At 39.5% G+C, this 121896-nt stretch overlaps 2 protein-coding genes across 9 annotated transcripts; both read left to right on the top strand.

Moving 5' to 3' along the window:
* The first annotated feature begins 210 nt into the window (after nt 1-210).
* Nucleotides 211-16244, top strand: HINT3 (histidine triad nucleotide binding protein 3). 2 transcript variants are annotated; one of them, XM_024996417.2, is made up of 5 exons: nt 211-545; nt 5782-5899; nt 8114-8183; nt 9288-9414; nt 13631-16244. In XM_024996417.2, the coding sequence occupies exons 1-5, from the start codon at nt 276-278 to the stop codon at nt 13661-13663; spliced, it is 618 nt and encodes a 205-aa protein (XP_024852185.1). In that variant the 5' UTR covers nt 211-275; the 3' UTR covers nt 13664-16244.
* Nucleotides 16245-23073: 6829 nt separating this feature from the next.
* TRMT11 (tRNA methyltransferase 11 homolog) lies at nt 23074-85367 on the top strand. 7 transcript variants are annotated; one of them, XR_808669.4, is made up of 14 exons: nt 23375-23468; nt 31835-31900; nt 33698-33771; nt 38532-38613; nt 38717-38809; nt 39105-39239; nt 39976-40132; nt 50265-50345; nt 52980-53144; nt 55291-55363; nt 55501-55632; nt 62709-62829; nt 78651-78762; nt 84814-84902. XR_808669.4 is itself a non-coding variant. In XM_024996553.2 (14 exons), the coding sequence occupies exons 4-14, from the start codon at nt 33749-33751 to the stop codon at nt 84943-84945; spliced, it is 1194 nt and encodes a 397-aa protein (XP_024852321.1). In that variant the 5' UTR covers nt 23375-23468; nt 23633-23738; nt 31835-31900; nt 33698-33748; the 3' UTR covers nt 84946-85367. The 7 variants fall into 7 exon arrangements, 6 of the variants coding, with proteins under 6 accessions (XP_024852322.1, XP_024852321.1, XP_010806693.1 ...); XM_024996553.2 differs by lacking the exon at nt 78651-78762 and adding an exon at nt 23633-23738 and having other exon boundaries at nt 84814-85367; XM_010808391.4 differs by lacking the exon at nt 84814-84902 and having other exon boundaries at nt 78577-78661.
* The last annotated feature ends 36529 nt before the right edge of the window (nt 85368-121896 follow it).

Raw genomic sequence — 121896 nt, 5'->3', positions numbered from 1 at the left:
TCAATAATAACAACAAAAGGTAAAAACAGGTGTGAAGTTCTGTTTGATATTTTGAGCCTTATCACCTAAGATTATCATTGTAGAAAATGGATACCCAAAGCATCAAAGCTCTAGAAATGTTCATTCTCGTAAAACCTACGAATTTTTTAAAACTTTTTTTTTTTTTTTTAAGACATCATTATACACTCGAGGCACTTTATGTTGCTGGCTTCCGGGAGATGACGTTCAGAACGGTCAATAAGTGCCATTCGGCTCCCGGGTAGAGCGCGAACGTGATGTCATCGCGGCGTGGGGCGCGAGCCGGCGTTGTGGCGGAAGTCCTGAGTCGTTACCACCGAGACGCACGGGGATGGGCGACTGCCGCCGGTGGCGGCGGCTCTTCCGTGTCGCGTCCTTGCGCGCCCCCGCGTGGCAGTCAGCGTGAAGGCCAGCCTCTGGATTTTGCGGCTCCGCGGCGAGTCACCTTGCGGCTCCGGTCGCCCTGGATCCGCGCTGTGCCCAGCTCCCGGCCCGGCCCAGCGCCAGACGAGGGGCGACGCCTCGAGGTAAAATCTAGGAGGTGCAGGAGGCTAACTGCAAGAGGCCCTGTTGTCCCGGAGAGGTCTCTCAGCGGCGCAGAAGAGCGGGTGCGATGATGGAGGAGGAGGAATGCGGTTTAGGGAAGTCGTGTGCCCGCTCTGAGCCAGTGGCGGCTGCCCAACCCGCGGGGTCCCCAGGGGAGACCCCCGCGGTCGCCGCAGAGTCCCCGGAGCTCGCGAACTACAGTAGCAAGTGCGTGTTCTGCCGGATCGCGGCGCACCAGGATCCCGGCACTGAACTCCTGCACTGTGAGGTGGGCTGCGACGCGCGACCCGGCGCGGGTGGGATCCGGAACGCCCTTGGGGAGCTCCGCTTAGGGCGCCTCAGCTCAGGGGGGCCTCGCCGGCGTGGATCGGGTGGGGACGGTCCTGGGTAAATGGAACTGGGGGAGGCTGGGTGTCCTAGTGATACAGACAGGCTTGTTTCTCTAGGCGCCGGGAGTGTCGCCAGCCTCGTTTACTGTTCTAATGGGAGACAATGTAGATATAAAACCTCTCTCCGCAGCTGCCGAGGTGGTCGGTGGACAATAGTGACCTCTGATTTTATTAAAGGAACCTCCTCCTACCCCACCTCCCCCCCCTTTTCTAGACACTGCCTTTACGTTCTGCAAATACTGATACTGAAAACAAACTAGTAGAAAATAGATAATGGTGACTGAAAAGCCCATTTGTTAGATTGACTGAAAATAGGCTGGCAGAAGTGGTCCGTGGTCACACAATTAGTTAATGCATTCTGATTTCCACTAAAGAGTCCAGTTCCTTAGAAGTGTTATTATCAGTTAGGATATGTGGAAATTTTCAGAGCATTTAGACTTTGCTCAGATATTTTAAAACAGATATCGGGTAGGCACTTTCGTCTACCAGCTTGACTGGCCTTTAAAGAAACAGTCTTTTGAAAGAATCAGCTCCAAAGATTCTGGGCTTTGTTTTTGTTTTGTAGTAATCGTTCATTGGTTAAAAGTAAATTGAATTCCTTCTAAGCACTGTTGGAAATTCAGTGGTGAGCAAGGTAAATAAAGGCTAGTAGTCCCTGTCTACATTTTATAATCTAAAGGGTGGAGTTAGTACCGACAGAAGAGGCAGCTGATAGTGCACCGTGCTACGGTGAGACGGTTTTACTACCTGCAGTATTTTGCAAGGCCCGTGGGAGGGGCACCTGACCAGACTTGAAGGGTTAGGGAAGAGCTTCCAGAGGAAGTGAGACATGAAAAAATAAGTATGGTCAGGTGAGGAGGAGGAGAGAAGAATGTCTTCGGTAAAGAGAACCTTCCGCGGTTTGATCTCTGCCACTGGCGAATAGAAATTCAATCTAACTGGAGCACAGATAGAGTTTGAAGGGGTGAGTGGTAAAAGATGAGGGTGGAGAGGTAGGCGAGGGCCAAGTTATTAAGGCTGTTGTACTTCATATTAAGCAGTTTGGGCTTTATTTAAAGAGTGAAAGGAAGGAAGCTCCACAGTTTATTGCTACTGTTGATGCTGGGTTGGAAGAAAATGGTTGAGGTCCATGAAAACGTTTGATCTTTGAAAGATCATCTGGTACCCTGGGGGAGAATGTTTGGGAGAGGACCAGGCTGGAGGCATAGAGATTGGTTATGAAGCTGTTGAGGTAATCCAGCCTAATATAAAATGTAATAATGGGGATGAAGAAAAGCAGATCAATTTAGGAATAATTAGGGGTCTGACAATGCAGAGGTCTGCATTTCTAGCCCAGATGATAGGAACTGCCAGCTTATAGGTGGAAATTGAAAAGAGGGAAATTATCACCGCACGGATGAAGGAGCCTGGTAGGCTGCAGTCCATGGGGTCGCTGGGAGTCCTACAGGACTGAGCGACTTCACTTTCACTTTTCACTTTAATGCATTGGAGGGGGAAATGGCAGCCCATTCCAGTGTTCTTGCCTGGAGAATCCCAGGGACTGGGGAGCCTGGTGGGCTGCCGTCTATGGGGTCGCACAGAGTCGGACACGACTGAAGCGACTTAGCAGCAGCAGCAGCAGCAGCAGGACATATTTGTAGGGTAGTGAAGGGATCCCTGCACAGAACTCTGAAGAACCCTAACATCGTAAGAGACAGGTAGAGGATGAAGACCTGTAAAGGGGACAGAGAAACAAAGGGAAAACTAGGAAAGCGAAGAGAAAGGAATATGTTGAGGAGATAGGAATTGGCAGCAGTATCTACCTTCCCTCATCCTCATATCTGGGTTGGATGACTCTCCAGTATGCATGCAGAGAGGCCAACTTAGATTAGAACTGGTTTTGTCCCCAGGGTGATGACCGCTGACCTTCAGGAGAACAACTGCAGTGCAGTGATGGGGCAGAGGGCAGATCGCTGATGAAAACCTCAAGATTCAACCTAAAACATTGAAGACAGCAAAGACAGACAAGTTCTGAAGGAAGTTTGGCAGTCTTGGGGAGAAGGGAGAGATAGTGGTAACTACAGGAGGAGGTGGAGTTAAGAGAAAGTTTTATAAAACAGGGAAGTCTTTGGTGTGCTTAAATCCCGATGGGCAGGTGCCAATGGAGAAAGGTTTAAACTGGCCCCAAGAGGTAGAGCTTTATCCCTGGGAAAGAGGAAATTCAGTCACCCGTCCATTACTCAGCATTTACATGAGTGCCTTCTGTGTGCCAGACACTGCTGGAGGCATTGGGATACAGCAACAAATAAAATGAGCAAAAATCCCCGTCCTCGTGGCGCTTACATTCTACTCACAGGAAATAGACAATAAGCAACATAATAAATAAAATGCATAGTTTCTTAGATGGGGAACAACAAAAGAGAAAAGGGATGCAGTTTTAAAATTTTAGTAAGGAAATGCTTCACTAAGAAGGTGGCATTTGAGGACTTCCCTGGTAGTCCAGTGGTTAAGAATCTGCCTGCTAATGCAGGGGATACGGGTTTGATCCCTGGTCAGGGAACTAAGATCTCATGTGCCCTGGAACAACTGGGCCCGTGCACCACAACTACTGAGCTGGAGCCCATGCCTGCATGCCTCAATGAAAGAGTCCATATAACACAACAGAGATCCTGTGTGCTACAGCTAAGATCTGATGTAGCCAAATTTTAAAAAATTAAGAAAAGAGGGTGGCATTTGAATAAAGCTCTGAAGAAGGAGAAGGAGAAATGTATATCATTTATAAAGTACAGCTATGTCATATAGAATATGACAGATATACAGTGTATTTGTGATATTAAAGTATCATGTGGTGTCATTGGAGATCAGCTTGTCAGTCACCTAAAGTTTAGATGAGCAGTATGGATACTGATCATTTCATGGCAAATAGATGGGGAAACAGTGGCAACAGTGTCAGACTTTATTTTTGGGGCTCCAAAATCACTGCAGACGGTGACTGCAGCCATGAAATTAAAAGATGCTTGCTCCTTGGAAGAAAAGCTATGACCCACCTAGACAGCATATTAAAAAGCAGAGACATTACTTTGCCAACAAAGGTCCGTCTAGTCAAGGCTATGGTTTTTCCAGTAGTCATGTATGGATGTGAGAGTTTGTGTAGAAAGCTGAGCGCCAAAGAATTTATGCTTTTAAACGGTGGTATTGGAGAAAACTCTTGAGAGTCCCTTGGACTGCAAGGAGATCCAACCAGTCCATCCTAAAGGAGATCAGTCCTGAATATTCATTGGAAGGTCTGAGGCTGAAGCTGAAACTCCAATACTTTGGCCACCTGATGTGAGGAACTGACTCATTTGAAAAGACCCTGATGCTGGAAAAGATTGAAGGCGGGAGGAGAAGGGGACTACAGAGGATGAGATGGTTGGATGGCATCACCGACTCAATGGACATGAGTTTGGGTAAACTTCAGGAGTTGGTAATGGACAGGGAGGCCTGGTGTGCGGCAGTCCATGGGGTCGCAAAGAGTCTGACACGACTGAGCAACTGAACTGAACTGATGGATACTGATAAGGAAGTTCATGATACATGTACAATTGCCTTTCGTCATTATTCTTGTTGAAATCAAGATTATTGGTATGCATATGAGGTCCTTGTCCCAGTTGAATTTTAGTTCTTGGAATGGAGAACTAATGAGCAACAGTGCATTCTGTCAGTGTTTTTGAGGGAAACTATGCTTAAGGCACCCCACTCCAGTACTCTTGCCTGGAAAATCCCATGGACGGAGGAGCCTGGTGAGCTCAGGCCATGGGGTCGCTAAGAGTCGGACACAACTCAGGGACTTCCCTTTCACTTTTCACTTTCATGCGTTGGAGAAGGAAATGGCAACCCACTCCAGTGTTCTTGCCTGGAGAATCCCAGGGACCCGGGAGCCTGGTGGGCTGCCGTCTATGGGGTCGCACAGAGTCGGACACGACTGAAGCGACTTAGCAGCAGCAGCAGCATGCTTATTGATACTGATTTTAGTTTTTACTTAATTTTTAAGTAGGAGAAATTGAATAAGCTTATTTAGGGAATATAGATTTTTCTCTTGGAAAAGCTTGAAACTCAAATGTTAATAGATTGAAAGATTCACTGTTTTGTTTCCTTTTCTTTTTTCCTTACATTACTGTGTAGAGTTTAAAAAACAGAAAACTGATGCCATACATATCTTAGCACAATATACTGGAGTTTGTTTTCAATATTTTGAGTCTTTTTTAATGCTGTAAAGTGGCAAATAAAAAAACAAATTTTGGAAAAAGTTTTAAAATGTAATCCCATGTAGATGCTAGATGATGCTATAATTGAAGAAAATGTGACTTTGGAAAAAAACTAAATTTAAAAAAGAATTTATCAAACTTGCTATGATTCTGTAGTCACACCTTTAAAAGTAGGCTCCCCCGTCCATGGGATTTTCCAGGCAAGAGTACTGGAGTGGGGTGCCATTGCCTTCTCCGAAAAGTACATATTAGGAGGAGAAAAACCTTAGGGTAGAGATGGAGAAATATATAATGAAAATTTTTAAAAATTTGGGATTATAGTAATGAATTTAATAGCTTCATTCATAATTTTTTCCTTGAAATTGACTTTAAAAAAGTCTTTTTCTTCTCTGGGATAAATGAGTGTCTCATGAAGGAAGCTAAAGCTTATGTTTATGGACATAATGCATAATCACAAAATTGCCCAATGGAGATTAGTTGTAACGTAAGTACCATTTCCATATCAGACTGAGATTTATGATGTCTGACACATGCCTCAACCGCATTAGGAAATTCTTTTTAAAAATTTACTAACAAATGACACATTTTTTTTTTTCCTTTAGAATGAAGACCTAGTTTGCTTCAAAGATATCAAGCCAGCAGCACCTCATCATTATCTTGTGGTACCAAAGAAGCATTTTGAAAACTGCAAATATCTAAAGAAAGATCAAATAGAACTCAGTAAGTGGATGGTGGTATTCTTCACGGTCATATCATCTTGAACTGGCATCAGTGATGGCAGTGACAATTGAAATAGTTGAGACAGGTATTGTGATAAAGGAGCATGTGGCTTTTTAAACTGTCATTATGGAAAATTTCCAGTATATACAAAAGTAAAGAAAATATTTAGTATAGCCTTTATGTCCTTATCATCGAACCTCAACATTTATTAACTCGTGGCCAGGCTGGCAAGAATACTGGAGTGGGTTGCCATTTTCTTTTCCACTGGAGCTTTCCGACCCAGGGATGGAAGCTGTGTCCCCTGCACTGGTAGGAGGATTCTTTACCACTGAGCTGCCAGGGAAGCCCCTTCTATCCTTTACTTATAATAAATTGAATATGTATATTTAAAGACGTGAAGATAGCAATGTAATTGCATCTGGCATTTTAAAAAAACAATATAATGTGGAAATCTCCATCTTTTAACCTGAGCATGTAGTTCAGAAACATTTAGTATAACTATTGACATAGTTGGGTTTAGGTCGGCCGTCTTGCCATTTGTTTTCTATTTGTCCCACTTGCTTTTTGTTGTCCTGTTTCTTCTTTCCTGCCTTTCTGTGGTTGATCAAACATACTTTTTTTTTTCAAACATACTTTTAATATTCCACTTTAATTTATCTCCTGTCATTTTAGCCAATTTTCTTTGTATTTTTTTAAACTAGTTGCTATAGCGAAATTAAAATACACATCCTACAATTATAACAGCCTACTCTTAGAATTAGCATTGTATCAATTCAAAATATGAGAAACTTTGCAACACTTTGTTATTGTTGTCATTTATATTTCATCTATATACTTTATAATGCCATGTTACTGTTAAAATGATTAAATAGTCATATATCCTTTAAAGAAATTAAAAGAAAAAACAGTCTTTTTTATTTATTCAACTGTTTGGCATCTTGGGGGTATTTTTTTTTCTCATTTTATACTTTCAAGAATGGTTTTATGTTGAAAGCAAAAGCAAGTTGAATAATCACACAGGTCTCCATATTGAACCAGAAACCAGGCAACATTCATCTGAATATTTTCAGTTTAATTTGTCATCCAGTTAAGATCTCTGGACTAGATTTATGGTGCTGAAAGTCCTTCTCCATCTTGTTACATGGACAGTAGCATGCTTCTACCATCTCTCTCTTATTTTAAAATTTTTTCATTGAAGTATAGTTGATTTTCAATATCATGTTAGTTTCAGGTATACAGCATAGTGATTCAGTTATACATGTATGTATATATATTCTTTTTCAAATTCTTTTTCCTTACAGGTTATAACAAAATACTGAGTATAGTTCCCTGTGTTATACAGTAGGTACCTGTTGGTTATCTGTTTTACATATAGCGGTGTATGTATGATAATCCCAGCCTCCTAATTTAACCTTACCCCACGCCCTCGAATCTTGGGAGACTTTTGAAAGAAAGCAAGATACAGTCTGGCTTGAGCTTTTTTTTTTTTTGACTGAGTGGTACTGACCTTGTCATGGAAGCCTTCCCACTCAAGCCTGACTTAAGAGAAGCAAACTGATAGCAATGATTTTAAACCTCTTATAAAACTATCCTCTGCAGATTCTCTCACTTCTTCCCTTTTTAAATGCTTGATTACACCATTCAGAAACGGAAGGGATCTGAAGTTTGGCACTGTGCTTGAAGATACCAGGTTGCCAAAAATGTTTTAATGGGGAAGCATATCCCATCTGAAGACCGTGAAACACTGAGACTAAGATGCTAAGGCAGATGAGAGTTTGGAAGCCAAAACAAACATTTAGTCACAGCAGGGCTAGTGTATAGGGGGTGTCATATTCCTAATTTAAGTTCAAAGGCAAGTTCAAAGTTTTCTTGTCTTCTTAACTCAGACAAGTTTTGTGTAGATACTTGGTTTCCTTATGATTAGAATTAGACCACAGCAAGATCAGATGTCCTAAGTAGTATCACTTGATAACTTGATAATATCCCTCAAGAGCTGTTTAGAGTCAGCTCATGTGTGATAGTTTGTGATAGGTTGAACCTTCGTTTCAGGTGTTGATCAGCAAACGTCTCAGTAACTTAGAGCTGTTGAAGACGTCTTTAAATGTGTATCTATTTGATATGACTTTTTACTAGGATCTAAAAGTTTGGGTTAATAACTTGGTAATGAACTTAATGTCTCCTAGAGCATAATGTAGTTTCTTTCCTGTTTTACAGTTGAGAACATGGTAACTGTTGGAAAAGCCATTCTAGAAAGGAATAATTTCACTGACTTTGAAAATACAAGGTATGTCTACTTCCAGATAGAAACCAATACATACAGTTGGTTTTTCTCAAATGTTATTTCCTCGGGAAAATGAAAGTAGAGATGCAGAGTTCATGGTTTAAATGCAGTTTTCCTGAAAGTGAATATATTGTTCATTAGTAAATTTAATAAACAAAACTTTTCACATCTCAACATCTTCTAATAAGCACCACTTAGAGGTTAGACAGACAGGAATATTCAAGCAGTGGGCAGGTAAAACTAGTTACTTAGTCTTCTTTGTTCAGTATGTGCATTCCTATAAAATTGTGTATAAACTGAATTTCCTTAGGGAAAAAAATCTAACTTACTTTTAGTATTCAAGAAACTTAAAGTGATGAAAGTTTTTTTAGTGATGGTAAGGAAATGACCACTTTATTTAGGAGAAAGCATGCCATCTACTGGTCATGTCTTAGAAGTAAGGACTCTCTACTTCTACTCCCTGTCCAGTGACTCAGCATTTTTTAGGAAAATTAAAGATAATATGATAAGAACTGAAAGTGAAAGTGAAGTCGCTCAGTCGTGGCTGACTCTTTGCGATCCCATGGACTATAGCCTACCAGGCTCCTCTGTCCGTGGGATTTTCCAGGCAATAGCCCTGGAGTCGATTTTTGCAACCCCATGGACTATATAGCCTACCAGGCTCCTCTGTCCATGGGATTTTCCAGGCAATAGTCCTGGAGTTGATTGCCATTTCCTTCTCCAGGGGATCTTCCCAACCCAGGGATCGATCCCGGGTCTCCCACATTGTAGACAGATGCTTTACCGTCTGAGCCACCAGGGATAAGAACTGAAGTAAGATATAATGCCAGCTCAGAATTAATAAGAGTTATACAGTGCCATAATATTCTGTGAAAGCTTTTCTTGATGAAGACTTTATCTTACTGTGAACTTCAACATGAGAAAGAATGGTGTGAATACTCTAAAGTTCATGTAGAAAAACAGTGGAAGAGTTGTTTGAGTGGTAATCTGTCTACCTTAGGTAACCTGTTTTGGGTATCTTTAATATTTATGTGTTTTAACCTGAAAATATAGTTGTAAACTATTGTAGAACTAATCTGTCAGTTATCTCGTACTTTTCTGTTTCAGAATGGGTTTCCATGTGTCACCATTCTGTTCCATTGCCCACTTGCACCTTCATGTTCTGGCACCAGCTGATCAGCTGAGCTTCATGTCAAGATTGGTTTATAGAGTGAATTCCTATTGGTTTATCACAGTGAGTATTATTGTTACACTAGCAGCATACAAAAATATTTGCCCTTTTGGTTGTAGTTTTTCTTTTCTTGGCAACAGTAGATACTTACTAGACTTGGTCATCTGTTTTAACATACTATTTGCACATATCCAAAATAATCTTTGTAATTTGGGGGACTTTCCAGGTCATCAGATCTGTAGGAAGAGACACCGTGGTGAAGTCTCTGAATTGTAAGCAGAGGATATGATATAGAAGTTCGTGGCATTAATAGTTCTGAATTCTGGCTCCATTAGTTATTCAAGTGACCATGTGCAAGTTACTTAAACTTTTTAAGGCCCAAGTTTTTTGTCTACTACTGACTTATAGGTAATAGTGCCTGCCTCTAGGGTTCAGAAGAGGATTGATGATTTAATTAACATGGTGCAGTGGTAAGGAGTCCGCCTGCCAATGCAGGAGGTGCAAGAGCCAAAGGTTTGATCCCTGGGTCAGGAAGATCCCATGGAGGAGGAAGTGGCAACCCGCTCCAGTATTCTTGCCTGGAAAATTCGGTTGAAAGAGGAGCTAGGTGGGCTATAGTCCATGGGGTTGCAAAGAGTTGGACACAATTGAGCGACTAAGCACAGACACACACAAACACACACATGTGCACAAAGTGCTTAAAACTGTACCTTGCAGATAGTAAGGGCTCAGTAAATGCAGCCTGTATCATCATTAGCCTCTTTGTAAAAACAGAGAGCCAAGTAGCATCAGCCACTAAACCTGAAGTTGAAGTTGTGAGTCTAAAAAATTGAAGAATTCTGCTTTGCTAGAGCAACAGTAGAATAGAATTCTACTGATTATAAGCTTGTAACCCGACAGTCAAGCTTTTAAATTATTAAATTTATTCAATTTAAATTTAGTCAAGTTATTAAATGACTCTGTCTTTCCAGGGCCACTTGACTAGTAATTTACCAGTTTCTTATATGTCCATGATGATAAGGTGACCTGTAGCAGCTATATCTGAAAAACCATCAAATTATAAATTAAGTAATTACCATTAGTTAATATATATTATTATTATAGTCATATTACAGAAGAAATGAAAAAACATTTCATTTTTAGAAACTTCGTATTTCAGACTTTTTATCTCTTTCTTCAACTTGTCCAGATTATTTTATTTAATTAAAAATATATTTAAGATGTATGTGCGTGCATGCTAAGTTGCTTCAGTCATGTATGACTCTGTGTGACCCCATAGACTGTAACCTGCCAGGCTCCTCTGTCCATGGAATTTTCCAGGCAGGAATACTGGAGTGGATAGCCATGCCCTTCTCCAGTGGATCTTCCTAACCTAGGAACGAACCCCTGTCTGTTACATTCCTGCATTGGCAGATGAATTCCTTACCACTAGTGCCACCTGGGAAGCCAAGATGTATGTGTACCTCAGATTAAAAAATGGGACATTTTGTAGGAAGCTGGTGTGGTCTCTTTAAAAGATTGGTATGATAAAAAAGAGGTATTTTTTTTATCTGTATTTCTCATTTTCTATACTATGTTTTATAATAAAAAATAATTTAAATACATTTTTATAACTTCTAAACTGTACTCCTTAAAAGATTTTTTAGTTGGGAAAAAAATGAATGAACAAAGTTATGATATCTGTTAATGGTTCATCCTGGGAATCTGAACTCTTCTTAAATATAGATATTAAGTATGTATTATGAGACTTTGAAAAAATCAAAATAAAGATATTAACATTTATTCTGAAATCTTATATAGTATTCCAGATATATAAGATGATTGAGTAAAGTACCTGAAATAATACAACTAGAAGACCTTAGTTTTTATTCTTTTTTAAATAGATTTTTTTTTTTAAAGAATTTCAGGTTCACAGCAAAATTGAATGGAAAGTTCAGAGAGTTCCCATATATCCTGTGTCCCCACGTACTCACAATCTCTCCCACTATCAACATCCTACACCACAGTGATACGTTTGTTATAATCCGTGAAACTACATTGATATATCCTTATCATTCAAAGTCCATAGTTTTTATTAGGGTTCATTCTTTGTGTAGTATATATACTGTGGCTTTGGACAAATGTATCATGACATATATCCAACACTGTAGTACCATGCAGAGTAGTCAAAGTGCCCTAAAAATCCTCTGTGCTCTGATATTTGTTTCTACCTGCCCCTTAACCTCTGGTAACCACTGATTTTATTTTATTTTTTTTCCAAGTCTCCAGTTTTGCCTTTTCCAGAACATCATATAGTTAGAATCATATTGTATGTAGCCTTTTCACTTCTTTCACTTAGTAAAATGCATTTCAAGTTCCTCCATATAGTTTACTTCTTGATTTTTAAAAAATAATTCTTACTGAGCTTTGGCTGTGCTGGGTCTTGGTTGCTGCACGGGCTTTTCTCTAGTCTTGGCGAGTGGGAGCCACTCTCTGCTCATTGCAGTGGCCTCTCTTTGTGGAGCACAGCCTCTAGGGCACATGGGCTTCAGCAGTTGTGGCACATGGGCTCAGGAATTGCAGCTCCTGGGCTCTGGAGAGCAGGCTCAGTGGTTGTGGTACACAGGCTCAGTTGCTCCACAGCCTGTGGGATCCTCCCTGGCCAGGGATTGAACCCTTGTCTCCTGCATGTGCAGGCGGGTTCTTTTACTGCTGAGCCACTAGGGAAGCCCCCCTAGTTTACTTTATAAAACTTTAGTGTTATATATTTCTTTTTCTTTTTGAAACTTTCTGACAAATAGGCAATGTGGATAAAAATCTGCCTATTTATATACAAAATATTAAATAAACACCTTTCAGTTCAGTTCAGTTCAGTTCAGTTCCTCGGTCATGTCCGACTCTTTGCGACCCCGTGAATTGCAGCACTCCAGGCCTCCCTGTCCATCACCAACTCCTGGAGTTCACTCAAACTCACGTCCATCGAGTTGGTGATGCCATCCAGCCATCTCATCCTCTGTCATCCCCTTCTCCTCCTGCCCCCAATCCCTCCCAGCATCAGAATCTTTTCCAATGAGTCAACTCTTCACATGAGGTGGACAAAGTACTGGAGTCTCAGCTTCAGCATCATTCCTTCCAGAGAATACCCAAGACTGATCACCTTTAGAATGGACTGGTTGGATCTCCTTGCAGTCCAAGGGACTCTCAAGAGTCTTCTCCAACACCACAGTTCAAAAGCATCAATTCTTCAGCGCTCAGCCTTCTTCACAGTCCAACTCTCACATCCATACATGACCACTGGAAAAACCATAGCCTTGACTAGACGGACCTTTGTTGGCAAAGTAATGTCTCTGCTTTTGAATATGCTATCTAGGTTGGTCATAACTTTCCTTCCAAGGAGTAAGCATCTTTTAATTTCATGGCTGCAGTCACCATCTGTAGTGATTTTAGACCCTCAAAAAATAAAGTCTGACACTGTTTCCACTGTTTCCCCATCTATTTCCCATGAAGTGATGGGACCAGATGCCATGATCTTAGTTTTCTGAATGTTGAACTTTAAGCCAACTTTTTCACTCTCCTCTTTCACTTTCATCAAGAGGCTTTTGAGTTCCTCTTCACTTTCTGCCATAAGGGTGGTGTCATCTGCATATCTGAGGTTATTGATATTTCTCCCGGCAGTCTTGATTCCAGCTTGTGCTTCTTCCAGCCCAGAGTTTCTCATGATGTACTCTGCATAGAAGTTAAATAAGCAGGGTGACAATATACAGCCTTGACGTACTCCTTTTCCTATCTGGAACCAGTCTGTTGTTCCATGTCCAGTTCTAACTGTTGCTTCCTGACCTGCAGACAAATTTCTCAAGAGGCAGATCAGGTGATCTGGTATTCCCATCTCTTTCAGAATTTTCCACAGTTGATTGTGATCCACACAGTCAAAGGCTTTGGCATAGTCAATAAAGCAGAAATAGATGTTTTTCTGGAACTCTCTTGCTTTTTCCATGATCCAGCGGATGTTGGCAATTTGATCTCTGGTTCCTCTGCCTTTCCTAAAACCAGCTTGAACATCTGGAAGTTCACAGTTCACATATTGCTGAAGCCTGGCTTGGAGAATTTTGAGCATTACTTTACTAGCGTGTGAGATGAGTATAGTTTAAAAACAATTGAGAGTTTTTCGTAAGATTTTTAGGAAAAGAATATGTAGTATCCAGCTCTTCTGTTGTGGCTTATTATAATAGGAGTGCCAGTAAAATTATTTCGTATAGGCTATGGTAATTAGAATAAAGATATGTTATTTTTTTAATTACAGGCTGATTATTTGATTGAAAAACTAAGAACATGAAAATGTCAACAGTGGAAGATTTTCTAATCTTGGCTCAACATAGACTAATATTTTCATCTCTTTGAAGTCTAATTACAATTGTAAGGTTCACTGGGTTTTATGAGAAGCTATTACTGGGTAGCCTTAAATTGTTTCTTCATGTTTGTTTCGTGAAACGTGTGATATAATCATATAAATTCTTTGTCATTGACTTTGTTTTAATGGCTCCTGTCTAAGGTATAAGATACTCTAGATAAAATCCCATTAAAACAAATTCTGTTAATCAAGAAGGGCTCTGTATTTTTTTAAGAAATTAAAATATTTTTATTTCTCTGTAAGTAGTCAGTTATAATAGTGATTTATTTATGAAGAATAAACTGGTATAAAAGTACTTTGTTGGAACGTTTGTTATAGGAAGGAGAGAAAGAAATTACTTATTGATTGTTCTGTAATTTTACATGTAAAATTTCAAAATAAAGAGTACCATACTACACAGTGATCTCTGATCTTGATGGAAAGAATTGTATATGTGTCACTTTTTACTCAGACTTCAGATGCTGGTTTTCACTTCCTGAAACCTAGCATCTTTGTAATAAATTGATACTGAAAGCTATATAGTATATATATAAAATTAACTTTTCTCTAACAGTGAATTTGCTACAACAAATGAATTTGGTTATCCAAGAGAATTCATTGTAATGGAATTTTACCTGTAAGAATATAAATGGGGAAGACACATGAAGTGGTTTTATTAATATATTAAAAACTGGAGGAAGCTGCTGCTTGATAATTTGTTTACTATACCAAATGAAAATTAGAATTAAAAAGTGATTAGACCTGTGTTTTATCATGAACAAGCCCTGACTTGAAAGTAGAGATGGATAGGCGTGGATGAGAAAATGTACTTTAATAATACATTAATATTATTGATAAATCATTTCATGAGACATAGTTGTTTAGGAATTTGGTGCTAATCTACACTAATAGTAGTGAATGTGAATGAAAAATAAGCACTGAAAGCTGATCTTACGTTGTGCCAGTGTATAACTGTACCATGCACATGAATATAAATGAACATAAGGATTAAAGTATTGATCGTGGAAATAATCTGAGAAGACTAGTTTTTTTTTTCTTCCTTTTTGGGGGGCATTATATTAAACATAGTTTTAAGTAATGAAATACTTATTACAATTACAATGTTTAGTTACAACCTCTAGTCAATATTGTCTAGTTCATTTATTCACTCAACAAACATTTGCTGAGCATTTAAGTTGTACCAGGCACTGCCAGGATCAGGAAATATAGAAGTGAGAAAGGACCATCTGCCTTTAATTGCCAATACAATGATCAGACAAAACCAGTGAGTACAAGTTGGTGTGTTAAGTATCAAAGTGTCCACAGCCGTGTCTATGGAGAGGGAAACACTGGAGACAGGTGGCAGAACTAAGTGCTCATGACTCAGTGTTAGGCAGGTGGATCGTGGACGTTAAGGCCGAGAGACGAACGTGCACTTTCCTTGGGTTTTGCCTCCATTATTATTTACTTTACAATTGAATATCCGGATTCCATTGTATTCACTGGAGGTGGAGAGAGGGGTTGCTACTGCTGCTGCTAAGTCGCTTCGGTCGTGTCTGACTCTGTGCGACCCCATAGACGGCAGCCCACCAGGCTCCCCCGTCCCTGGGATTCTCCAGGCAAGAACACTGGAGTGGGTTTTCATTTCCTTCTCCAATGCATGAACGTGAAAAGTAAAAGTGAAGTCGCTCAGTCGTGTCCGACTCTTAGCGACCCCATGGACTGCAGCCTACCAGGCTCCTCCATCCATGGGATTTTCCAGGCAAGAGTACTGGAGTGGGGTGCCATTGCCTTCTCCAGAGAGAGGGGTTATGGGCTCTCAAAATCATATTTACGAGTTTGTCAGCACTACTGTATTAAGTAGCTTGCTGAGCACCTACACAGATTCGCAGTCACACGTTCCTATAAATCAGTTCAGCCGTGACCAGCTTCTTCAGGAAAGGAGTTTTCAACATGTGCAACGTGTCGTGCTTTGTGACCTTGTGGTGACATAATGGACAGTATATGATAGTAACATGTAAGCTTTTTAAGGAATTCTCAGAATTCTCAGATGCCCTATGGGCTTCACAAAAAATGTTGATTAGCCATTTGATTTAATCTGTATGGGGTTATACCCTCTCATAGTAAGCTTTTTTCCTTTGCTGGAAAACCCTTGGAGCCTTAAATTTTTAGTGGCACTTCTCCTGTCAAGGTTAATAATCGAATTATGACAACTGAAATTCACTCAGCTTTTGCAGTAATTTAATTATTAGGTTTATTTAAGTATACAGTTTAATTATTAGTTTATTTATTTAATTATTAATATCTGGTAACGCTAGCTGCTACAGTTATAACATTAGCTCAGTAAAAATGCTAATTCATAACCTGTCTTAAAAATGTTTAAAGTAGTATCAAGAGCGTTATTAATGCATGTTGTGATACTATTTTTGGTAACTGCAGAATTTTAAAATTATTAATAATGAACTGTTTCAAACTGTTTACTTAGCTAAATTTCTGCTAAATAAATATGGAAAAATATTGTGTGAAATTTTGTCTCTCTGGACTTTAAAAAATTTTTTTGTTTTTAAAAGATTGTGCTTTTTTAGAGTAGTTTTAGGTTCATGGCGGAATTAGGAGAAAGGTACGTAGATTTCTTATACTTCCTGTCCCTACACATGCAAGGCCTCTCCCATTATCAAGGTTCCCCACCAGAGTGGTGCATTTGTTATTAATACAACTGATTAACTTACATTGACACATCAAAATCACCCCAGAGTTGATAGTTTATCTTCAAGTTTACCCTTGGTGTGGTACATTCTGTGGGTTTGGACAAATAGATAATGAATGACATGTAGGGGTTTCCCAGGTGCCCAGCGGGTAAAGAATCCACCTGCAATACAAGAGATCCGTTTAATCCCTGGGTCAGGAAGATCCCCTGGACGGCACAGCGACCCAGACCAGTATTCTCGCCTGGAGAATCTCATGGACAGAAGAGTCTGGTGGGCTACAGTCCATTAGGGTTGCAGAGTCAGACACAACTGACACGACCGAGCACACGCGGATGCTCCCTAATGACCTGTATCATTATGGTATCATAAGACTGTGTATTGAAGGAAGCTAAAACAAAAATCAGTTCATTCCTGTAAGTGCCCAAAGTCCCTGCCTTTCCAGACACTCATCCTCTCTTGCCTTGAATGTTACTAGAATCTGTCGACTGGGCTTTCTGCTTCCATTATTGGTTCCGTTCTAACACAGCCTCCATCAGAGTCCATTCTAAATTACTGACCCGATTATGCAATTTTCTTTCTTATGAAAACATCCATTTACCATCAAGATTATTCAGCAACCTTTTCAGCTTTATCTCCTGTTCTCATAGTCCACATGCCAGATGTTTTTTACTATTTCAACTAAACTGAGCACACCTCTGAAAATCTGTTCACTTTTAAAGGCCAGGTTAAAACGTTGCCTCCTTAGGGAAGTCATGTCTGATACTTCCCATCCCCAACCACAGCATTATTAAATGTACCATCAGCTGTGGTCCATGACATTTTATTTTCCTAGCATAGACCTTACACAGTCTAGCCAGGAAATATGGTGTATTTCTTGCCATTGGATTTAAAACTCTTAGTTGGATGATTTTTTTATCCTTGTATTCCCACTGCCTTAACCCGGTGACTGATGCATAATACCATTCAGGAAATATTGTATTTTAATTTCTGCGTCTCTTAAAACATTACCATAACAAACCAAAATCTGGTCAAGCATCATGATTTAACGATTTCAGGCAGCTTTCAATCCAAAAATCAAGAGTACAACCTAGATGTTAGGACCTTCCTGGCATTACAGCAGTGTCCATGACCAAGATAACTCAGGTTTGAAACCTCAGAGATTCCAAAGAATCCACCCACATGAAGCATTTCCTGCAGCTAACAACCGTACCTTTGCAGGGCAAGAGGAAAGTGTTATCTAGCTCCTGCCATCTTGTTGACTCACTTTTCCTCTACTTCTTCTCTCCTTGCCTTGGGGACACATTTATCTCACTTTCACTCTGGAATTTAAAAACTTGCTCTGAAGCCTCAGTTCTAATCACCATGCCTGGGCCACAAGAACTCACCTACCTTAGGAGGTTATACTGGAAAATCACCATGGACAGGGGAGCCTGGCGGGCTACAGTCTGTAGGGTCACAAAGAGCTGGACACAACTGAAGTGACCTAGCACAGGAGGCTATATTAGTTATTTTCTCAGCTAAGGAGATTTATCTTTGATTCTCATTCTGGCTAGTAAGAGAGGAATATTTTCTTGTTATATTTTCTGAGAAAATATTTGCAGTGTTTTGCAAATTTATCACATAAATTCTCTTCCCAAAGGTGGGTGCGAAGAAGGCAAAACATGCTATTATCTCTGGTACCTGGGACTCAAAGCCCATCCATCATCCATGCCCCTGTCTCCTCGGCAGTGATTCTCAAACCTCATTGTGCATTCAAATCACCTCGTGGGCTCACTGAAAACAGACTACTGGGCCCTACACTGGAGTGTCTGATGTAGGGTGGGACAGGATTTTGCATTTCTGAGTGGTTCCCAGGTGATATGCTGATGGCTGCACAGTAAATAAAAACAGAGGAGTTTTTAAAAAATAACTGTGTTCAGGCCACATACCAGGCAAATTATAGAGTCTCTGGAGATAGATTCCAGGCTTTGTAGTTTTAAAAAGTCTTCAGGTAATTCCAGTGTGCAGTTAAACTGGAGAACCTGTGTCCTATGGGATTGAATAAACTTCTCTGGGCCCTATTACAGTAGATGTTCAAGAAAATCTTTCTCTGGGACCTGAAGCTAACTATATATGATTATTTTCCTACTCGTGGGAAGCAGCTAGGATCAAGAGATGGTGATTATTGGGAATTGTACCTAAATAAGAATCTGTGTGTGTGTTTTTTCCCCTAGGAAAGCTGCACACCTACTTAATATCTGCAAACAAATGGTGGCCCTAGTGGTAAAGAACCTGCCTTCTACTGCAGGAGATATAAGAGACAAGAGTTTGATCCCTGAGTTGGGAAGATCCTCTGGAGCAGGGCATGGCAACCCACTCCAGTATTCTTGCCTGGAGAATCCCACGGACAAAGGAGCCTGGTGGGCTACATTCCACAGGGTTTCAAAGGGTCAGACACAACTGAAGCAATTCAGCATGTACACTTGTCAAAAGCCTTTATTTAGATATCATATTTTGCTTCTTATATTTTAGGAAGGAAAGAAGGAAGCAAGAGAAGGAAAACGAGGAGGAAAAAAAAGAAAGACGAAAGATCTGGCTCAGATAAAGCACATGCACTGTGAACTTACGCCTAGTACACAAGTTCTGCCCAAGAGAAGTAATAAATGGCATTATATGGCAATAAATGGCATAATAAATGTACATAAATGTACAAAGATGTGCAGAGCCACCTGAGCTACAAAGCTGAAGCCTGGAGCAGTGCAGATGATACCCAGGTCTTGCATGGCCTTGTATTTGAAGTGGAGTAAAAGACTGAAACCATTTTTTCATATCTTGCAATTGATCTCATTGCAAACAAAAGAAATTAAGGACAGGCCCTAAGACGAAAGGCATCCCTAATTTTGGCAGCAGCCCCTAGGTCAGGCTCCTTTTGGAAAAATTGTTTTGATTTCATGCAGTTGCTCAGTTGGGGAGAGTTGGCTTCCAGCCTAACTCAATCACATCTGCCTGGAAGTATATGGCCCTTGATTATTTGAAAGTGGCAGGACGACCAAGAGAGAAGGCTGAATCTCCAGCCTGTTTCCCTTCACACTTTTTTCTATGCACAGATTGTGCTTCACAGGAAGCAAATTAGTTGGTCTAGTTTGCAACTGGGACTTCAGGTTTGTTCTGGGGAGTCTTTCGACCAGAAGATGGAATCTACTTTTATCCTCATCTAGAGATCTTGCTTGTTGGAAATTTAGCCTCCAGGAGCTGAGTTTGAACTCAGAGTCCCACTTTGTTTCGTTTTGTTTCCTGAAAGCAGCCAGTTTTTTTTTTTTTTTTCTCTTTTCTTCCTGAATTATCTTCATTAAGACTGACAATGCCGAGTATCCTTTTGAAATCCTGTGAAACAGAACTCCCTCAGGAATGCTTCATATAGTGAAGTTTTCACTTCTTATATGACTTGTTACAACAAATATGTACTTTTTGAACTGCTCAGAATCCCCTTGCTTTTAATTTGTTGCAAAAATCTAGCCTTAATACATACTTTTCTCCCTCTAATTGATTCACAATCCCTGTGGTTCTTTGCGACACCTAAACACTTTTCAAGTGTTAGATGTTCAGTTAGATGTATGGTCCCACTTCTGCTGCTGGGCCTGTTAACTCTCCTTTCCTAGCTTCACTATGTCCTACTAGTCTCAACACTGTAGTGACCTATTATAACCTGAACTCAAAATTCTCCTCTCCTGACTTCCCGGGAATACCTCTGGGTTTTTAATATGAGCAGCCTATCCCAGAAGCTCCAATCTCACAAGAGGAGCCGGGTCTCTAAGAGATCTGTCTGGATAGATGAAACAAAAATGGAGCTTTGGATCAGCTCCCAGAAGACAGAATTTGAACCTCTTAACTCCTTCCAGTACTTTTTTTTTTTTAGTTGGAGATGCAAACTATGATATATAGAATGAATAAACAGCAAGGTCCTACTGAATAACACAGGGAACTACATTCAATATCTGATAATAAACCATGGAAAAGGATATGAAAAAGAATATATATATATGTATAACTGAATCACTTTGCTGTACACAAGAAACTAACACAATACTGTAAATGAACTATACTTCAACAAAATGATTTTTTTTTTAAATTGTAAGTCTCTAGATGCTAGTTTGAACACCAAATTCCCAAATCCATACCTTCCTGCTGCTCCTTAACTACTCAAAAAGCCCCAAAATGTTGAAGAGTTCTAGCTGTGATTCCTCCAAAGGCAGTTTAATTGATCTCAGAGTAGTTTCACACTAACCTTAATGGTCTATGCAGGGTTAATTTCTATCTCCCCGGACCATGTAGCCAATGCTTTGAGATTCATGATGCAGATGCTCTCCTGCTCATTTCTGGAGTGAAGAATTAGTGGTGATTTAGTTATGAACCTTAGCTTAAAGGATCTCAACGTGAAAAATCTGTGAAACTTGAATTCATCTGGGTTCTCCTAGGGCCAGTATTCTCACTTGGTATTTCATCACAGCACCAAATCAACCAGCCATGAAAATCAGCATTTCTTTAAAACTTAAAAAGCTGTTCCATCAAAATCTCATGTATAGTATTTAATCATTCTGAGAAACTCGGGGGATAGGGGTTTATCAAGCACTGCACATCCTTGCCCTAACATTTCATCGGGTCTGTGCCTACCTTGGCCTCTTTTCTTAAAGGAGTCAACATCTCCCTTTTCACATCTAGTAGTTTTATTCCTCTCTGAAGCCTTGGCCAAGAGATGTTCAGAAGCTCACTTACTTCAAGTGGGCTTATCAAGACATTTTACCAAAAAAAAAAGTAGATGGCTTGTTAAGAGGAATTCTCATACAGTTTTTTTTACGAGAAGAAAAATATCCTTTTTTTTTTTTTGCCCTACACGTACTAAGTTGCTTCAGTCATGTCCAACTCTTTGCAACCCTATGGACAGTAGCCCGTCAGGCTTCTCTGTCCGTGGGATTCTTCAGGCAAGAATACTGGAGTGGGTTGCTATGCCCTTTCCCCAAGCCAGAGATCGAACCCACTTCTCTTACGTCTCCTGTATTGGCAGGTGGGTTCTTTACCACTAGCACCACCTGGGAAGCCCCTTTGCCCCATACAATTTATTAAACTCTTTATGTAAATTATCTCAATCAGAACAATCCCTTAAGCGAGGCAGTATTATTCCATTTCTGATAAAACAGCGTAAAAGAGGCAAAGAAATTTGCTTAAGAGCATATAGATGGTAAACAGTGGAACTGAAGTTTGAACCTAAGACTGACAACAGCCTATGCTCTTAATCAATTCCACTAAGCATCAGCTATGATCTTGGCACTTGATGGTGGGGATATGCAGAATACCAACCCTTCTGTACTTTGCACAATATTATGTACAATGTAAAACAGGTCTCAAATGCACAAAAGACTCAGTACCCTCAAAAGCAACAACATATACATAGAATATGTAAATTATTAGAACTTATGAACTATGTGCTATCAAATCTGTGCCAGTGTGAATAGTTAGAAGCAACTTACATCATTGTTTTAATATACAGTTGGCTGTGGACTTGTCACGTGAGCCTAACACCACAACTCAGGTACAGTTGATCCTTGAACAAAACCGTGTGGGTGGGGTCTTGGGGAAGGATTAGGGGTATTCAGCCCCTGCAAAATTGAAAATCTGTGTAAAAATTTATAGTTGGCCCTTCAACCTCTAATCTTGTAGTACTTTAGTACTCAGTGGAAAAACAACCACCACCACATATAACTGGACCCCAAGCAGTACAAATCCATCTTGTTCAAGGATCAGCCTTACTTACTTTGAGGAGGGCTTTCCTGGTGGCTCAGACAGTAAAGCGTCTGCCTACAATGCGAGAGACCCAGGTTCTAATCCCTGGGTCGGGAAGATCTCCTGGAGAAGGAAATGGTAACCTACTCCAGTATTCTTACCTGGAAAATCCCATGGACGAAGAAGCCTGGTAGGCTACAGTCCATGGGGTCCCAAAGACTCAGACAGGAGTGAGCTACTTCACTTTCACTTTGTTTTCTGTGAGGTACAGAATGGATTGTTGAGATGACCTCCGTCCTCAAGAGCTGACTCTAATTGGCTTACAAAGCAAGTATCTTTGAAAGTTACCGAAAATATAAAAAGCATACTAAATCTTGAGTGGGCCAGCTAAGTCAGTCCCCGAGCCTAAAGTGGTTGGAGAAGTCCGCACTGAAGTAAGTGAAATTTCAGTTCAGTTAGAACTCGGATTTGAAGAGTTGTAGGAGAAGGCAATGGCACCCCACTCCAGTACTTTTGCCTAGAAAATCCCGTGGATGGAGGAGCCTGAGTGGGCTGCAGTCCACGGGGTCGCTAAGAGTCGGACATGACTGAGCGACTTCACTTTCACTTTCCACTTTCATGCACTGGAGAAGGAAATGAAAACCCACTCCAGTGTTCTTGCCTGGAGAATCCCATGGACGGAGAAGCCTGGTAGGCTGCAGTCTATGGGGTCGCACAGAGTCGGACACGACTGAGCGACTTCACTTTCACTTTTTACTTTCATGCATTGGAGAAGGAAATGGCAACACACTCCATTGTTCTTGCCTGGAGAATCCCAGGGACGGGGGAGCCTGGTGGGCTGCCGTCTATGGGGTCACACAGAGTCGGACACGACTGAAGTGACTTAGCAGTAGCAGCAGGGAAAGTTAAAAGTACATTTCAGGTGGAGGATCACTGGGAACTACACTGTCTCATCGCAACCTGCTCTGGAACACAACGCAGCAATCACACAAGCACCTAGTACAAGGTGGCCTCAACCAGCGCGCACCTAGTACCAGAGGAAGCCTCCCCTGGAGCCGCAGGGTTCAAATTCCAACAGCTGGGAAACACGGGACAGTGCCCCGCTCGCCTTACTCCCGCTTCCGGCTCAGACTCCGCCCCCAGCGGAAGTGGTGTGTGGGGGAAGAAAGCGATGAGACACTCTGGACCGCGCAGGCGTGTTGTGGGTTGCTGCGATGGCGCCGCCGGGTATCTTGAACAGGTATCTTCTGCTCATGGCACAGGAGCACCTGGAGTTCCGCCTTCCGGTGAGCCCGCAGTGCCGTCCACTGCTTCTGGCTGGAGACGACGGCGCGGTGGGGATTGATGTGCGGGTGGAGGCGACCCGCGCAGTCTGAGCCCGCGGGGATTGGGGGTCTGTGCTTGTCGGGGAGATGACTCGTCCCCTCCAATCCTTCGGCCCCTGGGACAGGTCTGAGCTCCGCGGAGGATGTGAGAGAGAAGTCCGAAACAGCTTCACATCCTCGCTAAGCATATTTATTCATTCTTCTGTCCTTGTGCCAGTTAACCGGAGTTAGGTAGGTGAAATGGCAACCTACCCCAGTATTCTTGCCTAGAGAATCCCGTGGACAGAGGAGCCTGGTGGGCTGCTGTCCATAGGGTCGCACAGTCGGACACGACTGAAGCGACTTAGCATGTATGCATGCATTGGAGAAGGAAATGGCACCCCACTCCAGTACTCTTGCCTGGAAAATCCCATGGACGGAGGAACCTGGTAGGCTGCAGTCCATGAGGTCGCGAAGAGTCGGATACGACTGAGTGACTTTACTTTGACTTTTCACTTTCATGCATTGGAGAAGGAAATGGCAACCCACTCCAGTGTTTTTGCCTGGAGAATCCCGGGGACGGGGGAGCCTGGTGGGCTGCCGTCCAAGGGGTCGCACAGAGTCGGACACGACTGAAGCGACTTAGCAGCAGCAGCAGCAGGTAGGTGAATACGAGTGGTCCTCTTCCTGCTGGAGCTTTTCGTCTATGGGAAAATAGAGACAGCGGACAGAAATGCTTAGGGTAGTATTCTAAGTATCGAATATGCGGCTCAAATTTCATGGGGGTTGGAGTAGTGGTGGTGAATTTGGGTGCTAGGGTTGAATGATGAAAAGTTGGGGAAATTTTTTATTCATTCAAGAAAGATTTTCAGAATACGTGTAATAGAATGTGCTGGACGCTGGGGATATAATGACGACAAGAGTTTCTGTCTTCACGGAGTTTACCGTTTAGGATAAAGGGTGACCAGATGCGTAAACAGAGCATTATGAAATAACTTTGGTAAGTGCAGTGATAGACACGCAGTGAAATACCAGCATATGGAAGGGAAATCTGAGGGGTGGGGGATGTTGGCCATTGAGATGGCTTTCAGGAGGGTATAACACTTGAGCTGTAACTTAAAAGATGAGTAGAAGTTAGCCAGGCCAGGGAGAGACACAAGTAAATTAGAATTACAAGCTATTCATTATTACTGAATTACCAAATATGTAGCAAAGAATGACAAGAGAGTGGAAGAGAAGGATTGTTGTTGTAGTGTCTTAAGTTGTGTCCAAGTCTTTAGCGACCCCATGGACTCTAGCCCACCAGGCTCCTCTGTCCTGGGATTTCCCAGGCTAGAATACTGGAGTGCATAGCCATTTCCTTCTCCATGGGATCTTCCCAACCCAGGGGTTGAACCCGTGTCTCCTGCATTGGCAGGCGAATTCTTTACCTCTGCCTGGGAGAGAAGGGTCAGTTCAGTTCCCTCAGTAGTGTCCCAACTCTTTGCGATCCCATGGATTACAGCATACCAGGCTTCCCTCTCCATCACAAACTCCTGGAGCTTGCTCAAACTCACGTCCATCGCATCAGTGATGCCATCCAACCATCTCATCCTCTGTCATCCCCTTCTCCTGCCTTCAGTCTTTACCAGCATCAGGGTCTTTTCCAATGAGTCAGTTCTTCACGGCCAATATATTGGAGAGAAGGGTAGGGTTCATAAAATGCAAAGCCTTAAATACTCTGGAACTTGGAGATTTTATTGAAGAATTTTAAGTAAGGAAGTGACAAAATCAGATTTTTTAAAAATCACTTTGGAAGCAGTACGGAGGATGGATTTGAGGGTAATCAGGAGCTAGGAGTTGAGTCTGTTGGAATAGTCTTGTTAATAAATTAAGAAAGCCTTAATTAGGGCAAGGAATAAGATGACTGTATACATTGGGACAACATTTAGGTGATAAAATCATCAGGGTTTGATGATGAGGGTTGACGGTTAGATGATTGGTTGAAGGTGGGGGGAAGAGGGATCAATCAAGGATGAGTCCTGGGATGGATATCAAGGTGTTTCTGTTTAAAATAGCACGGGCAGAAGTAAGATTTCAATTTTGGTTATGCTGAATTTGATATGCTTGTGTAACACCAAACAGACATGACGAGGCAGTGAATATGAGTATGCATGGATCTTAATATAGCTGCATGGACTGGTAACTAACATTTAGAAGTCTTTTGCATATGAACTCTAGGAGAGAGAACGAAATTATTCAGAGAAAGCATAGCATCAAAAAAAGCAGTAGGCCAAATACAGCATTGGAAGCATTGATGTTAAGGGGAAGTGGGAAAAGAAGGTCATGAGGAAAATAGGCAAGCGTCAGAATAGGAAGAGAGTTGTTCTTGTTGTTGTTCAGTCTCCAAGTTGTGTCCGACTCTTTGCGAACCCATTAACTGCAGCACGCTAGGCTTCTCTGTCCTTCACTCTTTCCTGGAATTTGCTCAGACTCATATCCATTAAGCCAGTGATGCCCTCCAACCATCTCATCCTCTGTCACCTCCTCCTCTTCTTGCCTTCAACTTTTGCAGTATCAGGGTCTTTTCCAGTGAGTCGACTCTTCATATCAGGTGGCCAAAGCATTGGAGCTTCAGCATCAGTCCTTCTAGTGAATATTTAGGGTTGATTTCCTTTAGGATTGACTGGATTGCTCTTCTTGCAGTCCAGGGCACTCTCAAGAGTCTTCTCCAGCACCAAAGTTCAAAAGCATCAATTCTTCAGCACTTAGCCTTTGTGGTCCAACTCTTACATCCATAAATGACTACTGGAAAAACCATAGCTTTGACTGTATGGACATTTGTCGGCGAATTGATGTCTCTGTTTTTTAATGTGAGACCAAAGAAATCAAGAGGATAAAGCTTTAGGGTTTTTCTAGAGTGGTTGTATAGTTTTAGGAAGAAATAGATTACTTGGTTTAGTGATCACTAGAAAATGAGAAAGCAGAGATAGACTGCTCTTAACACAAGAATGGAAAGTAAGAGATTGGTTAACAGTTTGAGGGAGACCTAGAGTTGAGGGAGAATCCCTTTCCCTGTTGGAGAAATTGCTGTTTGACGGCTGGAGGGAAGGGGAAAGTGGGTATAAGGACACAGCTGGAGGTGTTGGCCTTTCCACAGGAGGGAGCTTGGGCAGAGGAGACTTAGAGCAGGTGAGGGTAGTTGCCTGAAGGGCTATTTTCTAGGTAATGAATGAGTCAAGGTACTTTCTTGAAAGATAGAGGACCAAGCAGTTGAATGGAGAAATTGAGAAAACTTTGAAACAATCTTGAGAGCAAAGAGGGAACTGATGAGCTAAACTATTAGGTAGAGAGGGACTCGCGTGTTAGAGTGATGTGGAAAACTCAGCTGGGGTGAAGAGCACATATTTGTAATTGTGCCAGGATTCTGTGATTCTCTTCAGTTGTGTTCAGTCCACTGGCCTTACGAGTTTCCAAGGAAGACTGCTGCATTCATTCAGGACTAATGTGTGGCTGAGCAGGTGCACCGGCGAGATGAGGTGCAAGGGCATAGAGTCTCATGGAGGAAGTAATATTTTAGTTAGATCTTAATTGATGAGGAAGATACTCTGGGGATGAAGAGGACTCAAGAGCCCACTTCACTGAGAAAAGAAAGCAAGTGTAGAGGCCTGGAGGGGTGGTTGTTTATGGTGGTTTGGGTGTGGGTTGTATGGGGAAGGAGGATGAAGTAATGGACAGTGAGGCTAGAGAGGTGGCAAGGATCCAGATTCTGAAGTGTTTTGAAACTGTTGGAAGTAATTTGGATTTTATTTTAGATCATGGAGAACCACTGGCTTTTTTTTTTTTTAATTTCCTTTTTAAGCCAAGAAGTAACAAACTTTTTTCCTTTTTAAATCATGAAGTGACTAGCAGTCATTTGTGTTTTAAAAAGTAACTCTGGAGTCCCAGAGAAGGGATACCACTTAGAATCCTCTAGGATTCTAATCCACCAGGGTGGAAACTAGAGAGCAGCCAAGGAGGTGAGTGCCTGTAGTCAGGTAATGCAGGGAGAATGGCGTGGTTAGGCTGCAGTCTTAAAAACAGCATCCCTAGTAGTTGCTGATTGTTTACCTGTTTCTTCTTTCTTAAGTTCTTCTTAGTATCTTTCCTTTGTGCCAGTTCCATCTCCCCAGAACTCAATCTTTTTTCTGTCTCCATTGTCCTAAGGCTGAAACTCTAGTCTGGTGTTTAAAGCCTGCCATTGCATGATTTTCTTCTCTGCGTCCTCCCACGACCTCTGCCACAAACAGCGCAGCCAGATACCCTTCCCTGTCATTCCCACCATCTTGTTTGGGTCTTTCCTGTACCACTCTTCAGTCTATTGATTTTATATAGTCAGTGTTCATTTAGATTTGCCCACATACTTGTTTATTTTAGATTTCATGATTTTTTTTTTACTTGATTCTTTTTCAGATATGCAGTTTCTTTTTTTTTAATCCTCTGCCCAAATTCTTAATTTTGTCTTTTATCTTCTTCAATATAGAAAGCACTGCTGTGTTAAAATATGTAATTGATAAAAGGGGTCCTGTGGGTCAGTTTCTTTCATGTATTGTTTCTCTTGCTGCTTTTTCATATGTGTGCTGGGTGTTTTTAAAATACATGCCAGATATATTTGAAAATTTATGTAAAAAAAGAAATGAATACTGGGATGATGCAAATGCTTTTGAAGATAGGAGCATTAAAACTCCATTAACACTCCAGGATCGCTTCAGGCCTCGAGTTCTGTCTCTGCTCTGATTTGCACGCACTTGATAATATGCATAGGTTTGGGGGATTCCAGTCTGAACTGAGTGGTTTTATCAAACTTTCTTTCCTTCCCATTGTTGGCCCTGTGCTCTTTTTTGTTCTTCTGGCTCCATTAAGCTGTCCACCTTCACCGCTACTCTTGGATTTGATTTATTTCCCAGGGAAAGAGTGACTATACCTTGAGATATCTGTCCTGTCCTGGATCTTGATTTGGTAATTCTTGTAATCTCTCATGCCTTCAAGTAGAGGTCATTTTTTTTTTTTTTAATTCTTCTCAACGGGAGGCTTAATCTGAGTTACCTGAATTAGATTTGAATTGAATTGCCATCACTCAAAGTTCTCTTTCTGTATAGATTCTCCCTGTGTTTCAGGGCTTAAAGTGAGTTTCCATTGAAAGTTTTCTTCTAAAACTGAAGCAATCTTTTCTTCCTTTGTACTCTAGTATATTATTATTGTGTTTTGTCTTTTTTTTTTTTTTGCTTCTTTAAGGGCATTTACTGTTGTACACCTCACATTTCAGTTACTATTAAATGTTAGTTCTACTAGACCCTAGCTCCCTCAGGGTCTTTACACAGCTCAGTGAATCTTTACACAGCTCAACGCCTTGCATATATTAGTCATTTAATAAATATTGAATTGAGTGAAATAGGATCTCTTTGGGGAAGGCAATCAAGCACGCTTTTGGACCCATCTCCTATGTTAGAGGGCTTCCCAGATGGCATCGTGGTAAAGAACCTGCCCGCCAATGCAGGAGGCACAAGAGATGTGAGTTTGATCCCTGGATGGCAAAGATCCCCTGGAGAAGGCAGTGGCTACCCACTCAAGTATTCTTGTCTGAAGAATTCTATGGACAGAGGAGCCTGGCGGGCTACAGTCCATGGGGTGGCAAAGAGTTGGGTTTGACTGAGTGTGCATGCGTGCGTGCACACACACACATTATTAGAACTGCTAGACAGGAAAGCTGTAATGAGTAGCAGCCTATGTGATTTAAAGTGAAAGATTAAGAGTGCAAATATGGTTCTGGTTTTACCTCTGTGCAGTTAATCAGGGCTAGTTTTAGTTGGCAGCTGCCTTATTGTACTAAAAGTAAAGTTTAGGCACCTGGATTTTACTGCTGGTTCTGAAGCAAACTAAATGGATGAAAAAGTGAGTGGCTAAAAGAACTGCAAAGCTCGTGTGAATTAATGCATCAGGTATGCCCCAGATCATGCCATATTTTTGTATCCAGTGTCTAAATTCTTTGTTCCTGATGTAAAAAGATTAACTGAAAAGTAAATTTGCCATGTGATGAATAAAAATTTTGTTTTGCTTTTTCCAAGTAGATTGATGTGGTAGTTTTAATACGTGTTTTGCTTTTCAGTTCGAAACATGGATTATCACGTTTACTCTGACTTTTAAATCATTTCTTAGATTTTGGGTAATGGTGCTAATCCTATGCCGTAAAATTTTGAATGATCCTCACTTTTTTTTTATGCTTAGAACCTTTGTGCTTTAACCTGTTGTTCATTTCTAACTGTATTCCAAGAGCAGCAAACTTTCATGTTTTGAAAGTATGTTATGAATGTGTGAATTCATATTCATAATATGCTTCAATAAGGAGTGAACAATTATCATTCTTGCCAAGAAACAGTCTATAACTTCATTTTTCTTTTAAGTAGTATAATTGTCAGTCTTGCTTGCTTTCTTGACCCACTGAACTTCAAGGACAGTGTTGTGGTGATCACTATCTTGATTCATTCAGTTATAGCCTAGGTTCTTTGCTCTTTTCATTACAGATCTCCTTAACCTTTTGAGGTAGCTGATTCCTGTTTCATTGATGAGGGAACTGGGAGTTGAGGGAGTTAAGATTCTTGTATAAAATCACATAGCTGCCATTTGGAAGAACTGGAAACCAAATTGTGGCCTGCCTCCAAGGTCGAATGATGCCTCCTGTTTAAATTTGTGTCACCTATGTTGCAAAATAACTGTTGGACTACCTTGAGTGATTTCCTGATAGTCTGTGCTAGTTCTTGGTCTGTCCATATGATTCCGGTGAATGCAGCACCTTCTAGTACCTGGGATTAAAAAAAAAGATTCGTTGCACAGACAAAAGGAAAAACAGATAAGGCGCTAGCTGTGCAAACCTCCCATTCTTCTTGGTCTGGAGGTGGAGGGCTTTCACAGTCTGGGTGTACTTTCTCCCAGGGTGACCAGGGCTCGTGGACTCAGTGTTAATTCTTCCTTCCCGTGCCTGAGAGGAAAGGGGATTGTAGGCACCCTCTCATTGGGTTTCATCCTGTGTAAGACCTCCCCAGCAGAGTGGGAGTCTGCCTGCTTTATGTTATTTGAGGAAGGTAAAATTTGTTAGCAGCACGAATTAGAAAGTTTGTATTCTCATCTTGTGTTTACCAGTACAAAGTATTTGCTTCATAGGCCATATGAACTATCTGAACAGATTTCAACTTTGCATACTTGATGTTTTTAAAGTACCTGTTGTATTCTCTTTCTAGTTCTGTAATTTTATCCAGAAAGGATAAAAAGTACCATAACTTGTACTTATTCAATTAATCTATAGTTATGCTCCCTAATAATCACTTTTCTTTTTTTTTTTAATTCAATATATATTTATTCATCTAATTAGCTGGACAAGACAGTGAACTTAGTCTGTAAAGTATTCTCTTCTGACATTTGGTAAAATTCTATTATTGGTCTTCATTAATCATAAATTAATACATAACTAATGATTTTATTTTCTAGAGAAAGAATAGTTCCAAATACAGCTTGTAAACATACATTAAAAATAATTTTCTATCCAAGTAGTCAAAAAATTAAAACTTTAACAGAAGTGCTATTTTTCATATATTTAATGAATTAAAAGCAGTACAGCATCCAGTTGAACAGTAGTGAAGGCAAATTGATACTCTCACTTTATAACTTAGAACAATTCTTTAAGAAAGTATTATGACCATATGTACTTTAAGAAGCCATACAACTTTCCACATCTCTGGGTATAATATCGTTGTTTATTGCATCTCTATCTTAAAGAAACAATCTAAAATTTGGAAAAAGCCAGATATTTATGAAAATGAGTATTTAGCCTTTTAAACTGATAAAATTTAGAAAACACCTAAGTGTTCAACATATAGTATATTGTTTCCTACTGAAAAACTTGTAATCCTAATGCCAAGGAGAAAAATGTTTATGAAATTAATATTTAAAGGGAAGAAGAGTCCTAAACCTCATTACAAACATGTTATTTCCTTTCTGAACATCCTCAAATCATCTAATGGTTTTATTTTTATTGATCCATTGTCAGATACCATTTTTTGCAATCTGCTTTTTCCTTTTCAGAAATCAGGGCATTTTCTCAGAATCTTTTGACAACTTTTTTTTTTCCTGAAATTTCTCAGAAATTGCTTCCCATGGTTGTGACTGTAAAATATTTTCAGAACCCAGAGTTATAATTTGTCTGGTATTGACATTTTAGCCCTTTAGGTAGATAATCAACCCCCTCTCTCTTTTTTCTTAATTGTGTTAATAAATGTGTTTTATTATACTTCTAAGTTCCATGTGTTCAAATGTATTCTCTAATATTTTCAATATAGGAGATAAAGTCTTTGCTTTCACTTTTTGGAGGTCAATTCATCAGTAGTCAGGAAACTTATGGAAAGGTAAGTTGAATTTATATTTTTTATTAGACCTATATATATAGTATCCTTAGAAATCTTAAATTTATATAGTTACTTGTGTCTGTTTTTAAGGGCAGTTGAATAAAAAGGATATTTTGGGGAAATTTTTGTTTTGGAAAGTTAGATTTATCTCCAATTTTCACTTTATTAGTTTTTAAATTTTACTTTGGTAGTCTACCATAATTTTTATCTGTCCCTTTATTGAAAAGAGGTCTGTCCTCTGTTGATGAGGTATAATTAGAATTTAGCTGCTTTCAGACTTATTTTTGGTACTCACTTTATAATTTTAAATTAATTATGCATATGTGAAATTGTGAGTTTATGAGCCATATGTTTGGGTTTGACAGTTTATCAGTGTATTGGGAAGTTTAAAAAACAAAAAAAATCATTTACAGTTCTTCTTTGACGTGACTTATAATTTGGCGAGACTGCCTTCTAGTCTTTTGATATATGTTTTCCCCCTTCGTTGTAATACTAGCAATGAACTTCTGGATCTCTTTTTCATTTGATAGCATTAATATAGTCACATATAATATAATCACATATATAATATAGTCACATATAATATAGTCACTCTGCTTAGCATTGATTACTAACAGGACTGTGTATTTTTCCATCAGTTAACTCAACCATAATTTATCTAATGATTTCACTTAATTCAGCTTGCTTTAAAATTTTTCCTAATAAAAATAATACTAAGGTTACTGTCTTTTCCCTGTTTGGGTTATTTTGAATTTTTTTGTAGGATAGTATAAAAATTGGAATCAAGACTGGGTCTGGCAGGGAGGTCTTCTCATAAAAAGTGAGAGAACTTAAATTGAAAGTTCTCTGGTATTGGACTTTTACACCTGAAGTGAAGTCAAGTCGCTCAGTCGTGTCCGACTCTTTGCGACCCCATGGACTGTAGCCTACCAGGGTCCTCCCATGGGATTTTCCAGGCAAGAGTACTGGAGTGGGTTGCCATTTCCTTCTCCAGAGGATCTTCCCCACCCAGGGATCGAACCCGGGTCTCCTGCATTGTAGGCAGACGCTTTACCGTCCGAGCCACCAGGGAAGTGAACTTCAATTATTGATGGAGGAGGAAAGGAGAGAGCGTGTGGATATAATTGGGTGAGGGGGATGAACTGAGGTTGGGGTCCTGCTACATATTGCTGCATTCTGGCAAGTGGTTATCTGGGGGGAGCACAAAGATGCCTATAATCTTGGGTATTAAAACCCCCTGATGCACTTGGAACTTTTTTCCTTGGATAAAATAATAAATGATAATTGAATAATATACTCTATATAATTTTTCATCATAGTTATTGCAGAGACCCCACCCTCTTAGGTGGCCAAAGCTAGCTAGAAAAAAAAAAAGATGATTCAGACATATATTACTTAGTAATTCAAAACAAAATAGCTGTATTATAAGAAAATTTTAGCAACAATAAAAAATATTCTGAGATTATACTTAAGGGTAAAATGTGCATTAATTCTTGGTCATAATACATATGAGCAAACATGAAATTAACCTTAAGTTTAAATAACCTTAAATTTCCGGTAAAAAATGTTTTCATTTATATGATCATTTTAAAAAGAATTCTGATTTTGTACTGTATTATCCTAACAGGTTACCTATTAATTAATTTTTTTTCCACTATTGGAGCAGTTTTTATTTTGGTTAGTGTCAGATTAGATATTGTCACATAAAAGTAGCAAATAGGAATTTCTTCTTACTGACTTCTTAAATAAGGTCATAAAACCACTTAGAAGTAAGTTGTATATTATTATTTCTTTCAGTCTCCTTTTTGGATTCTTAGCATTCCCTCTGAGGATATTGCCAGAAACTTAATGAAACGGACAGTGTGTGCCAAGTAAGAAAAACTTATTATGTTCTCCTGCATGAGTGTAAGCTGGACTTCTCGTAACTACTCTGTTCTTTCGCTATATTGGCAGAAAGTAGAAGGGGTTGATTGTTGTGAGCCCAGTTTAGCTTGTAGTTATGTGTATTTGCCACTGGATGGTGGTAAGAGAACAGAGGAGAGTTACCTACTGAAACTGTGGATGAGAGAATCTCAGATGATGAAATGCAGAAACACGTGCTTTAGAATAATTTTTTTAAACTTCTATATTAAGCAAGCATATGGTTTAAGATGTAAATGCTATGTTATTACATAGGAAAAATGCCACATTTAATTATAACCAAAGTATTGAAAGCCTAAAAATCTTTTTCTTATATATGGTTTTTAATTAGATGAACAGATCGGTGAAGTGTAAGATGACAAAAAATGAAGCCTACCATAAAATATGTTTTACTGTTTTATTTGTTAGTGTAGTTCTGATTATAATATCTTGATGTGAATTAAAATAATGATGTCATTCTTGTTTATCCTGCCTGAGTGTTTTCTGGCTTTCATCATTAGTATCTATTCTTCCTTCCTTCTTGTTTCGTTGTTGGAAAAATCTGTCTTTGGGTTTGGAAATTAAACTGCATTTTCAATTAGCATTTTAAAATTGAAAAACTTATGCTATCCTTGCTTTTTTTTTTTTAACACTCCTCTTCAACTCCCTGAAGATTTTGACAGATTTCTGAGAAATTCCTTCTTTTTGCTTGGAAATTATACTTAATAATGCAGTGCAAATAAGAATTTACATATATCTAGTTTTGTTAATATGGTTAGCAATGCTTTATTATTGAGTAGATTACAACCCCCATATAATTGAGGGCAGGAGGAGAAGGGGGCAACAGAGGATGAGGTGGTTGGATGGCATCACCAAGTCAATGGACACGAGTTTGAGCAAACTCCAGGAGATGGACAGGAAAGCCTGGCATGCTGCAATCCATGGGGTCCCAAAGAGTAGGACATGACTTGGTGACTTAACAACAATTGAAAACTAGCTGCATTGCTCAGTCTAATCTCATAAATTGAAGCTTGTTAATGAGTTTTACTTAGTCAATAAAAATGACCAGAAAATGGAAACAGAACTAAAAAACATGTCATTTGAGTAATTATCACTGTATGTTAGCATATTAAAATTTATGGCTCTGAGAGATGTTTGAATTCCAAAGATAAATCTTATAGGCTTAAAATAGCTTACTGAGAACCAGATTTATATGCTTCCTTCATAGCTCATATCTTTGATGAATGCATTTGAGTAATGGTACAGTAAATAGTTGTGTAATACTTGTGTAACTTTATGAAATAATATCCCTGGCCGCTTTTTCAGTTCAGTTCAGTTGCTCAGTCGTGTCTGACTGTGACCCCATGGACTATAGCACGCTGGGCTTCCCTGTCCATCACCAACTCTCGGAGGTTGCTCAGACTCATGTGCATTGAGTCAGTGATGCCGTCCAACCATCTCATCCTCTGTCATCTCCTTCTCCTCCTGCCTTCAGTCTTTCCCAGCATCAGGGTCTTTTTTAGAGAGTCGGTTCTTCGCATCAGGTGGCCGAAATATCGGAGCTTCAGCTTCAGCATCAGTCCTTCCAATAAATATTCAGGACTGATATAGGATGGACTGGTTGAATTTCCTTGCAGTCCAAGGGACTCTCAAGTCTTCTCCACCACAGTTCAAAAGCATCAGTTCTTTGGTGCTTAGCTTTCTTTATGGTCCAACTCTCACATCCATACTTGATTACTGGAAAAACCATAGCTTTAACTATATGGACCTTTGTTGGCAAAGTAATGTCTTTGCTTTTCAGTATGCTGTCTAGGCTGGTCATAGCTTTTCTTCCATGGAGTAAGCGTCTTTTAATTTCATGGCTGCAGTCACCATCTACAGTGATAATGAAGCCCAAGAAAAGAAAGTCTCTCACTGTTTCCATTGTTTCACCATCTATTTGCCATGAAGTGATGGGACTGGATACCATGATCTTAGTTTTTTGAGTTTTAAGCCAGCTTTTTCACTTTCCTCTTTCACGTCATTAAGAGGCTTTTTAGTTCCTCTTCACTTTTCTGCCATAAGGGTGGTATCATCAGCATATCTGAGGTTATTGATATTTCTCCCAGCAATCTTGATTCCAGCTTCAGCTTCATCCAACCTGGCATTTCTCATGATGTACTCTGCATATAAGTTAAATAAGCAGGGTGACAGTATATAGCCTTGACATACTCCTTTCCCAATTTTGAACCAGTATTGTTGCATGTCTGGTTCTAACTGTTCCTTCTTCACCTGCAAACAGATTTCTCAGGAGGCAGGTAAGGTGGTCCCGTATTCCTGTCTCTTGAAGAATTTTCCACAGTTGTTATCCACACAGTCAAAGGCTTTAGCATAGTCAGTGAAGCAGAAGTAGATGTTTTTCTGGTATTCTCTTGCTTTTTTGTTGCTCCAACAGATGTTGACAGTTTGATCTTTGGTTCCTCTGACTTTTCTAAATCCAGCTTAAACATCTGGAAGTTCTCAGTTCACATAGTGTTGAAGCCTAGCTTGGAGAATTTTGAGCATTACTTTGCTAGCGTGTGAGATGAGTGCAATTGTGCAGTACTTTGAACATTCTTTGGCATTGCCTTTCTTTGGGATTAGAATGAAAACTGACCTTTTTCAGTCCTTTGGTCAGTGTTGAGTTTTCCAAATTTTCTGGCATATTGGGTGCAGCACTTTCACAGCATCATCTTTTAGGATTTGAAATAGCTCAGCTGGAATTCTATCATCCCCACTAGCTTTGTTCATCATAGTGATACTTCGTAAGGCCCACTTGACTTCCCTTTTTAGTCTTTGTATATTTTTCATGGTTGAGGGTATACCTTAAGTGATAACTAAGTAAAAGTAGTATCACTGTGGAGGCCTTCTCCCTATAATTAATAGGTAAAGGGGAAGTCATTTTCAGAGGATAAAATTGACAATCCTAATTGTAGCATTAATTATTCTTGAATAACAGACATTAGAAGTGTGTATTCAAAACTCACTTAGATTCAGATTTTTTTGTGGTAGAATAGGGATTGAAAGTTGATTTTATTTGACTTATTTTTAACATGCACTGGTTTTTTTTTTTTTTAGCATATTACAGAGTGAAAAATATAACAAATGCCTAGGTACCTATCTTGTTAAATCTCAACATTTTGGGGTAATTTGCCACAATTTTTTAAAAAAATAAACCATTACAGAAATGATTGGTGCTCCCTGTGTACACTTCCCAGTTCTAACCCTCCTTCCTTCAAAGGATAGTTTCTTAAAGCATTATTTGTGAGAAAGGTTTCATTATTATTGCTATAATCAGTGAAATATTTTTGATCATACGGATATTAATAAGTTGACGCCATGCTTATTTATATAGCAGCCATGGGAAATGTAGCAATCCATTTAAGTTTTCTAATGTCTAAAATAGGAATCATAATAGTGCAGTCATATATATGGAAACAGTTTACTATGAAAATCTAAATCATAAAAGGTGTTAGTCCAGTGTGCCAGTTATAATGGAAGCTTATGATGTTATATATTGAATATTTTTATTTTTCCATTTACATATAAATTTATTATATGTATATAAATTATATGTTATATAAATTCTTTCTGAAAGAGGATATGGAGTATTATTTTTACTGAATCTGGGTTGTCACTCCAAGCATTAGTTCCTTTATTATTACTGTATAATAGTTCATTAGGGATAATTATGAATTGTGGCATTGTCTGTGCCTTTCCTGAATGGCCTGGAGTTCTTGTCTTTTTGCATAGAGAAGTGATGTATGGATTCTGGAGTCAGATGGATTGGGGTTTGAATCCTACCTTACAAATTGCTATATGACTTGAGAGAGTCATTTAATCTTTTTGTACCTCAGTTTCCTCACTGGTTAAATGGATGATGATACTGATAGCTACCTCAGGATTCCTATTAGGAATACCTGAATTAATATTAAATGGCCTTAAAACAGTCCCTGGTACTTTGCGTTATATTAAGTGTTAGCTCTTACTTAGCTGAGTAAGAGTAGTATAATTGTAGAGGCCCTGTTTCTATAAATTCAGTACAAGGGAAAGGAGGAATTCATTTTCAAAGGATAATATTTGCAGTCCTGAGAGCAGCATTTTTTCTAATCATAAAGTAGTTGATTTTAGATGCACAAAACTGTAATATATAGATCAAGTTTCATTACAACTGATTCTAAAAGTGGTTTCGTTGATTGCAATAAAATTTTGCTTAATTTTTTTTATTCCCTAAAATAGATATAAACGAGATTTTTTTCATAATAAGAATTTTTTATTTAAAAGTAACAATTACTAAGTGTTATCAAATATGGCTAGATATTAATGGTAACATTTTTATCCATTTTTCCTTTTATGTAGAAGACATTGGGAAAGATTGAATTTTCTGCACTTTATAACTGTTTCATTAAAAGAAGTGATTTTTATGGCATCATTTGTGTTCTAGTTTTAAAAAAAATGAAATGATAATGGTGAAGACTTCGAAAAAGATCTTGACTTACAAATTCTTCTTCTGTGTAAAGTTCAACTTGTGTTTGTAATTTAGACTTAAGCTATATTTGTTTTCAGGATACGTATTTCTCATTTAATAGCTTAGAAACATAGGCAGTAATTGTTTTGGTGGAGCGAGCATAAAGAACCAATGAAATAACTGTTACATATTACTGTATGAACTAACTTTTTTTACTGAGGTTAGTGCCAATCATTTATTTCCTAGGTCTATATTTGAACTGTGGGGTCATGGGAAGTGTCCAGAGGAGCTGTACAGTTCTCTTAAAAACTACCCTGTAGAGAAGATGGTACGTAGCAAATGTGGCTTTATATAAGTAGATCTGTAGATACTGTACTATCTACATGTGTACTATGTACAAAACTTAAAGGATTTATCTGCTCTTATTTTAGGTTCCATTTCTGCATTCAGATTCTACATATAAAATAAAGATTCACACATTTAATAAAACACTGACACAAGAAGAAAAAGTCAAACGGATAGATGTAAGTGAATTTAGCAAAAACCAAAACCTATGGTCGCAAAGAGTTGGACACAACTGAGCATGCAGGCAAAAGCAAAGCTAAAAGGACCTATGAGATTAACGTAAAATAGCCACCGTTGATGGATAAGAATCCCCAGTGTCTACTGAGTGCTTTTGTACCACATTGCTAAGCACTTTTCATGTTTTGTCTTATTTAATAGCTGATAACCAGACTTACAATATAGGAATTATTATTATATAAGCACTATTTTTCCTTTTAGATATTTATATTATTTAGAGTTACTTTTATTTTTTAGGCACTTGAATTTCTGCCATTTGAAGGGAAAGTAAATTTAAAGAAGCCACAACATGTATTCTCTATTCTGGAGGATTATGGTTTGGACCCAAACCACATCCCTGAAAATCCACATAATATTTATTTTGGTAGATGGGTAAGCAAGTGTTCTTTTTACCTATTTTAGTTTTCTTTAAAACCTAAATGTTAGTCCTTTGAATTGGACTCTATATGTAAAACTTGAAAGGAGCTGAAGAGTCAGAACTACTGTGTGAAGTAAAATCAGTGGAAAATATGTGGTTGTGTGTTTTTTTTTTCCCCCCCGAGATTCTGATGAAATGCAAGAGGATTATTATAAGGTGTTATAAGGTGTGGGGCCTAGGTAGGAGGTTGCGTACCTGGAAACCTTAACCCAAAACTTGCTGGAAAGCGTGAACTGCTTTTTAAATGAAAGTAGAGAAAAGGCAGAGTGCTGTGACAGCAGGAACCTCATTTGTGAAGCTCTGTGATTGAGGTTTCCATTCTTAAAGGAAATTACTGCAAAGCAGTTCTGCCCACTTCCCTGAGGCACTGAGAGGGCAAGTGGAATCTGTGGCTTATGCTACAAGATATTGCTATTTAGGAGAATAAAAGAGGTGGTTAGAGCTCCCTACCAGCTCCTGGAATAGTTGCATTCAAATTCAATTCATATTTGCTTTGAAAAGCAGAAGTAAATGGGAACACACTAAGAAATAACAAGTGTATGTCCGTAACTGCCTCAGTCACATTTTTATATGAAGCAGTGATTAAGTGGAAAGAAGTTATTGTCATCAAGATACTGTGGATTTAATGTGAATAATTATTTTAAATCCGTTTTGTAGATTTATACTTATTGAAAAATATCTCTGATCTAGATTGCAGATGGGCAGAGAGAGCTTATTGAGTCATACAGTGTCAAAAAGAGACACTTTATTGGAAATACAAGCATGGATGCTGGTTTATCATTCATCATGGCCAACCATGGAAAAGTGAAAAAAAATGATATTGTATTTGATCCATTTGTTGGAACAGGTATTTTTATTTAATTGTTTTAAACTAATGTAGAAATGTTACTTGTTTATATTAATCAAGGTCATAGTATTATTTTTGCTAAAAGATTAAGTAGAATAATTTTTTATTTATCACTAAATAAGAGACAACCACATATTTGTATAATAGTTAGTATTTGACATTTTTGCTACTTCCAGAGATAATGCTGAAAGAAATTTTGTGGGCTCTGTTTTTATTTTTATTATGTTTTTAAGAATTTTGTGGGTTTTTTCCCCATAAGTAACGACTCAGGGGATCATACCATTCATTATAGAAATGTTGTAAAGCTTTACAGTTTCTTTATATAGGAAATTTCTTACTGTACTTGAATTAAAAAAACGGGAAAACACTTGAGGAAGAAAGACTTGAGTGACACAATTTTAAAAAGTATTCACCTTTTAAAATTGGCAGATATATACTTACATAAAAAATGATTAATGTGCCTTATCTTTGGGTTGTGGAGGTTCATGTGTGAAGTTTGAAAATAAGAAAAGTGACTAAGGATCAGTGGCCTAGAGCATGACTGCTGAGGCCGTTACCTGGGTTTTGTACACCCTTGATTGGATGTCCTCGTAGTTAACTTTGTGTGAAAGCCCAAGGTTATTTCATCTGAGTGAAGACATTTTCCTGCTTCAACCCATTTTTCTTCCGTCTTGCCTATGCATATGGAGTATTCACAATTAGGTTCGCCTAAATTCACTATGTTCAGACTGTAAGAATAAATTATGTGCAGTTGGAATTTCTCACTGTAGTGGTCTTTCCCTGTCAGAAACTCCTCTGAAACTCCGTAAGCAGTGATGATGCGGGAGCTCCCATTTGTTGAATAGAAAACATGTCACGTACTAGCTGTGCATTCCAAGGCTACTGTCTGATTTAACTCTCTACAGCTACTGAGATTGAGATACTCTACAAAATCTTCCTGAGATTATGGCACAGAGATTAAGGGACTTGCCCAAACTTATGCATGGTAGACGTCTCATGGGTTTCACACTCAAGCAGACTAACTCCAGGGCTCAGTGCCTGTTACTGTCATAGCACTGCCTCTCTCAGCATTAGGATTTGCCAGCCAGCTGCTGTTGCTAAGTCGCTTCAGTCGTGTCCAACTCTGTGGGATCCCATAGACGGCAGCCCACCAGGCTCCCCCGTCCCTGGGATTCTCCAGGCAAGAACACTGGAGTGGGCTGCCATTTCCTTCTCCAATGTATGAGAGTGAAAAGTGAAAGGGAAGTCGCTCAGTCGTGTCCGACTCTTAGAGACCCCATGGACTGCAGCCCACCAGGCTCCTCCATCCATGGGATTTTCCAGGCAAGAGTGCTGCAGTGGAGTGCCACAGCCAGCTACTGTACCATAAACTAACGTGAGGAATACAGCACATTAGGAGCAAATAGAATCAAGGTCAAGAGATTTCTAAATGGTGGAATAATTTCCTGAGTTGTTAAATCAATCTTGGTGCGTCTCTCTGCTCCATTCCTCCATTGTCTCTGTATATCCTACCCCTGACATATTACCCATTCCTTTTTTTCCTATCCTAATCATCCTAAGTGCCTCCCCAACTTTTTGAACTTGACAGGAAATAAAACTTATGGAAATGTTACAATTATAAAAATAAGAGAAAGAAATCCTACATATCCCTGACCCAGAGTGGACTGTTGTTAAAATTTGGCATTATTTGCTTTATCACTTTCTCATTATGTTTTATATACACAGTATTTTTCTTTCTGTACCATTTGAAAGTAAGTTGCATCCATTATATCCCTTTACCTCTCAAACACTTTAATATGTATTTCTTGATGATAAGTATATTCTCTTACATCACCACAGTATAGTTTTCACTGTTAGTAAACATACTATTCAGATAGTACTTTAGAGTTGGTATTCCATTGTTGTTGGTTGACTCACGAATGTTTTTTATACCATCTTTTTTCTTTTTCATTCTAGCATCAGGTGTTGTATTTTGTTGTCAGCATTTCTTTGATCCCTTGATATGGAATATATCCAAAGTCTGTCTTTTTCTTTTAGGAAACTTGGAATATTATCCCTCCTCTCTTTATTTTTTATCCAGAATATTCCTTATTTTGGCTAATTTGATGTTTCCTTATGGTTAGATTAAGGGGTCTTACTTTCCTGGCTGGACCACTGCATCAATGATTTTGTGTCCTTCTTAGGGCATCCACATAGTACCCATCTCTCCCCATTGGTAATGTTAATTTTGATCAACTGATTAAGATGGTGTTTGATTTTTTTTTCCCCCCACTGTGTGATTACTATTTTTTTTCCATGCATTTAATAGGCAGTCTGTATGGTGACACACCAAGATCCTACATCTGAATCACCCCCACCCTGTGGTTGTCAGGTTTAGCACTGATTGTCGGTTCTTGCCTACACCTGTCTTGACTTTGGCTACAAAGGGATGATTTTCTGTCTTCAGCACTCCCTCCAGTGGACACCTTTCTTATTATAAGCAAAAGCTGTTTCTTTTCCTTTGTATTCATTTATCTATTGTTTATAAGAATTAGTGGATTTCCCCTCCTTTCCCCAAGTGGTCTTAATTCATTTTTTTCTTAATTATTTTATTGCTCAAATTGTCCCAGATTTGTCTTGTGCAGGCCCTTTCATACTGGATCTGTCTTGTGATATGTTCCTGTAGTCTTTTTTTTTTTTAACACCTCCCTCTTCTTTCTGGCTCATTCAGACCCTGGAATCAGTCATGTCTCTTAGAAATTCTTATTTCTTTTAGTGGGGAATGGTATTAATATTAGAAACCAAGATCTAGGTGCTAGGTATTTTTGCTTCTACACCCTTTCAGCAGACAACTTGGAAATGCATGTGTGTGTGTGTGTGTGTGTGTGTGTGTATGTATATATAATCTGTATATAAATGTATATGCAAATATACATATTCATGCATACGTACTGTATGTACACATAACTAAACGTATATGCATAGTTTAGAACTTGTGAGTTCTCACATATACTACAGATTCCACTCTAACCTTTTTTCACTTAACAATATTTCCTAGAAATCACTTTCTTTAGTTCATAGAGATTGTTTTCATCTATTTTACAGCATACTCCATGGGTTTGAAATGAAATGAAAGAGTCAGTTGTACCTGACTCTTTGTGACCCCATGGACTATATAGTCCATAGAATTCTCCAGGCCAGAATACTGGGTAGCTGTTCCCTTCTCCAGGGGATCTTCCCAACCTAGGGGTCAAACCCAGTCTCCTGCATTGCAAGCAGATTCTTATGTACTGTAATGTATTCAGATAGTCTCCTAAGCTTGGGTATAGGTAGTTTCCCATATTCACAGTTATAAATAGTGCTTGCAATGAATAATCTTTATATATATACTTTTATAGTGTTGGAAATACAGCTCTAGGGTAAATTCCTAGAATTAGGAAATTAGGTTGAAGAGTTTACGTAATTTTGTTAAATGTGGCGAAGTTACTCTCCATTATGCCATTTTGCTTTCTTGCCAGCAATATATAGGAGTCCCTGTTCCCCCACAGCCTCACCAGCAGAGTGTATTATCAGGCTGTTGAAATTTGCCAGTCCATTGGGTGAAAATGTTATCTCAGTGTAATCTTAATTTGTATTTTTCTTATGAGTGAAGTCTAATAACTTTCTATTTTAAGGACTAGCAGTGTAACTTTTTTGGAATTTTCTTAAAGTCATTTCCCTATTTTTCTGTAGATATTTTGGTTTCCCCCCTTATTTTTAAAAATACTTTGTATTTTAGTCCCCCTCTTTTTTTCCTGTTTTAATGTATATAAATATATAAAATATTTTCTCTCAGTTTGCCATTTTTCTTTTGATTTTGTGTGTAACTTTTTTTTTTTTTTTAACCAGGCAATAGCTTTCCCTACATCCAAGTTATAGAGGAATTCAGCTATGGTTTCTTCAGTAGTTTTGATTTTTTCCTTTTAGATCTCTGATGCATTTGGAGTTTATTTTTTGTGTGCTGTGAGGAATAAATCTAATTTGTCTTTTTCCAAATGCTAACCCTCTATTGCCGGGGTCCTGCCCCGGCTGATCCAGGGTATTCGAAGGAGAGACGGCGTAGGCGAAGATCAGGAAACAATTGCTTAATTAAATGTTAATTAAGGATATAAAGAGTAATAGAATGAGGATAGCTCAGTAGGAAAATGCAGTGGAGAAAAGAGGCTGAGTAGCTTGGTTTACGCGGGAGACCAATAAAACTTCAAGACAAGAAGTTTGCACCACTCACGTAGGCCGCAGGCGTCCTTCCGTTCTCCCGAAGGAGAGGAGACACTGAGGCCTCCCCGGTCGGATCTTAGAAGCCCAGGCATAATTAGTAAGCATGGTGGGTTCCGCGCTCCGGATGGAGACTCAGCCAGAGTGAAAGAGAGAGCGACATGGGGAGACCAGTATTTCGAGAAACTGATCCCAATTCTTTATTTTCCAGAGTCTGTTTTTATACACTGAGATGTTATACAAAAGTCACGTGGGGACAGCAGTCCTGACTTTTATTAAAGTCAGGTGCTTCACACAAATGTATACAGAGGTCTTAGGGGTGTTACATCATCTTCTGGCCAGGGGGGCCTGCTGACAATTTACGACCCTCTCCTTGTGACAGCGGTCAGTCAATCAGTACACTTATTTCTCCAGGGCTGATTATTCTCAAAACAGACGCCACCCAAATAAAGTTACATTCCTACAGGGTGAGGGTGTAGTGGGTTTTAGTTAAGGAAAGAATTTACTTAGCCTAAGGTCTAACGTGATTAATATCAAAGGTTAATACTTATTTCTTCTATATATTCATTAATGTGTGTAAGGGCAGGGGATGTGGAGATGTAGCAACAAACATTTGGCTCAACAAATGAAAAACCCTTCACCAACACAATTTCTAATCAGCCCACTATACTTATAGTTTTCTAACTTCTCTAAAGAACCTGTTTTTAGAGGGTTTAAAGCATCTCGTGCCTCTCACGGTTGGGAGGCTGTGAGCAATCACATGTGGCCGGACGAGCCTGTCAGGCAGGCTAGAGAACCTTCAGAGGAGTTTGTAGGTTAAAACATTCTTATCACGCCCAGGAATTATTATTAACTGGAGCTCTAGGTTAACTCCTTCTCCAAAAGAGGTGGTGGGGGACAGCCCCCTGTAAAGTCAGAGGTGTAGGTGAGAGCACAAAGTAGTAAAGTAGGCAGGCTCTGGTTATGGGGGTAGATGCTCGAGGAGTTCCAGGGGGACTCCTGAGGCTCGATCCCGCCTTTGCGTATGTCGAGCCTCCTTCCTCATGACCTTTGTCACGGGCGGAGTACCTCACTCTGGCCCCCAACACTCTATTAATTATCTTGTTCTTGGATTTCTAAAACCTTTTTCTGGGGAGTGATTTTTTATGAGATACATACATGTACGTGTTTAATATGCACACACACACACACATACACATAGGCAAGATCATAAAGATTAAAAATAGTTACTGGTATGGGTAAAATTTTCTTCCCTTGACATGGATGAGGCTGGGCATGTTATGAAATGCTAACTTCCATAGCAGTCAAGATGTTGACTACCTTTAGTGTGGGAAGAGGTGAGAGATCTGCCCCTAATGTGCTTTAGGGCAGCTCTTTAGAGTGAGGGGCATATCTTGGTCATTTAAGTGTTTGTATAGGACAGTTACAGAGGATAAGATGATGGGATGGCATCACCGATTCAATGGACATGAACTTGGGCAAACTCCGGGAAATGGTGAGGGACAGGGAACAGGGAAGCCTGGTGTGTTGCAGTCTATGGGTTTTCGAAGAGTCAAATACGATTTGGCGACTGATTGATAACAACATAAGGACAATTAACGGAGAAATTAATTGCACTATGCAGGACAGTTAATGAAAAATTGCAGGAGGAAGATCTTTGCAAAGACGTTGCTAAAATACATTTCATAATTTGTGCTTGTTGTTTAAGCATAGCTTTAAGACTTTAGCTGTTAGTGCTTTTGTTTTAAAACTGGTGCTCAGTTGGTCCTACTCTTCGCAACCCCATGGACTGTAGCCCACCAGGCTCCTCTGTCCATGGAATTTTCCAGGCAAGAATACTGGAGTGGGTTGCAATTTCCTTCTCCAGGGAATCTTCCCCACCCAGGGGTCAAACTCACATCTCCTGCATTGGCAGGTGGATTTTTCACCACTGGCTCCACCTTTAGAACTGATAATGGCCAGTAATTGTGAACAGGCAACAGTTTTTAAGCAGTTTGTCCTCTTGCTTGGGCCTTTTCTCTCTGATGGGTAGTACCTTCTGAAGGATTGGAGAAATAAGCAGCCCTGTGCTTTCCTCCATGGTCATAGTTTTTCACACACTATTGGTTATTTTTGTCCTTTTTCCTTTTTAGTTTTTGTTTGTTTATAAATGTAAGTGTCTGCAATCCCTTTTCTGTTTTAAAAGTATAAAATTGATATTTATTAGTTTCCTAAGTGCTTTACCCACAGACTACTTATGACTTTTGATATTCTCAAGGTTATAGAGTAGGTTAGAGAACTTCTGGGAAGTTGAAAGGAGAGATATAATCTTTTGCTACCTAAATACCTTTTTCTTTTGGACAGTCTGCTGTCTTGTCTAGAATGACATTATAAGCTGCAGAAGTACACTTTTCATTTCTGTTTTAGCAAATACATTGATTCTCATTGTAGTAAGTTTTTTTTTTTTTTTTTAAGTTTTGCATCTCCATTTTTCTAAGGGAGAAGATACATATCCTGGATCAGCTCTCAATAATTAGAAAATACTGCTATTCTAATATGAACATCACTAAAGGAGTGATGAGGATGCATCAGTTGAATACCTATAATGTCACAGGCAGACCTGTGATGTGATATAAGACTTGTGAATGATACACAACTCTTAACTGAGTGTATAGTCTTACTTAATCCGTTTAATAACAAATTTTTACTTTTGTGTATTTAAGTAGTAGCCTAATAAATATTTACTTCAGTTGCTGCTGATCTAGAGGAGGTTGTCTGATTATAGACCACTGTAACAGCAAAGAGAGTGAGTTTTAAATCCTTACTCTTACCAGTTACTATGTGACTTTGAGCAAAATTCTTAACTTGTTTGGGCCTCCATTTCATCTTGTAAAACTGTAATAAGTAATATATTGTGAGGGTAAATGAGGTAATATATGTATATGAATTCATTAGGAAATTGTGTGATGCATGGTAGACAGTGAACTGTACTGTTTATCATTTTTAAATTATTTTGTTAAGCACTGAGATCCTTTTTGGTGAAAGATGTTAGATATAGCCAATATTGAATTGTTAGCATGAACAATTTGGCCATGAATTCATTTTCTAGTTCCTTCTTTGGCTGATTTCCAAGATATTCATAATTTGCAGTTATTTGCAAATTATGGCAGTGGGAAAAGTAATTGAGGGTTAAAATTATAAACTTCTGTTTCTTTGTTTATAATGAAAATAATTGGCATGAATTGTCTGCCAGTGTCTGCAGATGCAGTGACATAGCTCTGCAGCCATAGCTCAGATTCCTTTTCCCTTTCTCCTTTCTCAAATGAATCAACTCCTTTAGTGGAGAATATACCCAGGAGACTGGTTGTGTATTCCTTGGCTTCTTCTACCTTCAAATGGCCCATAGGTGTAAGGAAAAGAGTGAAATTTTATCTTTGCAAAATGATAGAGCAAGGTGTTGAGATACCCACTGTCCTAGCTCTGAAAAGAGACTATGAAGAGGAGGAGAGGAAGTTAGGAGAGAGATAATGGATCTCTATAGGTCTTTCTAATAATTTCTGCTTCCGTTTTATTCACCACTCTGTAGTCCCATTTTCCTGAGTCTCATAGTTTGGTAGACTTTCTGTTTTCTGGCAGTATCCTGCATAAGCTGCCAGTTTATTAGAGTTCTGTGTATTTTGTTTTCTTCTTTTAGGGTAACATAGGTAAAGTAGTATCACAATTTTTCCTCCTTTTCTTTCAGCAAAACTAAAGCCCAGTTCTGACTTTCACATTTTGTATAGCTTTCTGCTTAAATCTCTATAGATGGAAATCATAAATTAGTTTCTCCATTATAAAGTTCAGTTATTGTGTCCGTTTGCCTACCAAGTTATTGCCCAAACCTTAAACTGGTTACTGTTTAAGTAATAAGAAATTAAAACACTGGTTTACTAGTGTGGATCACACTGTGGTACTTTTACACTTGATAGCATAATGAGAAATTGGGTGAATTGCATTATCTGCCCCCTCAACACTTCACCCCTCCTTTTTTATTACCCCTTCTTCCACCAAAAAGCTTCCAAGAAAACTCCATCTGAGATATATAACTAAATGCAAAACTGCTTCAATTTAGAAATAAAATGAGATGATTAACAATGATAACCCAGTGACCAGAGAAGCTAATTTATAGTGATTTTATTTAAAACTTGAAAACCTTTAAAGAGTACAAAGTTAACTAACAGATGTAGTCTAACAGATTATTCATCTCCTTTCAGCAATGTACTCTAAATTGGGTCTTCTCAAAGCTCACTCTAACCAAATGGATAAGGTTCTGTTTAAGGAAGCACAGGAAAGCTTTTCTGTTCCCCTTGACAACTAGTTCTTCTAGGTGAGTATCTGCCTTAATTGGCAGAATTGCAGTAATGCTTCATAATTTGGATGAAGTGATTTTTTTTATGATTATTTCAAGTCATTACATACAGTATCTTTCCTAAATTTTGACTGTTCCATTTATAGGCTAAGAATTAGGAGGTCTTACTTTACCTCCTCAAACAAATGCTTTTTGTAGTTTGTATGGGGGAACCTAGTTTTTGATTTCTGCTATGCTATTAGTCTTCCATCTCTCTTACTCGTGGCTCCACTAGGAAGTAGTCAGTTGTTTTTCATTGAGCAAAGTATTTTTAAGTACATGTTACCAAACTATGTTTTAAATGACTATGGAAGGAACACGATTTATAGATTTATAGATCTATATCTATATAGATATATAGATCTATATCTATCTATAAATCTCAAAACAAGATTTATGGATCTTGACCCTCTGGAGGCACTACCCATCTTAATTTTAGAGATTACATTTCAAAAGGATAGAATGGAAAGAGCCCTAGTTATTTCCCCGTATCTAAGTTTGTGCATCGTCTAAGTATATGTTTCTGTATATTTCTGATTTCATATTGACTGGCAGATCTTTCTGCAGTAAAGCTATTAGGATTTACCCAGTCACTAAGAACATTTTTAGTTTGGGTATTTTATAAAGTGAAGTTCACTGAAAAGAACAGCTATTAACTTTATGAATTTTTGTTCTTAAACAATTTTAAAATATTTCATTTTTCATTAAGGGTTTCATTTTTAATTTCTATTAGGATTCTTTTTCATATTAAACTGGTCATACCTACCAAGTTACTTAGTCCCCTCAGATTGTATTAGGACATTTGTGTTTTCTTTGTTTATAACACTAGGTAAAAAGATTTGTTGTATTAACTGTTTTTGTTTGTGTCTGATAATAGTTATTCAGAAATTTGTATTTACAGTTTTTTTTTAATAACAGCTTTATTCAGACATAATTGCCCTACCATAGATATTTACAGTTTAAAATGAGATAACTACCTCACTGATTATAGGAGTAACTGTTACTTGTCCTCATATTTTAATTTTTGTAAGAATTAATCTCTTATATATTAATTATGCCCTCTTTAAGTTATCTGAAACTCTGACTTCAGTGAGAATTAAGTTCAATTGTTAGAACTTATTGCCAGCTCTTTGTGTAACAGCCTTATATGTTTATTTGTAAGAAGGGAGCAAGATGCTTGTATATAGACTTCTCAAAAATAAAAGGAAAATGTCTAAACACCTTATTTTCACCCAAAAAATGGATAATTTTCCCAAAGTAGTGCTAGGAATTTTTAAGTAGTAATGCCAGGACATATATTAATTCCTTGCTTTTGAACCAGGGTGCTGAGCACAGGTTAGGAGTTTGTTTTTTCATCCTGAAGCCTGTTAAATATGGCCAGAACCAAGGTCATTCCAGGGTACATTCCAGGTCATTCCAGGTACCTGTCTGCCTACAGGTAGTCTGTAAGAATCTGGATCAGATTAAATAGAGGAAGAAATAACAGTCTGGAACTTTCTGGTTAACAAATCACAACTGTGTGATTTTTTTCAGGTGGCCTTCTGATAGCTTCTGCTCATTTTGGTGCATACGTATATGGGACAGATATAGACTACAATACTGTTCATGGCTTGGGTGAGTAGTGGTTCTAGACAGTGTTACAGTCTTTCCTCTATAACAAGTGAGCAAATGAGTCTTTGCTCTTGTACCAAATGTACCTTTAAAATACTTAAATAGTTATGTATGGCATTATGCAGCTGCTTTTAATGTTAAAATATAGCACTGTGATATAGTTTTAGTTATTTTTACAACAATAAGACTTTTCATTGGGTATCTGCTTTTCATGAAGTTATCCAGTGAGCAAAATGATCTCCCAGGGGAACCAAAGATGAGTAACAAAAAGCCCTTCTCTCAGAGCTATTTTTGGTCTTAGATTTTTAAAAAGTAGGCAGTCAATAAAGTTGTAAAACTTTATGGCTGGGAAAGAAGTAGGAGAGGGATGAACTAAGCCTTTTGTAATTAGTGTATTCACCTAGTAAAACATAGTTTCTATAATTTAAAATAATTTAAAAATTATCACCATTCTTTTGTTTAGCAGTCATTTGTTATGTGTATACTTGATTAATTACTCTAGTCCTTGAGTACCATATATGTTTTTGATTTCATAATTAACCAAAACATCTTCAAAACAGTTAAGGTGACAGTAACTCTAAAGATTCTGCATTAGACTGAGAGTAACTTGAAATAAGCATCGGCTTGGTTTTGAGGCAGTTCTGGAAAACACTTTTAAAATCTAGAAGCTACGCTAATGAAATGTGATTGCATGAAATTGAATCAATCTAAAAATATTTATTTATAGCTGAATAGTGTTAAAAATGTAAAGTTTCTTTGATTTTGAAATTGTATTTATGTTATTGTTTCATCGTTGTAGCTAGAATCAGCCTGTAAAACATGCTTTTTATTTTTCTCACCCAGTGTAAATGACTATATAGGTGAGAATTTATTAGACTTTCTTTTCTTGAAGTAATTTGATATATTGTATTTGATGAACTGCTTTTTTTTCTACCTTGACTTTAAGGAATTTAGTACTATAAGGAGAATGAATAACATTTTATAAAGTTCACCTAAATGGGCTAACTAGAAAAAGATAGTCTTTGTTTGCAGTATTTTAGCATAGACAGAGTGCTAAGAAGAATTATTCCTGTTTGCTTTTAGTAGAAACAGTCTGTTTGCTTTAAGGGTATTGTCCTGTGTGCTTCATTTTAATTTTTATTTATTAGAGTTACATGTAAAAGTTATATGCTAACCTCTCAGTCTGCTTGAGTAGAATTCTGATTGAGGTAGAATTTCCTCAGAGCTTATCCAAGGTGCTGTTAGATTTGCCCTCTGTTTCCTATGCTTCCCATCTCTTACTATACTCTCAAATACTTCCAAATTTCTTCTATTTTAAAAATGCAAAACTTTTTCTATCAACCCTATAGAGGCCCTCCTCCTAGCTACTACTTTGTTTTCCTCTTCTGTTTGCCAAAGTGCTACTTAAAAAGACTAGTATTTACTTGCTATTTCCTCTTTTTCATCTCTTAACTGTCTTCTGCCTGTTCTTTTCCAGCTTCCATGCTTACTGAAAACTCAGGCCACAGGTCTACAGTACTTGGCAGTGTTGACCTTCATAACGCCTCCCTTGGTTTCCTAGACAGTGACTTCATCTGGTGGTACTTTGATTTCTTTGTCTCTTTCTCAGTTTCCTGAAGGCCCTGTGGTTTTCTTCAGGGTCTGTTTACATGTTGCTTTTCTCCAGGCATCTTTGTTAGCCCCTTCTATCACATTACATACTCTGCAGAGTCATGTCATTCATCTTTTAATTTTTAGGTTTCGTTTTTATTGTGAAGTAGATCATAATACAGAGGAGTTTATAAAAATAGAGAAATTATAGAACAAACATACAATTGCCACTTACGTTAATAAAAAATATCATTCATTCTTATACATTTAGCTTAAGTTTATTTACTGATATCTCCCAGTGTGTATATATATTCTGGCCTCTAACTCCCTGCTGAATATCTCTTTCTGAATCCTCTATAGATACCTCAAGGTATATCGAGATTGATGTATTGCAAATGAATTTCATCTTTTTTCCTAGGCTTGTTTTTCTTCTTGGTTTCTCAGATCTTAATTGACGATGTCATCATCTACTCATGTCTCCTAAACTAAAACTTTTGAACTTCCCTTGAGCCCCCACTTTAACTTTTCATATCTCGTGTCTCCCTTTTACTTTCTCTGTCTATGGTCACTGCTTCTGCATTTCCAAAGTTAGCTCTCTTCATTTCTGCTCCGTTTATCTCATTCATCAGTATTTCTTCATTGCTAGAAGAAAAGGACCATGTTCTGTTCAGCCCTATATCTATTTTTGTCATTTATTTATTTTAAATTGAAGGATAGTTGCTTTACAGTATTGTGTTGGTTTCTGCCAAACCAGCCCTGTATCTTTATTAGTGTGCTTTGAATGCATTAATTATTGAATGAGTGTTTTAAGACCATTTTACATGAAAGGATAATTAGACAGCACTACAATTTGCTGTTCAGAATATGTTTTTATAATAAGTTAAAATAAAAATAATTGTTCATTTGTATAAATGAAATTAAACTTCTATAAACAAAAGCAGGTTCTATTTGAGTTAGGTTTGGATGAGCTAAATATTGCTTTTAGCTAAATGACAAGAGTTAAGAATGTTGTTTGTTAGTTCTGTCTTCATTTTTCTTTCCCTTTAGGAAAGGCTAGTAGGAAAAACCAGAAATGGAGAGGACCGGATGAAAACATTAGGGCAAATCTTCGTCAGTATGGTTTAGAGAAGTATTACCTTGATGTCCTGGTCTCAGACGCATCTAAACCTTCCTGGAGGAAGGGCACGTATTTTGATGCAATCATCACTGATCGTAAGTATGTTTTTATACAAAAGTAGGAATAGGATTGGAGAAGGCAATGGCACCCCACTCCAGTACTCTTGCCTGGAAAATCCCATGGACGGAGGAGCCTGGTGGGCTGCAGTCCATGGGGTCGCGAAGAGTCGGGCACAACTGAGCGACTTCACTTTCACTTTTCACTTTCAAGCATTGGAGAAGGAAATGGCAACCCACTCCAGTGTTCTTGCCTGGAGAATCCCAGGGACGAGGGAGCCTGGTGGGCTGCCGTCTATGGGGTCACACAGAGTCAGACATGACTGAAGTGACTTAGAAGCAGCAGCAGGAGTAGGATTGAGTTCCTAAGGTCATTTATATTTCATGTACAAAATATATCAGTACAACAAAAAAGAACCAACTTGTACTAACGTTACCCCCACTCCTGACTTCTTTACATAGTGAGAAGGAAGAAGTTATGAATGTAGGGCAGGACATCAATTTAACTTCATGGTTTTGTTTTTCTAAACTATGTATATTAACTTGTCACCCCTTTTTTCTCTTCAGCTTATTTTCAAGACATAAATTTGTTTGTATATTTGTTTTATGTTTACCTGTAGTTGGTTATTAGCATACCAACTAGAGCCAAAATGTCATTTGCAATTATGAGATCAGATTTTGAAAAAGAGAGTTTCAGGTATCTCAGATTCTCTGTGTCTAACTTTTTGTGTTTGTTGTTGTTTTTATGCCCATTATAACTGGCATCTTCTTCCTAGAGTTATAAAAAATTTGGAGTTCTGTGAACCACTGGGATTGTGAACCCACTGAGCTTCAGGAATGTGCACAGGAACTTGTTTTCACTTGCCTCCTTAGCTCTTGGGCTTTTCAGGCATCCTGTCTAAGAATAGATCTGCCTTTTCTGTAGTCTTTGACTGTACATAATGGAAAGCTGTATCTCAGCCCTTCCATCTCAGACCTCTTCAGTTCTTTGGTAACTTAGGTGGTTTCATATATAACAAAAGGAAAATTATTAAGGCATTACAATGATAGTTCAGTTGGTTAAGAATCACCTGCAATGCAGGAGACCCCGGTTTGATTTCTGGGTTGGGCAGATCCACTGGAGAAGGAACAGTCTACTCAGTCCAGTATTCTTGGGCTTCCCTTATGGCTCAGCTGGTAAAGAATCCACCCACAATGCAGGAGACCTGGGTTTGATCCCTGGGTTGGGAAGATCCCCTGGACAAGGGAAAAGCTACCCCCTCCAGTATTCTGGCCTGGAGAACTCCATGGACTACAGTCCATGAGGTCTCAAAGAGTTGGATACGTTGTAAAGTTTCACTTTACAATGTCACTATGAATATACTTATGGAAATTGGGTGGCTTTTTATTTATAACCTACTGTATTACTTGCTCTCACTCTATATGTATTTATAAAAATATGTAATTTTGTTCCTGATCAGTTGAGAGTAAGTTGTGTCCATCTTGGCCCTTTACCTTCCTACACTCCAGTGTGTATTTCCTAAGAATAGGGATAGGCTCTCAGATAGCCAGAGAGCATGCATGCTCAGTCCTGTCCAACCCTTTGCAATGCCATGAGCTGCAGCCCGCCATGCTTCTCTGTCCATGGGATTATCCTAGTGAGAATAACTGGCGCAGTTTGCCATTTCCTCCTCTAGAGGACCTTCTCAACCCACAGATCAAACCTGTGCTCCTGCATTGGCAGGCAGATTCTTTACCACTGAGCCTGGGAAGCCCTAGATAGCCAGAGTACAGTTATCAATTTCAGTGAGTCCGTGCAGTACTTTAATCTGTAGTTTCTCATCCAGTTTTGTCGGTTGACCCAGTAATACTCCTTTATAGCATATTTTTCCCTGAAGTACAGTATCCAGTCTAATGTCAGGCATTGCTTTTAGTAATCATATCTTTAAGCCCTCCTTTAATTTGTAGCATTTCCACAACCTTCCTCTGTCTTTCATGACATTGACATTTTGAAGAACACAGTCACCTGCCTGCCTGCCCTCCCAGTGTTAACGAGAATGTCCCTCTCGTTTGCATTCTTAGCTGGAATATTGCACAGGTGCTGTGTCCTCAGGATGTCACATCTGGAGGCACGTGGTGTCCATCTGCTTGGCAGTGGTGATGGGGTGACTTTTGACTGTCCTTATTCCCTGTGCTTTCTCTCTAGCTCCATATGGTATTAGAGAATCTACAAGAAGAACAGGTTCACAGAAGGAAATACCAAAGGGAATAGAAAAATGGTAAGTGAATATTAAATATGATATATTACTACCTTGGGAAGAAGCATATTGCTTCTTTTTAATTAACTGAGTTTAATAGTGTTAGTTTTCAGTGGTTTTTAAGTTTTTCACTGATTCTGAAATTTTGTTTTGTCTAGTCCAGAAAGCCACGTTCCTGTTTCCTTGAGTTATCATCTGAGTGATATGTTTTTTGACCTGTTAAACTTCTCAGCAGAGACCCTTGTATTAGGTGGAAGGCTCGTCTATTGGTTACCAGTATACACACCAGAGTATGTAATAATAATAATTTTACTTTTAATTTCATTTTTATTATGGTGTTTGTGTATCTAACATGCTTTTTTTCTGTCTCTAATCATATTCAGAGTGAGTATCTTCGTGTTTAATGTGTACATGTGAACAATAGCCTTTATTTACCAACATGTTGTATAAAACAGACCCCTTTCTCTTATTGATTGAATTGCTTTGAACTTTTTATTTTACATCAGGGGTTGGCAAATTACAGCCTATGAGCCTGATATGGTCTTTAGCCTTTTTTTTTTTTTGTAAAGCAGTTGAGTTAAGGCTGGTTTTTACCTTTTTAAAGGGCTGTTAGAAAGGAAAAAGGCAACGAAAAAGAATATGTGTCAGAAGCACACGTGGTCCATAAGGCTAAAATATTTACTGTCTGACCTGTAAGTGCAAAAGCTTGCCCTAGTGTTTATCACTCTTAGCTCAGGGTCTGTGTGTCAGCTGTTCATTAGCTTTTTTGCCAGGCCACAAACCTAGATAATTTTTAACAACTTAGCTCAGTGATTCATCTATTTACTTCCTGTTAGCTTTAATATATGTTGGCTCTTGTGATTGTCTTACAAAACTAAGACCAAAATAAGAGCTATGCATATAGTTAAAGCCCTGATTATGTTCAACATTAGTGGTTTGGGTTTTATTATTCAGTAATTATTAATTTTAAACAGAGCTATGTACATCAACAGTGAAAGACATGATATGTAATCTTTAGAGTTGAAAAGCAGTATTAAGCTCAAGATTTGGCTATTCAATCTGCTATAGAAATCTTTCTTAAAAATTATTTTAATTTCTATATTTACTGTATATAGTTATACAAAGAGCATTTTAGAACAGTCTTATCTCGTTTGTGTTTTTGTAGTGGTGGATGGTCTTTCAGCAGTTGGAAGCTATGCTTTTTTGTTTTTTTATAAATGTCACATTGGGAGCTACCATGCGCTAACTTTAGTCTTGCATTTTGTTTCTTGGCTAATAAAACTGTACATTTGTATCTGAACCCCTTAACACTGGGCTTCTGTTCTGTTAAGAAATTAATCGTTTCTTAATTTTAGAAATGTGAGAAGTTAATTCTAAGGAATGAAATGACTTGTCTAAAGTTTAAAGCTGACTAGTTCATTGGTTTCATTATTCCTTGTGCTGTGTTCACTTAATTCAGCATCCTGCAAAGATCTCAGGTACCTGGTATATGAAGTGATAGATGAGGTTTTATTAATATTTTCAGAAAAGAACATATTTGCTTATTTCTATGAAAAAGTGGTTTCTGCCTTAGACAAGCTAAATTCCAGCAGCAAGCTTCCTTGTGTTTTTGTTTTAATTCAAGTTTCAGGACTGAATTTTTTAAAAACTTATTTTGAAATAAATTTAAAAATTACAGAAAAGTTTCAAATACAGTACAAAAAGCTCTAATTTCTCCCCTCATCCAAATTTTCCAACTGTTCACATACACCTCCTCTGCCGTTGTTTGCTCACACATTACATTTATGCCCACTGTCATTAGTCTTTTTCGGAACTGTTTAAGAAGTTGCAGATATGATGTCCTATCACCCCTACGTATTTCATTGCATTTCTCAGTAGCAAGAGCATTCTTGTCAAATCCCCATCAAGCCCCAGAGTCTGGAAACAGCACTGACAATGCTTCTGCCCGATCCTGGACCTCTTCAGATTTTACTGATTATAGTCTCTCCAGGAAAACTGCCTTGATCCATCATGTCATTCTCCTCCAGTCTGGAACACTTCCTCAGTCTTTTCCTTATCTTTTGTGTCCTTAAGAGTTGTACAGTACGTGGCTTATATTCTGAAGGTTGACCCTTAACCAGGTCCATCTGATGTTTCTTCCGTGATCAGACTCTGGTAATGCTCTTGGTAGGAATACCACAAAAATGATACTGTGTTCTTAGTGCATTGCATTATGGGGCACACAGAAGCAGCCCCTCCTGGAGATCTTAATCATCTGGTCATGTTCTGTCAAGTGGAAAAACTTTATCATTTGTGATAAAGAAATATCAGAACTCTGATAAAGAAAGTGATTTATCATTTTCTTTTCAATATGTATGTTCCAGGGGACAGAAACCCAGGATACACCAATATCTCGTTTCATTGTTGACAACCACCATAATGATGAGTTTGCTATTCCATCATTCCTTCTGCATTTGTAAGTTGGCATTCTGCAAGGATTAGTTTCCCCTTCCCTCCCATTAATTTGTTGATTTATATTGGTATGGAGTCTTCCAATATTATTCATTGGGTTATAATTTAATTCTATCATGACTTTGTTACTCACATTGTCCTAGATTTGAACTATGAGAGTCCCTTTGAGGTAGCTGCTCTGTCATTTTGAAGTATCCTCGTTAGTTTTCGTGTTTCTTATTTTCTGGCATTTTTTTACTTTCCACTATTTTGTAGTTTATTATTTAATTATAATTGAAATTAAATGTGGCTATGAGTATGTTTTATAATTCTTTTATTGTTGTTAAGAAAAGTCAAATTGGAGGCACTTTCAACTATTTTACTATTTCTGAAGATCTTAAAAAATGGCTAGGATGTTTCTTCAGTGACGTCTCTTTTGATAGTTTTTGACAACGGGAAATTTCCAAGTCCATATAACCAAAGGGATTTTTTACAAGTAAAAAAGGAGGCAGGTTTTTAATCTTTTTTTTTTTTTTCGCTTTAGATGTTTTATCAAAGGGCAGATTTCATCCAGGCTAGGACACAAATAGGAAGACTTCTGTGGCATTTACTTCCCTGACTTACTTGTCTGAGAGTTATTTTCAGATTTTCTGATGTTCATTACTAGACTTCCATTGTGTCTTCTAACCTGAAGTGCTCTTATTAATGAACTTAATTTGTCATGAGTTTATATTAGGGAATGAACTGTTTTCACCTTTGCAGCAAACATAACCCCAAATCTTTACTGTTTCTATTAGATAAACTTAAAACTAAAGTCATCTGCGAAAGTTTGAAATATTGTTCTTGCTTTTGAATTAAACAATGTAGAATTAGTTTGGTTATGTTGTATTGTGGATATAGCTTCTTATTAGACTGGGAATAAAGAGTTCATTTTAAAACTGTGCCTTGGCACAGCTTAATTGGAAAGCTTTTGTATTTTTGGTATAGTGATGTTGGCTTTTAGTCCTGCTGTTGAATTCATTTACTCAACCAAATCCTGTTAATATGATTGAAGTTTAAAAATAAGAATTGCACATTATAATCAAGTTAAGGTATTATTTATTAAACCCAGGACATTTTGAAAGTTGTAAGGCATCATAAAAACATCACAGCTTAGTTATTTGTGAAGAATTATCAAAACTGATGATTGAAAAAGGATTTTTTTCACTGTTTAACAATTTAAATTGTGGTGAAGAAACTACTGCTCAACAAATTCTGCTTCCTCTAGATCAGATTCTTCCTGCTCTAGTATATTGGGTTTGAGGCCTGCATCAAGACACTCTGTACTCTTTATATCCTTTTACCTTTTTATTTTGTCCCCTTTGCTTGATATGCTCTTTCTTCTTTCTTCAGCTGTAAAATTCTGGTAATCTAAGGCCAGGCTTAATTGTCACGACCTCTGACCCTCCCGGCCCTTCTCAGCAGAATACATCAGTCTAGCATCTGTGCTCTTCTAGTAGTTTACTCTTATTACTCATAGAAACTTAACCACATAAAGTTACTGTTGACTCTTGGTATATGTGAGTTTATTCACAATTTCAACTATTTGCAAATGAAACTGAAGATCTGTGTAACTAACATTCATTTGGTCAGGCCATACATTCAACTTGTGTGTTTGATGTTACAGGAGTTGCTAAGCTGTTGAGTGACTGTAGCTTCTTGCCCAGGTTCCACATATCCATATGAAACGATTAGGAACTGTGTTTCTTTGTGAAAGATGTCCTTTCATAGAAATCCAACTGCTAAGCTTGTGAAAAAATAATGACAAAGTGAAGAAGTCTGATAAAGAACTCCAGAGTAGGATTTGGGGGTAAATTTTAATTGTGATAAAATGAATTTTGTGGTGGCTCAGAGCAGTGAACAGAACATATTTTTCATTTTTCATTTGGGAAACAGAAAAAAATGATTCTTTAAATTGTTTTTAGTAAGTGCTCTAATCAGCACAAAATCTGTGTCTTGAATGGGAAGTACACCTCAAATGACATTTGGAAATGGTTAGTCTGAGGCGTGAAGATTCACAGGAAGATAAATGACTGTCAGAACTGATTGATGGAAAAGCTATGTATAAATATAGGGTTTTTTCCCCATTTTTTAAAAAAAAGTTGAAATTTAATTTGTATACCATGAAAATCACAATTTTATCTTTAAATAAGATTGAATTTGTTATAATATTGTTTCTGTTGCATATTTTGGTTTTTTTGGCCACGAGGCATGTGGAATCAGAGTTCCCCTAACCAGAGATCGAACCCACACCCCCCTAACATTGGGAAGCAAAGTCTTAACCACTGGACTGCCAAGGAAGTCCAGAAAAATCACAGTTTTTAAGTGTGCAACCCCACAGTTTTTAGCCTTGCCACAAGGTTATTTAACCATGCTGCTAAGTCACTTCAGTCATGTCCGACTCTGCGCGACCCCATAGACGGCAGCCCACCAGGCTCCGCCATCCCTGGGATTCTCCAGGCAAGAACACTGGAGTGGGTTGCCATTTCCTTCTCCAGTGCATGAAAGTGAAAAGTGAAAGTGAAGTCGCTCAGTCTTGTCCGACTCTTAGCAACCCCATGGACTTCAGCCCACCAGGCTCCTCCGTCCAGGGGATTTTCCAGGCAAGAGTCCTGGAGTGGGGTGCCATTTCCTTCTCCAATGCATGAAAGTGAAAAGTGAAAGTGAAGTCGCTCAGTTCGTGTCCGACTTTTCGCAACCCCATGGACTGCAGCCTACCAGGCTCCTCCGTCCATGACATTCTGCAGGTCTAACTCCACAATGTTTTTATCATCCCCTAAATAAACCCCATTCACGCAAACAATGTCTCTTGCTGTTTTCCCTGCCAACCACTTATCTATCTCTGTGGATTTACCTATTCTAGCTGACCATTAACTATTTAGATTTTTAAATAGTTGCTTGTATCATAGGGGGATGGTAATAAAAACAGAATTAAGATACCATTCCATCATCATAATCTGGGCATAGTACAGATTTATAGCTCCTACTTAACAGATGGCAAACAATCCATTGGTATGAAATATATTAATAAATATATAGTAGATGATTTTAAATGCTGTTTTTTAATTTTTTTTAGTATATTTTGGAAGTACATGATTAAATTGATTGGCTCATTCAAGAGTAGTAAGTTAAAAACAAGTTTGTTAATGATGATAACCTAAATGATGTCCTTTCATGCTCAAACTCCAAGATCAAGTCAAAAAATAATCTAGAACATGTAAATATGTTTTTCTGCTGTTAAGCCAAATGCCATGACTTAGTTTTACCAGTTTAATATTATTCATGTCATAAATAATTGTATTGGTTTTGTCCTTTGATTTCTAGATTTCTCTTGGGTTTTATAATTATACAGATTATATAAGCATGAGGAATTTATATTTGTATACATTTAAGAAGCATTTTAACAATAATACCTTATTACTTTGCTGGAAAATAAGATGCTTTTCTTTAAAAAAGGGTACATTACTAAATTTGACAGTTTCAGACATCTAGAAACCCTGCTGCTTGCGAGCCTAAGGTCAGAACTGTATTTTCTTTCTGTTATCATTATTTTAGTCTGTCAACTATGATATAGAATGTATTCTTTCATATCATAAATGCTTTATATGAAGTCTCCAAATTTGACGTCAGCTGATGTTATAAGAGCACATTTTTGATTGTGTAGTTAGCATTAGAGAATTGTGGGGTGAAATGAAATCCAAAATGGTCATTACTTGTTGGAAAGCCCTGAGGAAGGAGTCAGAGAATGACTTCAAGAGAATTCCTTCCACTGATAATGAAGTGAGGTGCATTATGAATGTCGTTTGGTAAGTGGGTGGTGAAGGTTCTGAGCAAGTGGTCAAGGTAGTGAGGGAGAGCTTGTTGAAGGTCACAGGGACCTAGATAAATCAGTTAGAGGGGTGGGGGAGACAGTGTTGATGTATTACAATGGGCTAACCAAGATGGTGGGTGGTCCTTTACAGGAAGTGCTGATCAGCTCCTTTCCCACCTTGGATCAGAGCTTTAAAATTTCCCATATAAGAAATGTTTGCAGAAACTATGTATCTAGAAAGGTATGAAGATTTGCAAAGAAAAAAGAAAACAAAAACTGGCAATCCCTGTGTTCTTAAAGGTGCCCATACCTAGGGAGCCCTCTCTTCTACTGTTCTTCTGAATTCTGCTCCATAACTATTTCCCCCACATTTGTTACTTGCTTCTTCTACCAAGATCAATGCCAGAAGCCAATTGGATGTCAGGTTCTGAACTCCTGCAGCTGGACTGCTGTGCTTCCTTGGTGTCCTCATCTTCATTCACCGAGTACGCTACATGGGCTGCACAGCAGCGGGTACCACCGCTCTTCATCCTGACTCTGGTTTTATTTCATGGCAGAGGATTGATGTCCTCTGTAGTGTTCTAGTGGTAGTTTGTCTCAATTATCTTTACATAACAAAGTTATTAGAGTTCTCAAGATGTCATTAAAATTTTTCAGGGACATTTCATTTTAAAGGGGAAAACATATAGTGTAGTGGACTTTATACTTGGGGAATTTATAAAAATCCCTAGCTGAATCAGTCCGTCAAGAATGTCAGAGAGTTATTGTGGTCTGTATTTGTCTTTTTGTGCTCTTTCGGTATCCTTTAGGGTCGAATTGTCATTTTGTATTTTTGTGGTTTAAATGCTTGGCATTCTTCAATAAAATGTATCTGTATTCTCTCACATTATATAGATAAAAAAATTAAACTGCTGCTTGGTAAAAAGCAGATGGTTTATGGATTATGTGGACAGTTAGCATATGTGAAATAAAATGGTGCAGCCTATATGGGGACGAGGTCCCATTCCACACTGGATCAGCCCCCTTGATGATCCTGTGCAGGATGCACCTGTGAGTGTTCATAACCGTCAGTTCTTCTTTCTTCAGATACACCGAGGAGATGGTACCCTGGCACCCCTGCTTGAAACTCATCAGCAACTGCGAGCAGAAGCTTTCCAGTCACACATCAAGGCGCTTGATAACAATGGAAAAGGTGAAGGAATTTGAGGTAAATTATCCAAGTTTTTTTTTTTCTTCAGATAAATTCTGGAAGAATTAAACGTAGATTTTTCTAATTTCCTCTAATGAAGTTTGGTTAATGTTAGTCCTTGATTTTTTTAAGTTTTTAATGCATTCAGGAGGAGGCAAAAGTTGAACAGGTTTGTGGCATTTGGTGGGGTAAGAATAGAATATAGAAACTGAAGAATAGAAAGAATGGTTGACCTTTATTTTTCAGGCTATGTTTGTTATCCTTAGGCTAACTTAGTTATAGAACAGAGCACTGTTAATTAAACAACCAAGGTGTAACTAGCAATGTACTAGTTACCCGTTTTCTTCAAAAGCAGAACCTGCTTGACTGCAGACTTTACTGAAGAGAAAATGTCACTTTATATAAAGGAGAAGGACCCATCTGTTAGGGTCCAACATGTGTTACCTCTCTTTCGTTCTTTCTCTACCACACACAATTCATTTCAGGTTGAAAAGAAAGAACAAAACATATGTTATTTCATACCAAGATCAGATTTGATATGAATAATGCCTCCTCATGGAGCTTAATTAAATCTGCAGAATTCATCTTGGTCTGTACAGATCTTGGTTAACAACCAAAGCACTTCTACATTCACTAGAACTTGGGTAAGCCCCATGAGTGCTTTGGATCTGGAGGGCAAGCAGAAAAGAATAGAGTGTTACTGCCTGAGGATTTTGTCTTACTCATCCTTAACTCTGCATTTCATTTTTTTCATGTGCTTCACAGCTTATGGATTCTTTCACAATAATAAAGACTAATATTTATATAGTGCGTTTGCATATGTTCTACAAATTTCTTGTTTTTTTTTTTCCTTTTAATTTCTATTTCCTGTCTGTCGCTAATATAGGCCCTTGTTACCATATACCTGGTTTATGCTGATAAGCTCCTAAATTACCTCTCCTTCTACTTTTCACACCTCTAGCTCTTATATGTTAAATGTGCGTGTGTTCTAAGACTCTTTGGTTGTGTCCAACTCTGTCCGACCCCATGGACTGTAGCCTGCTAGGCCTTTTCTGTCCATGAGATTCTCCAGGCAAGAATACTAGAGTGGGTTGCCATGCCCTCCTCCAGGGGGATCTTCCCAACCCAGGGATGGAATCTGCATCTCTTAAATCTCCTGCATTGACAGGCAGCTTTGGTATCACCAGCACCACCTGTGAAGCTCTATATGTTAAATAAATCTTCCTAAAACACTGCATTTGTTAGGTGACTTCTTTCTGCAGGAATTTTAGTGACCGATTTTTATTACAGAGTAAGGTTCAGAATCTTCAGTATGACATTTTTCTCAATAATTGGGCTTTAGTATCAGGGCATTTCTGAAAGCTAAGCTGTGTGTATATGCACACATATATATGTGTGTATCAGTTCAGTTCAGTCACTCAGTTGAATCCAACTCCTTGCGACCCCATGGACTGCAGCACGCCAGGCCTCCCTTTCCATCACCAACTCCTGGAGTTTACTCAAACTCATGTCCATTACTGAGTCAGTGATGCCATCCAACCATCTCTTCCTCTGTCGTCCCCTTCTCCTCCTGCCTTCAATCTTTTCCAGCATCAGCGTCTTTTCAAATGAGTCAGCTCTTCGCATCAGGTGGCCAAAGTATTGGAGTTTCAGCTTCAGCATCAGGACTGATCTCCTTTAGGATGGACTGGTTTGATGTCCCTGAAGTCCAAGGGACTCTCAAGAGTCTTCTCCAACACCACAGTTCAAAAGCATCAATTCTTTGGCGCTCAGCTTTCTTCACAGTCCAACTCTTCACATCCATACATGACTACTGGAAAAACCATAGCTTTGACTAGACATAACTTTGCTGGCAAAGTAATATCTCAGCTTTTGAATATGCTATCTAGGTTGGTCATAACTTTTCTTCCAAGGAACAAGTGTCTTTTTATTTCATAGCTGCAATCACCATCTGCAGTGATTCTGGAGCCCCCCAAAATAAAGTCTGTCACTGTTTCCACTGTTTCCCCATCTATTTGCCATGAAGTGATGGGACCAGATGCCATGATTTTAGTTTTCTGAATGTTGAGCTTTAAGCCAACTTTTTCACTCTCCCCTTTCACTTTTATCGAGAGGCTCTTTAGTTCTTCTTTGCTTTTTTTGCCGTAAGGGTGGTGTCATCTGCATTTCTGAGGTTATTGGTATTTCTCCCAGCAATCTTGATTCCAATTTGTGCTTCATCCAGCCCAGTGTTTCTCATGATGTACTCTGCATATAAGTTAAATAAGGGTGACAATATACAGCCTTGACATACTCCTTTCCTGATTTGGAACTGGTCTGTTCCATGTCCAGTTCTAACAGTTGCTTCTTGACCTGCATACAGATTTCTCAAGAGTCAGGTCAAGTGGTCTGGTGTTCCCATCTCTTTCAGAATTTTCCAGAGCTTGTTGTGGTCCACACAGTCAAAGGCTTTGGCGTAGTCAATAAAGCAGAAATAGATGTTTTTCTGGAACTCTCTTGCTTTTTCCATGATCCAGTGGATGTTGGCAATTTGATCTCTGGTTCCTCTACCTTTTCTAAATCCAGCTTGAACATCTGGAAGTTCACAGTTCATGTACTGCTGAAGCCTGGCTTGTAGAATTTTGAGCATTACTTTACTAGCGTGTGAGATGAGTGCAATTGTGTGGTAGTTTGAGCATTCTTTGACATTGCCTTTGTTTGGGATTGGAATGAAAACTGACCTTTTCCAGTCCTGTGGCCACTGCTGAGTTTTCCAAATTTGCTGACATATTGATTGCAGTACTTTCCCAGCATCATCTTTTAGGATTTGAAATATCTCAACTGGAATTCCATCACCTCCACTAGCTTTGTTCATAGTGATACTTCCTAAGGCCCACTTGACTTCACACTCCAGGATGTCTGGCGCTAGGTTGAGTGATCACACCAACGTGATTATCTGTGTCATGAAAATCTTTTTTGTACAGTTCTGTGTATTCTTGCCACCTCTTCTTAATATCTTCTGTTTCTGTTAGGTTTGTACCATTTCCGTCCTTTATTGTGTGCATCTTTGCATATATGTATTACATCTTTATCCATTCATCCGTCAGTGATAGATTACTTCTATATGTTGGCTATTGTAAATAATACTGCCTTGAATGTGGGGTTGTATATATCTTTTCTGATTAGTGTTTTCATTTTCTTAAGATAAATTCCTAGAAGTGGAATTGCTGGTTCCTGTGGTAGTTCTGTTTTTAATTTGCAGGATCTTCATACTGTTTTCCATTGGAGAAGGAAATGGCAACCTACTCCAGAACTCTTGCCTAGAGAATCCCGTGGACAGAGGAACCTGGTGGGCTGCTGTCCGTGGGGTTGCACAGAGTCAGACATGACTGAAGTGACTTAGCATGCATGCATGCATTGGAGAAGGCAATGGCAGCCCATTCCAGTGTTCTTGCCTGGAGAATCCCAGGGACAGAGGAGCCTCATGGGCTGCTGTCCGTGGGGTCGCACAGAGTCAGACGTGACTGAAGTGACTTAGCATACATGCATGCATTGGAGAAGGCAGTGGCAGCCCACTCCAGTGTTCTTGCCTGGAGAATCCCAGGGACAGGGGAGCTTCATGGTCTGCTGTCCGTGGGGTTGCACAGAATTGGACACAACTGAAGTGACTTAGCATGCATGCATGCATTGGAGAAGGAAATGCAGCCCACTCCAGTGTTCTTGCCTGGAGAATCCCAGGGACAGGGGAGCTTCATGGTCTGCTGTCCGTGGGGTTGCACAGAATTGGACACAACTGAAGTGACTTAGCATGCATGCATGCATTGGAGAAGGAAATGCAGCCCACTCCAGTGTTCTTGCCTGGAGAATCCCAGGGACGGGGGAGCCTGGTGGGCTGCCGCCTGTGGGGTCACACAGAGTCGGACACGACTGAAGTGATTTAGCAGCAGGAGCAGACTGTTTTCCATAGTGGCTGCACTAGTTTACCTTCCTTCCAACAAAGCACACAGGTTCCCTTCTGTTTGTATCCTCACCAACACTTGTTATTTCCTTTGAAAAATGGCTATTCTAACAGGTGTGAGATGTTACCTGGTTGTGGTTTTGATTTGCATTTCCCTGATTAGTCATGTTGAGCATCTTTTCAGGTATCCATTGTCTGTGTGTTGTCTTTCAGCTCTTTGGGTTTTTGGTTTTTTTTGGCAATTCCATACAAATTTTAGAATTGTTCCATTTCTTTGAAAAATACCGTTGGAATTTTGATAGGGATTGCACTGAACCTGTAGCATGGACGTTATAACAATATTAAATTTTCCAGTCCATGAGTATGGAATACCTTTCTATTTGTGTTCTCTTTAGTTTCTTTCATCAGTGTCATAGTTTTCAGATCTTTTACCTCCTTGGTTAAATGTATTCCTAGGTATTTTCTTCTTCTTGATGTAATTGTAAATGGGATTGTTCTCTTAATTTCTGTTTCTGATAGTTTGTTAGTATATAGAAATACAACTTATTTTTGTATATTGATTTGTGTATTCTGCAGCTTTACTGTATCTGAAACGTCACAGTTTATTATCTCTAACAGTTTTTAGTGGAGCCTTTAGGGTTTTGTATATATATTATCACATCATCTACAAATAGTGACAGTTTTACTTTTTCCTTTCCATTTTGGATGCCTTTTATTTCTTGTTCTTGCCTAATTGCTTTGGTTAGCACTTTCAATACTGAATTGAATAAAATTGTCAAGAGTGGGCATCCTTGTCTTGATCTTAGAAGACAAGCTTTAAGCTTTTCACTCTTGAGTGTAGGCTTTTACCTGGCCTTTATTATGTTGAGGTACATTCCCTATATACCTGCTTTGTTGACAGGTTTTTTTTTTTTTTAATCATAAATGGATGTTGAATTTTGTCAGGTGCTTTTTCTGTATCTATTGAGATGATCATATGATTTTTATTCTTCCTTTTGTTAATGTGGTGTATCATGTTGATTGATCTGTATTAAACTGTTGCATCCCTGAAACTGTTGCATCAATCCCACGTGTTCATGGTATATGATTCTTTTAATGTATTGTTGAGTTTGGTTCAGTAATATTTTGTTAAGGAGTTGTGTATCTGTGTTCATGAAGGATATAGCCTGTAATTTCTTTTGCTGTGGTATCCTTGTCTGGTTACAGCTGGGCTTGTAGAATGAGTTTGGAATTGTTCCCTCATCTTCTATATTTTGAATAGTTTGAAAAAGTTGGTATTAATTCTTGTTTGAATGCTTGGTAGAAATCACCGAATGAAGCTCTCTGGTCCTCTGCTTTTGTATGTTGAGAAGCTTTTGATTACTAATGCAATCTTTATTGATTTCCCTGCTGGCTCAGATGGTAAAGAATCCTCTTGTAGTACAGAAGACCAGGGTTTGATCCCTGAGTAAGGAAGATCCCCTGGAGAAGGGGATGGCTGTGCTGTGCTATGCTTAGTTGCTCAGTTGTATCTGACTCTTTGCGACCCCATGGACTGTAGCCCGCCAGGCTTCTCTGTCCATGGGGATTCTCCAGGCAAGAATATTGGAGTGGTTTGCCATGCCTTCCTCCAGGGGAACTTCCCAACCCAGTGATCGAACCCAGGTCTCCCACATTGGAGGTGGATTCTTTACTGTCTGAGTCACCAGGGAAGCCCAGGGAATGGCTCCCCAGTCCAACATTCTTGCCAGGAGAATTCCATAGACAGAGGAGCCTGGTGGGCTGCAGTTTATGGGGTTGCAGAGTCAGACATGACTGAGCGACTAACACTTTGACTGTCACTTTTTCAGTCTCTATTAGTAATTGGTCTGTTCAGATTTTGTTTGTCCTCATGACTCAGTCTTAGAAGGAATTTCTAGGAATTTGTTAGAATTCTTTAGAAGTCTTTCTAAGAATTTATCCTATTTCTTCTAGATTGTAAATTTGTTGGCATGTAAATGTTAACAGTGGTCTCTTGTCCTTTCTTTTTCCCCTGTGGTGTCAGTTTCAAGTCTCTTCTTTCAATTCTGATTTTACTTATTTGAGCCTTTTTTATTTTTAATGAGTCTGGCTAAAGGCTTACCAGTTTTTATCTTTTCAAGGAACCGGCTCTTAATGTCATTTATCTTTTCTATTATCCTTTTAGTCTCTATTTCATTTATTTCTGCTCTGACCTGTATTTCCTTCTACTCTGGGCTTTGGTCCTCTTTTTCTAGTTTGTTGAGGTATAAAGTTAGGTTGTTTATTTAATGCTTATTTTAATATGTTTGAAAAATTAACATTACCAATAGATTTTTCAGTTTTAAGTCTTGATATTAGAAAGTACAGTGAATGACATCAGCAATTGTTACTTCGTGGCCTCTGTAAAAAGTACACCGTATGACAGTTATGAAGACTTGAAGCAGTGATTCTAAAGAACTGGAAGAACAGTCTAGAGAAAAGGCTTAAGAATTAATGGAGCTACATGATAAGCCAGTCATTTCTGTTTTAATGACAGAATTAAGACCCATTGTGGACCATTTCACGTTTGCTTTCCTCCGAGTTTAATTTGTTTAAGAAAGTCTGGTATTTTTTGGATAGATTTATATTTCCCCAAGCAAATTTGATACACAGAAGAGGAAATAGAGGATGATCTAAAGATGCTTCTGAGAATATTTCTGCTATCTAAAAATAAAGGCAGTCTTCTGAGATATTTTTAATATTTAATATTTTACTTTTGTCCTTTTAAATTAATTTATAAAGTAAGGAAATCCTGTTGCTCGAGTAATTTTTTGAAATGGCCTTCCCTTTATAAGATCAAATTTAATCAGTGAGTTTTAATTTGCATGGAGTTTATTATAACTGAAATTATTTTGTCATGTTGAATTAGTCATGTTTGGCTTTTAATTAATTGCTTCATTTCTACCTTCTGTTTGTATGGAGAGGAGTGTATATAATTGCAGCAAGATCCCAGTCCTTTATAATGAAAGTGATGACATAAAATTGTCAAACAGTTCTCATGTACATCTAACGAATTATTCTTGACCTTGTTCAGTGTTGTTGACTTTGGCAGTGGAAGACTATTAATTTTAGATTTTTACACTTTTGTATACTGTGTCTCTTCATTTTTGATTTGTCACTTGTTAGGATTAACTTCAGTATAACTCTTGGCCCAGCTGATATGTTGTTATAAAGTGTTCTCCCTCTCCCCCCATTTAAAATGTAAACATAAGTTATAAATGTAAAAAATATCTAAAGAGTATAGATAAGTCATAAAATTTTGTATCTGTATTGTATGGTTTTTTAGACTTACTGAACATTGGTAGTAAGGAAGAAAATTCTTGCTGACTGTGTTAAAATATGAAAATGCATGCTAAGAAAAGCCAGTTTTTGTCATTATTCCCTGTTGCTATAATCTGAAAGCTAAATGAATGACAAATAGCCCTTTTATAAGGCTTTATTTTTTGCAGCAGTTTCACATCAATTTGACCTTCTTATTGTTGCATATGGTTAGAGATGAGGAAGTGCCCAAGGCCCTAGCCCAGTCCGCTTAAGTAGGAAGTACCCAGTTTGAGACCAAAACTCCTCCTTTGCACCTGAAATTCTATATCCTTTTTTCAGCATCATGTTGCCTCTTTACCAAAACACAATCCTGCCTTTAGAATATGCCAAGATTAAAAGGCAGACATTCTTGAGTGGCATGTTACAAGTTTCTTTTCTCATGCCTCATGTGGCTGTGGTAGAATGTGATTTGTTGTACTACATCTTATTTTTCCTGCTGATACAACGTGTAGTCAGTGCTGCCATATGTAGTTGTGGTCACAGTGGTTACTTGTATAAAACATTTTTCTCATATAAAATTCATAGGAGAAAAATGCTGATCTCTTGAGTTATCCTGGAGAAGGCCAGGGCAACCCACTCCAGTACTCTTGCCTGGAAAATCCCATGGATGGAGGAGCCTGGTAGGCTGCAGTCCATGGGGTCTTGAAGAGTGGGACATGACTGAGCGACTTCACTTTCACTTTTCACTTTCATTCATTGAAGAAGGAAATGGCAACCCACTCCAGTGTTCTTGCCTGGAGAATCCCAGGGGCGGTGGAGCCTGGTGGGCTGCCGTCTATGGGTCGCACAGAGTCGGACACGACTGAAGCGACTTAGCAGCAGCAGCAGCTAGAGTTATCCAGAAGACTACGAGTGCGGTAGTTTCTCTTTAGTGAAAATTACCCAAAATAATACTCTGTGTTCTATACCAGTGTACTTGGACAGGCGAATGTGTACCCAAGGCAGCCATTTTCAAGATCTCCTTGAAATTTTTTTTTAAACATTCATACAACTTTTACATGCTATAGAAGTACTTAGTTAAATATAAGAAAATTATCTTAAATTGCCATCACACTAAATAGGCCTCATATACCCTATTTTGGAGCAGGAAATGGCAACCTACTCCAGTATTCCTGCCTGGAAAATTCCATGGATGGAGGAGCCTGGTAGGCTATGGTCCATGGGGTCGCAAAGAGTCAGACACAACTGAGCGACTTCATTTTCTTTCTTTCTATAGTTCCTTTTCGAGAAGGAAATGGCAACCCACTCCAGTGTTCTTGCCTGGAGAATCCCATGGACAGAGGGGCCTGGTGGGCTACAGTCTATGGGGTTGTAAAGAGTTGGACACGACTAAGCAACTAACACACATGCCCTAGTTATTTGTGGCTTATTTACTTGACATCCTGCCTTATCCTGCTGGTGATTTGAAAAGCACTGAAGTATGGGTAAATTAATCTTAGATATCACAGACATTAATTTAGACTAAAGTTATAGTGTGAGTCAGTTGTCATTTTTTTTTTTTTTTTTAGTAGCTAGGCAGTATAGTTCACATGACTTAAAAGAGAATATTGGGAGGTCATAGTGGCAGGTGATGAAAGTTAATGTAATTTTTTATTTTGGACCAAATGAAAGAGTCCCGTAACATGAAGCCTATGAATGCTTCATTAATCATAATGGAAGGTGGCCAAAACCGAAAGACTTGACTCAAGGACTGAAAGATGTTAAAGCTGTGGAGGGAGAAAAGAGCCATTAACATACCACTAACAACAACAGTGTTTTAAATGAGGAGGAGAGAGAGGAGAAACTGAGGTCACTTGTTTGAGAAGGTGACTTACGGATGGCTTGAAGTGGAAGAAGTTTGACTGTATAAGTAGTTGGCATATTAGAATGACAGTAGTGTCGCTAATCATAAACTCTGGCGTTCTGCTGACTTCATGCCTGCACCTGTTTCCATGATGCATTACCCTCTCCCAGGATCAGTGTTGTTAGCTGTTTTTCCTTAGGCAGCCATTTGAATTAAAGGTTGTCTCTTCCTGTTTCTGAAATACTTTGTTTTTTGCCTATCCCTTGCCAGGGTGATTGGGTATTTTCCTTTCGATCAGAGAGGAAAGATTAAAAATTAGGTATGAAGTATTTCGATCTTAAGCCTAGTGGGAAATAGATGCTACTTCGTTTATCAGTGACAAAAATAAGACAAAATGACGCTAAGAATGTGATGGTGGAATATGAACTCAGTCTGAGTCTTAGTACAATACAGTATTCATTAGCATCAAAATGTGTGTGTGTGTGTGTGTGTGTGAGAGAGAGAGAGAGACAGAGAGGTCAAGGAACAGAGGTGGAGAGAGAATCTTCCAAATTATTTTGCATTAGAAATCAAAAGGAAGCTATTTGTATTAGTTTTAAATTATAGTTCAACTTGAGGTGTTTACAAAAGGCTTATAACCACACATAGAAGCCTGATGATGCTATATATCATATTGTATTAATTCAGCTTTAAGGATCATGACATCTACTTACAAAGTGAATTACTTTTGCTATTAATGGTAGTTTCCCTTGAATTTAAATTTTAGAGAGTCATCATTTGACTTTTTCTTTTATATTTCTGCAAACAAATGACTTTGCCAGACTGGATTTTCTGTTAAATTAATCCTATCACAATATTTTGAAATTACTGTTTCTGGTAAACCAGGTAAAAACAAAACTCTGTCCCTTACTACCTCCAAGAAGGAATCATTTAAGATATCTGGGTCTTTCTACTTAACGATGCTACTTGGATATAATTCTCTTATTTGCAGGAAAAAGCAGTTCTCTGATGGCAGAGGGAGCATTCGTCTTAATGTTCCAGCTCTAATGTTCATATTTTCAAACCATGACAGTAAAACAGTCTTTAATGTATTGCTCTTACAGAATCTTAGGCAGAGGTCATTTGCAAAATATAAAGTGTGATCTGGGAGTCCAAGGCATGAATGGTTTAGGGAAATGAGAAGTGTATGTTCAGAGTCAGCATAATCCTCTGGAGCTTTTTTTTTATAATTCTCAAATGACACATTTTCTATTTTTTGTATTTTTATTTATCATATGGTTATTTAATTTATTATAATTCTCAAATGACACATTTTCTGTTTTTTGTATTTTTGTTTATCGTATGGTTATTTAATTTAGAATTGTCTTTTTAGTATTTTTCAAATTCAGACACAAACTTGTCTTCTCACCGTATGACCCACCAAGAACCTAACCCTGAAATTTAATATGTATTTTTTTGCCCAAATCCTAAGGGTACAGTTTAATGAATAATTATAAAGTAAACATTTCTGTAGCGACCACCAAGGTCAAAATTATGGAGTATTGGAGCACCCCACTTTTGTGGCTCTTTTTGGTCATAAACACCTCCTCCCACAGGTATAAGCACTAATCTGACTCTAACGGTAATCATTTCCTTGCTTTCTTTTGTAATATTATCGCTATCCAGTTCATTGCTAAGCAAAATAATTCTTTGTTTTTGATCTTTATATATATAAATGCACATGTATTTTTATTAATTTTCCTTTTAATGGGTTGTGATGGTTTTAAAAAGTCACCTAGGAGATGAGTGTCTCCACATTAAAACAGTTTGTATGTGCATGTCTGTGCATGCTTTGGTCTGTGACTCATCCTTTGCTGCTTAAAATAAGTAAGATTCTTCTTAACTGTAATTAACTATCAGATAGAGTAACTAATAAGTTGTCATTAGATTTTTATCCTGTGCTTTGGCCTGTATTTTAATGTTTGGGGTTAAGTTTTGAATTTTATGAAGTTACAGGTTTTAGTGGTGAGCATATAGAATATACTCATAGTTCTGTATCATCATGATAGCACAGATATCCATGATGGGTTTTTTGGTGTTTTTTTACAGTTAGAAGTTATGTGTTGAGTGCCAGATGTCAAAGTTCAGTCACTGAATGTCACTCATTTTCAGAACTCTAGCTATAAAGAGTTTTTTAATATATTAAAATATTTTACCAGATTTTAGGTAACTTAATGCCGTACAGAGTAATTTTTTTTTTACAAGTATCGATTATATGTGAACACCTAATTTAGGGAGGAAGATTTCCAACCCTTACCTTGTTCCCATTAAGAGTAATGCTAGAAGTTTCCCTTAATAGTATTGGATGCCAGACTTTTGACCTGCTTGTCCTTGGTTTGGAAATGGCCTAGTGCTGTTTATAGTTGTATAACTTTAGCACAAGTGGTTTCTATAGCTACTGTCCAGTACCAGATGTAGAACAGTGGGAAGCTTTGATAAGGGGAGCAAGGATTTTTAAACAAAAGCCGGACATGGGTAATTACCCTGAAGCTGAACTGAGGTCCATTATATTCAGCACTATCATTTACTTTTCATTTCACTCTCTGCTCATTATAAGAAGGAAAATCTATTGACTCTTTTCTCTTCCATCTCTTTGCCTTCTTCCTCTCACCTTATTAAAGAATGTATATTATACCTTTAATCTGTTGCCTGAATCCAGAAGTTGGTCTTGACAAAATTAGGTGAGCATCACCAGTTTGGCTTTTATTATGATGACAGCATCATTGGTTTCCACTTATCAAAGAATAAGTTTCATAAGCCATTTGTATCAAGTGTTTGCAGTGAGACTGCTGTGTTATATAAACTGCTGCCACTTTGAGAATATAAATGACTTAAGGTTAATACTAGTGAGGTAGAAAAAATCATTATCTCATTATCAGGAATTGTCAGTTAAGTAAAAGGACAACTTAAACCTGACCTATAATTAAAATAGAAGGCATTTGGTTTTCTTCTAAATGGTTTTCAACTTCATCCCCAAAGTGATACCTTTCTAGGGGAAAGCTCTTGTTTTTAAACAGTAAATTAATTATAAATTGATGATTATCCTTAGGTATATTATTGGGGGATTCTTTAAAAGTCACTCTTTGGCAGAAAAGGGATGCTGTGAGAGAATTTTGGCTTCAGTTAGAATGTGAGTAGGGAGTGGTGTGAGAGATGAGACTGTAGAATTAAGCAAGGGGATCCAGTTTGTAGTAGAGGGTGGGCTGCAGGCAAGGAGGTTGAGGAAATTCATACCTCCTGACTCCTCTTTTTTCTCTATAAAGAAGGATATAAGTTTTTGTTGAGAGCGAATGGAAAAAGTACTATGCAAAATGAGAAAGAAAGCTGTCTTTTACTGATTTTTACATTCAGATAGTTTTGTTGTGTTTTCTTTTTCTGACTTGATTGCGTGCTCCCTGAGGGGAAAGCCATGGCTTTCATCACTCAGCATGTGTTTATAGAACCACTTCTGTCATCTGCTGAGATAGAACAAGACTAATGAAACATCGTCCTTACCCTTAGAGAACTTGGTGTGAGAGAAAGTTTGGTTCTGTAGTGATCTGTGCAAGTTGCTCTGTGAACACCAGTGGGCACCTCCCTGAGGAGATGGTGTTAGAGTCAAGAGGCCAGCATTCTCAGCAAAGCTACAGAGGGTGCATTCAGGGAATTATAGACATTGAAGCGTGACTGAAAGTATTTGGGGAGAGGTGGTTGGAGATAAAGTGGAAAACCAGAGGCCTGCCTAGTGTTGAAGGTCTTTACCAATAAAGAGTTTCAAGTTTATCCTATTGGCGATGGTGAATCCTGAGGGATGTGAGTTAGGAGAGTAACAGAGGTTCTTGTTTAGGAAGGTCACCCAGACTTTAATATGCAGGCAAGTTTTTGTTGTGGAAAGATGTCTGTGACACCAGCCTGGAGGCTTCTGGCATGATCTTGTGAAGACAATGAGGCTGTCAACTAAGAAAGATAGAATATAGAGATTGTGATATATTTCCAGTTTTTTAAGGAATCTCCACACTGTTCTCCATAGTGGCTGACCTAGTTTGCATTTCCACCAACAGTGTAAGAGGGTTCCCTTTTCTCCACACCCTCTCCAGCATTTATTATTTGTAGACTTTTGGATTGCAGCCATTCTGACTGGTGTGAAATGGTACCTCATAGTGGTTTTGATTTGCATTTCTCTGATAATGAGTGATGTTGAGCATCTTTTCATGTGTTTGTTAGCCATCTGTATGTCTTCTTTGGAGAAATGTCTATTTAGTTCTTTGGCCCTGATCCAGCAATCCCACTGCTGGGCATACACACTGAGGAAACCAGAAGGGAAAGAGACACGTGTACCCCACTGTTCATCGCAGCACTGTTTATAATAGCCAGGACATGGAAGCAACCTAGATGTCCATCAGCAGATGAATGGATAAGAAAGCTATGGTACATATACACAATGGAGTATTACTCAGCCATTAAAAAGAAAATCATTTGAATCAATTCTAATGAGGTGGATGAAACTGGAGCCTATTATACAGAGTGAAGTAAGCCAGAAGGAAAAACATCAATACAGTATACTAACGCATATATATGGAATTTAGAAAGATGGTAACAATAACCCAGTGTACGAGACAGCAAAAGAGACACTGATGTATAGAACAGTCTTATGGACTCTGTGGGAGAGGGAGAGGGTGGGAAGATTTGGGAGAATGACATTGAAACATGTAAAATATCATGTAAGAAACGAGTTGCCAGTCCAGGTTCGATGCACGATACTGGATGCTTGGGGCTAGTGCACTGGGATGACCCAGAGGGATGGTATGGGGAGGGAGGAGGGAGGAGGGTTCAGGATGGGGAACACATGTATACCTGTGGTGGATTCATTTTGATATTTGGCAAAACTAATACAATTATGTAAAGTTTAAAAATAAAATTAAAAAAAAGAATGCTTAAAAAAAAAAAAAAAGAATATAGAGATTGTGATATATATAGGGAGAGACAGTGATATTGAGAGTTTCCGGGTAGGTATATGCAGCAGGACCTGAAGACTGATTGAATGATTGGGAAGGGAGACAGGTTGAAGGCTGACTTGGAAATCTGGGCTGAGTAGGTTGCAGGTGTTGTTACCCTTGCCCCTCCATCCCAAAGGACAGGGCGCAGCGCTGCTCCCCTGGGCTACTGCAGGAGGCTTCCCCCTGGTTTCCCTGCTTCTGCAGCTTCTCCTCCCATCACATAGGGTGGAAGTAGATAATCAAACTCCCCTGTTTAAAATTCATCAAAACTTGCTATGAAATTTAGACCAAAATTCAGAATCCGTCACATAACCTTCAGGGCCAGCCTGAACTACTTCTAGCCGGTCTCTCCAATTTGATTTTGAGCCACCTTTCCGTTCATTCTTCAAGCCTGAGCCACACTGGCCCGCTTTCACTCCCCAGAATGTACTTAGCTGTTTCTAATCTGAATCTTTTCACATTGTGTTTCCTCCCTCATTGTGTTCCTAGAATGCTTTCTTCCTGTCTCTTTTTACAAGTAAATTTGATTCATCCTTTAGGTCTCAGGTAAATGTCACTTCCTTTGGGAAGCCTTTCTTATTCATTTTCTTCTCTCCCATCTAACTAGGTATCTCCTTATATTTTTATGGTACCCTTTTCTTCCTAGTATTTCATCACAGTTTGTAAGTGTATGTTAGGGTGTATATTGTTTAATGTCTGTAACTCTGAATTAATGGAGTTTGACTGTTTTGCTCACTACTCAGTAAATACTTATGAAATAAATAGTAACTGTTCGGTGATTGTTTGGGGCCCTTCTAGAATAAAAGCAGTTAAATGTATTTAAATCATCCATTTGAAGGAAGAGTAATACACTGAATTTTGTCATTACCCTGATGTTACTCCTGAAAAGTCAGTGATTTAGAAATAGTTTAATCCTATGATATCTAGGCCTTATTTGTTATGAGAAGCAAACAAAAAAACAGGTGGATCACTATACTGTGGAAATCAGAACACCTTCCTTCTAATTAAGGCAGAAATAACAAAGAATGGCAGATCTCTGGGAGAAGACAGTAGTTAGAAGGATAGTTTTATGTAAGTGCAGTTCTCAGCTTTATTTTCTTAAAAGTGAGCGGTTTTATGACATTCAGTTTGAGGACACTCTTGCAAATATGTATTCTCCCAGATTAATCCAGAGTGTCATTAGTTCCATTTAAAGTTGCAGCTTCAGATGTTACTATAAAACATAGTTTGTTTTTTTTCTTGAGGAGCAGCCAAAGTACTTCCCTTTTAAAGTCTCTTTTTTTCTTTTTGATGCTGTACTTTTTTCCCAGATGGTTCAGTGGTAAAGAATCTGCCTGCCAATGCAGAAGATGCAGGTTCGATCTCTGGGTAGGGAAGATCCCCTGGAGGAGGAAATGGCAACCCACTCCAGTATTCTTGCCTGGGAGATCTCATGGACAGAGGAGTCCGGCAGGCTGAAGTCCATGGGGTTGCCAAGGAGTCGGACACAACTGAGCAACTAAACAACTTTTGATGTAGAATTAGTTGTAAAAATAAAGGTTAACTTGAATAAGGCGTGGTTTATGTACTTTTTCTTTATTTTTGTAGAGAATAATTTGCAGTTCTAGATTGGACATAAATGACAATGATAAAACACTTTAGAATCACTAAGGTAAATACGTATTGGTATATTTCCACCTCATTCTTCTAAGGATGAAATGATGTGAATACATGCCAGTGCTCTCTGAAGGAAAACGGCTGTCCTGTTGATGTTCTGTGGCTCTAGATGTTTACAGCAACCAGGATTCAGACAGAGAGGGAAGTGGAGTGCTCCTGACTGTCCGATGCATCGTGGTCAGCTGGGCTTCAGATGCGCTTTACCCACATCAGGAAATACTGTAAGAATTTATCTGCGTCAGCCAGCAGGGGGCACTGTACACATTAAAAAGTACATGGCCAATTGTAAAGCTTCCTTTGATTTTTTTTTTTCCCTTGGCAATTGTGTTAAAATTCCTCCAGAAGTTTATGTTTAGAATTAGTAGTGATAGGACCGGAAATTGGCTGCGTGGGACAGTGGTTAAAGGGGTTCTGTCTAAAAGTTTAGAGACGAAATATGTACTACCATAATGTTGCTGTTCAGTGAAAAACAGCCTCAAAATGTCACACTCCATTTTGAACAACCCACTAATCTACCATGCAGGAAGTTAACTCTTTAACCACTGTTTTGATGTAATGTCTGTTAAAAAAATGTGTGACAGAAAAAGTATGCGCTTTAAAGCCTGATCTAGTCTACAATTCTGGCATTACTTGATAGCTATGTGACTTGTGTCAGATTATTTAAACTTTTGAAGTCTCCGTTTGTGGAAAATTTAGATAATAATCTGCTGTGAAAAGATGCAGAAAATTAAATAATTCACTTCTGTCAAACACATAGCTATAAATGTATATCAATTGCTTTCTTAAATCAGAGTTTATATGTTTCTTGTCATAATTGCTATTTGTCTTACAAAGTTAAGCAATAGATCTGAAAACTGTGTATTCCCATTATGTAACCAGAATTTTCCTTCAGAAATTCTTGATTTCTGGTTATAAAAATGATAAACAGTAGACAGTATAATCAACAATCTTAATATTTTATTCCTGTTTCCTCAAGTACTGACATGTGCCAAAATTTAACCAGTAGTCATCATATTTAGGTAAGGTGGTCTGTAATCTTTCATTGCCATAGTTTTTTTTATTGGCATTTCCTAATTGTTTGTGTATGTTTATTTTCCATGCAGTATATCTTGCTTACTAAAAACTGGCAGAACTCAGGTTTTATGATACATAGATGATATCATGACTGATAGTGATAGACAGATTGGGAAGTGTCAGAGAAACCAGAAATCAAACACCGGGGCAAGCTGGAGTTAGTGAGGGACTTCAAGGGTCGTGTTGCTTGAGGATCCTCTTCTCCCTTTTAAGTAAACCCTTGGCCTTTGAGATACTGAGTTGAAAAAAAAAAACCTGCAGATATTCTTGGTTGAGATGGGCAGGGAATGTGAATAGAGAAGAGTTATCAAAAGGTGATGAAAAATATGTGGAGTTGAATATCATCATCTCAAGTGTGATCCCTGGTAAACTGAACTAAAGATAGGTTGAAAGAGAGAAATAAGAAAAAAAACATTGACTTTGCTATTTTATTCAGCGTCAAGGTAACAGAAGTTCTGAATGCTGCAAATGGTATTTTTCATAACGGACCAGAGTGTACTGTTCATAGGTGTGATATTTACATATATCTATGTGGACCATAAACGTACTGAACCTATTATGTGAAACATTTTGTGAACCATGTCTTTTCTACTTAGATGAAAATGGTAGTCAAAGTCCTGGAGTGTCTGGCTTGCCCTGAAGCAGACTTATGCTGTTAGTAATAGAACAGCGCTTGCCAGATCCCTGGCTGAACAAGGGATTTGGAGCTTTGGGGTTCTCCAGGAGTTTTTGTTATGAATGTCTGATTTTGCAGTCAGGGGGCAATCAATCATTGCATAAGGAGGCGTTCCAGTATAGGACTCACATTAATTCTTCTCTACTCCCTGGGAGATGAATAGGATCCCCTCTCCACCCAAGGCTTCCCTGGTGGCTCAGCTGGTAAAGAATCCGCCTGCAATGTGGGAGACCTGGGTTCAATCCCTGGGTTGAGGAGATCCCCTGGAGAAGGGAACGGCTACCCACTCCAGTATTCTGGCCTGGACAATTCCATGAACTATTATTACATGGGGTCACAGAGTTGGACATGACTGAGTGACTTTCACTTCACCACCACCATACCCCCCCCACCCCCGAAGAGGTTGCATTTCTAATAATAGTCTTTCCCCACTTTTCCAGTAGCATGTATTTCTCTGTCACTGCATCTCTGTAGCACTGAGCATATGATCTGTTAAGAGGCTTAGTTTGCTTTTACTGTATTTTGAGTAAATCTTGAGGTCTAAACTAGTCAGATAAAGAATGCCATAGCTAGTACATGTTTTCTTGGTAATCATTCATTGGTATAGGTTATAATCATCACTTTGAGTTTTCCAGGCTTCTGTTGTTCATTCCTAGTCTCTGCCTCTGGTCTTTGTAGTCTTGTCTTTATTTATCATCAGTTTGTCCTGTGTATATCCTTGAAATCAAAGGCACGCTATCTTGTTAAGCTCTCAGTCTGTCTTCTGAGGACACCTGTCTTCCATTGTGCTCTGACTCTCTCCTGCTTCCCCTCATGAGCTGCATAGTTGGCAGTTGAGGTAGGTTACGTGCAGGAGCAACTGAGCCCCAGTCAGTTCCTGGCCCTTCCTGGTCTTCAGCTGTCTTACCACACCTCTGCCTTTTAAGCTTGCACACTCACATCACACATTTCTGTCCTGTCATGCCCCTGTAGCCCTGGAACATTCGCTAAACTAGTCTGCAGTGCATTTTGGTATAGGGGTGATTTGCGTGGCTTAGAGGAGTCACAGGGAGAAGAAAGGACAGAAAGCAGAACCGAAGGATCTCACTGCCTGATAGTGTTCTGATCCCTCTTGTTCAGAAGGGGAAAGTGAGAGGACGTTCAGCAAACTGATGTGAAATTGTATGTCACTCCCAAACGTTAAGAGAAAAGCCTCAGCACTGGGGAGAGTTTGGACTTGTTTGGATTCAACCAGAATGCTGGTGTAGTAGATTTGCACTTTAGTAAGTTGTATTTGATCCCACTGTAGAAAATAGACTAGAGAGGGAGCCGCAAAGGCAGAGCAACTGGCTGTTCAGGAAAAAAGCAGGGAGAGATGAGGAAGGCTTTAACTATAGTACTGGAATTATAAATGAAGAGGAGGGGTGGATGTGAAATATTTAGGATGTAGAACCTAAGATTACACACACACTACACTAAGTCACTTCAGTCGTGTCCGACTCTGTGCGACCCCATAGACGGCAGCCCACTAGGCTCCCCCGTCCCTGGGATTCTCCAGGCAAGAACACTGGAGTGGGTTGCCAGTTCCTTCTCCAGTGCATGAAAGTGAAAAGTGAAAGTGAAGTCGTTCAGTCGTGTCCCACTCCTAGCGACCCCATGAACTGCAGCCTACCAGGCTCCTCCACCCATGGGATTTTCCAGGCAAGAGTACTGGAGTGGGGTGCCATTGCCTTCTCCGACCTAATATTACAGGACTGATTTAAAGTGAGAAAGAAAGAGAGAGCACTTTGACCCAAAATCACTTTCTGATTTTGATGACTAGGTGGAGAATGATACAAAGAGCTGTGAGACGTAATAGCAGGAGAGATGTCACTTCTGGATATAGCTCTATTTATAACTAAGTAAAGGTATTTCTGGAGAAGACAATGGCACCCCACTCTAGTACTCTTGCCTGGAAAATCCTATGGATGGGGGAGCCTGGTGGGCCGCAGTCCATGGGGTCTCGAAGAGTCGGACGCGACTGAGTGACTTCACTTTCACTTTTCACTTTCATGCATTGGAGAAGGAAATGGCAACCCACTCCAGTGTTCTTGCCTGGAGAATCCCAGGGACAGGGGAGCCTGGTCGGCTGCCCTCTATGGGGTCGCACAGAGTCGGACACGACTGAAGCCACTTAGCAGCAGTAGCAGCAAAGGTATTTCTGCCAGGATTAAACTCATGCAGTTCAGCAAGTAGACAAGTTTCCTAATGATCTTATTTGATATATTGACAGAATGCAGAATACCTGGAGGAATAGATGAAGGCGTGTCCCGTCCTTTCTGATGACTCCTCGGTCAGACGTTTGATTAGAGTTGGCATGTGCAGAGGCTGAATGCTGGACCGTTGTTCTGTACTGCTGCTCTCCCATGTCTGGTTCTGAGATGTGGACCTTGAGTCCTCCCTTCAAGTCAACTGTCCTCCTAGGGTTAGGGCATCTGTGGCTCCTTACATCTCCTAGTAGGAAGATTTTGTGTCATTGAAGTAATTCTTTTAGTTACTAGAACTAAGTTAATAGCATTTCTGATCCAGTTCTCTTCCTTTCTGGGAGGCCTTTGTTCATCACATGCTTTGTTCCCAGATATACTTCTGCTTCTCGAGTTGAGGAAAGAGTTAGCTCTTTGGGGGACCAAAAAAAAAAAAAAAGCCTCATCATGTTACATTTAAAGAGTGTAATCCCTGGGTCTGATAGACCTGTGTTCAAATCCTAGCTGTGTCACTTACTAGCTGTATTATCTTGGGCCTGTACTCTTAAATAATTCATCTCTAGATGTGATAGTAGTGTGCTTATCTCTTAGAGCTGATGAGTTTATATTAGATAGTGCTTATGAAGCATTTGAGCTTCCCTGGTGGCTCAAATGGTAAAGAATCTGCCTGCAATGCAAGGCACCCAGGTTCCATCTCTGGGTTGGGAAGATACCCTGGAGGAGGGCATGGTAACCCACTCCAGTATTCTTGCCTGGAGAATCCAGTGGACAGAGGAGCTTGGGGGGGCTATAGTCCATGTGGTCGCAAAGAGTTGGACGCGACTAAGCAACTAACAATTCCACTTCTATGAAGCACTGAGGATGGTGTGTGTGTGTGTGTGTCTGACTCTTTGTTGCTCCTTGGTCTGTAGCCCACCAGGCTCCTCTGTCCATGGGATTTCCCAGGCAAGAATACTGGAGTGGGTTGTCTTTTTGGCCCATAATAAATACCACATAAACACTATCTTTCATTTGGTATTCTTTAATTTTTTTACCTGTAGATAGATAAAATTTATTTTTAATCTTTTGACATTTATATAGCCTGAAGTTAGTAATCACCATCATGTTTTCATGTGCTTGCAAGAATTTGGAAGTATAGTATTCTTAGTGCCATAGAATTTAAGTAGCCACTTTTTTTTTTTTAATAAAATGAATCAGGAAATCTCGGCATGTTTAATAATTTGTTTCTTTTGTGTGTGATTTTTAAAAAAGCATTCTGGAGCAAAATAGTTTCGAATAAATGAATCAGCCAAAATAACTTTATTTTGGCTAAACCTGGGCTATTATTAATATTAGATATGAGGGAAAGAATGAAGATATTCATCTCATACAGGAATGAGGAAAAGTACAAGAATATTTTGAGGATTGTGATATTCCAGATATATTTGTAGATATTGTTTTATACTGAAACCAGAGTAATAAATTAGGCTTCATATTTTCTAATTGTGTCTCCATGCCTGTTCTCCAAATCACATTAATCCTTGTGCAGTAGAATATGAACTTGCAGAAGGGGATGTGATATGAGGTTTTATTTCTGATTCGATTTTTTTCACATTTTGAGGCGACTAGTGAAATTGACCAAGAAGCTGATGTTTCAGTGTTTTCTGTCAGTCTTTTTATCCCTCGGTTTTCGAATCTGAAACATGACAGTCTATCCCAGTTTGGTATTTCTAGTTTCCTAAAGATCTGTCTGACCATTAGTCCTCACCTGTCTTTGAAGTCTCAAGAGTGTGAAGACCACTTGTTTAGCCTGTATCTCATCTACTGAGGTTAAAGTTGCCAGGAGTGGTTGACGTCATTAACCAAACGTGGACGTATCCCCAGACAGTTTTACTGACCTGTAAGGTATCATGCAGATATAGTAATTTGTTGGAATAGAAGCTTCTTCGCTCAATAATTCTTATAGTCAAAGAAGGCTTCTCTTTGTGCTGAGTGAGGAATCGGAAGATGCTGATGGCTGTCCAGACTAAAGCTGCGGGAGATGGTTCTCCCTGCTTTCCCTCTCACCCAGTAAGAGTATGTGTCCTCTTTGTGCAGAGGACCGTTGGGTGGACCGGGTGAGGTGAAGTAGGTGAAAGTACTTTGGATACACAGGCATGACCCAGATATAAGATGGTGGTATATTTCCAATTCACATGTGATAAAGGAAAAACAACTGTGTACCAGAGAGTGAGATTTTGCTTAAAGTAACTGCTTTGCTTGCAGGCTAACAAAAGAAGTAACTCAAACATTTTTATTTTTTGTATTTTCCAACCAACCAGAACCGGGACCAGTATTCACATCTGCTGAGTGATCACTTTCTGCTGTACCAAGGTCATAATTCCTTCCGTGAGAAATATTTCAGTGGGGTAACAAAAAGAATTGCCAAGGAAGAAAAGTCCAGCCAGGAATGAAAATTTAAGATTTTTGACAAAGGGGAAAGAATAAGGATTTGATAGAAAAGACATCTGGATGTGAATTTCATGTATAATACAGAAAATGTACTGTTTTAAATAGCTTTATATAATAAAATAAATTCTACAAAGTACAATTCTTTTAACGCTAGCTTTGTTTTACAGACTATTTTGTATGTGTCTTTTGAACTTTAATTTATATTTGTACTTTCAAGTATTATGGAAATTAAACAGTTATATTTTTGGTAATTAATTTATAAAGGGAACTAATCATATTGAGTTTTTAAACATAATCTGCTGGATATGTTATAGGCAATTGATAGTGGTTGAGAATTTATCATTAGGTAGACTTATTTTGTTTTTGATTGTAATTGTTATACATTGTCATTGTCACTAATAAAGCTTACTGAGGATTTCTAAAATCATGTAGTATACAGAGGGGGTGTGATGATGGAAATGAACTTCTATTTATAAATCGCAGACAAATAAGTAGTAACAATGATCATGGTGATAATGAGAAAGGCTAGGACCTGACAACCTAAAAAGATTCCAAACTCCTTGAGGCCTGTTCACATTTGAAGTTCGTCTGTACCTTGGATTTGCTTCTGCATTCCTAAACCTTGACTGTCGGTCAAGTTAACTACCCACAATTTTTGGTTTAGAAAGTAACTGATAGTTAAAGCAGTAACAACAACACAAATCCTTGATGGTTCCCTAATGGTATTAAGTCTAATCAGAGCTCTTTGAAATAGAAGCTATATTTTTCTTGAAGTAGAAACTTTGCTGAGTCCACATTGTGTCCATCATGAAAATATCTTGTTTGGAAACCACTATACCCATTAATTCAGGATACTAATAGCTTTCCTGTTTTCAGTGGCCAAAGTACCTCAGCAGGGCGGCAGTAAATGAATCCTCTCTCTCTAACCAGAGCCTATTTTTATTTATGCTGTTATTATTATTTTAGTGTTACTGCTGGCTTTTATGGACTCACAATTTGAATGTGCATACCTTAAGACCTCCAGAAGACCGGTGCTGCCCAAGCAGAAAGGGAGCAGGCCGTCTGCTACATTCTCCCTCTTTTTCTTGTTCTGCAGCTCTGAATTTCAGCAGATCTCAAACAGTTCAGTGATTATTTTGTTTGGGTTTTTGGATGTGATTTGTGGTACACTGGGGAACATCTAAAAGTATTCAAGAATGATTTATTTTCAGTATTTCTGTTGTAAACCGTCTTATTTAAAATTTTTTGAGGTTGTATGGGGAGTAAGTTTGAAAGTTTGTAGCTGACTAAATTTGGAATATGAAATTTTAGCCTTGCCTCGTTTTTTGGTTTTCACAAAAATTAGTCCAAATTAGATCCGGAAAAGTTGCAATGTTAATTTTAATCACTTGTTCTAGAAAAATGACCCTACATTTAAAAAAAAAATTCAAATGATTTCGTATTACCTCTAGTGGAGGCCTTCTCCTCTTTAATTCGTCATCGTTGTGAGATTGTTTTCACTTGTTTTAAGGTCAGTACCCAAAAGTGAAAAAGAAACTAATCACTCTCAACCAATTTCGATTTTAGAGGTCACACGTCCTCTTATTCTAGAAAGAACAACTTTATTTTCTGGCATCAGGATCTTACTACTTCCTGCATAAGTTGGAGAAGATCATTTCCAGGATTGCTTGAGTTTTATGTATATTCCTCATGCACTTTACTAGCAAGAATATCACCTAGCATAATGCCTGTATGTTAGGCAGTCCTGAGGTATGTATTTACAGTATAATCTGTGAGTGAACCTTAGGTGGTCTGTGGGCTGGCCTAGTAAATGTTCATAATATGACAGACTCTATAATTTCGCTTCTGGCATATATTAAAACATCTGTAAAAGCCAGATGGTTTACCTTGGTGGTGTTTCATCATAAGTAACCTCCTTCCCATCCATTCTGGTGGATTTTTTTTTGTTTTGTTTTTTTCTGTGATAGCTGGGAGGGAATAGTGGAGTAGGTGGTCTTTGGGGTATTTAGACAAAGTGACCAGCAGATTAAAAATAAAAGTTTCAAATCTCCTATAAATTTCTAGCCGCTTCCTGCCCAGGGTAGCCCGGGTTTAGGCCTGTTCACCGCTAACGTCCTTATGACTAATTCTTTAAATACAGAGATTGAGCAATAAAGTATTTTCAAACTGTTTAAACTCTGGAAGGTAAGTCAGTGTTACAACTATTTCCTTATGGTGAAATTTCACTTAAAATTTGATATTGCCTATACATTTAAGGAGAATGATGATTACAACTAAAGAAATTTCAAGTTTGGTAGGGAAAGGTAGAGTATGAGTTAATGGACGAATTACAGTGAAGGTGTTTACATTATCGAGTGAAAGATGTGCTTTAAAAGTTTGGGACAGAAACAACTGTTTAGGTAATATGTTTTATTATACTCTTACAATCAGGGATGACTTTTTTTAACATCAGGAAATTAGATGTTAAGGTGGTTATATAAGCAAATCTGACTCTTGAATCAAAGGCCTTAGTCATTTTGGATAAAAAGAAATAACCCATGCTGGAAGTATTATCAGGTATTGCTAATCTCAGGAGATATGTAATAAGGCATAATGTTTATGTTTTAAAGAGTGAAGGTGACATGTTTGGGGGAAAATGATCTTTCTACCGCATTCTAATCTCCCTTGTAAAAGCACTGTGGAACTAAGCTGATGTTAATAGTTCTAATAGGGGGGAAAAATCCATTGTAGATAAAGCAGGGCATAAATTAATTAATTAATATGGAGCATAGGGATAGAAATGGGAGGTAATTGTGGCTAAGAACATTGATTATCTTATTGTTGATTTTTCTGTTTGACCAAAGGGAGTAAATTATACGAGAATAAGAACTTTGACAACTTACAAGAGCATGATTTTTCTCCATTATAAAGTTATTTAGAAAACTAAACACTTGTAAGGATCTTTTTTTCTTAGAAGAATTGTACTCATAGAATAAGCAAAATCTACTTTTATTTCCAACTCACTCACTCCCATTTTTCTCAGATATTTATCAAGTAATGTGGTTTGTAGTCCAAACCAAAAAAAAAGTGCTTTAATCCAGAACATACACATGGACACAATAATACTAGACTGATGATGTTTGTACTTTACTAAAACCTTGAGAGCGTCTGTAAAAGAGTGGTTTGAGAGCATAAGGTCTAGAGTGTAAAGAATTGTAATGGAATGATAAACATATCTGTGACTCTGTCTAGCCATAGAATCATAGAGACAGCACATTCCTAGCAAAGCTCACTAGGGAACCTGACCCTCTTCCCTCAATAGAGGTCTGCCTCAGGATGTTCATATGTTTCACTAGGTGGGATAAGCAAGTTGACATTTAGGCATAACCAAGGCCAACCTGGAATTTGGCTCTTATCCCTTCCTTCATAAGCCATTGTAGACAGGCTTTTAGGGAGATGGAGGCTAAATTCTCATGGCAGTCTCCTAAGAAGCCTGGGTCACAGAACAAAATAGGCTTAAGAGATGAATGTTAAGATAAGCCCACTTCACTTTATGTAACTGCTAGCCCTATTTCTTGGGATATTAGGATGTTCTTAGTATATTTTTGTTATAGCATTTGAATGTTCTTACTAAGATAATTGTATCACAGTGATGCCAAATTGAATCACCCAAAAAGGAATCTGCTTTGACCTCTATGACTTTAAAATCTCTCCTTTAATCAAGCCTTCCCATCTCTCTCCTGAGGGCTTATCAGAAGAACTCTATTTTGTCTAACATCCAGCAGTGGAGATTAGCTGGGCTTATGTGTGAAGTTAGTCAAATTTTAAAAATGGCTGAGGAGAAAATTAAAATTGGAAGTGAAATGGTACTTGGGTTGGGCTTCGATGGTCTGCCTAAGTATTGTATCTAATATGTTGTACATTTGTGAAGTGAATCAGGATGGTCAGCGCTGGTATTGGTGAACCTTTAAAAATCTGTAAAACCTCTTTAAACACTTGTAAGAATCTTTTTTTCTTAGAAGGATTACATCCATAGAGTAAGTGAAGTCTACTTTGATATTGGTTTGTTTATAAATCATGGACTGGAGTATCTCACAAGTCTGAGTGCTTCCAGCACAAACAGCAAACTAATTTTTTTTTTTTTTTTGCATTTTTCTACAGTTTTTACCTTGTTGGGAGACAATTCTTCATAGATGTCTTGCATTTCTATATATCTTACTAAGGAAGCAATGACTGCCTACATTCTAGACTCTTTTGGTAGATGTGTGAGCACCCTTGAAAGATAGAGATATAGTGTCTCCCCCCTGCCTGCTCCCCCTTCTAAAAAACAGCAAACGACTCGGCTCTTGTCAAAACTGAACACCTGAGCCAACCAACCTGCTACTGCCAATGTGGAGTGAATCAAACAGACTCACCGCGATGAGAAGGGCCCAGCAAACCTCATTTGTCAGATGGAGTTGCTGTACTCAAGAATGCAGCCGGCATAGCCCTGCTTACATCTTGGATTTAGATGAAAAGGTGGCAGCTATCCGTTTGAGGAAAATTTTGTCCCCTATTCCACATTGCCTGAAACAAAGGGAGTGGCTCAATGGTCTCCTTGATTCTTAGAGGTTACATTTACGGTGGGTTAAAAATGCTTTTACGTTACAGTTAGGAGATTCCTCTAAGTGCCTTTTGCCTCTTTCACTGAAGGATTGGCCAGACTGAAACCCAGTAGTGCTCAATGGGCTGCTGTGGCCACTCCATTTTGGCACCAGGCACTCAGACCGGAAAATGGGTGTGGTTGGCCTGGTCCATGGGCAAATCTCAAAGCTGTTCTCATAGCTCCAGCCAGTACCCTCTTTGCTGAGACTTGTTATATTTTTACTGACTTTTAGGCTATTGCTGATGACCTATGGTTTGGCCCATCACTTGGGAAACTACAGATTGGTTGACTAAAGATACCCTTCCTTGGGGGCTACCAACAGCGGAAACAGACTTGCTGCTGACAGAGCTGTCTGGGTCATTCTCTGATGAAGCCAGCTAAAAGAAAGCTGTTGGCTGGGCCGACACCACCCAGATTGCCATCGTTGTGGCCTGGATCCATCGTTGTCCCACATGTGACCGCACACCCGCCAGTATGTAGACAGGACACAAAGTAAAGGGCTGTGTTTCTGACGCAAAGCTACTGTTCGGTGCCAGACTTATGACTCCTGCCGAAAAGTAGACCTGATTGCCTTGCGGTGAAGGAGGCCATGTTGCATGGAGTGTTGTCCAGTCTGCTCCTGGCAGATTGATTATTTCGGATCTTTGCCCCCACTCTCAGAGCTGTTGGTTGCGTGTCACTGCTGTTGGCACTTTATTTGGTTACAGTGTTGCTGTTCCAGTCTGATCAGTTGACTCCAGCCACATCACTTTGGCCCTTGAAACTAAGTGGTGTCATATGTTTGGCTTACTGAACCATTGGTATGACAATGGTATTATACCTTTTATTGCAAAAGCCGCTCAACCATGGGCTGATAGTCAAGGTATTTGATAGACTTTCCATGCTCCCTACCATCCACAGGCATCTGGAATTTTTGAGCTTTGGAAATTTTCTCTGCATTGTTCTATGTTTTCTCTGGCAGTCGTTTACCAAGCCTTCTCAGAAAGGCTTAGTAATACATTGCTCTAGAGTTAGCTCTGAACAGTACAGTGTTTTGTCCTTTGTCAGACACCTAAGTGTTTTAATTGTAGGGTTTCAGCTCAGAGACAATTGTTGATTAACAGCTTGAGCCTCAGACTGGGAAGGTTGTCACAGCTCCCTCTCTGGGTCTAGTTCTGGAAATCTGGTCCAAAAGGAGCCCTCTACCTGGTATGCTTTATTGATGTTGAAGCTGGAAAATCAATATTTCAGCTGATTTATTATCTTTAATTTTCTTCTCTTTATATTTTCCTCTAGAGCCCAAAATATGTAAAAACATTCTTTTCTGTTTTATTTTAATGATAACTGTTTTGCCATGTACCAGTTACATGTGCTACTCTACTTTTCCTTTTTTTATTTTAAGGACTAATTTTATTTGTTGGCTGTGGTGGATCGTAGTTGCTGCATACAGGCTTTCTCTAGTTGCAGAGAGTGGGGCTACTCTTCCTTGTGGTACACGGGCTTCTCTTTGCGGTGGCTTCTCATGTTGCAGAGAACAGGCTTAGTTGCTCCGCAGAATGTGGGATCTTTCTGGACCAGGGATCAAACTGGTATCCCTCGCATTGCAAGGTGGATTCTTAACCATTAAACCACCAGAGAAGCTCCCTGCTTTTCCTGTTATACGTGTTCTAAGGCTTGCTTGCTGCTGATTGGTTGATTAAAGGCATAAAAAGATGAAGGTGTGTAGGGGAACTGCATGTGGTTTGGAATCACTGAAGGGAGCAACAGAATGAGGCTAGAAATTATGGCAGGAGGGCTTTCTACCTTGCCTCCTGGGGGCGGAAGGCAAGCTACCTTGGGATTTTCGTGGGTGATATTGTCAGGCTTGGACTATCACCATCACTGCAGCAGTGATTTGGAATGAAGGGAGATAGATTAGAAGCTGGAATGCTAGTCAGAGGGTTGCTTAGAGATGTGGGGATCTCAACCAGAGAGCAGTGACAGTAAAGATTGAATGGAGAATATTTAGAAGATGAAATGAGCAGGTCCTGCTGATTGACTGACTGCACACAGAGATGAGTAATGGATGATGTCCAGAGTTCCAGTTGGGCGACTGGGTGGATGGCACAATGGAATAGAAAATAGAAAAGACCGTGTGTTTAGGTTTGGACAGATAGACATCCTGAATGTGAGAAGCCTATGGAACAGGCACAGAAAACTGCACAACAGACTGTTGAGTATTCAAGAGCAAATCTGGATAGTGGTTGCAAATTTGAGGAGCAGAAGATCCTTGCCTGAGACAAAGAGCCACTGAGTGAAGATACCACCTACCGGTTCATTCTGTTGCATTGCCCCCTTGCATGATGTGTATATTTAGTAAAGAGAATTGGCATGACCCAAGGCAATGGCACCCCACTCCAGTACTCTTGCCTGGAAAATCCCATGGATGCAGGAGCCTGGTAGGCTGCAGTCCATGGGATCGCTAAGAGTCGGACATGACTGAGTGACTTCACTTTTTTTCACTTTCATGCATTGGAGAAGGAAATGGCAACCCACTCCAGTACTCTTGCCTGGAAAATCCCATGGATGGAGGAGCCTGGTGGGCTGCAGTCCGTGGGGTCGCTGAGAGTCGGACGCGACTGAGTGACTTCACTTTCACTTTTCACTTTCATACACTGAAGAAGGAAATGGCAACCCACTCCAGTATTCTTGCCTGGAGAATCCCAGGGATGGGGGAGCCTGGTGGGCTGCCATCTATGGGGTCGCACAGAGTCGGACACGACTGAAGCGACTTCGTAGCAGCAGCAGCAGCAACACCTGTCAGACTGAATGAGGTAGTTCCAAAATTATTATGAGAAATTTAATTTTAATTACAAATATAGTGAGATGTAGTAAGATGAAATTCATCCAGTGAGATGAAATTGCTGCATTGCACTGTTAGAAGCTGCAGAGAGCAATACCCCTGGCTTTGGGGTGATGAGCCCCTGTCCAAACTGAATGAATACATGCACCCCATTTATTGTATATGTTCATGAGCCTCATTATAGAACTTTAAAAACTGACAAGCTGTTAGTTGGCTCAAAGACAAACCTGCTAAAGAAACAGGCCACCATGGTTTGGACTCTGGATGTAGAAAAAGGAAAGGAAACCTCGAGTTTTTTCCTCTTCTCCTTTAAAAATATTTCCCCTTTCTCTTTTTTAAGTAACTCTTAATAGCTTTTGGGTAGCAACATAAAAATCACACAGGGTAGGTCAGAATGTGGGGAAATTTTTAATTAAGTTGAGGGTTTTGTTTGCCCCATTAATAAAAAATATTGGGCCAAAATCCCAATTTCCCTCCATCTCTTTTTTATATATACTTATGCTTTTGGCAGAGTCCATGACAAAACCTCTTCCCAGTTAAGGATGGGCCAAAAGCCTTTTCTGAAGCCCCTACTAATTTGGATTAAACTGATTGATTTGAAAGCTTCACACAGAAATTCTGCCAAGAAATGTCATAAGATTCCTTGACACTTAATTCTACAAACAGTCTTATCTTTTGAAGCAAAATAGATGAGTAAAATTTTATTTTTTGATTTTTGCGTTTGTTAGCTTGTTTTCTCAGTTTTGGAAAAACAGATCAAGAATCTGGAAACAACAGAACTTTGTTTTTGCCTTCAGTTTGGCTTTCTGAACCCAAAGAGAGGTCTTGCATGGTGCTAACTGGGTTCCTAAGGAAAAAAGGGCAACATAGTGCTGTGGAAGACACGGCATGTTTCCATGAGCTGCTGAGTGGTCCATGAGACCCGATCCTGCAGCGGGTGATCAACCCTCCATGAGACTCGATCCTGCACTGGTCACCTAGTACACCCAAACAAGGGTTAGACCTCGAAGCCAATCAAGTGGATCTCTGTATACTTTGTTATCATTCTTGGCATTGAAAAAGATACAGCCCCCGTCCTCAATGAGCTTCAAGTCCAGGGGGCCAAAAGTGGTAGCAAATAAAGAGCTAAGTAGTCAGGTTTCCAGAGGGTAAGTCCATGGGAGCTTAAGAGGAGCAGTTAACCACTTTGAACAGTGTATAGTCTTTAATCATGTGTTTCTGATCCTTTGACATGACATGCAACGTCTTGCTCACCTTGGAGAGTCTGCTCCTTCCAGGGCCAGACAATTCTGAGAGGTAGTAAAGGATTCGCCTCTCATATATACACACAGCTCAGAGCCTATAAACCCCTACCTCTTTCAGGCTCTCATACTCTGGGCCCCTGTTCCCACGCCATAATCACTCAAAGGCCAGGCACAGACAATAGGGACAGACCCTACACCCCAGAGCCCACGGAAACTTCAGACTTGCCAATCCCAAGCCTCCTCACCCTGCTTCTCCGTTTGTTCCTACGGGAACTCCCATAAAGGAAACCTTAATAAAAACCTTTATTTATAAAGGCTTTTACCCACCTTTTCCCCCTACCTCCCCTCTTGCCTCCTGACAAATCTCTGTGCACCGGCTTGGCAAGACTTGCCCTCTTTGGGGATCTTTGATGAACACTCTCTTTTCATTTGCAATGGTATTCTGACCTGTTGGTCTCAGCAAACCTGAATAATCAGGAAATCTACATTTTCAAACACAAACAGTGGGAGAGGATTGGGTCCAGGAAGACTTCTGAGAGAGGCTGACATCTAAGTTGTTTGTCAACAAAGTTGACATCTTTATTGTTTGACAACAAAGGTCCATCTAGTCAAGGCTATGGTTTTTCCAGTAGTCATATATGGATGTGAGAGTTGGATAGTGAAGAAAGCTGAGTGCAGAAGAATTGATGCTTTTGAACTGTGGTGTTGGAGAAGACTCTTGAGAGTCCCTTGGACTGCAAGGAGATCCAACCAGTCCATTCTAAAGGAGATCAGTCCTGGGTGTTCTTTGGAAGGAATGATGCTAAAGCTGAAACTCCAGTACTTTGGCCACCTCATGAGAAGAGTTGACTCATTGGAAAAGACTCTGATGCTGGGAGGGATCGGGGGCAGGAGGAGAAGGGGACGACAGAGGATGAGATGGCTGGATGGCATCACTGACTCGATGGACGTGAGTCTGAGTGAACTTCGGGAGTTGGTGATGGACAGGGAGGCCTGGTGTGCTGCAGTTCATGGGGTCACAAAGAGTCGGACACGACTGAGTGACTGAACTGAACTGAACTGACATCTAAGTAGGCTCCTGAAGAAGAAGCTGTGGAACTTGCCAGCTGACGTCAGGTTGTGTGAGGGCGGGCAGGGGATTCCAGGCATCTGGAAAAGCACACTTGGATAGCAGTTCAAGTAGCTTGGATACTTGGAGCTCAACTACAAGTGTTGGATGACTAGAAGAAATGAAGCTAGAGAGGAAACTAGGGCCAGATCATGAAGGACTTCCAACCCTTGCTACAAAGTCTAGGCTTGAGGCTTGAACTGAGAGAAGCTCCCTCCCCATGAAGATTGTTCCCTTATGCCATTGTCAAGGCTCTTTAGGAAGTTGTAGCTTCTTGCAAAATGGCTCCCTGTGGCTGAGATTCTTGACTTCCTTGACAAACATCCCACGTGATGGAGTTTTGTGACTTTGCCACTGCACTAGGGTCTGTTGTTTTCTTGGTTCTGGATCTCAGTTAATGACCTCTGAGTAGGGCGAGCCTCACTGAGGCAAAGTGTTATCATCTGGGAGCCTCAGTTTCTTCCATTTAGGCTCCCTTCTCAGGCTCCCAGTTACTCTGTGTGAGAGATTTTTTGGCTGAATGCAGCAGAAACCTCCCTGACCTTGACTGACAGATACTTGCTCCTGAGCCAAGAAACAGTCTTGAGTTGGCCTCCTGCGTTGAGGGAGGTGATTTTTTATTGGTTTCACTCTTCACACAGTGCTGACGTTGTAAGCTTGCAGAAGAGCAAGCTGACGAAAATAAAGATTCTGAGTTGCCAGCTCGTGTTTGTCCTTATTTTCAAGGACAAACACAAACCTTGTCTCCAGGAGCTGCGTCTCTACTCCAAGACAAATGAGCTGTTGAAGTGTCATAATTTTGAAATCCTAGCAAATAGATTTCAAAAGGATATTTTACTGATCAACCTCAAGAAAGCTGTCATAAATAAAAAACGGTTTGTGATTCAAATACTGTTGCTTGTTTCAGAGACTTGCCTTGGGGTTCATTGTTCTTACATCTAAGAACCCTGAGCACTTCTTTAAGTAGGCTACCAATAACATCCAGTTTTGTGGTTTTTTTTTTTTGAATCATATTCTGATGACTTTTTAAAAGCCCATAAATAATGAGGATGAGAAGGAAGGCAGGATGAAATCCTCAGAGCCCTTGTTTATCATCCTTCTTTCCTCTCCAGCCCCCTCCATCATTCCCTTCTTGCTTCTCCTTCAGCATTCACTGCATACCCAATGTATACCAACCACCTTGGACAAAAAGATGATAAAAAGTGTGTTTATCTCAGGCTGAGAAGCTATATACATAGTCTTTGGTTAAGGTGATTTTTGTTAAACTATTAAAAATAATATTCCGAGTTTCAAAGTCAGGTACTTAAAAAAACAAGCAAAAATATCAGACAAAACATTGATTATGTCACTTTCAATATACTGCTCTTTTGCTGAGAGACTAGTGAGGTTGAGAATGGTGGAAAGGTAGGCTGGGGATATGGGTGTGTGTGCTAAGTCGCTTCAGTCATGCCCAACTCTTTGCAACCCTATGGACCATAGCCTGCCACGTTCCTCGTCCTTGGAATTCTTCAGGCAAGAATACTGGAGTGGGTTCCATACCCTTCTCCAGAGGATCCTCCGAACCAAGGGGGTAGAACCTATGTCTCTTATGTCTCCTGCATTGGCAGCCGGGTTCTTTACCACTAGCGCCACCTGGGAAGTCCCCTTCAAACAAGCTGCTGCTGCTTAGTTGCTTCAGTCGTGTCCGACTCTGTGCGACCCCATAGACAGCAGCCCACCAGGCTCCCCCGTCCCTAGAATTCTCAAGGCAAGAACACTGGCGCTAGGACAGTCTAAATGTGAGGCCATCATTGCATCACACACATGGGACAATCAATGGCGAGAACCAAGTGTGACTTGTCTGGCTCCAGGAAGGTTCTTCCAGCCGGATGGTGTTTGGGCCAATAGAATGAGACTCAGTTCCTAAAACCGAGGACAGTTTTAGTCTTTGATCAGAGAATGGAGAGGTGAGAGTTCACTCTGTGGCCCATGCCCTCCCTGACAAATTGTGCTCCCGGCTGCTTTATAGGGTCTTCATGGGGCGAGCGGGGAGCAGACCTCCCAAGGGTGGGCATGCCAGCAGGTGCAGCCAGGTTGGGGGGCTCCAGATCCCAGTGGGGCGTGAGGGAGGGCGTGGTCTCTGTACGCAGCCCACCGCCATCTTGAATTCTGCCAGCCCGCCACCATCTTGAATTCTGCCAGCCTCCCACCATCTTGAATTCTGCCCTGCTTCAAAGCTGGGGTGTTGGTCCAGCAGATTCTTGCGAGGAACACCAGGGCAAGGCCTCTGCCTGCAGCATCTTGTGAGCAAGTGAAACCAGACTAAGCACAAAGGAAAAGGAAAAACGAAAGGTTAGGCTTTATTTTATTACCCAGATTCTATGTTTACTTCCCAGGAATTATTCATGGGCTTTGCTGGCAAGAAAAGGACCCGAAGTTATCAGGTCCGTCCCAGCCCTGTCAGGACAGCTCTGACTTCACCTGTGTCTGTTTCTCTCACTGTTAACTTAAAAATAATAACGTTTACTTCTCTATGTCCCTTGGAATGAAGGTATATTGAGATGATATGTATGAATGCGTTTGGAAAGGTTGTTCCGTAAGGAAGAGAAAACCCAGAGCCTAACGCTAAACCCATCAGGCTTGTTTGTCACAAGAAAGGGTCGAATCCTCCGGGCTGTCTTCCAAGAAAGTTTTCACGTGATTTCAAAATTTGCAAGGAAGAACTTGGAGTGGTTTTGGGGCTCAGTAGGGGAAGGTAAAGGATGGATTTATTTCCTGTCCATTTTCAGATCCTTTCTTGAGTCCTCCTGTGACCTAGTGGAGGCAGCGTCCTCTTCTGGGTGCGTGACTAAGCAAAGAATGCGATTCCTTTTTTTTTTTTCAGTTATATTTTTTTATTTTTAATTGATTGATGATTGCTTTACAATATTGGTTTGATTTCTGTAGCCGCCTGATCTCCCACCTTGGGGGTCAGCTGAGGCTTATTTCCTGAGATGCTTGATTCCTTTCTGACTTGTCAAGTGGTTTCCAACAAAGAAAAGATCTAGTCAAGGTTACGTGGAAAACCATGTGAGACTGGGAAACAAGACAGACTGCTGGAGGGCTGTGTCTTCAGGATGAACATCACCATCCTCCCTGAGGCCAAAGCGTGCCCGTGTACTGCACTGGGGAGGAAGCTGTACTTTGAGAAGGAATGAGGACTGTCTGTGCAGTTGAATATGCATATGTGAAGAGGACCTGGCCTGATAGCTGAGAACTGGAGCCCTTGTTTATCGACAGGAGATAGGAAGCAGGGAGGGAGATAAGGTGAGCTTTGACATGTGTATGCCTGCACCTGACCCCAGAAAGGCTGTGTCTAGGGCAGATAGCAGCTCTGGTCTGCGGTCCACTGAGTCTTGTGTGGTGACAAATAGAGAGCCCTCAGTTAAGCGCACAAGACCCGTGTCCTCTAGTCAGTGAACTCTGGCACAGTTTTATCAGAGGAACCCTCATCTTATGCCCTTCCTAGACTTCTTCGTTTTTTTTTTTTTTTTTTTAAGAGACTGTTACAGACTCAATGAATGATAAACTTGATTTGAACATTCATTTTCCATTAGGAAGCAGCCTAAACAAAGTCCAGGTTGCCTGGGAGAATGTCTGAGGTTGCAAGTCTTTACTGCCTCCTCTCTCCTCCTTTCTCTTCTCCATTCCTCTGTGGCAGGAAATAAATGGTACTCCACAGGCAATTGTCTGGTGGTCTCAATGGTGTGTGTCTTGATTTTCTGATGCTGGGAGTTGAAGTCTTAAGTTTTCTTTGAAGTTACTGTAAATTATATGTCTGGCTGGAGACACTTTCTGTTCCTTACTCTATTAGGGGCTCCCTGGAGAAGTTGAGAGTCCCTACTGATTGGAAGGGATTGGTGGTCAGTATTGAATCAGAACTCTGAGCACTGTAATTCTAGGAGAAGTCATGGCCACCAAAGAATCAAATAGGCTTCGTTAAGCAAGTTGCTTAAAGAAGCTTTGTAATGGGTTTAATAATAATTAGAATAGTTAAAATGCTTCTATCCAGGCAGCAATTAGTCTTCAGGAAAAACACAATGTGTCATTTACTCTATTGTCTTCAGTCAGTCAAACCTACCATCTGTATCTGAGAGGGTTTTAGCTTTTTGACAGCAGTGGAACTCAAGACACATAGGTCAAGCCCTAGTGGCCTAAGAGATTACCCCCTTGTGGCTCTGGTTGTCTTCAAAGTCTCTACTAGAGCACCTTTGCTAAAAGGCAGGTGGGGACTGAGAGGCTTAGCAGCACAGTTCCATCTCCCCAATAGTATTTCAAAAGGATAAGGTCAATGCAGATGATGGAGCTGGATAGATTTTTGTCATTGGCACCTCAGACAGATATAGGAGCCTATGTTGGGTCTTGAGATTATTTCTTTATGTACCTCTGGAGGTACTGGATCCTTGTACCTCCGGTCTCTATCAGCCCCACTGTATCTCACTATTGGTGGCCAAAGATGTGGCAGGTAAAAGCTCCTCTATAAGTTGGATTAGTTACTAGATTTCTAAGTTTCTCTTCACTTCTAAGATTCTGGACCCAGAATGATCCCAGAGGTGGTATTAATCCAAGCCAATTGTATATCACACCATTCAGGATGTTCCTCCCTATTCTCTCAATGTATTTTGGACCAAAGATCATGTGGCTAAAACGAGGTCTTGTAAACAGACCCAAAACACGAGTAGTAGGAAAAACAATACGTAGAAGGCAGAGGATTGGCATGAGGAATTCAGTGAGCTGCAGTACTGATGATAATTACTAGTATATACCAAATATTTAATAGGTGGACATTGTGATAAGTGCTTTTTATGGAATATTTCATCTTCATGGTCATTTTATGCCATTGGAATTATATCTATTTTATGCATGAGGAAACTGAAATTCACAGAGACTAACTGAAGTGAGTGGTTTAATGGTGAGTGATGTTAGAGGTGGGATTTGAACCTGCATCTAACTGATGAGGTCTGTACTTTTGACCATTGCAGTCTACCAATAGCTTGTCTCCTATAGACGGTAGGTTTCTCCAGGATAAGGCCTCTGGCCCATTTCTCTTGGATTTCTTAATACCTAATCATAGTGTGGTTATACAGAATTGTATCTTTTTCTCAAGGAAGCGTAAGGCCTCCATTGACAAAACTGCACATTGCCATGTCCAAAGACAGCTCTGGAAAGGTATTCAAAAAATTCATTTGGAGGAAAGAAAGGAAAAAAGTCATGGTCAATGGAGATGTGGATGAGAACTGCTACTGTTGGCCATGATGTCTTCACAAGCCCTTTGCTTACCAGCATTCTAGTGAAAATGAACGGACAAAGACCATCAAGACCCAGAGAAAGATTATATAAATTCTGTTGATTTATTTCAAATGTATTGTCACTTTTACTCTTTGTGAGTAGCTTCTATTTTTAATTTCCTGTCCTCATGCTTTAGGACAAACCTAGACCTGGTTGCATGATTTTTTTTTTTTAATTATTATATTTCTTAAATTCAGAACCTTAGGTCAAGAACTCAAATTTAAAAATTAAGGAACTCTCTTCCCTTTAGGGTTAGCCACTCTTTTACCTACAAGCTCTAAAAATAATGCCTCGCCTCTGAACCTGACATCTGCCCTTTCTGTTCTACTTTTATCTTATCTCTGGCTCTCCAGCTCAAGCTGTCCACCAAAGGAAGTGAGCTGCCAGAGCGGGTGTGTGCGGTGCCCTCACTCTCCTTCAGGCAAGGAAGGCCGAGTGTGCTACAAGAACACTGTTGACTCTGTCTCGACAGAGAGAATGGGCTATTCAGTTCATGTTCTGTCACTCAGTGGGTCTGTGACAAGGTGCAGATAAAAGCCCCTCACTGCATCCAGAGGGTCTGGGCTGGCCCTGCTCACAGGATGTGGCCAGTCACTGCCAGAGGTGAGGACGGGGCCTGGACTCTGTCCAGCAAGCACACAAGAGATTCATTTCAAAGTTGCCCTTTTTGTCTTTTGATGGAGAAATGAATCCCCCAACTCAGTTGACAGACAATGCCCCCATTTTAAGGGCTGGTGGTAAGTCAGTATATTAGATTTCTGGGTCGAGCAGCATTGTGAAAATGCAACATAAACCACTTGTGGTCTGCTTTTGGGTCAGAAGACAAAAGCACTGTGCAGTTTGTGCTTGTAGAAAGGGGATTATTTGGTGTCTTAGTCTGTTTGGGCTCCTGTAACAGAATACCATTGACTGGGGAGCTTATAAACAACAGAAATTGATTTCTCACAGTTCAGGAGGGTGGGGAGTCCAAGATCAAAGTGCTGGCAGATTTGGTGTCTGGTGAGAGCCTGCTTCTTGGTTCTTGAGTAGTGATATTCTCACTGTAAACTTACATGGCAGAAGGGGCAAGGGAACTCTCTGGGGTTTCTCTTTTGTAAGGGCACTAATTCCATTTGTGAGGCTCCATCCTCATGACCTAAGCACCTCCCAAGGGCCCCACCTCCTAATACTATCTCTTTGGGGGCTAGGATTTCAATGAATGAATTTGGGAGGGACACAGACATTCAGTCCATTGCACTTGTGTAAATGGAATCCATAAGACTCATGTTCATGGGTAGTTTCAATCTCCTTCTCCACCATAGCTTTCTAAAAGTTGCCAGAAGGTAAGTAGACTCTTGTGATCTAAAAGTGCTGGTGAATCATGCAGCCCCTGCATGAAGGACGATGGGATGTGAGAGGAGAATCATGGCCACAGGAGAGGCTCAGCTATCTGGTACTTTGCAGTTATCCGCCCCCAGAGCTTGTTAGAAAGTCAGGCCCCAAGTCAGACTTGCTGAACCAGAATCTGCATCTTAACAGGATCTCCCAAGTGATTTATATGGACATTAAAATTGGATAAGTACTCTCTGAACTCAAAACAAGTTCCAGTAATATCACATAAGTTAACAACTGTCGTCTAAGATCAGAGAAGAAAAATGACTAACGTCATTCACATAGTCCTTAAACTTGTGTTATCAAGGTTAATTATTTGTTTCTTTAAACTAAAATGGTTGACTCTCTCCAAAACCATTTATTGTGCATCGGTAAATCATAGCCTTTTTTTTTTTTCCCCTCCACATGCTTCACAATCCTCACAATAAACCAAGGGTCAGTCAGTTCTTTCAGCCACTGATGTCTGTAACCAGTTCAGTGTGATATTTGAATTTGTTGGTGTCCTTCTTTGCGACCAATAGCCAGTATATAGCCATCACACTGTGAGAAGATTACCATGAATAACAGTATGAACAGCTATTGGTCTTACCTGCCCAGGTGCCCATTTTCCCTTAATTTCATAATAGCATCTTCCTTATCAGAGGCCTCTAGGTGGATGGGGCTGTCAAACAAGGTCCCCTCCCCTCTCCCCCCGTGGCCAGATGGGTTGGCAGTTACCTAAAGGGACCAATCAGACACCCTCTGATTGTGAGGCTGAAGCTCATTTATTCTAAGAGCTGAAAGGACCATTGCTGCCTACATTCCGGGGCTTCAGAATTATCATTCTGTCTGAGGCTGGCTGTTTCACTTTCTATTCTGTTGCTATTTCATGCTCTTATAATACAGTCCATTTTTATTTGCCCAAAATAGCCAGAGTTCCTTTCTGTTGATTCAAGTCAAATAACATCGGCTGAGCAAAGGAGTCTAAATATGGTTCACATTGTGAAAAACTTAATTTCATTTTTAATGAGGAGGTAAGGCTCTTACGAATCACAACTTTCTACTTTGTTTCATTGACTGGATTGTGTTCTCTAGCCAGATGTCAAAGATTTTAAGGTTGTTCCAATGTTATTTATAACGTTTATCCTGTACCTTGTTGTAGTTTATTATATATTAGTATGTCCTTGCAAAGTCTAATACTGATAGATAATCACTAGGATACAGCTACTTGATACATTCATGGTGACTTCAACCTTAAGCACAGTGTGGTTTTTAGTTTTCAGACTTTTTAAAAATTTTTATTTATTTTTTATTGAAGGATAATTTCTTTAAAGAATTTTGTTGTTTTCTGTCAAACCTCAACATGAATCAGCCATAGGTATACATATATTCCCTCCCTTTTGAACCTCCCTCCCATCTCTTATATCTTTTGGTCTTCAGGTGCTCTAAGTGAGTTACATCCTAAATGAGTTAAAAATAACCCCAGGGAAAGGAAGAACACATGTTGAACTTAGTAATCTATTGTATAGAAAATAATATTAGTACAGACCCATCCACTTAACGACCATCAAAGGATGTCAATTAGTGGACACATTTCAGTTTTATCTATTCATAGAGCTGCATAAAAATTCACACACTTTCCCCACAAATGTATTCCTTTTTTAAAAAGGAAATAAAATTGATTAACAATGTTGTGATAGTTCCAGGTGTACAGTAAAGGGATTCAGCTATATATATATACATACATCTGTTCTTCAAATTTTTTTCCCATTTGAATTGTTACATGATATTGAGAGCCAGACATCCTGGAATGCGAAGTCAAGTGGGCCTTAGGAAGCATCACTGTGAACAAAGCTAGTGGAGGTGATGGAATTCCAGTTTAGCTATTGCAAATCCAGAAGATGATGCTGTGAAAGTGCTGCACTCAATATGCCAGCAAATCTGGAAAACTCAGCAGGGGTCACAGGACTGGAAAAGGTCAGTTTTCATTCCAGTCCCAAAGAAAGGCAATGCCAAAGAATGCTCAAACTACCTTACAATTGCGCTCATCTCACAGGTTAGTAAAGTAATGCTCAAAATTCTCCAAGCCAGGCTTCAACAGTACGTGAACTGTGAACTTCCAGATGTTCAAGCTGAATTTAGGAAAGGCAGAGGAATCAGAGATCAAATTGCCAATATCCACTGGATCATGGAAAAAGCAAGAGAGTTCCAGAAAAACATCTATTTCTGCTTTATTGACTATGCCAAAGCCTTTGACTGTGTGGACCACAACAAACTGTGGAAAATTCTGAAAGAGATAGGAATATCAGACCACCTGACCTGCCTCTTGAGAAATCTGTATGCAGGTCAGGAAGCAACAGTTAGCACCGGACATGGCACAAAGGACGGGTTCCAAATTGGGAAAGGAGTACGTCAAGGCTGTATATTGTCACCCTGCTTATTTAACTCATATGCAGAGTACATCATGAAAAATGCTGGGCTGGATGAAGCCCAAGCTGGAATCAAAATTGCTGGGAGAAATATCAATAACCTCAGATATCCAGATGACACCACCCTTATGGCAGATAGCAAAGAAGAACTGAAGAGCCTCTTGATGAAAGTGAAGGAGGAGAGTGAAAAAGTTGGCTTAAAGCTCAACATTCAGTAAACTAAGATCATGGCATCTGGTCCCATCACTTCATGGGAAATAGATGGGGAAACAGTGGAAACAGTGAGAGACTTAATTTTGGGGGGCTCCAAAATCACTGCAGATGGTGACTGCAGCCATGAAATTAAAACACTTACTCCTTGGAAGAAAAGTTATGACCAACCTAGACAGCATATTAAAAAGCAGAGACATTACTTTGCCAGCAAAGTTCTGTCTAGTCAAAGCTATGGTTTTTCCAGTAGTCAAGTATGGATGTGAGAGTTGGACTGTAAAGAAAGCTGAGCACCAAAGAATTGATGCTTTTGAGCTTTGGTGTCGGAGAAGACTCTTGAGAGTCCCTTGGACTACAAGAAGATCAAAGCAGTCCATCTTAAAGGAAATCAGTCCTGAATATTCATTGGAAGGACTGATGCTGAAGCTGAAACTCCAATACTTTGGCCACCTGATGGGAAGAACTGACTCTTCAATTGACTGTGATGCTGGGAAAAATTGAAGGCGGGAGGAGAAGGGGACGACAGAGGGTGAGATGGTTGGATGGCACTGACTCAATGGACATGAGTTTGAGTAGCCTCTGGGAGTTGGTGATGGAGAGAGAGGCCTGCTGTGCTGCTGTCCATGGGGTTGCAAAGAGTTGGTCACAACTGAGCGACTGAACTGAACTGATACCTTGGAGCTGGGGCTTTCCAATCCTCCTGCAAATGCAGGTGATATGAGAAACATGAGTTTGATCCCTGGGTTGGGAGGATCCCCTGGAGGAGGGCGTAGCAACCCATGCCAGTATTCTTGCCTGGAGAATTCCATGGACAGAGAGGCTTGGCAGGCTATAGTCCATATGGTCACACAGACTCAGACATGACTGGAGTGACTTAGAATGCACATGTACCTTGGAGTTAAGGTGCTGGTTACACTGTATGCACGTTTTCAACTTTAACAGATTGTGTCAGATTATTTTCCCAAGTGGTTATATCAATTCACTTTCTCACTAGAAGTGATTAACAACTTAATTGTTCTGCATTCTCACCAGGACAATCCTTTTAATTTTAGTCATTTTGATAAGTATGTACTAATTGTGCTATATATTACTTTTCATAATAGTTTTGGTGAGACAGTATTCACATGCCACACAATTTACTCATTTCCTGAGTGAACAATTCAGTGGTTTTTAGAATATTCACAGAACTGTGTAACCATCACTTATTGTTTGTCATTTTTATTTTCCTGATTTCTAGTACTGTAGATGAGCACTTCTTCACATGTTTACAGGTCATTTGGATTTTAGCTGTGATGGGTCTAGATCTATGCCTCCTTTGAGGGGATTGTCCATCTTCTTTATTCACTTGTTCCGCTGGAGTTCTTAAAATATTCTATGTCTAAACTCTTCTTCAATTTGTGCTTTTTACTTGTTTAATATTGCTATCTCATAAACAGATGTTTTCAATTTTGTTGCATATAAATTCAAAAACTTTTTTGTTTATAGTGACAACTTACTGTGTCCTGTTTAAGAAATACTGAGTTTCCTAAGTCAAGTCACAGTTAGTCTTTTATATTATCTTCTAGAAAACCTATTGTTTTGCCTTTCACCTTTAGATCTATGATTCATTCACTCAGATGTAACTTTAGTGTATTGATGTGAGTTAAGGAGAAAATTTTATTTTTATTCTGTTAAAATACCAGTTTTCTAGCACTGTTTCGGAGAAGGCAATGGCACCCCACTCCAGTACTCTTGCCTGGAAAATCCCATGGATGGAGGAGCCTGGTGGGCTGCAGTCCATGGGGTCGCTAAGAGTCCCACACGACTGAGCGACTTCACTTTTACTTCTCACTTTCATGCATTGGAGAAGGAAATGGCAACAGAGTGTTCTTGCCTGGAGAATCCCAGGGACGGGGGAGTCTGGTGGGCTACCGTCTATGGGGTCGCACAGAGTTGGACACGACTGAAGCAACTTAGCAGCAGCAGCAGCAGCAGCACTGTTTATTCAAAGTGCTAGAATATTCATTATTATTATTATCATCCATTCCCCACTGCTCTGCAGAGCAACATTTGACATAAATGAAGTATTCATTTATGCACAGGTCTGTTTAGGGCTTTTTCTATTAAATATTCCATTGATAGGGTTGTACATGTTTGGGCCAATACCACCTTGTCTTAATCTCTGTAACTTTAGAATATGATTTGATGTTTTGATATCTAGAAAAGCCAAGTCATCATCTCTTTCCTTTTTTGCTTTTATTCAAAGGAGCATTTTGACTATTTCTTTTTTTGTGTGTGTAAATTAATATATTTATTTTAATTGGAGGTTAATTACTTTACAATATTGTAGTGGTTTTGCCTCTTTGTATTTTCTTATGAATTTAAAAATCATCTTGTCACATCCCACAAAAGTGTGTATTAGAATTTTGACCGGAAGACTTTCTTCATTCTCCTTTCCCACACCCCCATTTTTACAAAGTGTATCCCCTAAAAATTGTTTCCTCTCACTTTGTGAGTGACAATATTCTAGGCACTACAGCTATTAATATGATGGTCAAGACTGCGGTCTAGCACTGATTTCTATAGGAACCAACTTCCAGACCAGAAGCTGTGGAGTTATCCAGAGTCGAGAGCCATTGGAGTTCCTGACCAATGGCAGGGGACTGGACTCACTTAGGAGATGAGTCAGCCTATCTGGGGAGTCTTGGGCACCTGAGCAGGGGATCACAGGGAAAGAAAAGTCTGCCAGTTTGGAGAGCGAGAACTTGGAGTCCCTTTAAGTTAAGGTACGAAGGTAGGGCTTGAAAGCTGGTGAAATCCAATCATTCTGATTCCTTGATAACTGAAAGAGTGATCCATAAGCATAAAACAATGCCAAGTCACAGAAGATGTTTGGTAAATGGTTACCTTTCCTCCATTCTCTTCATCTGACCCAACTACCTGTAAGGTTGTGCTTGAATGAACACATGGCAGAGCTAGGCAGCTAGGCTACAAGTGTTAGGCAGCAAGTGAAAGCAGCAGGAAACCCGTGGTTTGCTAGTTTGTGTCAGAGATAGGGGATTCCTTTGAGCAGATGTGTTGTCTGTGATGCCAAAGAGACAAAGCTGTGAGCAACCACTAAAATGCCAAATTGTTAGTAACTATACCTTTACTGTTTGTGGGAGAATTCTGAAAACATCCGTACAGCAAAAATTGTTTGGGTTTCTCTAATTTCTGCATAGTTTCTTTTTCTTAAAAGAAGCCAGCTTCTTAAGAAGCTAAGTCATATGCACTGCTTTTTGCGACCGCATGGACTACAGCCTGCCAGACCCATCTGTCCATGGGATTTCCCAGGCAAGAATACTGGAGTGGGTTGCCATTTCCTTCTCCAGGGGATCTTCCTGACTAAGAGATTGAACCCGTGTCTCCTGCATTGCAGGCGAATTCTTTACTGCTGAGCCACCAGGGAAGCCTACACTGTGCTTTACTGGCTAATTTGGTGAGAAACAGAAGGAAATACAGTGTCAGTGAGTTAATCTTTGTGGAGTTGATGGAGCTTGAGTTAGTGAAGAATATGTGGGGGAAGTGAATGTCATTTATGGCCTTCTTATGCCATCAGTTCTGATCAGTTCTTTCCCTTCAGAACCAATTGTCATTCTCATCGCCAGTTGTGTTTGGAGTGTAGTAGTTTGCCCTTGACGGAGAAGGCAATGGCACCCCACTCCAGTACTCTTGCCTGGAAAATCCCATGGACAGAGGAGTCTGGTAGGCTGCAGTCCGTGGGGTCGCTAAGGGTCAGACACGACTGAGCGACTTCCCTTTCACTTTTCACTTTCATACATTGGAGGAGGAAATGGCAACCCACTCCAATGTTCTTGCCTGGAAAATCCCAGGGATGGGGGGATCTGGTGGGCTGCCGTCTATGCGGTCGCACAGAGTTGGACCTGACTGAAGCGACTTAACAGCAGCCACAGCAGCAGTAGTTGCCCTTGAAGGAAAGACTGGTTATCATTAATCACTGCATGCAGCTCTGTTTCTTTGGGGGGCTTCTTTTAGATACTGATAAATCTTTCTAATTAGCTGTAAAAGTCATGAAAAGTAGATGTCATGTTTTAATCATAAGCCAGTTGAGCCATTGCCATTCGTGTGATAGCTTGAATTCTTTTTTATTTTACCAAATTGCTTTGAATTTATGACATTTTTAGTAGATCCTCTGTAAGTCCACAGAGCTCAGGATTGCAAAAGTAATTGCATTGTTTCCAGTAACTCAATCACAGAAAAGCAAAGCAAAAAAAAAAAAAAAAAAGAAAAAGGCAAAAGAAAGCATTGACACATTGTCAGTGGTTTATTTTCCCATATGTTGGTGGGATATTAAAGATCTTTGAGATCTTTGCAGATAATTCAGTGCAGGCCTGGTTCTAAGAATAAAACCTGGCATAGTGATCAGTGAGGGAGATTTTTCTTTTTTCTCAGAAGCTAAAATGAACTGTTCTAAGAGTTGGGGCAAGGAAGATGGGATTAGAAGTCACACTACAGTTGGCCTTTAGTGTTAAGATGTAACATCAGATCTAGTTCAGAACATCATGGCCACAGCTGGAAAAATCAAGTCTCAGCTCAGGTTTTCTCTGTGTCCTGGCATATCGGTGGTTCTCAAACTGCAGCATGTATCAGAATCATCTGGAGGGTTTGTCACAGCACAGATTGCCAGGCTCCAGGCCACAGTTTCTGACTCAGTAGGTCTTTGATGGGGCCTGAGATTTGCATGGCTGTCTTGTTCTCAGTTGATCCTGATGCTGCTGGGCACAGGTACCAAATTTCGAGGGTCTGATTTACAGTCCCAGCTCCATGCTATTCCAGCTGTGTGATCTAAACACTTCTTAGTGTTCTGTGTCTTTTTTCTGGAATCACTTGCTCCTAGTCCACTGCAGGTTTAGCAGTCACTTTAAGAATGACTGTGCTGTATGTAAAATAGATAGCCAGCAGGAGTTTGCTGTGTGGCTCAGGAAACTCAAACAGGTTCTGTGTATCAATCTAGAGGGGTGGGATGGGGAGGGAGATGGGCAGGAGGTTCAAAAGGAAGGGGATATATGTATATCTATGGCTGATTCATGTTGAGGTTTGACAGAAAACAGAAAAATTCTGTGAAGCAATTATCCTTCAGAAAAAAAATTAATTTTAAAATTAAAAAAATTTAAAAATGGTCCACATAAAAAAAATCTTTAAAAATAAAATCATATTAAAGAAAAAAAAAAAGAATGACATGATATATCTAATAGCACCTGCTGGGATCCCAGCTGATAAAAATATTTATTTCACTGTTTTTGGGGAGTTCTGAGAATGAACTAATGACGTTCTTCAGTATAAGGTCAGGTAGCAATGTTGAACATAGAGAATAAAGCCTGATAATTAACCTTTCAGCACTGACATTCTGAAAAGAAAACAGTTATTTCTGAAAGGCACATACTTGTGATCTTGTCTTTGTGTATGCCACAGCACCTGAGAGAATCTCTTAAGTTTAGTAGGTGTTCAATAGATGCTTGTTGAGCTGAAACATTGAATTTTAAATTTAAACTTGGTTGCCAGTTCTGTAAAATTATAGTCTTTGAGTAGATAGAAATAATACAAATTTTGCACCCTTCATATGTGAATTAGAATTTATACATAATTGGGAGAAATTATCTGTTTTCCTCAATTTTTTAAAAGTTGAAGGTAATGACTGAGCATTTGGGGCTCGGATCAGAGAGGGTCTTATTTGAGGAGTATTCATGTTGCCCTTACCAGGATTTCTAGGAGTAGCCTTCCAGCTCTATGTCTCTTTGGGAGGCTTTTCCCTTGTAGCCATCACTGATGGCTGGATTCTGAACATTGTTAAAAATACAGACTTGTATTGTAATAGAAATGCTGTGAGCCCTAGTTGAGTACCACACATAAGGAGATTTGCCCACTCTGAACTCGGGAGAATGAGCACTCTTCCTGAGTCTTTACTCATGAAGACTCAGCGAGCGGTTACTGAAACCACTCTCTTATAAAATACAGTCTTAATCACTGGACTTCACACACTAAGTACATGTGGATAATTCCATTTTCTATTTTTAATTGTAAGGGCAAGTTCATTTCTCTAGTTAATAAGTCAAGTCCTCTAATGATGTTGGCTTCCCAGGTGGCTCAGTGATAAAGAATTTGCTTGCTCATGCAAGAAGATGGAGGTTCAATCCCTGGGTTGGGAAGATCCCCTGGAGGAGGAAGTGGCAACCCATTCCAGTGTTCTTGCAGAGGAAATGCCATGGACAGAGGAGTATGGTGGGCCACAGTCCATGGGTCACAAAGAGTCAGACATGACTGAAATGGGTACGTGAATGACAAAGTTACAACATAAACCCACTTTGGAAATAGTTCCTTGCCTAGTACTCAAAAAATTCATGTGACATGAATATAAAATAGTTCCTCTTTTACTTTCCTGTACACAGGAAAATGGGCATCAAAAGTTGACTGGTTAGATAATAAACGAATACTTTATTAGTATATTACTACATTCTTTTTTAGTGTCTTAGGGAGATTTTTTTCTTGGATATAAATGTCAGTGTTTTTCCTGAACTGCTGGTTTCTTTTAAACAATGTGAAATTGTTACTAACTGAATTTCCATGCTCACAGTAGCTGTTAGACAGCTTGGACCCTATTTGTGACTAATCAGCTAATGTACAGGATATGGGTTTTTGCCTTCGTGTGTGTGTGTGTGTGTGTGTGTCCGATTCTTTTGTTATCTACTTTATAAAAAAGACTATAATTATAAAATTGTTCATGTTTATTTTAGACTAACTGGAAAACATAGAAAGGCAAAAACAACAAGCCCAGAATATTTTATAGTCTTTTTCTATGCACAGGTACATCTTTGTGTTTCAATAAATTGGCATACTAGTGTGTAACTGTGTTATAAGCCACTTTTTTTCTGTAAACAGCATGTCTCTCATCACTTACTCTTAATGTATGCTATCCTTCTGTGTTTATATTTCTTTTAAACTACCTAAAATCCTTTCAGAACAAGGAAGGATACATGTGAATTAATCACACTTAAAAAAACAAACCAGTATCTGGTGACTAGATACAGATTGATAAGGAATAATCCTGATCACATGAAAGGTGAAAAATACATTGAAATCCCCTGTAGTTTCCCTTAGCAGTGGTGTTTGTGATGGAGAAATGAATAGAGTATATACCCTTCATATAAGAATAGGCCACCCTTCTTATCAAAATAAATTGCCAACCTATCCTCAAGAAAACATGGTCTATAAGTGGTGTTTTCATGAAGGTGGCAGATTGGTACCACACTGAGGTTTTAACACAGCTGGGACAAAGGTTCACTCCACAGTTGGGGGTCCCACATTTGGGCACCAGTAGGAAGCTCACTGATCCACACCATGTGGAGCCCCAGTTTTGTTCATCTTAGGTGCTGCTACCCTGTGGAGCCAATCAGCTTAGCCTACAGGTCACCGCTTGCCCTCTGGCTGGCTCTCTTGGGGTTCCTGACAGTCCCTGCAGAGGTAACTGCCATATCTCAGCTTCCTGGGATCAATTTGCGGGCAATGCATTTTCAAACCGAGAATTCATGCAACATGCTGTGAATTGTCCTTCCAAGAGATAAGGCATAACTTACTTGGTCATAGAATCATGTCTTTTGAAAAGATGCCATGGTTGCAAATGGACTCCTGAATATTCCCAGGCTGATTACATTAATAAGTAAAACAAGCCAGTCCTTCTTCCTTGCTTTGCCTCTACACCTGTGCTCTTTGCCTGAAATATCCTAAATTTGCATTTTAACCAGGCTTATCCCTAAGGAGAAGCTGAGGAATCTGCTCTGCCAGAAAGTCTCGTCTACACTCCTGCTGCATGTATTCCTGTGCATATGGCTTACACAGAATTTAGCATTTCTTACACCATAATTTCTCCTTATCCTGTGCCCCCTGTGAGCTCTTTAAGTCCAGGGCACAGGCTTCTTTACTTATTATAGGCACATACTACTTGTTGAATGAATAAGTGATACGAAGGTTTTTCTCAGCAAAATGGATTTCTTGGGTTAGGGATAAGTATATATAAGCTAAATTAATTGAATAGTACCTATAGCTAAAATTAATGATCTAAAGGGCCATTACCAACTGGTACCAGTGTGGTACCAATCTGCCACCTTCAGGGAGAGAAAAGACATTAGAGCCTAGGAATTAATCACTTTTTTTTTTTTGCTGTTGGATCCCTGGAACATTGTCTTTTTTTCTACACTGTTTTCTACACTGCATCCAACATGACAACTTCTTAATTTCTTATTTCAATGAACCTAGATAAATAGGAAGTTAATTAGGCAGAATCCCTAATTAACTGGATCCTACCTGTACCAGACTTTAGGGAAAAATACAATACAAAGAGCAAGTAATTAAATAATTTATTTTCAAGATGTGCTGCCAGAAAAAAGTCTGAAGGTCAGCACTCATTTAATCTATTTCATCATTTATTGAAGTATATAAAGATAATCAATCTTCATTGTGATATTATATCATCAAAATTTTCTTAATTTTTGAAAAATAATGGCTGATAATGAGAATAATACATTTAAGAAAGATTCTCAATAAAAACTCAAAAGATTATTTAAATGTAAACTAACATGATATTTAGGGAATCAAGTTTCCTAAGTTAATTCCTAAATTCCAATAAAGTATTCTGTATAAAGAAAATACTGTCAATAAAATAATCATGGAGACACATGCAGGACACCTTAGAACAACTGCTTTTCACTCTCTTGTTAAAGGAAACTTTCAGAGATTCACAGACTTAGGGAACAAACTTATGGTCTCAAGTGGAATTTTTCTGTTTCATTTTTTCATATTTCTCTTGTCAGTCATGCCTTTAAAGTGAGTAATTAAAAGTGTCCATTTGATTTTGAGGGGAAGGGATAGTTAGGGAGTTCAGGATGGACATGCACACACTGCTATATTCAAAATGGATAACCAGCAAGGACCATTGTATAGCACATGAAACTTCGCTCAATGTTATGTGGCAGCCTGGATGGGAGGAGATCTGGGAGAGAATGGATGTGTGTATATGTATGGCTGAGTTCCTTCACTGTTCATCTGAGACTATCACAACATTGTTAATCGGCTATACCCCACTACAAAATTAAAAGTTTTTAAAAATAAAGGAAACTTTCAAATTTCCATTTTCTGTTGGACTCTGTGGGAGAGGGAGAGGGTGGGATGATTTGGGAGAATGGCATTGAAACATGTATAATATCATATATGAAATGAATCACCAGTCTAGGTTCAATGCATGATACAGGATGCTTGGGGCTGGTGCACTGGGATGACCCAGAGGGATGGTATGGGGAGGGAGGTGGGAGAGGGGTTCAGCATGGGGAACATGTGTATACCCGTGGCAGATTCATGCTGATGTATGGCAAAACCAATACAATATTGTAAAGTAATCAACCTCCAATTAAAATAAATTTATAATAATTAAAAAAAGAAGAAGACATAGAGTACCTGACTATGCAAGATCTATAAGTAAGGCTTTTTTTAAATGGTGCCTCTCATCTCTCTATTGCTGAAAAATATTAGTTAGATAATTAATGCTGGGTGCTGCTGCAACATACAAATTTCCAAACCTCGGTAACAATATAATAAAGTTTACGTTTTGCTCACATGGAATCCATGTGGGTAGGTGAATCCTTCTCCATCCGATAGCCATCCCACCTGGACCTCAGAGTCTCCAAGGTCATTCATGTGAAGAAGGAAGATGGAGGAGGCACGTGAGTCTTAGTTGTCCTGGCCTAGAAGTGACACGTGTCATCGTGGTTCAGAGTCTGTTTGGCAAGATCTAGTGGCAGTACTCCAGATAACTGCAGGGGAGGCTGAGACGTGCATGCGAGGATGTGGATGCTTGGTAAACATTAACTGCTTTAACCACAACATCCTTAGCAACTGGATTTCACTCATCCCCTTTTCTGCCTGGTAAATGTACTACGAGAATTGATGGGTTAGGAGTAGGAGGCGGGGAGAAGAGGACATAGGTTGTAGATATTTATTGTCTCCTCTGGTAGCAGAACTCCTGTTGCCTTATGAGAACCAGCTCTCTCCCAGTTTTGGTTCATGTAGTTCTGTCTTGACCTTTCTCAAGCTGGGCAAGCAGACATAGTATGAGACAGGAGGGGCCCTTCTTTAAGTCTCCCTATGTCTATAATGCCAGTAGGTGTTCTATGACATTGAGAGAACCCCTGGAAGAAGCAGTGCCAGTTCATGCCTTGACTTTACCTGTTATGTAAGCCATGTATTCTTTAGTTTGAGCTAGGATGAGTTTGGTTTCTCTAAGTCATAACTAAAAAACTAGTAGTTATCACTCCACAAACTCCAAAATAGCACCCTTGTTCTTCTTTGTCTTTAAACCCAAACAACTTGCAGTTGCCTAAGAGAGTAACTAATAGTTGTAACCCATATATTTACATCACAGAATTGTTGCTTTTGTAATTTAGATATCATATAAATGGAGAGTAACAAATTGTCCTACATATGTTTTGTTTTTTTTTTTTCCTAATCCTAGTTTAACTGCTAGTAGTTTTATAATTACTAGTTGGCTGATTACTATGTGAGTCAAAATGGATTTACTTCTGCCAGTTAATAATTTCCACTTGTGACAAGTCAAATATTTAAATCAGCATCAAGAATATTAAGGGAGACAATCCCCTCCATCCCATCACCTCTACCAAAATGAGACTGTTTGGCAGATATCTGAAATAAATCTGAGTGATGTGTTCTCTGGCCATGGCAACGCGGAGCTATAGATCTCACAGCCGGAACCAAGCTTTGCAGAATGTGTCAGGGAATCTGGCCCAGTTGTCCTGTTCAACCCAACACTTCTGCTGAAAAGTCTGAAAGAAGATACGCTCTAACTTTCTGGTGACCCAAACTATTGTAACCTCAGTCTCTAAATCACATGACATTTGCTTACTTTCTTTCCAATAGGCTGATTAATTATTTGTCTTTATGTAGTGTTCTCAGTCAGGAGCCAAAAGAAGTTGAAGCAGCTGGGGCCAATTTTTAAATTTAAAACTAACAGAGCAATTTGGCTGTCTGACGTGGAACCGAAGAGTGACTTTCCTTTAACATTGTCATCACCACAGGGTCCAACCTGCTCTGCCCCAGACGTGGGCAGATGTGCAACATGTGGGCTTTGAAGAGTGTGACTAGGAAACCAGACAAGACGTGGACGTATAAAATGAGACCAGAGGCTCTGACGTACCACTTTCCTTTCTTACGTAGTTTCTTTCATCTGATTCTGTGTAGGTTTGCTGGAAACCCCTACCTGGAAAACAGAATTCCTCCTCTTTCACAAGCCAGGCAGCAAAAGTAGAGAAAGTTTTATTGTCCAAGATAGTTAAATGAACTGAATAACATTCCACATGAAAATTCCCTTAAATCCCTCCCCATAGATTGTCCTCAGGTATTAAGGTTAATTAAACCCAAATCCTCCTACTGACTGGATAGAAAGTGTTACTGACTCTGGAAGGGTGGTGGGGGGTGGGCAGGAGTCAAGTGTCCTTTTAGAGCAGGGATCCTCAACCTCTGGGGTCTGATGATCTGAGGTGGAGCTGAGGTAATAATAATAGAAAGAAAGTACACAATAAATGTAATGCACTTGAATCACCCTGAAACCATCCCTCCAAACCTGGTCTGTGGAAAGATGGTCTTTCATGAAACCAGTCCCTGGTGCTAAAAAGGTTGGGGACCACTGTTAGAAGACCTGTCCTTTTTTCCCAAATTGGGACTGTTTTTCCTTTAACATGTATGTATATATGTGCATGTACTCAGTTATGTCCTACTCTTTGTGACCTCATGGACTGTAGCATGCCAGGCTCCCATGTCAATGGAATTTTCCAGACAGTACTAGAGTGGGTTGCCATTGCCTACTCCAAGGGATCTTCCCAACCCAGGAATCGAACCTGAATCTCCTGTGTCTCCGCACTGGCAAGCAGATTCTTTACCACTGTGCCACCTGGGAAGCCCCTCAACATATATAAACCAAACATTATTTTTTTTCCCTATGTGAGAGTGGAGATTTAACAATTCAATTGACAACTTCAAATGAGAATAATTGATGTCTGGCATCTTTGACTAGGAAAGGCTAATATTAAGCTTTAAGTAGGATTCTCTGAGTAGGGCACAGCAACCCACTCCAGTATTCTTGCCTAGAGAATCCCATGGACAGAGGAGCCTGGTGAGTTACGGTCCATAGGGGCACAAAGAGTCAGACACGACTACAGCAACTTGGCACATCCGCACAGGATTCTCTAGGGATAGAGAGAGTATGGATCATTAGACTATTAGCTCGTTCTTCAGGATTCTGCTTATTATGTGGTTAACATAATCAGCTCATGTCTAAAAAATCCTGAAGTTACGTAAACCAAGTCTGGGTTGAAGCTAATTGTCTCAGTTGAGTATTAGCATGTATATGGATGTATGAGATGGAGAACACATCCTCCAAGTGTGTGTTGAGGATACTTATCATGCTCACGTGGTACTAAGTAGATGGGGTCAGTGGCTCAAGTCTGCTCATAATGTAGTTGCTGAGATAATACTAGCATAGATTAAGCAGTAGTGTATAGTGCTAGTTGCTCAGTTGTGTCCGACTCTTTGTGACTCCATGGACTGTAGCCATTTCCTCCTCCAGGGGATCTTCCTGACCAGGGATCAAGCCCACACCTCTTGCATCTGCCGCATTGGCAGACTGGTTCTTTACCACTAGTGCCACCTGGGAAGTGGTTCCTAGCAAAAGGCAGCGTATAGCTAAAAGTATGTGATGTGATACAGACTGAAACTTCAGGAGCTCAAAAAACAGGCTGTGGCCTGTCAATGATACATTGACAGTGAGAGTGAAGGATTGTTCCAGGGATTTAAGAAAGGTTTAATTACAGACCATGCACCTCACCCATTATGTGTGCCTGAAAAATATACACTCTTTGTCACAAGATAGACTGGTTTGGGAATATGGGAAGTCTCAACGCTAATGCGTCATTTCCACTGCTGAGGAAACAGCATTTGTATCCTATTTATTGTGGCTTTGCTGAAATACATTTTACATTAATTGGAGAAAATATTTATCTATAATATATCCTATTCTTTTTTATTCTTATAAAAGGAATATTTGAAAGGTAAGATAGTCACTTTCCTGAGGGAAGTATAGAACTCAGTGATGGAGTGGGCACTTTGGGATTGGGTGAATTGCCTGTGAAATCAAATTTAAGTAAAAAGATAGCCCAGCAGCCATATGTAAATCATTCCCTCATGTAGAAACAATAGTGTGCACTGGATAATTCAATAGAAAACATTAGTCATTTATCATCCTTAATTATCAGTCATCTCTAACTGCATCTGGTTTGCATTTTTTATTAGAAAGTTTTTTTTTTTTTGAGTTGGATCAGGGTATTTTTTTTCTTCCGTTCATGATTTCATTTTGTTATTCTTTTAAAAATTCCATCACTAATTCCCATGATGTGAGGAGGTTTTTATTTCATAAGACACAATAAATCAAGCAACTCTTCTGTCGTAAAGTCGTCCTTACAGTGCATTTGTCATAGGCCCTGGATCTCTGGGTTTACTTAAGGTTAGAGAGTCATGCTGCTTTGAGGACAAACACAGCCAGCGCCGAGGGGTATGCACGTAGCCCCACTTGAGGAGCCAGAGGTATACAACTCCAGTCAGCTTAAGAGGGAACAGCTGCTTCAGACAAGACAAGTGGCAAAAGCTGACCCGGGGACACTGGGAAGTTTGTGTGCTCTTGTCCTGCTACTCTGGACAGCGTATAGTAGCTGAGGTGCACTTTTTCCGTAGAATCAATGTGTGATAGTCTTCTCGTATAAAATAATGATAACAGCTAATATTTTTCAAAAATTTTATATGTACTCTGCGTTATGCTATGTACTTTTATACATTATTGCATTTAACCTTTAGAACTACCCTTTGTGGGAGGTAAATATTATTTACATCTTTCAGACAAGTGAACTATGACCAGAAGGGCTTATTGCTTGTTAGTTTTTCAGCTGGGGAGTTCCTGGACCATAAATGTAGAATAAATCAGAACCTCAGACCCACATGAGGTAGCCAAAGAGAGAATTATTTTTACTGTGAAAATCCCAGGACAAGATCAATAAGATCCTTTTTTTCTTCCTACCCATGATAGGGAGTTTCTTTCCACTGCAGTTGTAGACATCAGGGACATCACAATCATCAGAATGCGTTGGGCTGCAGAGATCTTTGGTGATGGCTAATTGATCATGGTGTCCCTAGGAATGAAATAGATGAGCAGTTTACTTGTATCAAGTATTGCTTGATCTGTATAAAAGAAAACCACAAGTTCGGCTAGCCAAAACCTGACTTGAGTTGCCACAATGGAAAATAAAGTCCACTCACCAAGTTTTCTGACCGAATCCAATTCACAGATTCAGAGCTTCTTGACTGAAAGCCAGGCCCCCTGGAGGGAGGACCCTTCATTATTGCTTCAAGTGAATACCATAGATTTCCTGCAAGTCTTTTCCTAAAGGGACCTGCAGCCATTTGATAGAATGACCATGCCTTGTGGAAAAGCAAAAGGAAATACACAGGTCTTTCAGTAATTACTAGATACTGGCTCTTAATTATTTTAATTTCTATGACCTAAATACCCACTGTAGTCCACCAGTTAAAATGGGGATTTTCAGTGGTCAAGAGACTGATGCAGTCTGAGCCCAAGTTTAACTCACCATGAGCTCTGTTTTTCAACTGACCAAATTGTGATTATTTCTGCTGAATATATAATTGTAGTAATCGGGATATGTAATTGGAAGCATTCAGAATTCTTCCTTAGGCTCTCTGACCTGTGGAGAAGGGTCATTATAATAGGGGGAAGGCAAAGTTGAAGCCCCTGGGATTTCCCATTCCTACAACTATAGTAAACCAAAAGAAAATGGAAATTGCAGAGATTAGTGCCACTGTCAAGACTTGAAAGGTGCAGGGTGCCTGTTCATGTGCCCATTGAACTCACCTGTTCAGCCTGTGCAGACATTGACTGAATCTTGGAGAATGACTGTGAATCATAAACTTAAACAGGTACTAACTCCAATTACTCTCTGCTGCTAAGTCACTTCAGTCGTGTCCGACTCTGTGTGACCCCAGAGACGACAGCCCACCAGGCTCCCCCGTCCCTGGGATTCTCCAGGCAAGAACACTGGAGTGGGTTGCCATTTCCTTCTCCAATGCATGAAAGTGAAAAGTGAAAGTGAAGTTGCTCAGTCGTGTCTGACTCTTATCGACCCCATGGACTGCAGCCTACTAGGCTCCTCCATCCATGGGATTTTCCAGGCAAGAGTACTGGAGTGGGGTGCCATTGCCTTTGCTAGTCTCTAAATATGACTCAAACAAAGAAACACTGGCCCCGGAGCTTGGAATACAATTACTGACCTGAATCATGCCTTTCCCTCTATAAATTATTTTGCAAGAACCACCAGAGGCAGTTTGTTTTTATCTGGCACAGTCAACAGTGGACCTTCACAGTCTTGAGTAGGAGCTATATTAATTCTGCTCATTGCTATAAGGTATTCAGTCGCAGAGCAGTTGATTGTCAGACACTGAACAAAACGTGACACTAGTGATCTATGTAATATGATGTTGATTGTGTCTAAGGAGCAGAAAGTAGAAATCAGATGCCGTGGTACAAAAAAAATTCTGTAAACAAGAGTCAGTCAGTTCAGTCGCTCAGTCGTGTCCGACTCTTTGCGACCCCATGAATCGCAGCACACCAGGCCTCCCTGTCCATCACCAACTCCCGGAGTTCACTCAGACTCACGTCCATCGAGTCATTGATGCCATCCAGTCATCTCATCCTCTGTCGTCCCCTTCTCCTCCTGCCCCCGATCCCTCCCAGCATCAGAGTCTTTTCCAATGAGTCAACTCTTCCCATGAGGTGGCCAAAGTACTGGAGTTTCAGCTTTAGCATCATTCCTTCCAAAGAAATCCCAGGGCTGATCTCCTTCAGAATGGACTGGTTGGATCTCCTTGCAGTCCAAGGGACTCTCAGGAGTCTTCTCCAACACCACAGTTCAAAAGCATCAGTCCTTCAGCACTCAGCTTTCTTCACAGTCCAACTCTCACATCCATACATGACCACTGGAAAAACCATAGGCTTGACTAGACGGACCTTTGTTGGCAAAGTAATGTCTCTGCTTTTCAATATGTTATCTAGGTTGGTCATAACTTTCCTTCCAAGGAGTAAGCATCTTTTAATTTCATGGCTGCAGTCACCATCTGCAGTGACACTGTTTCCCCATCTATTTCCCATGAAGTGATGGGACCAGATGCCATAATCTTCGTTTTCTGAATGTTGAGCTTTAAGCCAACTTTTTCACTCTCCACTTTCACTTTCATCAAGAGGCTTTTTAGTTCCTCTTCACTTTCTGCCATAAGAGTGGTGTCATCTGCGTATCTGAGGTTATTGATATTTCTCCCGGCAATCTTGATTCCAGCTTGTGCTTCTTCCAGCCCAGCATTTCTCATGATGTACTCTGCGTATAAGTTAAGTAAGCAGGATGACAATATACAGCCTTGACGTACTCCTTTTCCTATTTGGAACCAGTCTGTTGTTCCATGTCCAGTTCTGTTGCTTCCTGACCTGCATATAGGTAAACAAGAGAGTGGGACATAAATCCCACAAAAATTCAGTGGCCCACCACCTCGGTGAGATTTCTAGGGGTTCCACAGTCTGGAGAAAGGTGAAAGATAAGTTGCTGCATCTTGCACCATCCGCCATGAAAAAAGAGGTACAATGTTCAGTGTGTGGTTTTTAAAAAAATTTGAGGTCACATATACCACATTTGTATATGCTCCTAGCTCTGTGCAGGGTATATCCCATAATGCTGACAGTTCTGAACATGAACCAGAGCAAGAGAAGGCTCTGCAGCAATTCCAGCTTCAGAGCCTGCTGCTCCACCACCTGGGCCTAGTGATCTAGCAGATCCAGCGGCAATGCGTGCATAGCAAACAGGGATGCAGTATGGAGCTTCAGGCAAGGAAATCTCTGCTTTTGAAACAGATCTGTGCCTTCCTTTGCAAATAATCATCCTTTTGAAACAGCTTCTGATTTGCCACTGTGCTGTGTAAAGACCAAATGTTCAGCCACAGGACACCAAGTGAATAGGTGGCTTGAGCTTCCCATCATGAACTGGATGTCATCAGACCCGTGAAGCCATAAGAGATACTCAACACAGGTATCATCCAGACAGAACCACAAATGAAAATTTTCCCATTTTATTCATTGACTCGTGAATGAATTACTTAAATTTCCATTATTACTCAAACACATGTGTTTACTTTAGTTCTGGGCAAAATTTACTTAAGCCGCAGGGAATGTGAGAGAGGAATGTTTAGTTACTGGTATCACTGCAGGCAGTTGCTCAAGCTAGAACCTAGACATCGTCACCAACCACTTTTCTCCCATTCCCATATCTATCCTCATCAAATCATTCTGTGTACTCTGTCAGTTCTATCTGCCTCTCAAATTCATCCCTTTTTATACATATGAATTTCTACTCTTGTGGTTCATAGTTTCTTTATGTCTCACTCAGATCACTGTATCTGCTCCATCTGTTCTCCTTGTCCCACAAATCAGAGCCATATTAAGCCCAACTGTGCATCTTCCTGCTTAAAAGTTCTTCCATGATTTGTCATTGTCTATAGAGTTAAGGTTCATGGTTTTTGGCACCACGTTCCGTACTTGGTTCTTGCTCATCTCTTTAGTTTTATTGTCGGTTATTTCTTCCATACTTGGAGCTTCATGATCTCTTATGACATTTAGGCCTTTGTACAAACTGCTTCTTCTGCCTGAAGGAACCTTTCT

The sequence above is a fragment of the Bos taurus genome, chromosome 9, assembly GCF_002263795.3.
Source record: "Bos taurus isolate L1 Dominette 01449 registration number 42190680 breed Hereford chromosome 9, ARS-UCD2.0, whole genome shotgun sequence".
Classification (NCBI taxonomy): Eukaryota; Metazoa; Chordata; class Mammalia; order Artiodactyla; family Bovidae; genus Bos; species Bos taurus.
This window is presented reverse-complemented; position numbering and strand designations above follow the sequence as displayed.

Excerpts from the sequence above, each read along its gene's own strand:
- HINT3 (XM_024996417.2), top strand. The coding sequence starts at position 276 with ATGTCATCGCGGCGTGGGGCGCGAGCCGGCGTTGTGGCGGAAGTCCTG. Across the intron at positions 546-5,781 it reads ACGAGGGGCGACGCCTCGAG|AATGAAGACCTAGTTTGCTT; the intron begins GTAAAATCTAGG and ends TTTTTCCTTTAG. Across the intron at positions 8,184-9,287 it reads ACTGACTTTGAAAATACAAG|AATGGGTTTCCATGTGTCAC; the intron begins GTATGTCTACTT and ends TTTCTGTTTCAG.
- TRMT11 (NM_001080273.2), top strand. The coding sequence starts at position 23,397 with ATGGCGCCGCCGGGTATCTTGAACAGGTATCTTCTGCTCATGGCACAG. Across the intron at positions 50,346-52,979 it reads CAATACTGTTCATGGCTTGG|GAAAGGCTAGTAGGAAAAAC; the intron begins GTGAGTAGTGGT and ends CTTTCCCTTTAG. Across the intron at positions 53,145-55,290 it reads TGATGCAATCATCACTGATC|CTCCATATGGTATTAGAGAA; the intron begins GTAAGTATGTTT and ends CTTTCTCTCTAG.